Genomic DNA, 144,179 nt, shown 5'->3' on the forward strand with positions numbered 1-144,179 from the left:
CCCTTTATACTTAAAACTCTTGGAGTTCCCTGCAGTGCTTAGCAGAGTACTGGACATTAATAAATGCTTAACAACAATCTGTTTATTAACTGATAAGCCTGTTCCCAAAAGACTGAAATCCTGGCCCTGAGCCCACTTTCTGTAGCAAGCTGTTTTTTGTGATGAAAACATGTGGGACTGGGTCAGCCTAAGGCCGTGGTTGGCAAACTGAGGTTCTCGAGCCACATACGGCTCTTTGGCCCCTTGAGTGTGGCTCTTCCTAACCCTTAGGAGTACCCTAATTAAGTTAATAACAATGTACCTACCTATATAGTTTAAGTTTAAAAAATTTGGCTCTCAAAAGAAATTTCAATTGTTGTACTGTTGATATTTGGCTCTGTTGACTAATGAGTTTGCCGACCACTGGGCCCTGGGGAAACACCAGGCACAAACTGATCAGCATAAAAAGAAGAACCAAAAACCTTTTTAAATTGATTTTTAAGAGAGAGAGAGAGATGAGAGAGAGAGAGAGAGAGAGAGAGAGAGAGAGAGAGAGAGAGCCCTAAATCTGGGCATGTGCCCTGAACGGAAACTGAACTGGTAACCTTTTGATGCATGGGACAACACTCAACCAACTAAGCCACACTGGCCAGGGCCCAAAAACCCTTTCTTGAAAAAAATTTGAATTTGAAAAAAATTGAAGTAGACATCATAGGAAATAGAAATCATTTGCTGGATTCTCGGCAAGAGTTTTATCATTTGAAAGTTTTTACTTGTTAACATAATGGCCAGGGCTCTGTCACCTTTTCAAGGCCCCACCAGGCCTCTAACAACCTAATCCAGCTGGGAAATGAAAGGGAATGGGAAGACGCTCCATGATGATGTAATGATCTATTTGTGCCCCTTTTTTGGATAGTTTGGTGATGCTGAGCATTTGCAGGAACATTAGTTAGCCAAGGTGTTTTATCAGCGAAGCCGTAAGGGTGGGAGGTTAATGCCACATAATGGAAGAGCCAGACAGCCCTCCTTGCAGGTGAAGGTCATTGTGATAAAACAGGGGCTCTTCCGGTTTCAGTGCTGGCCTTTTGATTCCGTTTTGAGAATTGAACTTGGGAGATACATCTTTAAAATAGATCCTACAATGGGTGAAGCTTTATTGTTCAGTTATTATGGGTGGCATTACTAACACGGGGCTTAAAGGCTCACCTAGAAAAAATAAATCAGAAAAGTCCCCTCATTGGAGGAGGCTTTCACCCACAAGTCACAACGTGGCTCTGCCTGGGTCCCTCCGATCAATAGGAAACACAACTCACTCACACAGACTGTTAGCAACACGACGGTGCCCTGGTCCCAGCGTCCTGCGTTCTGTAGGGCCAGCCATCCTTGGACTCCCCGGAATGGCACCTCAGAGTAAAATTTCAGATGATAAACTATTTGGAAGTTTCTATTTCCCTTTAAAGATGATCTCACTCTCTCAGGTCCTTGCAGCTCTTAATTTTCTTTGCTACAACTGCACACGATGAGCAAAGTTTCATGTTTAAATTTAGAAATTGTCAAGAGAGAAATTTCATTTTTTCAAATTTTCTTTGAAACTTTTTACAAAAGAGGGGCAGGGAATTGGGGCCACCGTTTCAAAGCCAGGTGCCGTTCTGACTTTTTTTTTTTATTGTTTTGGAGAACAAAGGTTTGGCTTTTTGTTGGGAATGGCAGAGTTGATTTTGTGTTCAGATACACTGAAGAAATAACAACAGGTTTCTGCATAGAGCACCATTACTTCCAACACCAGCCTTTCTGTCTGATGTTTCATAGTTTTCAAAAGATGTTTCAGAGTTATTGAGAAACACGAAGGTTTGCAATTTAGGTGGATAGCTAAACGATGTGGCAGTAAGAGAGCCCTCAGGTTTTCAACTGAATACCATGAAAAGGCAACTGAGCCTACTCTTCCCTGGAGAGTTTGTCTCAACCAGGTTACTGAAGTCCTCGGTGGAGCAGCCGAGTCACGGATGGTATGTTTATCCTTTACCTTCGTTTAGCATCATAGAGAGGCACTGACGAAGTAATTTTACAGTAACTTGCTTGATCAATTCTTTTTCATTAAAGTCGATTCCCTTTTTAAAGGAAGTCCCACTTTACTAACTTCAGAGTTTCCTTCTCAAGAGAAGACAGCTGTGTGATTCTGTTTCCACATCTATGAAACCAGCCTGCATGTCTCCTCTCTTGCACAATGACCCGACTCGGGCCCGCTGGCCAGATTGTTGGACGTGGAAAAAGACTGGTGGGGCGCCAGGACACTTGAGGAATCTCGGCCGAGCTCGTGGACAAACTCTTGGCAGGAAACAGGGCTGAGCTCTCCAGGCCCCAGAGCTGGAGGCCAGCAGCCTGGTCTCTTTAAAGATGCCTGGCTCTGGCCAGCGAAGGTGGAGTCGCTGCCATGGCTGCAATTCCCGCCCCTCCCTGTTGTGCTGGCTAAGGGAGCTATATCCAGTGACTTCCTAGGTGGCTATCATTTTTAAGACATTCAGGTTGATCTGATCATTTAAAGTTTCTATTTGGAGGTGTTTTATTATGTACACTATAGGCCCGGTGCACAAATTCATGCATGGATGGGGTCCCTCGGAATGGCCTGCAGGGATCGAGCCCCAGCTCAGGCCCCCAGGATCACAGGCCCAGCTCCTGTCCCTAGACTTGCAGCCCTGCAACCCCGCCTGGCACCCCGCCATGGCCTGGTGCTGCCCCCTCACCTGCTCCACCATCCCGCCTGTGGGCCTATCGATTGGGGCACCCCCGCACCCCCAGCAGCCACTGTGGTGCGATCAGCTGGGAGATAGGCCCCTGCTCACACCTGCCTTTCCCTGGCACTGCCCGCTCATCTTCTCCACCATCCCACTCTTGTCAGGGCCCATCAGGGCCAGCAGCACCTCCACTGCTGCCCACTGCCGGCGCCTCGTCGCCAACACCCGCCATTTTCCTTGCCACCCCCTGGTGGTCAGCACACATCATAGCGAGCGGTTGAACTCCTGGTCTCTAGGTCGATCTCCCTGTTGAACGACTGCCTGAGGGGATAATTTGCATATTAGGCTTTTATTATATAGGATAGTCTATTAAATAATTGTTCATGTGTATAATTTATAAATGAGCCTACAGAGGGGAGTCATGCTTAAAGATATTCTCTATGGGCATTCACAACTAAAAGGTTTGGACACCACTGTTCTATGAGTAAAAGTTCTGGAAAGGGTCTCTATGACCTTTTCCCAAAGGCAGTTTCAGAGTTCATATCCAAGACTCAAGAACCAACTTGCAACAGCTCCAAAATGGCCAATGATGGGACAATTGGAGCATTAATACAAGCCATGGATCAAAACATGTGAAATAAATTAAAATGTCATGACTTCATAACAATCTTTTAAATATCAACTGATTGGCCATGGTTGGAGGATGTCAGCAAGCCAATTATTCTTAAATGAGTCATGCATTGGACTTGCCTTTTCAATGTGAGCTGTACCCTCACGCTTAAGGAATAATGGAATTTGAATATCACTATTTGGCAAATCTCAAGTGAAATAATATCTAGGCTGTGACCATCAATAACTAATATCAGAGGAAGAGAGAGAAATGAACATGGTAAGCCTCTTGGTGGAAAATCCAACACCATCTTTATATAAAATGACCCTGGCAAGCCCTGGCCAGCATGACTTCGTTGGAGCACGTTCCCATATACCAAAAGGTGGCCAGTTTGATTTCTGGTCAGGGCACATACCCAGGCTACCAGTGTGAGTGCATTAATGTTTTTCTCTCTCTCTTTCTAAAGTAAAAAAAAACTAAAAAACACAAAGCACAAAAATATATCATCATGTGAGGATTTAAAAAATACCTAAGGGGTCCTGCCAAAATATTAAACCTGAGTCAGATTGAGCAACTAAATCTAATATTTAGGAAATACGGAGGCACCAGGGGAATGCAATAAGCAAAACCAGACCGTGGGTTATGTGTTGGGAAAGATAACCTGTTTTCTTAAACAAATATATTTCAAGGAACAAGAAAGAGAAGGGTTATTGCTATAGCTTTATAGCAAGCATGTCAAACTCGCGGCCCATGGGCTGCATGCCTTGTTTATTTGGCCCGTGTTAGCTTTTGAGTTTGACATGCTTGCTTTACAGAAACTTGAGGCACATAAACCAAATGTAACTTGTGAATGTTTTTTGTATTCTTATTCAAGCAAATTTAAGAAAAACAAACTATGAGACAATCAGGAAAACTTGGACACTAACCAGACAATAGATGACATTTAGAATGGTCAATGTTTTCGGTGGTGTGGTCATAGTTTCATGGTAATTCTTCAAAAGCTCTTTTTATTTTAAAGGTACATACTGAAATATCTATGGATGAGATGGTCAAGCTGGCATTGGCTTTATATATTCCAGTGTGGGGAAGGAGACAAAGAAGGCAAAAATGAAACAAGAGTAGGCTTGAGTTTGTAATTATAATAGCTACATAATCAGTACATTCAGGTTCACTGTTCTAGTCTGTCTCCTTTAGCATATGTTTGAAATTATCTATAATAAAAAGGTTTGTGTGTTTTTTTTAAAAGGCTAATGTCCAACCACAATCCTCCTTTGTATTCCTAAAGCACACGTCAGAGAAAATGTTTCTCAAAAACAAGAATTTCAAATGCTCTAGTGGAATCCAACAAAATTAGGTTGAATGAACCGATGAATTTCTGTTCCAATCTCACCTCTAAGCAAATGCCCAAAAAAAGAGGCCATATAGGATTTCCACTCTAGAAAGAGAACTCTTGGAGGGGTGAGTGCTTTCGATTAAATTTTAGGAACCATAAAGTGTTGTTGAAACAAATGAAACCTTGTTTTATGCTCAGATGTGCTAAGTCCCCCTCTCCACCTGACCCTACTTCTGGAGGGCTGGTCTGACAGCAATGCTGGAGATGAGTTTCAGTGGATCTGTTCATTAAAATATTTTTAAAAGACGACTGTTTAATCCAACTTCACTTGTCATATGTTTTAAACCTTAAAGGTTGCTGGGCATAGAGTAGTTGCCTGTAAATGTTTGTTGAATGAATGTTTGTGCATATAGTGTTTTATAGGATTAACACTTGCACTTTAGAGGAAAGGGCATCCTTTCTAGCATTCACAGCACATGGCCTGGACAGAGAATACAATTTATGGGGCATAACCTCATGGTGATCATGGGAGCTATCATCCCTTCAATCCCGGATATTATCACTAAAATGTTCCAGTACCTGGTGCTCTGAGGGCTTTGCCATAACGAAGTATCACAAACCAAATGGCTTAAACAACAGAAATTCATCCACAGTTCCGGAGGCTGGCAGTGGAGATCAAGGTGTCAGCAGGGTTGGTTTCTTCTGAGGGCTGTAAGGAAGGGTCAGTTCCTTGGCTCTCTCCTAGCTTGTGGGTGTTTGCTGACAATCTGTACCATACTTTGGCTTATAGGAGCATCACTCTGATTTCCTCCTTTATGTACATACTAGAGGCCCAGTGCATGAATTCGTGCACCTTGAAAGGAACTGTGGGCCGCGAAGCTGTGGTGGGCACCGGGGCGGGTCTCGGCCCATCCTCCATGCCCCTACTTGGCCCCTCCTGCTGTGGCCCCTGGTCCCCTGTCTGCTGGCATTCCCGCTCCCCCCGCTGCCACTCCCACACACTGATGGCGCCAGCCCCGCTCGCACCTGCTGATGGTGCGAAGCAATTGGGGCTGGCACCAGCCGTTGGCACCCACTCACTGTGCCAAGTGATCAGGACTGGCGCTGGCAGTGGATGTGAGTGGGGCCGTTGCCAGCAGTGGGTGTGAGAGGCAGCTGCCAGCCCTGATTGCCCCTGAGGAGCAGGGGAGGTGGAGAAGCCCTGAGGGGCGATCAGGGCCAGCAGCTGCCACTTGCACTTGCTTAGTGCACTGAGCGATTGGGGCCGGGGCCAGGCACCAGCAGCGGTGTGAGCAGCAGCTCTGGTGCTGGCAGCAGGTGAGAGCGCCAGATGGGACCGTGGCGTGCAGGAGCAAAGAACTTTCATTAACCACCAGAGGATCTCCCCGATGACAGCGACCAGCACCCCGCCTTGGTCTGGCACCCCCGCTCACCTGCTCCACCATCCCGCTGCAGCCAATGCCCACCATGTTCTGCACACAACCCCTGGTGGTCAGCGCACGTCATAGCGACTGGTGGTTCTGTCGTTTGGTCTATTTGCATATTGGCCTTTTATTATATAGGAAGGTGTTCTCCCTGTATGCATATCTGTGTCAAAATTTCCTTTGTAGCCCAGCTGGTGTGGCTCAGTGGTTCAATTCCCGGTCAGGGCACATGGCCGGGTTGCAGGCTCAATCCCCAGTGTGGGGCATGTAGGAGGCAGCTGATCAATGATTCTTTCTCATCATTGATGTTTCTATCGCTCCCTTCTTCTCCCTTCCTCTCTGAAATCAATAAAAATATATTTTAAAAAGTTAAAAAAAATCCCTTTTTATAAGAATTTCTGTTCTTGGCTTACGGCCTACCCTAATTACCTCATTTTAACTTGATTATTTCCATAAAGGGCCTCTCTCCAAATAAGGTCACATTCTGAGCTACCAGGGTAGGACATCAGCGTATAAATTCTGAGGGAATGCAATCAAGCCATAACACCGTGTGGCCTTTGTTTCCCCAGACCTCCCTGTCCCTGGGGACAATTGTACTCCAGTGTGGGGAAGGAGTCTACAACTCAGCTTAGACCCTGAGTTTTCCAAGGAAGTCACTGGGCTAGGAGGCCCCAAGAAACTAGGCTCCCCCAGTTTCCTGTTGGCTTGGAGGCAGCCCTCCTGGTCTTGCTCTTGGAGCTTTTTCAACACAGCTGTGGTTCGTGTTGCCTGGTCTGTCTCTTAGAGCTAGAGAGATGGCAGCTATGGACTCAGGTTCTCTTAGCTAAAGGGCTCCAGACAGTGTTAGTGCAAAACTTTCAGACGCTTATGCTCACCTTGTGTTTTCTGAGAGCAGATGGTCATATCCCAGGTCACCAAATAATAGTAATAACTACACGCTTTGAGACCTCAACTGCAAGAAAAAGAGAGTCACCTGCGGAGACAGGACCAGGAGCAGGAGAACCAAGAAAAGGCCCAGAAATCCCAGTGGCACATCCCTGGGATGCAGTGTGGAAGGAAGGAAGTTTGGCTTCGGTTCACTCAACTCCAGCCTAAAGCAGTGTGTGAGGGGGCGAAGCTTATAAAGCCAGACAGGCTTGGGTTCAAATCCCACATGCCATCTCTTACTGGCAATGCAAGCCTGATGGTAGCTTTGCCTCAGCATCCTAGTCTGTAAAATGAAAGTAATCAGAATACCTGCCTGACAGGTCTGCTGTAATGAATGCACCAGAGGGTGTGTAAGAAGTGCCCTGCATAGGGCTTAGTACAGAGGATATGCTCAATAAACGTCAGCATTGTTGTTATATTAAGTCTGAGGTGCCCTCGTGTCCTGAGGCTCTGTTCTGGGGAAGAAACAAAGATAACTCCTTTGGCCGTGGATGCTGCGTTTATGGACAAAGAATTCCCTCTCTCTAAACTCAAATGAGCCCCTTCCAGTCAGTGTGAGCCTATGAAACACAAGCTGGCCCCTTTCTCCAAAGGCTGGGGCAGAGTTGCTGAATTCCTTTGGCATTTTGTAAGACGTAGGCTCATTTTCCAACATTACATTTCATCGTCACCCTCTCTTCACACCTCTTGCAAACTCAACAGAAGATGGCTCGCTCATCAGTCTCACCAAATAAAACAAACATCCACAAAAGTGGAATTGTGTCCTGGAAGGCACGGCTGGAAGGACCCGGGTCCCAGGCTTTCTCTGATTGCAGGTGCTGACAATGCAGCCTTTTCCTTGCAAGTCACAAGCCTGAAACTCTAGCTGCAGCCATCCAGGTCAAAAGGCCGTTGCCATGGTTTCTGAGGCAGGAGCAGAGGCAGAAATTCCATTTTTGCACTAATAGATGGAAAGGATAAGCGATCACCCTGTCTCTCTTTGTGTGTCTTTAGAAGGGCAACAGGTGAAGAGAAAAGAGGAAATACTAGGGAGAAGAAAAACGAATGCATTTACCCTAGGGACAAAAGAGAAAATTACTTGTTTTTCTCTTATACCTAAATAATTCATCATTCCTACCAGAAAATCACTTGACATGCTAGCAGTTGATTGTATTTGCATTTAACTTCTCTCCCTGGCTGACTGGTTTTGGCTCGCGCTGCAGGTCCCAGACTCCCTACATGGGTGCTCCCTACGTGGGTGAACTGGTGGGTGAACCGCACACCTTGGTTAATCAGCGCTGTGACCAGCCTCAGCCTGTTTCCCTCTGAAGGGTGTTTGCTCTTCCAGTCCAGGGAGCCCAGGTTTATGGCCCCAGGGTGTGGCACCAAGCATAAGTCTTTGATCAGGGTTTGTCCCTGTTACGTCAAGGGTGAATTAGTTAGGTTAGCTAATAGTGGGGATACTTAGTTATTAATCTTTTGTGAATCTCAGCTGCAGTTTTAAAAAGTATATATATATATATATATATATATATATATATATATATATATATATATATATAATTTTTATTGATTTCAGAGAGGAAGGGAGAGGAGAGAGAGGTAGAAACATCAACGATGAGAATCGTTGATCGGCTGCCTTCTGCACGCCCCCTACTGAGGATTGAGTCCACAACCCAGCCACGTGCCCTGACTGGGAATCGAACCAGGACCGCCTGCTTCATAGGCTGACACTCTACCACTGAGCCACGCCAGCTGGGCTCTGCTGCAGTTTTGAGCCAAGAGAATGACACTACACAGAAATGAAAACAAAATGTACCTGTGTAAAATGGTGACTGATGTGTGTCAGTGTTTGTGCATGTTGTTGCGGGGTGGAGAGTTGAGGGGACGGGGAGGAAAAGGTGGGGTGTGCTCGCTGGGTAATAATTACCAGGCTGTTTTTCTTTCAAAGTGTCCCAGATACATTTTCAAGCATTTTGCCTTTCCTCGTTTCCTAAAGCTTGACTCAAAGCAACAAGGTATTTAGAACCCATCTTTCGTTGATGAGTGTTAAAACCTCCGTTCTGCAGTAGGAGACATAACTTTGACATGAAGGGGAAGGACAGGAGACACTAAAATTTAGCTTAATTCCCCTGGGGTCTGAACTCCAGTTCTTAGGGCGGCGCCTACCACCAAAGACGTTCTTTCTGTTCCACATACCACCCTTATGAGTTGTGAGTGACACGGAAGGCAAGCGCTCCCTTTTTTTGCCCAATATCCTATTGCACTTTGCACTCTCCATTATTTTAGCATCCATGTCATCACGAGTTACTCAGAGGACCAGCGCCCCGAGATTCAAAAGATCACAGACCCTGTCCCGGGGCACGAATGCTTTCAAGGAGGGCAGGAGGGTGAGCAAAACCCCCACTGCAATGAAACAAGGTTGTAGGAGACATAGGAACCCTCATGATTTCAGGTTTCCTTGGTCCTGCAGAGCGATGGTCATTCTCATTAGACCCAAAGCCCCTTCTTACAACAAACATTTTGAAACACCCCCTTAATATCCTGAAGTGGAATTCATAGATAATGCAACCTGCCTACACACTTCCAACAAATCAATATCATGCCCTAACTGGAATATAAAGGAGAAAAGCAAGGAAAGTCATCTAATCGGTCATATGTATTTTAACATGTAAATACTCCAGCACAGCTACACTGACACATATGAAAAGTCAGCTGCTTGTACCCACTACATTGAAAATATCTTACCTAATTTTTATGTGTTTATGTTACTGTATTTAATATTTCATTTATTATGTATTGAAATATTTAAAGGGTGTTTAATATAATAATGTGTTGTTATTTATAGCCAATGGTCTATTTTTTATTTGACATTTTGAAATCAGGACTAAATTAGTATATCATAGATATTGTGAGGTTTTATATAGATAGAGAAATAAATACATGTAGATAATGACTAAGAATGCAGAAAAATACAATGTGTTGATTTGGTGACTCAAATACCATGAATGGCTTTGTCGTTTGTGATGTGATCGGTTTTGTTATGATGAATAAGCACTTAATAAAGCTGGAACACAAGGAAGATTCAACTTATATCATAGTTGAATACCTGGAAAATTCAGTGTATGTCAACAACCATGCAAGAGAACGTTTTGTAAGTTCAGTTTTAAACTCTACCCATTTGTCTTCATAAATTCCCAACTAAACACTTTAAAATTGTATGTGAGGCAATGCACTTCTTTGCTGAGCAGGCCTGCCCACACACGGCAGGATGTCCCCTGTTCCTGTAACCATGCAAAACCTCATCACCGCATCTAAACAGGCAAACAGCCCGACTGGCTGTGGTTGAGTGTCAACCAGGAGGTCACAGTACGATTCCTGGTCAGGGCACAGGCCTGGCTTGCAAGCTCAATTCCCAGTAGGGGGCATGCAAGAAGCAGCCGATCAGTGATTCTCTCTCATCATTCTATCGCTCTCCCCCTCTCCCCTCTCTGAAATCAATAAAAAATATATTAAAATAAATAGATAAATAAATAAATAATAAACAGGCAAACAACCAAAACCCTCCACACTGCAGTGGTTCTCAACCTCCTGGCCCTTTAAATACAGTTCCTCATGTTGTGACCCAACCATAAAATTATTTTCGTTGCTACTTCATAATGTTGCCACTGTTATGAATCGTAATGTAAATATCTGGTATGCAGGACGGTCTTAGGCGACCCCTGTGAAAGGGTCGTTCGACCGCCAAAGAGTTCGTGACCCACAGGATGAGAACCGCTGCTCCACAGGGTCCCAAAAAGTCCCCAAGGAGGCACCATTGTCCCCACCGAGAATCCCTGGCCGAGGAGCCCTGCTGGCCTCTGAAGTTTAGTGGTTCTGTTTATATACTTCATTCCCAAACTTAATATAATTAATTAAAATAGACCATTGGCTATAAATAACAACACATGTGTGCCTTGTCGTTGAGGCAGGCAAAGATAAACTTGTGTCTTATTGCTTTACAAAGACTTTCACAGATTTATCCCTAATGCCTAGCACAGCCCCTGAAACACACTAGGTGCTCAATAAATATGTTTGAATGCATGAATATGCATCGGGAGGATGCTCAAAAAGTATACTAGTAAATAAACATGAGTCTTTCCCTTGCATTCTAATTGGAGATGTCATACATTTCCAGCATCCTACTTGGGGAACTAAGAAAAAGGTGTGACAACAATGAAAGATCAGTACAATGTAATATTTCATGAAGGGGTGCATCTTATGGTAGAAGCTGTAAGCGTCATAAAGTGATAAGAAAAATTGCTGAAGTTTTATAATAAGAGAAGGTTTAGTAGTCAGTGGAACTGGAGCGGGGCCCTGAAGGAAGGGTTGAACTTGGGTGAGAAAGGGGGAAGGCTTCCCAGAGAAACAGAGACGAGGCTGGGCCCAGAGTCAAGAATGTGCAAGGTCTGAGTGAAGAGCAGGGCAGGGAGGCGCCTGGCTGGACTGGAAGTGCAACAAGGTTCACATTAATGAGGTGTGGAAACGCTGTGACTAGGTGTGCAGGGGCCAGATTTAGAAGGACTGTGAATACCAATTAGTTAAGACTTACTTGAAAGATTTAAAAGATTTTAAAATTGTACACTATTTTAGAAACCCAAGCCAAATGCTGACATTGTTGGGGAGTGGAAGGAATGTGGATGGCTGAGGGCAGAAGTGGTCTGAGAAGTGAGGTGCTCAGGCTGGTTCACAAGAGTGGATTATTACATTTTCAGGAATTTTGTTGGTTGGTTGGTAAACATAGCCATTATTAAAAATCAAGCTATGTAGGCAGAATTAAATAAATTCTATTAAAATGAAGGTAATACATCCTCAAAACTCATCACTTCCTAATTATTTTACCACATTTTACTATTTCTATGCTTTTGAGATTATTTACCAGTATGTACCAGAATGGTGGAAATGATGCAGAATGTTGTGCCGCTTGGAATCAGCCCAGGAGGGAGTATGAATACTACAGAAATCAGAAAATGCTACAAATCACAGCTTGGTCGATCATTTTGTTGACTGTTAAGAAGGTGACAGAGAAAATGTTAAGAAGCTAGATGAAAACTTTAAAACTGTGTCATGTCTCTAAGAACTGTTGCTTAGAGCATACCACAAAAAATTGAGGAAATCATTTTTCCAGTATTTAGAAATTTTTTAGCTTTATTTAGGTATAATTAACAACATTATAAGGTATTTAAAGTGTACAAGATGGTTATATGATATATATGATATGATTATATGATATAAATATATAGTGAAAGTATTCTCCCATCAACTTAACATATCCTTCATCTCGCATATTTGTCTTTGTTTTTGTTTTAATTTTTTATTAAATTGATTGGGGTGACATTGGTTAATACATATATAGCTTTTAGGTGCACAATTCTATAATACATCATTTATATATTGTATTGTGTGTTTACCTCCCAAAATCAAGTTTCCCTCCATCACCATTTATCCCCCTTTACTCTCCACTACCTCCCACACCTCCTTTCTCTCTTGTATTCACCAAACTGTTGTCTGTGTCTGTTGGGGAGCACACAGGACTTGGTTGGAAAGTTTGTAAGGAGGACATTCTGAGAAAAGGGAAGTGTGTGGAAGTCTGCCTGCCCTATTTATCAGAATTCTGACTTAGGGGAGACTTAGGGGAGTGCTGAAGGCAGTGCCCCTAATTATTCCTTGACCTTTCCAAACAAGTCTGTGCACATGCAGACCCCTGGGTGCTTACTGGAATCCTTATGCTTAATCTTTGGGTGTCCTTGCCTAGAGGACACTACAAACACATGTGTCCTCCAAGGTTACTTATGCTATTGATTGTATCTAAAAGATAAACTTTATCTCAAACTGCTGCTATAATAAAAACCTAACAAGGCAGGTAATCAAAGCTGTCTGGTTCCTTTAGCCAGGCAGTCCCTTAGCCCTCTCTTTCACAGCATTGTGTTGGAGTAATCCATTCAGCTGTCACTCTGGGTCTGCTGGCCAGCACCGGCATGTGTCTATGAGGGTTTTTGGGGGGTTTTTTTCTTCTTAATCCATTCACCTTTTCACCCAGTCCCCCAATCTCCCTTCCCTCTAACAGCTGCCAGTTTGTTTTCTGCAATGAGTCTGTTTCTATTTTGCTTCTTTATTTTGTTCATTAGATTCCACATATAAGTGAAATCATATGATATTTGTCTTTCTCTGACTGGCTTATTTCACTCAGCAAAATACTCTCTAGACCACCCATGCTGTTGCAATATTTGCCTTTCATTTGTTTGGTAAAAATATTTAAGTTCTACTCTCTTAGGAAATTTCAATATACAACAGAGCATAATCAACTATAGTCCCCATGCTTCACATTATCTCCTCAGACCTTATTCATCTCATAGATTAAGGTTTGTACCATTGTACCAACTTCTATTTTCCCTATTCCCAGCCCCTGGCAACCACTTTTCTACCTGTTTCTATGAGCTTGACTTCTTTAAGATTCTACATATAACTGATATCATTCTGTAGGGGGAAAAATACTTGTAAATTATATACCTGGTTAATATCCAGAATATATAAAGAACTACAACTTAACAACAACAACAAAAAAGCAATCTAATTAAAAAATGAGCAAAGGACTTGAATAGACATTTCTCCAAAAGAAATAAATGAAGAGTCAATAATCAGTCACATGAAAAGATGCTCCATTTCAGTAATCATTAGGAGGGAAATGCAAATCAAAACCACCTCATATCCAATAGGATCACCATTATCAAAAATAGCAACAAAAACAACAAACCCAGAAAATAACAAGTGTTGGCTAGGATGTGGAGAAATTGGAACCCTTGTGCACTGCTGATAGGAATCTAAAATGGTGCAACTGCTGTGGAAAACAGTATGGCAGCTCCTCAAAAAATTAAAAAGAGAATGACCAGCCCTGGCTGATATTCTCAGTGGTTAGAGCGTCAGCCTTGGACTGAAGGGTCTCAGGTTCAATTCTGGTCAATGGCACAATACCTGGGTTGCAGGCTCAATTCCTAGCTTAGTCAGGCCTCATGTGGGAGGCAACAAATCAATGTTGTCTATCTCACATCTCTCTCTCTCTCTCTCTCTCTCTCTCTCTCTCTCTCTCTCTCTCTCTCCCTACCTCCTTCCCACTTTCTTTAAAAATCAATGGGAAAAATATCTTTGAGTGAGGATTAACAACAACAACAATAACAACAAAATAGAATTACCGTATAATCTAGAAATTCCACTTCCAGGTGGAATTAAAAGCAGGGTCTTGAAGAGATATTTTCACAGCTACTTTTTCACAATAGTCAAGAGACAGAAGCCACTCAAATGTCTACTAATGAGTGAATGAATAAATAAAAGGTGCTGTATACATAAAATGGAATTTTATTCAGCCTTATAATGAAAGGAAATTTTGACGCATGCTACATGGATAAACCTTGAAGATATTATGTTAGGTGAAATAAGCCAGTCACAAAAGAATAAATACTCTGTGATTCCACTTACATGAGTTACCCAGAATAGTCAAAATCATGGAACCAGAAAGTAGAAAGTGGTTGCCAGGAGTTGGGGGTGCATGGAGAATGGAGAGTTATTTAATGGGTGTAGAGCTTTAGTTTTGCAAGATGAAAAAAGTTCTGGAGATTGGTTGCACAACAGTGTGAATGAACTTGCTATTGAACTGCACACTGAAAAATGGTTAAGATGGTAAATTTTATGTTATGTGTATTTTATTATAGTTAAAAAAAGGTATTTCATGCCATGTGGTACTCATAAAAGTGACTCATTATTTATGTATAAAATGTTGACATTTGAGATTGCTTTGAAACAGGATACTGCTCACACCAGGAATCAGAGCACTACACTGGGGGTGAGGAAACCCAAGCCCACTTCTTTCTGACTTCATCAATGATCCACAACATGTGAAATGCAGTTATTGAACCTTTTGAGGACTTGATCAAATGCCATTACTGCCTTCTAAAAAAAAGTAGATGTTTAGGTATGGGTGAGGTAATATTTGTAAAACTACAGAGGCTCTTTACTAAAAAGAAGACTTTAAGTAATGAAAAAAATATCATTAGCATGATTGTGCTACTTCTGTAAACATTATTACATTGTTCAAAGGAATTCTGTTCATTTTAACTGGTCAGGGCTAGATATCTATTAATGATAGACCCTTTGTCACAGCAAGTAATATTTAGTTTCCTGAAACCAATCTTTAAAAGTCTGCTTTGTACAACTGTTGAAATCTATCATTACAAGGACTTATTTTTGGCAGCAGGTCCTGGAGCTTTGGCTAATAGCAGTCAACTGAGGTAATTCCAGCTTACTTTTGCAAGTGTTCTAATGGCAGAAAAAATATGTTACCCATGAATCATCATGACACCCAGCAGAGCCATAAGAGCATGTTAACTGTAGTTCCCATTTTCCAAGATCCACCCTTTGTTGGGAATCTTTCTATTATTTGGAGATATACAAATAACTTTAAAAAGTCAAATTCCATTACAATTAATACCCACATAACAAAAACATGTTCAATTTTGGAAGTTTGTGTGGTTGGCCAAGTAATCTAGATTCAAGTCCCAGGAAGAGTTTTTATACTGTGATCTTTCTTCCACCACCACTCCCCACAAAAAAAACCCAAACCAAAAAACAACAACAAAAACTACTAATAAGCAGACAGAAACCAAGATGGCAGCATAGGTAAACACCTGAAATTGCTGCCTTGCACAACTACTTCAAAACTACAACTAAAGACAAAACAGACATCACCCAGACCACAGGAAGGCTGGCTGAGTGGAAATTCTACAACTAGAAGGAAAGAGAAAAGCACACTGAGACTCAGAGCAGGTGCGGAAGTAAAGTGCAGAGGTATGGAGGCCTGTGGAAAGGGCTGGCAATGGAGGATGCCGGTGTCTTTTTCAATCTGGAGGGAGTCTCAAGCTCCCGACAGCCCTGACTCCAGTTCCGGGTGAGTCTCTGGGGACCCAGGCTCATATGGGGAGAAACTGGACTGTCTGGCAGCAGGCGGAACTCGAGGGCAGCTTTCTCAGAGGTGCTTGCAGCAATTACCGTGGGATACTAAGACCTGGGAGCCTCTTAGGGCAGGACTGAGGACCAGCCATAGCTGTTTGCTCCGCCCTGTTGATTCCGAGACCCCGCCCCACCCAAGCTGTGAGCAGAGGCTTTTGCATATGAATGGGCTGGCCCTTTGAGATCTAAAATTACCTAACAAACTGCAGCTGGGTCAGAGAAAACCAGAACATCCAAAAGAAGGCTCAAGGCCCCACAGAAGCTTGCATTGCTTCACAGCTGGGCCTCATCTGAGCACCTCCAAACCCCAAACAAGGAAGAGGAATCTGCAGATCTCTCCGTAGCTCCTGCTGGGTAGCCTCAGGCAGAGGCTAAATTAGCAACTCCTTAGAGATCTAAGAGCCCGTATACCTAGTGGTCAGAGTGGGACCATCCAGATTACAACTCCTCAGATCCATAAGGGACACACTCAGGGGGCAGACTCAGTGAGCACCAAAGCCCCACTGAAGCAAGTCTTGCCCCAGAAGGGTGTCTTCAGCACAGAAGTTCTCCCACTGTAGACACAGCTGATTCTCACAGACAATTGGCCTGCAGGTCAGTTCCTCCCAGTGATACCAACAACAATCAAGGCTTAACTACAACAAGACTATGCACAAAGCCCACAAAGGGGTGCACCAAGAGTGTCTACCTCAGGTAATTGGTGAGGCTGAAACACTGGGCCCTATAGGACACCTAGCACACAAAGCCACTCTATCAACACAGGGAAGCAGTCAAAATGCGGAGACAAAGAAACAGATCACAAATGACAGAAATGAAGGAAAGCAAACGACTGGATATAGAGTTCAAAACCACGGTTATAAGGTTTTTCAAGAATTTTCTAGAAACTGCTGATAAATTCAGTGAGACCCTCGAGGATATGAAAAAGGACCAACTAGAAATTAAGCATACACTGACTAAAATAAAGAATAATATACAGAGATCCAACAGCAGACTAGAGGATCCCAAGAATCAAGTCAAAGATTTGAAATATGAAGAAGCAAAAATCACCCAACTGGAAAAACAAAAAGAAAAAAGAATCCAAAAATATCAAGATAGTGTAAGGAACCTCTGGGACAGCTTCAAGCACACCAACATCAGAATTATAGGGGTGCCAGAAGAAGAAAGAGAGCAAGATATTGAAAACCTATTTGAAGAAATAATGACAGAAAACTTCCCCTACCTCGTGAAAGAAATAGACTGGAAATTAATCATGTAAGCATAGAAATGGAGTGCAATGGGATTTATTCCAAGAACACTTTTTTTTTCATGTTCCGGAAGTGCAGAGAACCCCAAACAAAAGGAATCCAAAGAGGACCACACCAAGACACATCATAACTAAAATGCCAAGAGCAAAAGACAAAGAGAGAATCTTAAAAGCAGCAAGAGAAAAAAAGTCAGTTCGCTACAAGGGAGTACCCATACAACTGTCAGCTGATTTCTCAACAGAAACTATGCAGGCCAGAAGGGAGTGGCAAGAAAAATTCAAAGTGATGAATGCCAAGAACCTACAACCAAGATTACTTTATCCAGCAAAACTATCATTCAGAATTGAAGGTCAGATAAAGAGCTTCACTGATAAGAAAAAGCTAAAGGAGTTCATCACCACCAAACCAGTATTATATGAAATGCTGAAAGGTATTTTTAAGGAGAGGAAGAAGAAGAAAAAAGGTGAAGATAAAAATTATGAACAACAATTACATATCTATCAACAAGTGAATCTAAAAATGAAGTGAATAAAAAATCTGATGAACAGAGTAAACTGGTGATCATAATAGAATCAGGGGCATAGAAAGGGAGTGGACTGACAATTCTTGGGGGGGAAAGGGGTGTGGGGGGTGAGGGAAGAGACTGGACAAAAATTGTACACCTATGGATGAGGATAGTGGAGAGGGGGGTAAGGGCAGAAGGTGGGGTAGGAACTGGGTGGAGGGGAGTTATGGGGGGAAAAAAGAGGAACAACTGTAATAATCTGAACAATAAAGATTTTTTTAAATAAATAAATAAACAAACAAACAACCTACTAATAAGCAATTTACAAGTGCAATTGTTTAAATTGATTTTCCTGTTTGAAGAGAAAATGTCATTTCTTCATGTTGCCTAGCCATCTTTCTTTTCTATACCTTGTCAATTATTTTTCCTGCTTAGTATTTATGCTATATCAGTGGTGAAGAGAGAGGATCAGTGGAGTCATGTAGAAGAAACAAAAGTCATTTGCAAAACATTTTTTGATAAATTGTAAGCAAGAACCATGTCTTTGGCGTATAGTTCTCATGGTGCTCAGCATTTTATGGCCATTAAAATCAAATGATATTTTAAAAGCACTTTGCCATGCGGGATATCATTTTTTAGTATTACTTTTTTCAGGGTTCATGGCTTTCTAAATCTTAGTAAGATTTTAAGTGATAAAACAAGTTAATAAGTAATCTTATATTTTAATGGGGATATTAAGGAAAGTAAGACTTTTAAAATTAGGGAAATTAAGAAAAATAACTGTTAAAACTAGTATCTAAAGAAACAAAAACCTTTGTTGATTGTCTTTCTTATCTTACTATTTCCAAACTATTGTCCACTTGTGCAATATATACAGGGTAGGGCAAAAGTAGGTTTATAGTTGTTTGTATGGAAAGTAATACAACAAGAATAAACTGTGTTTCGTGTACTCACAGCTGTAAACCTACTTTTACCCCATCCTGCCTGAGCAAGAGATGAATCAAAGTTCCCTGGTTCAATGCCATTGCCTTCATAAAATACAGTAATATACTTCATATATGAATATATGCAAATTGATGTGATGTATGTTATAATACATATTTTCATTTGTACAAGGCTTGCTAATTGTTAGAAGCATTATAAAACAGGATCTAACAATTTCAGAAAAAATGTATTTAATGCTGCCACCATATTTTTAACAAATGAATCACAATATCATTAAGCTAGAGATCCCAATTTTTTAGTTTTCTTAAATCATGCTCACAGTTGTACATCAGGAAAGTCCCAGAAAGTCAGGGAGAAGGTGACCTACCCTTTGATTCCAGGGTCACCAGGGCATCTATATTTTGGGCAAAGAAAGGGAGAACAGATGAAGAAGGGGTATTTCCTATTCTTTCTTTTTGTTACATGAAAAAAAAAGTGTTCTTGGAATAAATCCCATTGCACTCCATTTCTATGCTTACATGATTAATTTCCAGAAATAGAGCTGTCAACACTACAGGAGAAAATCATTTCAAGGGCTTGGTGGATCAGAAATGTGTCAGCATCAAAACAAATGATGATTTAAAATAGTTCAGAAACAATTTTTATTTTTCAGTGTATCCTCACCACACCCAGAAGAGTCACTGATGTTAAGTCAGTAAGAAATTTAGCAAGAACAGAATTTGAAGCTAAATTAAATAGATGGAGATGATACAAAGATGTGAAGCTACAAAGGCAGAAGCCACTTCTTAAGATGGCTCAGAGGTGGGGCCATGAGGTTTATTGCCACCGGAAGGGAGGGGGTGAGAACTTTCATCAATGAAGAAGCTGGGGTAGGCTGGCTTTGAGTCCCACACTTTCTTTTTTCATTTACTTAGTTGAGACATTTTAACTTAAAACTAGGCTTTGTACAGAGAGAATGGATAACTTAATTCCAGATCATCCCCACTGGTTAGCATATCAAGGGCCGGGACTGGAGGACTGCTCACAGTTGTACATCAGGAAAGTCCCAGAAAGTCAGGAAGAAGGTGACCTACCCTTTGATTCCAGGGGCACCAGGCATTCTAGAGTCCAGGATAGCAGTGCTGTGTTAGGTGAGCACAGAGGACTTTCGCTACACGTCTCATGTGATTTCCTGGAGAAACACTTCTCTGCTAGTGCCCTGGAGCAATCCAGGATTGCCAAGAGGCCAGGCAGAGAGAGCCTGAATTAGCGTCTCTGAGTGACCCTGAGTGGCATGAATGGAAGGCCCTAGAAGTGTCTGCATCCCCTTGGGTGCTAAAAGAATAGTAGAGACGCGATCTGGGAAGCTTGCTAGAGTGGGTCTCCAATGCCATGCAAAAATAACTCTGGTCAAGGGCTACAGGAGACGAATGGCCAATCCACAGTGTCAGATGCTGAGGCAGCAGGCAGTGATGCATTTGCAGACAGGGCAGTGGTGCTGCACTGGGAAGCCAGCAGGGCCCTGAGCCTGAGGGAGCACCAGGAGAGCAGAAGGGAAGAATATAGTCCCTCAACTCTCTCTGAGATCCCCTCCCCCACTCCTTCACCACAAAGGCACTGCAAGCTGTCCACCCCTCAAACTAGGTGCCATCTCAAGGAAGAAAAGGAGATGGAGAAAAAAATCCAAGGGAGAGAATGTAATCTTGGAATTGACCATGTTACCTGAGAAACACTGATTCTTTATATTATTGGGTAGGTTTAATTTACCAGATTGCACTAAGCATAGTTTCTCACCTCTTATGCAGAGAGTAGGACCTTGGGAGGAGACTAGACCAGATGCAGGAAAATAGAGAGGCTTTTCTTTGACTGAGTGTAGGGTACAAATTTACAACAAATCACCCGCAAGGCCACTGCTAGCCTCTCATCCTCATCTGCTCCTCTCTCCCTGTGGAGCTTCTTCCAACCATTCTCAAACTAGCCAGGGCCTTCTGAGCCCGCCATTCCCCCTCCTCCGGCGTCACACTGTCAGAGAACCCAGTCTTCAGCACTGCTCTTTCGCTCTCATTCAGCAGCAGTCACCCCCAGGACAGACCAATCCGGCTGGACTGTAGTTGAGGTGCTAGAGCAGGAAGCTGCAGGCCCCTGCGGTGTTAGGAACTACCCTTCAGATGCAGTGCTGTGTGCGGGTGTCTCAGGGGAGAAGAGGAGCCACCGGCTCAGGAGAGCACTTGGGTGCTCAGTGACTACTTTCCAACCACTGTAGGAGAATTTCAATATTTTAACAATCAGCACAGCCAGACTGGTATGTATTAACTGGATACCAGAAGCTTCTGTCTTCTCTCCCTCTTCCAATCAGAGCCCAGACTCTCCAGAAGCCCACTATTTCTCTTACGCCCTCCATGTCCAGGCTCTTGACCAGGGGTCCTCAAACTACGGCCTGTGGGCCACATGCAAATACAAATATTGTATTTGTTCCCGTTTTGTTTTTTTACTTCAAAATAAGATATGTGCAGTGTGCATATGAATTTGTTCATGGTTTTTTTTAAACTATAGTCCGGCCCTCCAACGGTCTGAGGGACAGTGAACTGGCCCCCTGTTTAAAAAGTTTGAGGACCCCTGCTCTTGACCTTCCTCCCTCCCTTCCTTCCTTCCTTCCTTCCTTCCTTCCTTCCTTCCTTCCTTCCTCTAGTCTCAACCCCAACCTCATAGCAGGAGCTCGTGTAGGGGAGTAAGAGAAGTAACAACTGCAAGTGGGGGTCTGGAAACTCACCCAGTGTTGGGTCAGGAGAAATCCTGTCACTCATGAACCCACTGGCGCTCTGAGCACATTTCCAGAGCAGAATTATAAATGGTAGATTCACATTGAAATGAGGACTGCTGTTATACCACTAGATAGGGTCATATGAGCTGCCAGGAACTTAATTGAACTTTAGGATGTTGTTTGTATAAAAACAATGCATTTACAAGTTCCCATTGAGCAATGTATAAACAAGCCTCTCAGACACAAGCTCTTCTAATTTGGGTTTTATCAGAGTGATGAAATGTCTATGCATTTATTATTCACTAGAGGCCCGATGCACTAAATTCGTGCAAGAGTAGGCCTTCCTTCCCCCAGCTGCCAGCACTGGCTTCCCTCTGGCACCTGGGACCCGGGCTTCCCTCACAGAGGGAGGCCCCACCCAGGCCCACGGGTCGGTGGCCTGGGCCTCCCTCTGCGGGGCAATCGTGGGGCGATGGCTGGGCCCCCAAGCAATCGCATTGCCCCATGCCTTGGCTGGCCTGGCACCAGTGGATGTCATAGTGTGGTCATCTGGAAGGTGTTTCGGTCTAATTAGCATATCATGCTTTTATTATAGACTAGAGGCCCGATGCATGAAATTCATGCAAGGGGCTCGGCCCTCGCAGACCCGGCCTGGGCCCTCGCAGCCCTGGCTTCATCCGGAAGGTTGTCCAGACAACAGTTCTGCTGTTTGGTCTAATTAGCATATTAGCTCTTTATAATATAGGATTAGCAGAAACATAAAAATATACATATAATACAATGAGAAAGACAGTTCAGTAAAGAGATTAAGGCAAAGGGACACTAATGTTAGAAAAAACAAGTTGAAGCCATAGGTAGTTTCTGGTTTTAAAATGCATGCCTAAAGGCAAGTGGAGCTTACTGCTAGCCAACGGAAAGAAAAATTCACTGGTTACATAATTCCTGAGATTTTGTTTTGGCCTGATTTCTCTGGAAAATGCCCAATTATGCCTGGTACTGAAGGCTGAGAAAAATTTCTCCCATGGATCCTCAGTTGAGGACTCCATGTAATGTTGTTACCTAACATCATAGCTAACACTTAGTGGGGACTATACAACTACTTGTCAGCACTGTTCCCTTCACATTTCAAAAACACTCTCTGAGACTCTTCTGAGGTGAGGAAAAGGTGGCTCAGAGAAGTTCATCAACTTGGCCAGGCCATACAGCTCAGAAATGGTGGGCCTGGGACTTGACGGGGTCTGTTGGTCACTGAAGTCCCTGCTGTTGTGCGCTGTTTTATGAATGGTAACCCTAGAGTGACATCAGTCAGTACTTTCTGGTGTTTCTTACAATGGCCTCAATAGCCAATGACAATGTGTGTCAACAAAGGAGCAAATTATCTTCAAACAGGAAGCCTAAAGCATTACTTGTAACACTTTAATTTTTTTATATTAAATTTTGTACTTTCCACTTCTAGTGAATTAATAGGAATAAAAAAAAGAATGTTATTTTTCAAGGCTACAAATTCTCTATTTCTCTAGTAAATAAAACAAGTAGAATTTTCGCCCTAACTGGTTTGGCTCAGTGGATAGAGCGTTGGCCTGCGGACTGAAAGGTCCCAGGTTTGATTCCGGTCAAGGGCACGTACCTTGGTTGCGGGCACATCCCCCGTGGGAGGTGTGCAGGAGGCAGCTGATGGATGTTTCTCTCTCATTGATGTTTCTAACTCTATCCCTCTCCTTTCCTCTCTGTAAAAAATCAATAAAATATATATATTTTTAAAAAGTCGAATTTTCAAAGTTCCATGTTTTCTCTTTTGTGTAGGTGGTAGCTCTCCCAGAGACTCCGAAGGGTTTCTCACTGTCTGTGAGAAGTAAAGTACACTTGTCAATGCGAGAAGATTCTTTCTTAAATAGTCTGCCACCTTTTGTTTAATTTTGCAGCTCCGTGGAAAGCAGCTTTATTTTTTGTCCTACTTGCAAAAGGAGCTTTTCCACTAACACCTGTTGGGAATATGAAATAGGTTATATTTCCATCAAAGAAAAGCTTATTATTCATTTGCATAGTCTTTTCCCTGTGTTGAAGGACAGCAGTAAGTGACTGCCCACAAAGCACCTTAGAGGCTAAAGAAGGATTACACGGAAGGCTAAAGCCTGAGGCAGGTTTATGTTCCCTGCAGTGCACTTTCCTGGGGCTTAGCATCTTTTCTCCTGGCTGCTGAGGACACCGGAGGGCACCATATCTGCCGTGAAATAGGACTAATCACCTTAGCTGAGTTCGTATTTAAGGCCAGGGGAAGTAACAGAGACAGTGTCTGCTGCAGTGGTCAGATGTGCTTTTCAACCTGCAGGCAGAGAAGCGTCTGCAATTGAAAGGAAGAAAGTCTCCCGATGGATTTTCCATGAGCAGTGTCAACACCAAGACGTCTTCCCAGAGGATGTGAGTACACAAATCTACACACTGGTTAGTCCAGACCGAGGCTAGTCGCTTTTACCAAAAATGTTTGCATATGTAAAGTAAAAGGACAATTTGATCTTAAAAGGAATATAGCTCTATAGGAGGCTAATGAAAATAGGAGAAGTAAGAAAATAATCTTGTATAAGTATCATCAACAGCATTCCTCCCATAACCACTGGTAGGTACAAGAAATATATATATAAAATATATAAATATATATAAAATAAAACACAGTACACTTTGGAAACACAAATTTATATAAAGTTTTATCTATAAATGTTATTGGCTCTGATACTAGCAGTAATAAGTTCTTATTTGGCTGAAGCTACTAACAAGTAAAGGTAATATACTGCTTCTGTTAAGTAAAGAAATAAATACTACCTTGCCTTAATTTTTTTTAAGTTAAGGCAAAAGGAAGTTTTAAAAGATAAAGTCAGTTTAAAGTTATATATAAATTTAAGTGTTTTCTCATCTTCAAATATATCAAGTACCTGCCTCAGTGTGTTACTGATACATATTTACTGTACATAATTATTTTAATGGCTTCCCTCCCATTACTGCAGGTAACCATACTCCAAAAATTGTCATAATATATGGGCCATGAAGTGTCAAAGTAGATCATTTCAGGGAGGAAAAAACCATTGAGGAATAAGCAATTATAATTATGAAAATAATATCTTTTATGTTACTATTTCTTAATTCATTCTCTGCAACTATCTAAAATACCTGAAATTCAGTTCAACTATATGAGTACTACTAGAATTTCTTTAGTCTATGTACGAATTTATATATAATAGATTGTGGTTCACAATCTTTTGAAGGAAGGGAACATAATTTATACAAATTGTAATAGCACATAACGTCTGTTACATTCAAGTAGAAAAGGTATTACATAATTTCTACTTGCTTAATGATGTCAAAGGTTTATCCCTTGTGGCACAATATCTGCAAATGTGCCTAGAACTTTACATTTTAAGAAGGTGTGGATGGATCTAATGACAATGAGCTTCCGGAGTGAAAAGAAATAAGTGGTGAGGGAACCATGCACATACCATTTGCCTTCACCAGCACTTCCAGGGTATATTCACTGTGAGGAGCTATGTTTAGAAAGTGCTAAAGCACATGCCTCTAGTAAAAGTGAAATATATTTTACGGTCACTGCCAAATGCTTCTGTATTAAGTGTCTTTGCTGGCAGTATACTACAGTGATAACTCATTTTTGTGTATACTGTGCTAGAATAACAGAAAAGGTGCTTGTTGTCATTTAAAACCAAAATTAAGTCTAGCTGCGTTCTAAAATGGAATGTTAGTGGCTTAATTCAAACCAGTGGAAAAGAACTCTCTAAATTTCCTATCTTTGGTAAAGATGGGAAGGAAGGGAGTAAGTAGTGACCCAGAGTGGAGGGCCCATGAGTAGAGGCTCAGAGCAGAGTCTGGGAGAGGGTCTAGAGAGGCCTCTGCAAAACAAAACGGGGAGAATTGGTTTGGAGTTGTTGGGGTACCAGCTGAAAGAAGGTCAAGGAAACGAACAAGAAACCAGAGCCTGACTTGTCAAAATGACCCAGAGGAATGGAGAAGTCATGTTCAATTTTAAGTTGTTTTTGACGCACACCCCCACTCCAATTGGCCAAAACCTCAGTCAAGTCGGCTGCACACTGAGAGTGGTTTTATGTGGATATTGAGAGAAATGGACTGCATTCTGAGTCAGTGAGGCATAGGGGAGACTGGGAGCCCCACAAGAGCAAAAATGTTTGGACAGAGTGCCCACAGGGATGAAATCCCCGGGAATGGGCAGAAGCCTTGTGGAGGATGTGGGACGGGGGCTGAAGGTGATGTCAGTCACTCAAATTTTAAGCAGCAATGTCATTGGTCCTATTATAAATTACTGTGATGCACATTTGGGACGGAGATATTTTAAACGATTTCTTCCACTTGAAATGAGTGCTTGGATAATTTTAGAATTCCCTTGTAATCTTCTCAAGAAATATGTGATTCTAGAATTAGAACAATCAAATATTTTATGCCAATTTATCCATCTAGTCTTACCTTCAACTTTATTTCAATTGACAAATGTATTTTGAATATTGTTATAATAATTTGTATTTTATTGTATTTAACACAATATTTTATATAACTATTCTAAAACTTTTCTTGTATTGGATATAAAAATAGGTTTTTCACACTTCTAACTATAGCTATGAGAAAATAGCATGATGTCTTTTATCACAGCTAATTTTTCTGTTAGAAGTATCTATATATATAAAAGCCCAGCTACTGGAACAGCAGAAAGACCAGAATAACCCGTGGCTATGGCATGCACTGCAGCAGCCAACCAGCCTGATCTGGGCCCCAATCAGCACCCCCCCCCCCCAGCCTGGCCCCCAACTCCCCAATCAGGAGCGGGGCCAGCCAGCCAACCCTCCACCCCCTGCTGGCCTGGCCCAATGGGCCTCCATCGGGGCGGGCCGGCCAGTCCCCACCAATGCACAAATTTGGTTTGATAATGAAATGCTTTGGGGAAGCTCTTTTGGCCTTCCTAGTTTTAAAAATGATTTCCCATGCATTATTTTTAAAAACCAAAATATACTTAAAGAAGTGTGAAATATGCTTTAGCATTAACATGCTTTTCAGAACTCACATTAATATAGGACACTTAGGACTATGTGAGGATTGCTTTATACCTTAAACAAAAGACCTCTAAGGATATCTCCTTCTAATTTTAATTTAAGAATTTATTTTTTTTCAAGAATTGTAGAAACACTTGATCTTCCTAATCTTCCTTTTTAATGTAAAAAATTACCAAATACAGCAGTTATTTTAAAATGTACTGATTTAGAATGAATACATCCTAGACTTCAATCATACATGCAACAAATATTTTCTATATAATTGCTCAAAATCAGACTTGGCCAAACTCAAATTGCACTGGCTTTAATGAATAGTCATTTAATTCTATTTCAGTGAGAAAATGAAATAAAATCAGATTTGCAGCTGGCTACTGTGTGCCATGCAAGCTTTCAGTAAATATCTGCTGACTTGGCAAGGCCTTCAGTTCATGAAGTTCATGTCTTACTAGTACTGCCCTAATCAGTTGAGACAGAATTAGCACTAGCTAAGTCGCCTTTATGCTGCCTGAAGGAGTTTGTTGAGGGTAAGAGTCTGAAGACAGAGATTAAGGAGTCCTCATCCTCCTAAAGTGCTGGGCATCCCAGATTAGAGCTCTGGGTCAGAGAAATCCAGCCAAATGCAGACCTAAGCACAGGGCACTCCCGCATTGGGGATTACCAGACACGCTCCGCATTTAAAACGCATATCCCAGTCTGCATTTTGAATCAAGAGCATTTCATCTGCCATAGCAAAGTGACCTTGGTTCACAATTTGTCTACGTGTGTGTGTCTCTTTATAAAGAGGATACCCAGAAAATGTGAAAATTAGTATTTAAAGAATCATGACGCAGTATCTCCAAAATGGTGTATATGCAGAAACTTAGATTTGGAGCTTCACGTATCTACCTGGCTGATGAAAGGAAAGATCTGGCCAATTCCAGAATATTTCCTTGGAAGTGTCCTGATAGTATTTGCTTTAAAATATAATTTGGTTCAGGGGAGTGAAACTGTTCTGTATTTTGGTGAATACATGTCATCATACACTTGTCAAAACCTACAGAATGTACAACACTAAGCATGAATTCTAAGGTAAACTGTGGACTTTGGGTGGTAGTGATGTGTCGATGTAGATTCATCAATTGTAACAAATGTACCACTCAAGGGAAGGCTATAAATTGGTGGGGGAGAGGTATATGGTAAATTCTCTGTGCTCTCTACTCAATTTTGTTATGAACCTAAAAATATAAATATAAAGTTATTATTTATATATATACTAGTGCCCTGGTGCACAGATAAATGCACATTGAAAGGAAATTAATTAGAAGGTGGCCGGCGGGGTGGAAGTGGGCAAGATGGGCCTGCCCTGGAGCCAACCTCCCTCAGTCCCTCTCCAGCCAGCCACACCTGGGTTGGTGCCAGGAAGGGCTCTGTGGAGTGAGCTGGTTCCCTCCGGCAGGTGGGGTCCCTTGGCCTGGCCTCGGGGGATCGGGCCAAAACTGGCTCTCCAACATCCCCCAAGGGGTCCCGGATTGCAAGAGGGTGTTTCTCGGGTGATGCACCCCAAATCGGGCTCCCTTCTCTCTGGTTCTGGGGTGCATCACCCAAGAATCGCAGCTGCCAAGTCACCACAGCTCCTGCGTTGAGTGTCTGCCCCCTGGTGATCATTGCACTTCATAGCTACTGGTCGGATGGTCAGACGGTCACTTAGCCTTGATATATATAGATATATGTATAATTTTGGAAAACAGGCATAACCTGAAAAAAAAACAAGGCATCTTAGTCCATTCAGGCTGCTGTAACAGATGACTATAGTCTGGGTGGCTTATAAACACAGGAAGTCCCCGGAGGCAGGAAGTCCAAGATGAAGGTGCCAGCAGATTCAGTGTCTGGTGAGGACCTTCTTCCGGTTCAGAGACCGGCATCTTCCTGTTGTGTCCTCATGTGGCAGAGGGGTCAGGGAGATCTCTGCAATCTCATTTCTAAGGACACTAATCTCATTCATGAGGGCTCTACCTTCATGACCTCATCACTCCCAAAAGACTTCACCTCCAACACCATCACATTGGGAATTAGGTTACAATATAGGAATTTGGGGAGAGGAAGGGGGACATAAACATTCAGTCTATAATACCAGGCAATGCTGTTTGTTGTTGTTGTTTATTTAATATATTTTATTGATTTTTTACAGAGAGGAGGGGAGAGAGATAGAGAGTAAGAAACATCGATGAGAGAGAAACATCGATCAGCTGCCTCCTGCACATCTCCTACTGGGGATGTGCCCACAACCAAGGTACATGCCCTTGACTGGAATCGAACCTGGGACCTTTCAGTCCGCAGGCCAGGCCGATGCTCCACCCACTGAGCCAAACCGGTTTCGGCAATGCTGTTGGTTTTTAAAGAAAATTTGGGCAGCAATAGATATGATAGCGGTAAGTAAAGAGACACTCCCTCACCAAAGAAACTAGGAGCGCCAAGTGGAGCCCAGAATAATAATGTGGCAGGTGCCAGTGACTCATTGTCCTCTCCAGAGACCTCCATGATATGGGGATATTTCCCAATAAATTGGAAATAAATTACATTTTAAGTAAAAACTTGGTGGATTGGATTGATTAAAAAATAATAAACTATCATATCAAAAGTGTAGCAACGTTTTATAGGTTACATTCATTTCCCTTGGCATTGCATGAAGAGAAAAAGCCAGACCCAAGAACCATAGAACCCAGAACAGATATGGTATCAAGAAGGGCTTTAAATTATATTTAAATTAGGTGAGACTTGTCTCTGGTGCTTCGTTTCTTTATCTCTATTAGCCTGTGCTCTCCACTTACTTCACTGAACATGTGACTAACAGGGGGGAAAAATCCTGCTATGTTGTTGCAGACAATGGACCCTGCAGAGCCTCGTAGGAATATGCCTGTGCCCGGCGAACCCGGCAGTCCAGAAGAAAGGTATCTGTGCCGGTTATCTAGTGGAATGACACTAGAAGGTAACCACTTTGTCTCAACTGCACCAGACACTGATGCTGCCCTATCCTACATCCCCTTGGTTCTCTTCCGAGTTCACCTGCAACCATGGAGGTCATTTTCCATCTTGCGCACCTGCATTGCTCAGCTCTGCAGTCTGAAGGCTTTCTTCTGCACCATAGGACTTTGCTGGAGCCAGGTCAGGCATAACCAGATGTGAGGGAGAAGTGTGCTGACAGGAATTGCTGGGTAAATAGCCAACTCTTTGTCTTTCACTGGGACATTTCTGAGGCGTATACTACACGGATTCTTAGAAGGTCCCCGGCAGGATTGAGCACCAGTTGCCCACAGTAGTAACTCACACATAACTCACCCTTTATTGGCTTTTCCCTTCCTCATTTCACTTTCCCTCTCCCTTATGTGGGCTTCTTGGGATCACCTCTCAAATAACTACCTGCACTCAATCTCTTGTCTCCAAGCCTGCTTAAGGGGAATCCCGAATAAAACAGTCTCATCTACTTGTGGTGACTCATCTCCATGGCATTTTCCTAAGTTGGCATGTGTGAGGAAGAGGGGCGGTCAACCTCTAGGCAATCCTTGCTCCTGAGGAATTCTGCACTGCTCCCTGTCTCCCTTCCCCTTCCTCCTGATTTGTCTCAAGCATCCCATAAAATGCAAGATGAGCACTACATTTTATAATTTCAAAGATTCTCTCTCATTCATTGGTAAATTCAAACTTCTTCAAAAGACAACTTGTGACAGAAATAAAAGTTCATACTGTTTCTAAATGAACCACCAGGTTGTACCCCGCACCATTCTGTTGTGTGCCGGACTAAGGGGAAGATGGTGGCTGTGCACACAATTTCGTGTGGCGGGCCTGCGATTTCAAGCCACAGGCCAGCGTCCCTACCAGAGCTGCAAGCCGTGTCTGACATATGCCCAGCCCACATTCTCTGTTGGCATTCTCACCATGGCTGGCAGGCACCTAGTAGATATTTTTATTCGAATCCTGACAGAAATACAGTGAAAATAAATCGACACAAAACACATGAAAACATTTATAGATATATGGCGAAAGCAAACGTTAAGGGACTCATGGACTTGAGTTTACAATTTTGTCAGTAGGTCTGTCTGGTAAAGAAGCTGAAGAAGTTATTGCTTATTTAAATACTGCATATTTTTAGTTATTGAATCTTATGATTGTATTAACTATTTAAAATTTAAATCAAATGTACACAAGAAAGGAAGAAAGAATGGAAGATCACTACTTTGAAAAGCAGAATTTTTCTTCCTAATTTCCTTTTTTTTTTTTTTAAATATAGTTGTAGGTCTCTTGGTTGGTTGGTTTATTTGTTTACTAGAGGCCTAGCACAATTTAAGTTGTGTGAGTAGGCACCCCGCAGGCTGCCTTGGGGAGTCAGGCCGGATCCGCACTACAGGCGGCTGGGACCCACACCTGACTCCTGCCTCAGGCCCTCCCTGCCTGTGTCCGCTCTGGGGCTGCCCAAGCCGACGTGGCCTCTCGGCCAGCCCCAGGCCGCCCTGACCCTCTGCCTGTGTCTGCTCTGGGCTGCCAGAGCACTGCACCAGCTTAGGCAGGCCCCCCTGTGTCTGTCTCCATCTCTGCCCCGGGCCTCACCTGCGCGCAACCTCCTCCTATCAGGTCGTGACCCGTTATGGTGTCCTGGCCTAATTTGCATATTACCTCCTTTTATATATACAGTGGGGCCTTGACTTACGTGTTTAATTCATTCTGAGACTGAGCTCATTAAGAAGCTCATTAATTCAAATTACTCTATCAACTCAATGCAAAAAATTGGCTGAGAGACAGCTGGTATCTCAAAAAACTCGTTAGTCGGGACACTCGTAAGTCAAGGCCCCACTGTATACAGATTTTGAGTACAACTGAAGATGCAGGAGAAGCTAAAATAACCTGTTTGACCCATACTTGTTTAAAATTTAAAATTATCCAAAGGACATTAATAATTAACAAGAAAACGTAAGGCAAAATATTATCCCCTTAACAAGGGTCTCTTTTTCTGACCACTATGCTCTGAAGAGAAAGTTATGAATCCTTGTGCTTATATATGTTTGAATATAACTTGGTCACTTGTATTAATTAAATACAGTCTCATGCTTTCAGCCTTGTATCCTTTCTAATTAGACATATTGTTAGCCATTAAGGAGATTTCCCCCTTCTTTTTTGTTTTAATCTTATCAACTACTAGGAATATTTTTCCAAAGATTGAACATAAGAGAGAGTATCTGCATTTTTACCTCTGGAAACACACAAATCAAATTAAGCTGTAAGAGTGGAAGTTGGTATTTCTGGAATCTTGCAGGGCTGGTTTAATTTTGTTATTGCCTGTGATGTGCTTTGCTATTACCTGTGGGCGCTGCAACAAGTTTCAAGGGCACATGGATAAAACACTAAGCTCTACAGTTGTATCTGGGTGCTGACAATGGAAGGGTTTTTGTGTAACTGAAAGCTTGGTGCTTCTAGTTTTCCCAAGTGTTGGGAAAATACAAAAGGTGTTCATTGTGTTAAGAAGAATTCAAATAGTTCTCAAAAAGTAGAGTTATTTATTAACGTATCTATCTGGTTCTTTTTAGAATTCCATCAGTGGCGAGAGATATCGATGATAAATCCCACGATGGCCATGAACCCTTTATTGACAGCATCAGGGCAGCAAAGGATCCCACTGTTTCCCTCACCATTTGAACCTCTGCCTGTGGATAGGTATTTATTTCCAACATAATATTATGATGAAAGGAGAACATGGATAATCATTTACCACAACCTTTTGCAGCAAGGATTCAGGATCTAGGGAAGGGGCCGTGCACAAACGAACGCACTAGACAAGAAATATGAATTTAGACGGCATGGGGGTCCAGGCAGAAACCTTTCTCTAATGGAGAGGCTCCCTAACTTCTCTTCCCGTTTGCTTTTATTCACTTGAATACACGTTTGCCCTTTAGGAATGCATACAGGCATATCAAAGGTAAAGTTTGGCAAACAGTAAAAGGATTATCAGGTTAGGGGATTGCGTGAGCCATTTGGCCAACAACAGGGCAATATTATGCTGATTTTCAGCCCTGATGAATATCGCATTAATATGTTAACTACCGTTGGTCTTAGCCTCTGGCAATCATTAAGTTTTTGGATGATTTTAACCTGTGTTGTTTTATGGTCTAATGTTACGTCAGTGAACAGTGGTGCAATAATTCATGTCAAGATACTCTGCTGACTGTACCTTCAACACACTTCCCATCATTTGCCCTTTGAGGCCTGCTTGACATATTCAGCAAATAGCTAACAAGCACTTTTACCATGTGACAAGCATTGTGCAGGTACGAACATTGGTAGAGTCTCTGAGAGCTGCCATAACAAAATATCACAGACTAGGTGGTTTCAACAACAGAAATCTATTTCTCCCAGTTCTAGAAGCTGAACGCCCTAGATCAAGGTGGTGACAGGGTTGATTTGTGGTGAGACCTCTCTCCTTTGGCCTGCAGACAGCTGCCTTCTTGCTATGTCCTCACATGGCATTTTTCTCTGTACTTGTGGACTCCTGGTATCTCTTCCTCTTCTTATAAGGACAGCAGTCCTGTTAGATTAGGGCTCCACATTTTTGCCCTCATTTAAACTTTTAATTACCCCATTAAAAGCCTTATCTCTAAATACAGTCACATTGTGGAGTAGGACTTCAGCATATGGATTTAGGGGACACAATTTAGTTCATAATAATTGGATACCCTGGGTTTCCTGTGATAGAACAAATCTTCCTGTTCAATAAAAGTGACAGTATCAATATTTATGTAGCACTCTTTGGCAGTTTCTTATTTTACCTTCTTTAGAATATTTTGACATTCTGAGGAGAGAGTAAACATCTATTATTTATTCCTGTTCATGAAGCAGGAACAATACATTTGACTTCAAAGAGCACTGAAGTTTGGCAAAATAATTAAATTATTTACCCAGGAAATCAAACTTTGGTTCCAGATGTCAGAACCCAAGTCAAATATCTCCAGTAAATGAGATAAGAATGTTGTGGTCAGAACAGTATGTTAGGGGTGGCTCAAACCCAAGACATGGCCTCTCATCGTCCTCCCAGACAACATTAGCTCAGCACCCATTCAAGCTTCTCCACAAACTATTAGACCCTGGGCTCCATGCAGTCACCCAACCACCAGCCAGGCTGGCCAGCAGCATGGCCGGCATCTATGCAGGCCCTGGGCACTTGGGCTCCTGGATCTCTGTGTCCCTCTCCATGAGCATGCAGCATATCTGGGGGTCCAGGGTAGCTGGGGGTCAGGGACATGGGGGGCATAGGGGGGATCCAGAGCAAGAAGGAGACTATGCAATGCCTGAATGACCACTTGGCCTCCTACCTGGAAAGGATGAGGATCCCGGAAGTTGATAATTGGAGGCTAGAGAGCAAAATCCAGAAACATTTGGAGAAAAAGGGACCCTGGGTTAGAGACTATCAAGGATGTGAGGGCTCAGATCTTTGCAACTTCTGTGGACAGACAATGCCAGCCTTGCTGCTGATGACTTCAGAGTCAAGTATGAGACAGAGCTAGCCATGTGCCAGTCTGTGGAGAATGACATCAATGGGCTTTGAAAGGTCACTGATAATATCATTGTCACTTGGCTACAGCTGGAGACAAGACAGAGATCGATACTCTCAAGGAGTAGCTGCTCTTTATGAAGAAGGAACACTGGGAGGAAGCAAATGGTCTACGAAACCAGATTACCATCTCAGGACCTCAGCAAGATCATGGTGGACATCTGGACCCACTATGACCAGATGGCTCAGAAGAACTGAGAGATTGAGACAAGTACTGGTCCCAGCAGATTGAAGAGAGCACCACAGTGGTCACCTTGCAGACCACTGAGATAGGAGTTCCTGAGGTGACACTCATAGAGCTGAGACATACAACCCAGCCCTTGAACTCTATGAGAAATTCGAAGGCCACTGTGGAGAACAGCCTGAGGGAAGTAGAGACACGCTATGCCATGCAAATGGAAAAGCTCAATAGGGTTCTGCTGCAGCTGGAGTCAGAGCTGGCCCATACCTGGACAGAGGGACAGCCCAGCCCTAGGAGTATAAGACTGCTGAACATCAAGGTCAAGCTGGACGCTGAGATAGCCATCTACCACCCTCTTGCTGGAAGAAGGGAAAACTTTGATCCTGATAACACCCTGGACAACAGCAACTCCACACAATCCATCCAAAAGACCATCACCCACAGGCTTGTGGGTGGCAAAGTGGTGTCTAAGGTCAATGACACCAAAGTTTTGAGGTGTCAAGGCAGCAGAAGCAGGGAACTCCTTGGTGGTGGGGGGTGGGGGGGTGGGGAGAAGGCCAATAAAAAGTTCAGAGATTGTTAAACATTTTTTTTTAAAGGAATACTATGTTGGTCATGGAAAGTCAGATCTTTTCTTTCTGACATCCCTAAAACTTTTCTTTCCTATTTTTTCTGTTGTTGTCAGTTGGGTCAATTCTTCCTTAGTAGAGTCCTTCCTCCAATCTTCCTTACCCTATTTCTACTTAAACCAATAGAGAGTGCAGGACTTCTGTACTTCATTTTGGGAAGAGATGATAGAATCCAATATGGCAATAAAACAAAATCTCATTGCTTCTGCAATGGAAATTTTGTACAGTTACATCCTCATTTTTATCTATTTCATATTTTTCCCCCCTAGAGATGTATTGCCTTCCACTGTGGCTCCAACTGACCCAAGACAGTTTTGTGTTCCATACCAATTTGGATCCTCTGTTCAACAAAATACAAATATGCCGGACATGATGTCCAATCGCGTCTACTCAGGTATGAGCAATCGATGGCTCTCATCTATGGAGCCGCTGTAAACTGGAGGCTGCAGTGTGTAGCAGTTATACTTGTAGTTTCTGCAGTTACTACTTATATTTAAATTATGGTTCCACCACTGGATGACCAAATGGAAGTTGCTTCACTTCTCCAACTATCAATTTACTGATGAATAACATGAAAATCTGCAATATTACTATCTGTCTTACATATAAGAAACTGACGAGGTCATGAGGAGATGAGATCTGAGAATTAAAGGGGCTTAGGGAAGTTTATATGTGGCCTAATAGGCCATAGTGAGGACTTGCCTCTTATTCTGAGTAAGAGTGGGTAACTTTTGATGAGTTTGAACAAGGTTATTACATGGTCTGACTTACATTTTACCAGGATCACTCTGGCTGCTATTTGGGGTCAAATTTAACAGGACAAAATTTAACAGGGAATAAATTGATGGGAGTAAATGGGTTATGAGAATAGTTGAAAGATTATGCTGGATTGGCCTAGGTGGTGACAGTAGGAATAGGAATAGTGTTTGGATTCTGTAATTATTTTGAAGGTAAACAGCAGGATTTTGTCACAGTTTAGATATGAGAGGTGAGATGAGTGACATAAATAATTTTAGTCTGAGTAATTAGAAAGGTGATGTTGTTATATACTGATTTGAGGAATACTGTGAGAGGAAGAGTTCTTGAGGCAGAAGAGGTATCATAGGCTCAGTTTTGTTCATATTACAATTGAAATCCCTAATAGATAATCAATGAGAGGTCTCAGGAAGGCAGCTGAAATCCAGGGAGGACTTCTGGAGACACTGCAACATAACTTTGGAAGTTATCAGCATACATAAGTGTAGGTTAGATCATCATCCAAATGTGAATGTGGATAGACATTAAAAGAATGATCCCTGGGACATACCCAGAGGGTTGAGAAGCTGTGGAGGAACAAGCAAGAGAGAGATAGAAGGAGCAAGCAGTGAGTGGGAAGAAACCCAGGAGAGTATAGAAGCCTGGAAGACAAAGGAATAAATTTTTAAGGAGAAATTGAGCAACTGTGTCAAGTATGCCAGTCATAGATCAAGTAGAGGAAAACTTAAGACTATATGAATAGATTTGGCTATGTGGAGGTCATTGGTTGTCTTGATAAGAGCTATTTTAGTAGTGTGGTAGCAGTGAAAACATGACTGGTAGGGGCAAGAAAGACTAGGAGGTGAGAATTTCCTCATCATATTGAAGATCAAACTGATGCATATTATCTCCGCAAAACTATATTCGCGAGTTTCTGGTTGTCCCTGCTTCCCAACTCGAACAAGTCTTAATAGATACAATGGAGTGAAAAGCCCAACCCAGAAAAGAAATATGATTGCTATCAGGGCCAGTGAAACACTGGCCTGCCTGGATCTGAGCTACCACCATGGGTCCACTGCAGTGAGACTGGGTGTCTGAACAAGGACCAGATATGAAACTAGACACCCACACTGGAGTGGCCCAAGGACCAAATAAGACAGCTGATTCTGGATGCAAGTCCCATCTGGCAGCAAGAACCCAATAAATAGTAAAGCCATGGCTACAGGCAACAGATAAATAGATCACCGACTCAGAGTGTCCTTCTTAGAGATGAAGAATTCAGAAACTGCCAATATTTGGATACAAACAGGCAGGTTGATTACCTGTCCCAAGGCCATAGGTCAGGTCCCCACCTCAAGGCTGATGTTTGGGAAAATAAGCACAGGCAAGGTAGGCCCTCAGTCCTATAGAAACTGAACTTCTAAGTCAGTTAGCAAAATAGAAATTAAGACAGGGGTCTATTTCAAAAATAAGGATGTTAGATAGGGAGTGACTTATTGCAGCTAGACTAGCACTAAGTTTGAGGTCACTTATTTGGGAAGAAGAAATAAAGTTGGAATAGGTTTGATGAGTCCAGATTTCGAAAGGTCCTAAAATGTAGGTCATTAGAATGGTGCTCTCTACTCTGGACTCTCACAGACTTTCTCTGCATCCTTGGGCAGTACACCGTGAGCTGGGCACTCTCATGCATGTCAGCCAGCTAATGGAGAATATCTTGAAGCCACTGAACTATAAAAATACAGAGCTTTAGAGTGAGAGGGACTTTTAGAGATCACCTCATCTAATCTCTGGTTTTTAAAATGACAAGAACCTCAAAAAAGATATAGCGTGCTTTATCTCAAGATAGGTTGTTATTAATCTTTGAATGAGCTCTACCAGCTCAATACTGAGCAAGTATAAGGAGATACTTATCCTCCTTTTGGGGAGAACAGATTTACACAAGTAAAAATATAGCTGAACAAAGCTATGTATAATAAATGCAATTTGTGTATTTATTATTATTAGAATGTACTCTGTGGATCTGTGCTAGTTTGTGAAGTGTTGGTACAAATAAATGTATAAATGGAGAGTAAGGGCTTAGAAACTTTCATGGAGATTTGAAGGGTAATTTTATGTCTATTAATCTAATGATTTAAAAAATTTTTGCTGTATGTATTCTTATCTTTATTTCCATTTTCTAAAACATCATTTTATTGTATTTTTAAAAAGGATTGGTCCATGATGGATTGAAAATTTAAAAAGAAAAGAATGATCTCACCATAGATGGTTTGAGAAACACAAGTATAGATGCTAGGTGCATTAGGAGTGCAGATAAAGAAAAAAATAAATATAGTGTTATGTTACTAGTCAAGAATAGAACCTTGAATTCTGATTATGCTGTCATTATTTCAAGACATTTTAGTAGGTTGACACAAAGTATACAGTTGCTACCCCACTCCATTGAAATTGTTCAGGAAAAAAGTATTTTCCTCAGATGCACCAAAATGTCCAGATAGAGAACTATATATTTCATCCTCTTAACTCATGCATTTATTTTCAGGGATTTCAGTGCATCAAGAAGCACTTAGTTACATTTTTTTAAAGGTCAACTAATTCCTTTTGTACCTAAGGGGGAGCGGGGGGGAAAGCTATCAATTTTTACTTTGAAAGCAAGAGATCAAGAGATCCACAGCTTATTTTATATTTTTCCTTCTGAGGGCAGGAAATGTCCCCAATCATGGACCAACCTTAAAGAAAAAAAAGTATCTAGTGTTATCATGATGCCCGCACCAACATGATTCTAAGATGCTGACTAGCAATGTTACTATTTCCAACATTGTGCTCAACTAGTGGTTTTGCAAATACTATTTTAATCATTATACTTTATTTTATTATTTTCAAATGGATGTTATTAATTTGTTTGTGGAGTGGGATGTTGATTTCCTTTCTTAAGGTTGGGGCATTTTACCACCTGAATCCTTAAAAGCAATGGCCAGGAAGAATGAAATGATTCAAAGGCAGCATACTGCCAGGTAATGTAACAGTGTTGCTTTATTTATTTTCTATTCATTCACTTGTTTGTTTATTCATTTGTTTTAGATAGGTAAATAGATATAGTTAAATATACTTCTATATATACATTCATTCATTTATTATATTTGTATATTGTTGTATTTGTGTATGTTGTTATATGTGTATATATATTTATATACATTCTGAATGAATATATGTATATATCTATGTATACATCTCTCTATGTAGATATATATATACACACACACTCTGATAAATTATGATTACCTAGAAAAATATTTCAAGAATATTACAAAAAAGAAACATATATTTGTGTGTGTGTGTGTGTGTGTGTGTGTGTGTGTGTCTAGATAGATAGATAGATAGATAGATAGATAGATAGATAGATAGATAGATACACACACACTGGTTGGTTAAAGATAAAAGCAATATTAGAAATTACATAGTGAACCTAAGTTTACAGACCATAATAGTTTGTCAATGTCCACGATTAAAATGCCTGGCAGTGATTCCTCTGAAATTCTTACTGGCATTTTTTACTTAAATGACTTCAATTCTGCTTAAAGATAGAAGCCAAGTTTACCACTCCTATTTCAGACATCAGCAGAGCCCAGGCAGCCCCCCATGTCAGCCATGCAGTGCCCTTTCGTTGTAGCTACCAGGAGAAAGGAACTATAACAGTGATGACTAGGGTATGGCTGTGGGGAAAGGGTCAATTTTCTTACCACTGAACCTAACGGATCCAGGTGATGACCAATAAGCCAAGTAAAGTAAGCAAAACACCAAGTCCGCCCACCCTCCTCCACCCCAACCCCTGTTACTTGCAGTAACTTGTAACTGTTGAGACTTGCATTGACTTACTGTGGTTCTTGAGACCCACTAAAATTGTATGGCAGGGTTTAAAAACTTCTTCCAGAACTTTAGTTCCTTTGAGGATTAATCGCTGGCAAGAAACTGCCCTGTGCTGCATTATTAATTTATAGTAGAAATGCATATAGATGTAACAGGCCAACTTGTTAAATTTGTCAGATCTATTAGAGTAAGTCTCTACAGACTGGCCTTGGACTACCATTGTGAGAGTCAGCCATGCCCTTCACCCTCAGGTCTTACCCCAAACTCTCTTCTCAGTAGCTTTATGGGGGATTTGTGTTTCCATGCAACAAACTTCAGATAGTGTGAAGATTCACAAGAAAAACAGAGGTGCTAGGGAAGGCAGAGGGCCATTAAAATTATATTTCTTTAAAATTTTTTTGAATGTGTTGGGGTGACACTGGTTAATAAAATTATATAGGTTTCAAGTGTACAATTCTATATGATACATGATCTGTATATTGTATTGTATGTTCACCACCCAAAGTCAAGTCTCTTTCCATCACCATAAAATTCTATTTCTAATGGTTTTCTTGGGTTGTATAAAATACATTGTTTTGTTTTAGGATGGAAATGGAAATGCATGCCATTTACCAGCAAAGGAGAATAGACAAAATAAATCCCAAAGGATTTGCAGGCCTGAGGGTACCATTCCCCTATGGCTCCAGTATCCCCAGTGGCCCAGCCACCTGCCATGGCAGGAGCATGCTCCCTGCCGGTGACCTGCACTTGCACAGACGCTCCCTGAGAAGTCTTCATGGAAACCCCATGCTAGTGGCAGCTGGTCCACGCTATCTAGAGGGTTGGGGGCAGAAATGTCATCGTCTCAGGAGAGGTATGGGGAATCAGAAAGTTCTAGACAGTGATATTGAGAGTTCCAAAAGTCAAGCAGAAGAAAAATCCATAGGCCAGGTTCATGTGATTCCCTATGAAGAGGAGGAGTATGCAAAAGACCCAGAAACAGAAGCTCTCAACAACCAGAAGTCAAGCGAAGTCAACGAAAAGCCAACTGCAGTTCTTGCCAACACCTGTGGAGAGTTGGAGCCCACCCACAGAGAACCCTGGGGAGCTCATGACGCTCCCATGGAAGCAAAGGCCTGGGATGGCGGGAGAGAGGAGGTTTCAGAGCAGGTTTTTGCAGCCTGTGGTGAAAAGAATGGGGTTTTCCCTCCAGTTCCTCAACCATCTTTGCCAGGTGGGTATCCAGGGAGCAAGGTCAATGGCAGATTCCCATGAACCACAGATCCTCAAGTCCTTACGTAATTACATAGTGAATTAAAACCATCATGCTTCTTTTTATCCTTTATTTTCTTAATCCCATTTAGAATGACCTCTTTTTGAAGTCATTTTATTACTTTAGTTCCAAGAAGCCAGATCGGTGAAACTAATCTCTCTCTATATAGCTATGCAGAGAATTTACAGCAAAGGTTAGGTGGTCAAGTATGAGGAAGATGGGGCAACCTACTAGAATTTTTCATCAAAAATTTAATTTAATTTGCTGTTAATTTCTTCAGCAAATTGCTTAAAAGTATGAATTCTATCTGTATTGAAGTATAAAACAATAGACAAACAGAAGCATTAACTTTCAGTGCCCATTACTGTTAATGATACCTTCTGACCTAAAAATATAAATGCACTTCTCCCCTCCAAACACTAAAGTTCTAGTTTCCTAGAACTTCTTTAGATAAAAATATTTTAAAATACAGGGATTGGAGCGGGAGGGGGTCGTGATCTAGCCACCAGACCAACTGCTTCCTTACAAAGCGTGGCTTTGCCATTTTGACTAAATCCCCGCATTGCCTAGAGAGCACGACAAATCACCAAATGTCATAGGTCATGGTGGTGTTAGGCTCCAGAATGAAACCCACGGGGCATTTCTATTGGAATCTGAGGGAAGCTGCTCTGGAACTTCTTTGTTTACTTACGATAATGTTGTCATTAAAGAGCTTTTAGACTTGCAGGGGTGGGGAACCTTCTTTCTGCCAAGGTCATTTTGATACTTATAACATTATTTGAGGGCCACACAAAATTATCAACTTAAAAATTAGCCTGCTAGATTTGGTCAAACTTTTTTTTCTAATCTTTATTGTTGAAAGTATTACATATGTCCCCCGTTGTCCCCCATCGAACTCTTCTAGCCCGCCTAAGTCACTGCTAATGTCTTGGCAGGGCCAGACCAAATGATTTCGTGGGCCTTCTATGGCCCTCGGACTGGACGTTCCCCATCCCTGTTCAGAGGAAGAAAAGGAAAGAGTCAGCTAAGCTTTTGAGAAAACACCTCTCAGTAACTCTTAATATTCTTGAAGGAGTTTACATGTAGATCTCTATAAAAGGCTCACTTTGTGGTAATAAAATGTGAGGAAATTAATGTAACTGTACATAAAACAGTGCTCTTAGTGTCCTCCTTGCCCCTGGAAATTTTATACCACCCAATAATCGTCTTTCCATTGTAAAGGAACACGTGTACTGGTTACGAGAGGGGAGACTCTGTCTTTGGATGCGGATATTCAGAAGTGGACCGTGAGTGATGTGCACAGCTTCATCCGTGGCCTTCCGGGTTGCTCAGACTATGCTCAGGTGACCTAAATTTAAGTATTTTCCTAGAAGTAAGATACTTTGAAATATATTTCCTCTATAATGAGTTCAGTCAAACTTGCACTTCGCCCCCAGAGACGATTCCTAATAATCTCCCCCCTTTTTAGGCATTGGCTATCCTGGCGTGGGAGCCTCTGTTTGGTGAAGGGGTGGTCCCATGCCCACACCCAGCTGGCAAAGCCCATTTCTAGCTTTAGTTTCTGTTCCACCAAGACTCCTGAGAGGTGGGAATTCTCCCCAAATTAGGAGATTCAGAGACCAAAGATCGAAAAAGAATGAGAAATGTCTAGTACCTTCCCTACTCCTCCATAAACAAATATCTTAGGGACACATACTTCTGTACCAGAAGTTTTAGGCTATTCATAATAGGTAACGGAAATATATACTTCATTTTAAAAAGGACAAGACGGCAACAGATCTGAAAAGCTGGAGATTAACTGTTCTTAAATTCCATATTCATGCTAGGACAATATACAAAATTGCACAGATAAATACTACATTCTTAAAAATTCCATTAATGTCAGGCTAGTTGGAATGAAGAGTACTCTCATTCATATGGGAAAATTGGTGACAAAGATCATGGGTTGGCAAGTTTTTGAAGTTTATGTCAATGCTATATTTTCATGCATATGGTTTATTTTTCAAGTGGTTTAATAACACAATTTCAAGCAACAATGTGCCTATTAAATCATGTACCATTGTCTTAATATATATGTTTATGTATTAAAGGGGAAAAAAGCAAGAGAAGGACATTATGAGTTAGCAACATCATAATTAACTAATGTTAGTGATCATTGTTTTTCAGATCTTAGTGTGGGAATATTTTTCTTCATGTAATGCTGTTAAGTATTTTTCTTTTGTTTATGAGACTTCTGAAAAAGTTATATGGAATAGTAATTAAGAGTGTACTTATGAAACCAAAAAGTATAAGTTCGAATCCTGGCTTTTCCACTTTCTGGACATGTGATCTAGGATAATTTTCCTCTCTCTTCTCTGTGTCTCAGTTTTTTCATCTGTAAAATGGGGATAGTATAATATGAATGTTGTAAACAATATAATAGGAATGTTGTAAACAATAAAGAGTGCCTAGCACTTTGTCAATACTCAATAAGTGCTAATTTCATCATTATATCAGCCAGAAACAAACAACTTCCTATATAATGTACATGTGATTGCTGACTTTTTTTTTATGGTTGACTTCTGATGGATTGAATTTCTCATTATTATTAATCCATCAGTGATCCAATCATAAAAGTTTAGTTTATGTCCAGCTGGTGTGGCTCAGTGGTTGAGTGTCGACCAATGAACCAGGAAGTCACAGTTCAATTCCCTGTCAGGGCACATGCCAAGGTTAAGGGCTCGATCCCCATTGGGGGATGTGCAGGAGGCAGCTCATCAATGATTCTCTCCTATCATTGATGTTTCTATCTATCTCTCCCTTTCCCTTCTTCTCTGAAATCAATACCAAAAAAAAATATTTTTTTAAAGTGAAGTTTATAAAAACCACTCTTGTAAAAAATAATGTTACATTTCAAACTTTATCTTCCCCGTGTTCTCTTGTGGGCATATGGGAGTTACATAGACACAAATACCCAAGCTTTGCTGACTCATTATCTCTCACCAACAGGATGTGAGTTCTCCCTTCCCCACCCCAAGAAGCAGAAATGATTATTTCTAGGTGTTTCTCAAATGTGTTTAGGATCAAGTCCTGCTCTTGTTTCCTCATTAAAGTCCATTCCCTCCCAGGAACTACTGGCGAGATAAATTACAAGAGCACTGTCGCTCTCCTGGGTACGGCCCCAGCACAGTGAGTGACCGTGTTCTGTACAGAAATGGGAGAATTCCTCTGGATGCAACTGTGTGCCGTCTGGTTGCAACAAACACCTAAGCAGCACTGCCTGTGCACAACTTTCACAAGTGCCATTGTCTAAACGTGCCTTTGGCTTTTACTCACAGCCCAGAGACTCGTTGGGGTTACACCCTCTGTCCCCCACCCTCTTCTTCCTCACCTCTGCCTTAGGTGTCTGCTTAGCAACCTCCCTCCACCTGCCTTCTGCAGGTAGAAAAGGAAATTCAGAACAAAATAACCACAACTAAAATCCAAGCCCCAATGCAAATGAACCCCTTAATTTTTGTTTCTTTTCTCTTTCAAATGAACCCTTTTAAATAGGTGTAGAGAAAGGGTTGCTGGCTCAACTGTTTAGGGACATCTATTTTGTTTGTCTAAGTAAACGAACTCAACAGATACAATATTCTCTCCCTAAAAATAACTGAAATTACTAAGAATATATGCACATTTATATGGTGCTTTAGGCCTAAACTGCTCTCATGAGAATGGGACATCTTCTGAGAGACAGTGGCATGTTCTGTGCCTTTGCCTCAGGCCCAGGGTTCATCCGCCCTCACGCATCTCAAGCCCTGGCTGCCACACTGCCTCTGAAAATTTACCCCTGTGGTTTCTCTTCTTTTGGTGCTTTCTGATAGTCCCTTACCTGCTCACTGGAATTCCTACCAAGGAAAAAGAAATAAGCAAAATTTCCACCATCAATATACTTCACTATTTTCAACAGCACTCCTTTTTCTGAATGGCAGTAGGATTAAGCAGGGAAAATCCTGGCTCAGAATAATCTAAATTAATAATAGAGGAATATGCAAATTGTCCAGGACGCTGTCACAGTAACAGTAACGACCAAACAGCAGGCTGTGTGGGGCGACCAGGCCAGCAGGGTGGGTAGTGAAGGACGACCAAACAACTGAACAGCAGGCTGTGTGAGGTGACCAGGCTGGCAGGGTGGGCCAGTTGTGGGCAACCAGGCTGGTGGGAGGGCAGTTGGGAATGACCAGGCTAGTGGGGGGGGGGGCAGTTGGGGGCAACCAGGCCGGCAGGGGGGGGCAGTGAGGGGCAACCAGGCCAGCAGGGTGGCAGTTAGAGGTGACCAGGCCAGCAGGCAAGTAAGCAGTTAGGAGCCAGCGGTCCTAGATTGTGAGAGGGATGTCTGACTGCCGGTTTAGGCCCGATCCCAGGGACAGTCAGACATCCCCTGAGGGGTCCTGGATTGGAGAGGGTGAAGGCTGGGCTGAGGGGACCTCCCTCCCCCATGCATGAATTTCGTGCACCAGGCCTCTAGTAAACTATATGCTATTTTGTAAGTTCTCTAACTGGCAAGCTGTGCTTCTTAGGCAACTCACCTAACCTTCTCTACGTTGCTCTATCATTTATTAAAAAAATAGAATAATAGTGCCTATACTTTATTGAGTTGACTATATGCAAGGCACTATCCTAGGCACATCATTTATAGATTAGCTTTTAAATTTAGTCTATAGCATAATTTTGCAAAGAAGATATTAGCCCTATTTTTCAGCTAAATAAGATTGACATCAAGGTGGCTAAAAGAATAAGCACTTGAAAAATGTGTATGTGACTACAAATCTAGCTCCTTCCATTATAATTATTCTACATTGAGGATATTGAGCCAGATGGTTTCTAGTCAAGAGCCCCTAGGAGTTCTCAAAGGTGGTAAAAGAGATCTTCAAGCTATTCTTTATATTTCAAGAAATCTAAGGAAGAGCATCCATTTTCCCAAGAGAAGGCTATAAAACTAACCCAAACTGCCAATTTTCTTCCTTTGGCCCAAATTAAGTTAATTTATATTAGCCATTCTATGATTTGCTTAATTGAAATAGGAAAAGAAACAATTACTTAATAAACATATTTTGTAAGTAACTACAATATGTTAGCACACAAAGTTCCAGGCACAGAAGCTTGCCAAGCAGATTCCAGTTTTTAGCTGATCCTGTGGCATCCGGCCAAGGCCGGAAATCACAGCGGAAACAAGACAAACGTGGTTCCCCTCCCTGGGAGCTTGTATCCAGGAGAGGGACACCGGGAAGGGGTTCCACGTCAGGGTGAGACGTGCTGGGAGAGGGCAGGTACGTGCATGGTAGGCACACACAGAGGCACCTCATGGCTTCCTCCAGGAAGAGGCATCAAAATGGGGCCTGTCAGTGAGTTTACCAGCTGAGGAAGGAAGTGAGGCAGGAAAGAAGCAAAGGAGGAATTTCCAGGGAGGACCAGGAGCCAGAGAGAATGTAGAGTAGTAAGTTGTTGGGATTTTGAGAGCAGTTTCTAATGGCCCAAAGAGGGCCAGGGCCAAGGTGAGAGAGGAGAGAATGGCAAGACAGGAGGCTGGAGTGGGAAAGGGGGCCAGGTCACAAAGAGCCTTGAGGACCCAGCGAAGGACTTTATCCCAGAGACAGCTGAGGTTTTAAGAAGTGGCGTGATTGGCTTTATTTCAGAAGGGTCACTCAAGCTACTGTTATGAAAATAGGTTGAAGGTGGCCAGACTAGTGGGAAGGCCTCCTCAGATGAGCAACAGTGAAATTTGATTCAAGGTTGAAACAATGGGTTGGCCAATCAATACGCCATCTAAGAGGCAGAATTGCCACCATTGGCTTCTAAGTTAGATATTCATCAGAGAGCCTGCAGCATAGAGAGACACTCACAGAAGCCCAGAGAGGCTGAGATGAATCAGGAACAACGAAGAGGACCTGGGTCAGATGCCTCAGGGACTCTAACATACGAGGATGGACAAAGAAACAGTAGCCACAAAGGTGATGCAGAGGAGAGGGCAGAAGGTAGCCAGGAGGGAGAAGCCTCATGATGGCAAGGGAAGGACATTTTTCACGAAGGAATAGTCAACAATGTCAAATGCAGCCACCAGCATAAGAAAGGTGAGTACAGACAAATATCCATGTGTTTGAAACAACAGAATCACTAGGGACCCAGAGGAGAGCAGATTTGATGGACAGGTGAGGGCAGAAGTCAGACTCCTTGTGACTGAGAAATAACTGGGAAGTAAGAATATGGAAACAGAGAACATCACAACTCTTCGGAGAAATGGCTATAAAGGGAATGAGAGACATGGGGCAGTATCTAGAAGCAGAGTGAAGAAGCATTTGTGGCCCAGCCGGCGTGGCTCAGTGGTTGAGCATGGACCTATGAACCAGGAGGTCACAGTTCGATTCCAGGTCAGGGCACATGTCCAGGTTGTGAGCTTCATCCCCAGTAGGGGGCGTGCAGGAGACAGCTAATCAATGATTCTCATCATTGATGTTTCTATCTCTCTCTCCCTCTCCCTGCCTCTCTGAAATCAATAAAAAATAGTCTTTAAAAAGAATCATTTGTGTATTTTTATTATTATTATTGCCTGTTTTATGATGGTGGAGACTCGCTTAAATGCCAAAGGGAAAGAGAAGGCCAAAGAGGAGAGATTGAAGGCCAGGGAGGGATTATTTACTGAGTGAAACCCTGAGGTGGGAGGGGTGAGGACCCACATCATATGTGGAGACATTGGTTGTCTTTCCACAGAGAGGGACGCCTCTTCCACATATCAAGACAGAAGGAGAAAATAGGAGTTTGGGGGTTTATTGGGCAGAACTAGAGGAAGTTCTTATCTACTGGTTTCTTTTTTTTTTATTAGAAAGTTATATGATCTGTTGAAAATAAGGGAGGATTCTGTAACATCTAGAGTTTGAAGATTGTGAAGGAAGCTTGAAATAGAGAGAAGAGAACGTTCATCAGTAAATACAGGATTGCCAGACAGGTTGAAGTTGGGGATCATGAAATTCTGGTGCTACCAATCTGCTCCGCTTTTTTCTATCCACCTCTATTTGTCTGGAACCTTTGTCCAGCAGCAGCCTTCCTAGTTTCTGGAAGAAAGGAAGGCATGGTTACATCCATTGCACAGTCGGAACTATAGGCTCTGTTGGAAAAGTCAGCATGACAGCTCCCACCTGCAATTTCCCCTCTGCCCCCTACCATTCAGCTAAGGCAGTGGACAGGAAGCAGTGCACCTAAGTGTGAGAGATGCAATTGTCTGTGATGGTTTTTACCCACATCTCTTTATTCAGACTATTTGTTCATTCATTGATCTGTCTAGCAATGTTGATTTTACACCTTCTACTATGTTCCAGTCACTGCAGGACAGGTACATTGGTAAATAAGACACAGGCCTGCCCTCAACTATTAACTATTCCAGGCTGGAACTGAGTTCTATAAACAGAGAATTACAATGTACTCCAAGGGCTATTGAAGAGCTACTGGGGCACAGAAGAGAGAGCAACTGAAATGAGAAATTTTATAAAATTTTGTGTCATTCCCCGGCAGTCTTAATGTCTCCTCCAATACTAAAATATCTGCACATAAAACAAGAATTTTTTTTAAAAGACACTGAGACAGCCCTGACCAGTTTGGCTCAGTGGATAGAGGGTCGGCCTGCAGACTGAAGGGTCCCGGGTTCGATTCCTGTCCATGTACCTTGGTTGTAGGCACATCCCCAGTTGGGGGTGTGCAGGGGGCGGCTGACCGATGTTTCTCTCTCATCGATGTTTCTGACTCTCTGTCCCTCTCCCTTTCTCTCTGTGAAAAATCAATAAAATATTTTTTTTAAAAAGACACTGAGACAAAGTTAATACCTTTTGTGTTTTCTAAGGTATTTAAAGATCATGCAATTGACGGAGAAACTTTGCTATTACTCACAGAGGAGCATCTTCGAAGCACTATGGGACTAAAGCTAGGGCCGGCACTAAAGATCCAATTGCAGGTATGGTGATTTTCACAGCTAGATATCTATGAATGGTATGAAGCTTAAGAGAAATACGTTACTTTCATCCTGTTGTAATATTCACAATACCTATTTAACCTCTTTCCCCCTCTTTGGGTGGGAGCATAATAGGAGTGAGGGAACCTGAAAACACTGGAATGGGGTGGGAGCACACATTCCTAGGGAGAGTTGGGCAGGCGCAATGCAGCAGTGTGCTAGCAAATGCTTGACAACCAGCTCACTTTAAAAACAAAATGAACCCAGATTTGTAGCATCTGTCAATTTCTGTGGTGTAAATACTCACACCATGGCTGACAGACTCTTAATGTAAAGTCACTGGATACAGAATTGGGAAGAGATGCACAGCAGCATCCCATTTTAGAGTGCCACGTGAGGAGAAGAGACACAAGCAACCTCAGCAGCAGAGATAATCATGAATGATAAGAGAATTAGGTAAAGACAGTTAAGAAGTGATGAGTTTTAGGTATTTATTACTTTCGTTTCCAATATAATATTTTAAATTGTAAATTTATATAATTTAATTTTTTATTACAGTTTGCATGCAATATTATAACAGAATGTATTTACTTGTAAGTTTGTAAAGTTTAATTTTTAACAATAGCATATTTCACAACTGGCTTGCAAACTCCCTAAAAATGTAACAATTGACTCTCAGGACAAGCCAGCTCCAGCGCGCCACTTCTCGCCATCTCCACCGTTCATGCAGGTCTAAGGCACTGTCATCTTTCATTGGGTTCCTGCATTCGCCTTCTAACTGTTCTCCCTGCTCTGCCCTCGCCCCGCCAGAGCCTAGTCACAAAGCAGAAAAGGGTTATTCTTCTAGTACAGTCATGCACAGCTTAACAAGGGGGATCCTTCTGAGAAATGTGTCCTCAGGCAATTTCACTGTGTGAACACCATAGAGTGCAATTCACAAACTGAGACGGTATAGCCTACTACACACCTAGACTATATGGCATAGCCTCTTCCTCCCAGGCTACAAGCCTGTACAGCACGTCATTGCACAAAACATGGGATTAAATCAAGCACATGAGACAATGGTACAATCAGGAAACTTGGCAAACACGAGATGCATGAGGTTGCTGCCACCATAACAAGGGCATACAGTTTTACAGAAAACTTTTTTTCTATAAATAGAAACAATACACTTTAAAATAATGCTAATGTTGTGGGTTCAATCCCTGGTCAGGGCACATACAAGACTCAACCAATGAATGCATAAATAAGCAGAACAACAAATCAAAGACACTCTCTCTCTCTCTCTCTCTCTCTCTCTCTCTCTCCCCCCTTCCTCTCTCTCTAAAGTCAATCAATAAATAAGTAATTAAAAATAATGATAAAAATATAGTATAGTAAATACATAAACCAGTAACACAATCATGTATTACCATTATCAAGTATTATGTACTTTACGTAGCTGTATGTGCTATGATTTTATACAATTCGCAGTGCAGTAGGTTTACACCAGCATCACAAACGAATGAGTAATGCAACATGACAATGGCTATGACATCACTAGGCAAAAGGAATTTTTCAGCTCCATTATAATCTTATGGGACTACCATTGTATATGTGGTTTAATATTGACTGAAACCTTTCGTTATGCAGTACCTAAGACAGACCATGTTATTCTTCTGCTCAAAAGTTTGCAATAGCTCCCCCTCTCCTTCAGAGTACAAGCCAAAGTCCTACTTATTTGCACTCCTCCCCACCCGCCACCACCCTCACCTTCCTCATTCATCTACTTTTCTCCCCCACAGTTACTGCTTCTGCTCACACACCTCTGGATGCTACTTCAGCATCTAGGCAGGCTCCCCCGTAGGGCCATTCTCTCTACCTGGGATGCTCTTCCCTCTGGTAGACTCATGCTCTGCTCCCTCTACCTTCTCAGTGAGGCTTGCTCTGAACACCCTACTTAAAATTGCACACAGCCCAGCTCATGCATACTACTCTCCCTTTTATCTGATCTTTTCCCCCCCTCATACTAGTAGCCCTAACACCTTCAATCATACAATTGGTTATTTATTGGTTGTGTTAATGTTCATTGTTGATTTTCTTCTGCCCCCATAGAATTGTTAGAAGGCTAATGCAGGAATCCAGTGAGAGCCGAGATCTTTATTTGTTTTGTTGACTCATGTATCCTTAGAATATGCAAGCTCTGTAACAGGTAGAAAATTATTTGTTGAAAGAAAGAGTTTCCATGAAGTATCAATTAATTCTTCCCAGAATTTATACTGCATTATAGGGCATCTTTTTATACTGCATGTTTATGCCAGGAACTGAGATTTTAAAATGTTCTTCAAAAGCCATTTTTATCTGCCAAAAAATTTTAAGGTAAAGAAGTTCGTTATTTATAATGCAAATACTTTCATATTTTCACTGTTATCCTTTTTTAAATGTCTTTTTTGAAATAATTTTAGATACAGAAGAGATGCAAAGATAGTACAGAGTTCACTCAGCTTTTCCTAATGTTAACATCTTACATAACGTAGCACATTTGTCAAAATTAAGAAATTAACAGTGGTGCAATGTGGTATTGACTTTTAAGTGATTTCTTTTTCGGTGAGGATGCTACATCTCTTGGCATACTTAAATGACACTACACGGTTTTTACTTTGGCTTTGATTTATTCTTTTGGATTTTTTTTTTTACCTTACAATGTGGCCAACTCCAAATCACCCTAATCTCCTCACTTGCCGTTAGCATTGCCCCTATATCATTTTCAGGAGGCTGTGCTAGGATCTGATATGTATAAGTCTTCCATGAAGCCCAGCTGAGCTGTTAGAGCCATGCCCCATCTGCCAGCATAACAGGACAAGGCTTCCACAGAAGCTGGTAGGAGGGTCGGGGAGTGGAGGTGTCCGGCTGATCCCAGACATTCAACCCAACAGGATGGTTGTAGAGCCCTTGGGATTGGGAATGTCCAGGGGTCCAACTGAAGCAGCAGAATTGGAAGATTCTGAGTAACCTCTGGAAGACCTAGGAGGTGAGCAGGCAGGAGTTCCTCAGACAAGGTATCTTGGTGGATAAGATAAAGTCTCAATCTCCAAAATGGGAATCACAGGCAATACTCCATTATGGAGAGCCTGCTAAGAAGGAAACCCTTTCTCCAGAATAGAAGCTTAGAAGGTGCACCTGAACTGAGCATGAAAGGAGTAGGAGGAAAAAAGAATTACTGGTATTTGAGAATAAAATAGTATTAGCATGGAGGATGCTGGGTTTGAGCTGTGACATTGTGAACAATATCACAGAATCTCCTGGGTCCCATTCAGGATCAGGTTTGTGTAGGCTCCCAATGGTTAGTGTTGGGGCACTAACTCTCATAACAGCTCCATTTCTGTCTCAACACTAAGTCAACGGAAGGCCAGCTATGTGCTGAGGTTGTCCAAAGAATTCCAGCCTTTAGCCAAGAGAAGGACCAGCTGGGTGTTGGGGAAGGTGGAGGGGGGTGCCTGTGGGACCTCTTGTGAGACCATTGAAAAGGGAGAGGTGCAGTGAACTCAGAGTGAAATGATTATGTGTACAGATGAGCCACAGCAGAACTAGGAATGGGAATTGGAAAGTTGCTACCACCTTGATAGCCAGTTTTACAGCAGTGACCCCTGTATGAACCTGAGAGAAAGAAAAAGGCCACTGTGTCCTAGAATCGTTTCCCCCAAAACTATATAGATGCCCATGCCTGAAATTACCGCAGCCTCCCTGCCTCTGTGGCCAATCACAGTATGCTGGGCTATTGAAAGAATTCATAGGTTTAATTACTATAATTATTTTGTCTTCACAGGTATCTCAGCATATGGAAAGTATGTTCTACAAGAAAAGTTTTTCACTTCCTACCCACACGAAACAAGCATTTGACCAACCAGCAGACACGTCCCCTCTTCTGGATTTTAATTCCTGGGGTGACACATTGGACAGGACCTGTTCCCAGGATATAATAATTCCTAAAGGAATCGAGCGAGATAGCATGAAAAATTAAAACCCTCAAGAAGCAAGAACAGTCTTAGTTTTCCAAAGTCTAGGATATTCTGAAGGGTGTGTGAGGGCTTCCCGGGACCAGGTGGAGGCTGTGGGGGAGAGAAAGCCAGCCCTCCCCGAACTTGTCTTGGAGGAGGCCTTGCCCAAGAGGCTTCCGGACGTGACCTCAGCACAAAGTGACTGAAGGCCAGTCCCTGAGAGCCCAGGCTAAATGCAGGAGAGAATGTGCAAACACTAACAAAAGCTACAGGTGGATGTTTCCTTAAGGAAAACTCTGAAGAAGCCAAAACAGCTGATACTAGGGGTTGGGGCAGTGGAGTGGGGAGGCTCCTTAACCTCTCTTCACTCATTTCCCATCTCCCAGAAAGAGACAAACACAGAAGGAGGCAGAAGAGAAAGAGAAGTACAAAATAGAGAAACAGAGAAGCTGACCACAAGGCTTCCACCGTTTCCCATTGCAGCCTTCCAGGCTTAAAGCCTCTGCTTTAAGATAGGAAAGGGCAGACATTTCAACCTCAAAGTTCCGAGTCAGCTATTAGTCAGCATTTTCTTTCAGTCTGCCATAAAACTACGTTACGACTAAAGATAACGGGCAGGCTCCTCCTTATCTGAGAGGGCCATGAAAAGGCATAATGCCCACCGCAGATTTCAGCCAAGGGGTGGAGTGGCGTTATCCCTGCAAAGCAGGTTTGAACCGGCAGGATGGAGGGGAGAAGATTAAAGTGGCTTTCTGCGTGCACCCTGTGGAGTTCCACTCTTTCAACTTCACACCCAGCAGAGACCCTCTGAAAAGACACACAAGAAACTGACAAGGTTGCTCAAGGCAGGGGGTGGGGGACTCGGTGACTTTAGCCCTGAGGGAGATTTACTACTTACCCTCTTTTTCTTTTTCTTTTAATATATTTTATTGATTTTTACAGAGAGGAAGGGAGAAGGATAGAGAGTTAGAAACATCAATGAGAGAAAAACATCAATGAGCTGCCTCCTGCACACCCCGTCTGGGGATGTGCCCGCAACCAAGGTACATGCCCTTGACCAGAATCGAACCTGGGACCCTTCAGTCTGCAGGCCGACGCTCTATCCACTGAGCCAAACCGGGTAGGGCACTACTTACCCTCTTACACATTTTGAATTTCTAACTATGGCAATGTGTTTTCTATTTTTAAAATTTACATTTAAAATAAAGAATCTGTAGTAAGCAGCCTCTAAGATGGCCCCCAGTGATCTCTGCTTTCTGAGATTCATGTCCTTATGCAATCCCCTCCTCTTTTGAGTGGGCTGGACTTGACTCTTTTCTAATGAATGGAATATGAAAGGCATGATGGGATGTCACTCTGGGGGGCTCTGTCTGGGGTGCTCCCTCGCACTCTCTGGAACACTTTCTCAGGAAGTAGCCTCTAGGCAGCCCCATAGAGAGCCCCATGTGATTGAACTCCGGAATGGATCTTGGAGGGCTGCCAACAGCCACAGGAGGGAACTTGAAGGTGGCTCCTCCCAGAATCAAACTTTGGGATGACTATACAGCTCCTGCCCACAGCTTGAATGGCATCCCTGAGCCAGAGGCCCCCAGCTTAGCTGCTCCCGGATTCCTGACACATAGAAACTGTGAGATAATAAATCTGTGTTGTTTTCAACCACTAAGTTTTGCAGTAATTTGTTTCATAGCAATAGATAACTAAAACAAACAAATTGCACCGATAAACATATATAACATGCTATCCACATTGGAAGAAATCAGGCTTTCGCAGTGTGGGCTTTTTTCTCTGATTTGGAGAGTGGGTTCTTAAAGTCATTCTGCTACAAATCAATCTAATTTAGTTGAGCTTTCCTTTCCTTTATTTTTAATATAAAAAAGCAGGTTTTCCCCAGTGTAACATTATATTATACTATCAAATATGCATATGACTTGCTTGTTTACTCTCTCTGGAGACACATGCACACACGTGCAGACATGCGCGCGCGCAGACACACACACACACACACACAGAACCCCTCCAAATTTTGAAATTCTAAGAAGTTTTGTCACATGACCTTTCAACTGCTATAATTCCCAGCATACAGAAGTTTCACAAAAAACTGCTGTATACCAAATGTAAGTTAACAGATGCTATGGTGTGGATAAAAAGAGAAGCTAATTAGTATTTTTAGAGGCAAAGAAATCATGTGGTTCAGTCCATATGATGGCTTTTGAATTTCTTATTCCTGCTAAATGAGTCAATTGAGCTGGTAACTGATTCACTTGAACAGATGTGTCTCCTTGTTGCTCTAAGAAAATATTCTGATATGCCATCCTGGCATGTACCATCACCAAAAAAAGCACTGTGATTAATTTTAGGTCGTGCATAAAAAAGGACCAGGGACACATGCAAAGGAGGCTCTCCCCAGCTCTCAGCACTCTTCTTTGGAAGAAAGGGAGATTGTAATGGCTTGTCACACTAAGATTGCTTTCTTCCCATGTTAATGACTACAAGATATCTTTTGACAAAAGACCCACCTTAGTAACAGAAATGATTTTAGAGGGTGAAAATGTCACTCCTATGGAAGTGGTCATTAACTCTTCCACAAATGCTGTGCCCCTTTGAGAATTAAACAACAGCAATGCCAACAAAACAAAAATCTCTCTCATGTTTGAAAACCAAACACAATAAAACTGTGTTTGCTAAATAGGGTCTTCTGACTTATAAAATATTCTGTTTAGACAGATTAAATAAACGTGTGTGTGTGTGTGTGTGTGTGTGTGTGTGTGTGTGTGTGGACCATTATGCCTACTTCCTCTATGGAAGTATTAGAGCTATTAAAAAGGAGTAATAGAATTCAAATATCACCATTTTACACCTTTAAAAAATACAGGATCGACAATGATCATAAATGGTTGCTGACATCACAAAAAGAGAAACAACCAGACATCATATGCCTCCTGATGAAACAGTTATGAAATAGAAAAATCCAAACTCTGGGAAAATCAGGTAATAGCAGAAATTACCTGATTTTCTTTAACAAATAAATTGCAAGGAAAAACAAAGAGAGGGAAAAGGAAAACCAGTAGATTAAAAGATATACTAAAGATTCAAATCACCCAGAGGTAAAAGTTTTGGAAATAGGAGCGATAATGGTTGCACAACATTGCCAATGTAATTAATGCCACTGAATTATACACTTGATAATTGTTAAAATCACAAATACTACATAATAAAGAGTTAATATGCAAATGGTCATCACACCCTCATGCCATCACGCCCTCATGCCCTCATGCCATCATGCCATCATGCCGTAACTGTTCAGACACTCAACATTGGGGAGAGAGGAATGGGGACCAGCCAGGCAAAAATGAGCTCTCGAGAGAGAGGAATAGGGACCAGCCAGGCTGTGGCCCAGGAGAGGGACAAGCCACCTGCCCCGCAGTCTTGGGTGCCTGTGGCTGCGGCCCGGGTGAAGCATCCCGCCCATGGTCACCTGTGGCTGCAGCCAGCCCGGGCAAAGCCAGCCCAGGTCCTGGGTGCATGCGGCTGGCCAGAGGGAGGGAAGCCCAGGTCCCAGGTGCTTGTGACCAGCCAGAGGAGGGAATCCTGGGTCCCAGGTGTGGGGCAAGGCAGAGGCAGTTAGGGGCGATCAGGCAGGCAGAGGTGGTTAGGGGCAATCAGGCAGGCAAAAGTGATTAGGGGTGATCAGGCAGGCAGTCAGAGGGGTTAGGGGTGATCAGGCAGGCAGGCAGACGAGCAGTTAGGAGCCAGCAGTCCTGGATTGAGAGAGGCAGTCGGACATCCTCCGAGGGGTCCTGGATTGGAGAGGGTGCAGGCTGGGCTGAAGGACCCCCTCCCATGCATGAATTTCATGCACCAGGCCTCTAGTTTTATATATATATGCTAGGGGCCCGGTGCACAAAATTCGTGCACTGGGTGTGTGTGGGGGGGGGGGGGGGAGTGTCCCTCAGCCCAGCCTGCCCGCTCTCACATACTGGGAGCCCTCAGGCGTTGACCCCCATCACCCTCCAATCGCAGGATCGGCCCCCAGCCCAAGCCTGACGCCTCCGCCAGAGGTGTCAGGCTTGGACAGGGGACCCCCATCTCCCCCCGATCACTGGCTCTGGCCCCCGCCCAGGCCTGAGGCCTCTGGCCCAGGAATCATGCCTGGGCAGGGGACCCCCATCTCCGTCTGATCGCTTGCTCCACCCCCCGCCCAAGCCTGACGCCTCTGACCCAGGCTTCAGGCCTGGGCAAGGGGACCATCATTGCCGGGAGCCGGTCCATGCTTGCTGTTTCAAGGGACCTGGCATATATGGCATACGGTTCTTAATATGTTTGCTCACCTTCTTGGTGCTGTGTTTTAACCAAGGTCACCTCTCTGAGAAAGGTTGAATCCCCAGGTAGGGATTTTCCCCTGAAGTTAGGGAGGGAATAAAACCCCTCAACTAAGTGCCAGGCGGGTAATTAATCCCTTTAACTACGAACAATCATGCTTAAACTACATAATCTTTTCTCCCTGGAATGGAGATAAGAAACGCCCTAACCTTTGTAATAGAGATTGATAGGATTGAATCAACTGGTATAAATACAGTTGTAACAAGACAGAAACACACAGAACTCAGGAGACAGAATTCAGAAGACAGATCCTAGACAGAACTCAGAACAAGACAGCAAGAGACAGAACTCAGACAGGGCTTGGAAGACAGGACCAAGAGAGACAGAGCCTAGGCACAGAACCTACACAGAACGTTCTCTGGAGACAGAAGAACTTCGCTGGCGAGAGCATGCCGGAGGATCCTGGACAGGGACTGGCCTCGGAGCCTAGAGACAGAGCCTAGCGGGAGAACATGGCAAGGGATCCTGGACTGAACCTGACTGCGGAGATTGGCAGGAGAGCCTGACTGGAGCCTGGCTACTGAACCTGACTGGAGAACCTGGACAGAACCTGGCTGGAGATCCTAAGCAGAACCTCTCTGGAGATCCAGACCAGAACTTGGCTGGAGATCCTGGCTAGGCTGCTGATCAACTGAACGCTGTCTCCGTGCCCTTCCTTCTTCGCCGACTCCGTCCACACCTTTGGGGACCCCTGGACCTGCTGGGGTTGGACCCCGGCACATCATATCCCCCCAATCCCTGGCTCTGCCCCCCACCCAGGCTTGATGCCTCGGCCAGAGGAGTTGACCCTCATCACCCTCTGATCACCAATCACCGAATCGGCCCCTTGACCAGGCCTGAGGCCTCCAGCAGAGGTGTCAGGCCTGGGCAGGGGACCCCCAGCTCCCCGCGGTTGCAGGCTCTGCCCCTGCCCAGGCCTAACGCCTCTGGCTGAGGCGTCCGGCTCGGGCAGCGGGGACCCACAGCTGCAGCGGCCCCGCAATTGTGGGCTTTGCTTTAGGCCCAGGCAAGGGACCCCTAGCTCCCGGGACTGCCAGCTTCGACCGTGCCCAGCTCCCATCGCTGGCTCCACCCCTACTTCCTGCTATCACTGGCCAGGGCGGAAAAGGCACCTGATTCTCTGATCATGGCTGGGGGGCAGGGCAAAGGCGGCCCCAGGGCCGCCTTTGCCCTGCCCCCCAGCTCTTAGCTCCCCCCTGGGTTTCTGATCACTGTCAGTGGCAGGGGGCTTCTTCCTGCTTTCCCTTTCGCCTCCCTGCATTGTGCCTACATATGCAAATTAACCGCCATCTTGTTGGCAGTTAACTGCCAATCATAGTTGGCAGTTAATTTGCATATAGCCCTGATTAGCCAATGAAAAGGGTATCGTCGTACGCCAATTACCATTTTTCATTTTTATTAGTGTAGATATGTAGATATAGATATTTACTACAATAAAACATTTTAAAGATTCAAGTCACCCAATATAAATATTTGGATGCCTATTCAATATACTGTAAAAAATAAAACAATTGGAGAAATTTGAACACAATTAGAAATATTCAATTCTATTAAAGAATTATTGTATTTTTTAAAATGTGATATTAGATAGCCACTTGGCCTGGAGGTCAAACCCTCCCTGGAATTAGCTACAACAATCAAGATTTAACTATAAGACTGCGAACAAAGACCACTAGGGGGTGCACCAAGGAAGCATAACAAAATGCGGAGACAAAGAAACAGGACAAAATTGTCAATGGAAGATATAGAGTTCAGAACCACACTTTTAAGGTCTCTCAAGAACTGTTTAGAAGCCGCCGATAAACTTAATAAGATCTACAAGAAAACTAATGAGACCCTCGATCTTATATTGAGGAACCAACTAGAAATTAAGCATACACGGACTGAAATAACGAATATTATACAGACTCCCCACAGCAGACCAGAGGAGCGCAAGAATCACGTCAATGATTTGAAATGCGAGGAAGCAAAAAACATCCATCCGGAAAAGCAAAATGAAAAAAGAATCCAAAAATGCGAGGATAATGTAAGGAGCCTCTGGGACAGCTTCAAGCGTACCAACATCAGAATTATAGGGGTGCCAGAAGATGAGAGAGAGCAAGATATTGAAAACCTATTCGAAGAAATAATGACAGAAAACTTCCCCCACCTGGTGAAAGAAATGGACTTACAGGTCCAAGAAGCGCGGAGAACCCCAAACAAAAGGAATCCAAAGAGGACCACACCAAGACACATCATAATTAAAATGCCAAGAGCAAAAGATAAAGAGAGAATCTTAAAAACAGCAAGAGAAAGAAACTCAGTTACCTACAAGGGAATACCCATACGACTGTCAGCTGATTTCTCAACAGAAACTTTGCAGGCCAGAAGGGAGAGGCAAGAAATATTCAAAGTGATGAATACCAAGAACCTACAACCAAGATTACTTTATCCAGCAAAGCTATCATTCAGAATCGAAGGTCAGATAAAGAGCTTCACAGATAAGGAAAAGCTAAAGGAGTTCATCACCACCAAACCAGGATTATATGAAATGCTGAAAGGTATCCTTTAAGAAGAGGAAGAGGAAGAAAAAGGTAAAGATACAAATTATGAACAACAAATATGCATCTATCAACAAGTGAATCTAAGAATCAAGTGAATAAATAATCTGATGAACAGAATGAACTGGTGATTATAATAGAATCAGGGACATAGAAAGGGAATGGACTGACTATTCTTGGGGGGGAAAGGGGTGTGGGAGATGCGGGAAGAGACTGGACAAAAATCGTGCACCTATGGATGAGGACAGTGGGTGGGGAGTGAGGGTGGAGGGTGGGGCAGGAACTGGGAGGAGGTGAGTTATGGGCGGGGAAAAAGAGGAACAAATGTAATAATCTGAACAATAAAGATTTAATTAAAAAAAATAAAAATAAAAAAAAATAAAATGTGATATTAGTATTTTGAAGATTTTTTTTTCTTTTGGTAAGAACTTTAACATGAAATTTTTCCTCTTAACAATTTTAAGTGCACAATAAAATAGTGTTAACTGTAGGAACAATGTTGTACAGTAATTCTGCAGAACTTATTCATCTTACCTAAGTTTTTTTTAAAATATATATTTTATTGATTCTTTACAGAGAGGAAGGGAGGAGAATAGAGAGTTAGAAACATTGGTGAGAGAGAAACATTGATCAGCTGCCTCCTGCACACTCCCCACTGGGGATGTGCCCACAACCAAGGTACATGCCCTTGACCGGGATTGAACCTGGGACCCCTGAGTCTGCAGACCGATGCTCTATCCACTGAGCCAAACCGGTTAGGGCTTACCTAAGTTTTTTTAAAAGAGTTCTTATCTCTTAAAATGTATACTAAAATATGTACAGATAAAATAATATATGCTGTATCTGGGATTACCTTACCAACAACATAATAAATTTACCACTTATCATTTTTTGGAGATTGGTAGAATACTCAAGACTCTTCGGTCGGAGACAAAGGACTTTATTACACATGACACAATAAACATCATGAATGTCAGCATATTTCCTTTTGTCCTCAAGTGTCATGGGGGCAACACAGATGACACATGCAGTGGGTTGCCTGCCCATGCAGTGGATTGCTTCACAGCTGAGGAACACTGAGCTTGGGGAACCCACTAATTTTATAGCAAGCATTAAACAAGCATGCTCTCTGTCCAGGGGTGGAGATGGAGTGTGCAGGAGTGAGGAGATATTACCTCATTTCTTAAGGTTATCAGGTGCATAAGCAATAGAGCTAGGAATATTGTGACCCAATAGCTTCGGCACCTATTTTTTAAAGTTAATTTCCCAGCCACCAAAGGAAAAAACAACACTGACTCACCCCTCACTCATGTAGTCCATTCTTGACCAGACCCTCTACTTTGACTCATAGTAAAAGAGGAAAGCTTTTTATTATTATTACTAGAGGCCCGGTGCACTCGGCGGGGGTGGGGGGGGTGGGGGGGGGTACCTAAGCCCAGCCTGCACCCTCTCGCAGTCTGAGAGCCCTCAGATGATGTCCGAATGCCAGCTTAGACCCACTCCCCACCAGCAGTAGGACATCCCACCACCGCTGCTGCACTCACCAGCTGTGAGCCTGGCTTCTGGCTTAGTGGCACTCACCCCGTGAGAGTGCACTAACCACCAGGGGGCAGCTCCTGCATTGAGCATCTGCCCCCTGGTGATCAGTACACCTCATAGCGACCAGTCGTTCCACTGTTTGGTCAATTTGCATATTAGCCCTTTATTATATAGGACTAGAGTCCCAGTGCATGAAAATTCATGCACTGGAGGGGGTGGTCCCTCAGCCCAGCCTACCCCCTCTCATAGTCCAGGAGCCCTCAGGGGCAGGAGGCGACCGGGCAATCAGGGGAAGGCAACGCCTCATCACACCTCTGCTGCTGTCACTGCCGACAGCACAAGCCTCAACCGGCCTTGGTTACCTGAGCCTCGGGCAGCCCTGGGTGGCTGGGCAGCCGCCATCCAAGGCTTGCCTGTGCCTCGGGCCGGCCCTGGGCAGCTGGGGGGCTGAGGGGACTGGGGGACTCCAAAGGCAGGCATGGGGCAAGGGCGGGCCCAGCAGGGCTGAGGGAACTGGGTGCTGCCATCTTGTGGCTGTGGGCGCCACCATCTTTGAGGGAGGGGCAGTTAATTAGCATATTATCTCCTTATTGGCTGTGGGTGCCGCCATCTTTGAGGGTAGGGCAGTCAATTAGCATATTCCCTCCTTATTGGCTGTGGGCACCGCCATCTTTGCGATGGTGTGAGGGTCAATTAGCATATTCCCTCTTTATTAGATAGGATTATTATTATTATTATTATTATTATTATTATTGTTATTATTATTTTCCAGGTAGAGGAGAAGGTACACCACAAACTGTGCTTTGGATTCACTCCTTCTAGTCACACTGGCAGATGGTCATCCACCTTTTGTTCATGGCCCCTCCTCTTTCCCAACCATTTCCTCTTGTTGAAATCATCTCACAGGTCTCCTAAATTAGGGCTCTGAGTTCTCATTCTGCCTTTTCCATATAAGCAAACTCAGAGAGTTTTACCCACTGTGAGAATCTTTCATATCTCAGAAGTCTGACCCACCTCACTCTGTGGAGGGATGTTTCTCCCTGTTCTAGGGACCAGCTTGACAGTGGATATATCTATCTCCTTTGTTCTGACTCTTGACTCTGAATTCCTTCGGCCACCAACTTAGCCACTCTAAATTCATACTTCCTCACTTCCTAAGCACTTCCTGTAGTAGTAAGCCATCCATTCTTTCCTCTAAACTGTTTGATTCTTCTATAGTGGCTATCTCACCTAGTCTGCCATTCACTGCCCCAAGGTCCTGGGAAAATACACAAATGACTCCTGGGAAACCTGGTGATAGTCTCCCCTTTGCTCAAGGGCACATGCCTCTTCAGATACACATATACACTAGGATGCACAATTGATGAGCTGTATTTACATGTGAAATTGAAATAGCCTTTCTTCTGTGTCTGCAATCCATTCTGCTTCTTCTCTCTGACTCATCTGGGTCCATAAATTCTGTTTTAAGCATTTCTATATCTTTATTGATACAGTCATAGAGATATTTAATGAATTTAACAAGGCTCATTATGCAGTATCTATAAGGCAAAGTTAGGATGTATATGACATAATAGACTAAAAATGCTCTCTGACACTGCAAAGAATTCTGTGGAAACTAGAAATTTCCGCGCTTTCTATATGAGCTGGCAGATGATTTGCTAAACTGTCAACCTGTTGTTTTGCATTTGATTAACCAATCCAACCAGTTCTGTGAAGGCGGCACAATATTTACCAGAGTTATGTCTAACACAGCGCTGTGCTTTGCTTTGATAAGAGAACTCTACTGCAGTTTTCTTTTACTTAAAAGGCAGAAATTTCAAGTACAAAAAGCATTGGTACAATTTGATTAATAATAGTTGAAAGCTGTTCCCTTATATTTTCAAGACTTCATTACAGACCTTTACTATGACAACATTTTCTTTTCAGACACACATTTAGATCTCCAGACACTGAATAAATAGAAATAACTTCATTCAAAATAGCAGAAAGAAATTTTGTCTATGCTAGATTGTTATTTTTTGTTTTCTGGTGTGTGTGGTTTTTTTTAATGAAATAAGTGATAAACAGGTAGCTTATTGTTGTATAAGATTATTATTACAGTGGGTTTAGAATCCTTTAACACTTGGCTTCTCCTAAATTATTTTCTTGGCTCTATGTACTTTGTATTAACACCAATGGTTTGCCCCTAAAACCACTCATTTAACTGAGCAAACAAATAAGAAAAGATTCACAGCACAGGAATCAGAAAGAATCAGGTATCTGATTGCATAGGTTGTACATGAGAGGGATATCAGCAACTTCAAAGAGAAATCTATGAAAAGCAACATTTTTTATTCATGGTAGGATATGAAAAAAAAAGTCTATATTTCAGGCCTGGTGATTGTTCCCATACCAGAAGCATTAAAAAAATCATAATTCACTAGCCTTTGTCTACACTCACCAACCATTTAGGCAAATGACGTTCACAAAATAAATTCTAAGTACTGCTTCCCTTACAGAGATCGTTTTAAAATGAATGATCAGATTGGGTTACTTCCTATGATTACTATCACTGAATATTTGTTAATTCAAAAATCAGGGTTTTATTTTAAAATTTAAGATTAAAATATAGCCATTGCCTGAGCAGGTTTAGCCTACAGATGGAAGGGTCCCGGGTTTGATTCTGGTCAAGAGTACGTACCTCGGTTGCAGGATCCTCCCTGGCCCAAGCCCTGGACAAGGTGCATGCAGGAGGCAACCAATCAATGTGTTTCTCTCACATCAATATTTCTCTCTGTCTTTCCTTTCTCTAAAAAATAAATGGGGGGAAACCAAGATGGTGGCATAGGTTAACGCCGGAGTTTGCTGCCTCGAACAACCACTTCAAAAATACAACTAAAAGATGGAACAGACATCATCCAGAACCACAGGAAGGCTGGCTGAGTGGAAGTTCTACAACTAGGAGGAAAGAGAATAACATACCGAGACTCAGAGGAGGCACAGTGCTGAAGTCAAATACTAAGGTGTGGAGTGCATGCAGAGCGGGCTGGCGGCTGAGAGCGCCGTTGTCGTTTTCAATAGGGAGGGAGTCTCAAACTCTGAGCTCCAGATCCGGGCAAGTCTCTAGGGACCCAGACTCAAATGAGAGAAGCGGGACTGTCTGGCTTCGGTCGGAACTCGAGGGCAGCTTTCTCTCCAAGGTTTGCAGCAGTTGCTGGGACTCTGAGAGGCAGAGCTCCTGGGGACGGGACTGAGAGCAGCCATAACTGCTTGCTCCGGCCCGCCCTGTAGATCCCCTGGGACCCGCCCCACCCAAGCCCTGCACAGCGGCATTTGCCGGATAGCCTCAGGCAAAGGCTAGATTAGCACCTCCCTAGAGGACAGAAGTTCTCTCACTGCAGACACAGCTGATTCTCACAGCCACTTGGCCTGGAGGTCAAATCCCCCCTAGTATTAACTACAACAATCAAGGCTTAACTACAACAAGACTGCGCACAAAGACCACTAGGGGGTGCACCAAGAAAACATAAAAAAATGCGGAGACAAAGAAACAGGACAGAAATGACAGAAATGGAAGATATAGAGCTCAAAACCACACTTTTAAGGTCTTTCAATAATTTTCTAGAAACTTCCGATAACTGTAGTGAGATCCTCAGGAAATCTAATGAGACCCTTGATGTTGTGATAAAGAACCAACTAGAAATTAAGCATACACTGACTGAAATAAAGAATAGTATACAGACTCCCAACAGCAGACCAGAGGAGCGCAAGAATCAAGTCAAAGATTTGAAATGCGAAGAAGCAAAAAACACTCAACCAGAAAAGCAAAATGAAAAAAGAATTCAAAAATACGAAGATAGTGTAAGGAGCCTCTGGGACAGCTTCAAGCGTACCAACATCAGAATTATAGGGGTGCCAGAAGATGAGAGAGAGCAAGATATTGAAAACCTATTTGAAGAAATAATGACAGAAAACTTCCTCCACCTGGTGAAAGAAATAGACTTACAGGTCCAAGAAGCGCGGAGAACCCCAAACAAAAGGAATCCAAAGAGGACCACACCAAGACACATCATAATTAAAATGCCAAGAGCAAAAGATAAAGAGAGAATCTTAAAAGCAGCAAGAGAAAGAAACTCAGTTACCTACAAGGGAATACCCATACGACTGTCAGCTGATTTCTCAACAGAAACTTTGCAGGCCAGAAGGGAGTGGCAAGAAATATTCAAAGTGATGAATACCAAGAACCTACAACCAAGATTACTTTATCCAGCAAAGCTATCATTCAGAATCGAAGGTCAGATAAAGAGCTTCACAGATAAGGAAAAGCTAAAGGAGTTCATCACCACCAAACCAGTATTATATGAAATGCTGAAAGGTATCCTTTAAGAAGAGGAAGAAGAAGAGAAAGGTAAAGATACAAATTATGAACAACAAATATGCATCTATCAACAAGTGAATCTAAGAATCAAGTGAATAAATAATCTGATGAACAGAATGAACTGGTGATTATAATAGAATCAGGGACATAGAAAGGGAATGGACTGACTCTTCTTGAGGGGAAAAGGGATGTGGGAGAGGCGGGAAGAGACTGGACAAAAATCGTGCACCTATGGATGAGGACAGTGGGTGGGGAGTGAGGGTGGAGGGTGGGGCGGGAACTGGGAGGAGGGGAGTTATGGGGGGGAAAAAGAGGAACAAATGTAATAATCTGAACAATAAAGATTTAATTTAAAAATAATAATAAATAAATAAATAATGGGAAAATATCCTAGGGTGAGAATCTTTTTTTAAAAAAAGGATAATCCAAACATTTTTTGTGAACATTAAAATATTTTATTTAAAATAATACTTTGTTTTAATTACCTTGCTTTAATATGGTGTATCAATTAGGATGCTCTATGACAGGGGTCCTCAAACTACGGCCCACGGGCCACATGCAAATACAAATATTGTATTTGTTCCTGTTTTGTTTTTTTACTTCAAAATAAGATATGTGCAGTGTGCATAGGAATTTGTTCATAGTTTTTTTTTTAAAGTATAGTCCGGCCCTGCAACGGTTTGAGGGACATTGAACTGGACCCCTGTTTAAAAAGTTTGAGGACCCCTGCTCTATGATGTAAATTACAGGAATCCCAATTCAAACTGGCTTAAACTAGAAACGAAACTTTTTAAACCAAAAAGTCTAGCTGTCTGGCTTCAGGTAAGGCTTTTCTAGTGGTTCAAATGATGCTACCAAGGATCCAGTTTCTCCTTTATCTTTAGGTTCCATTAAAGTGGCTCTGAGCAGCTCAGGGCCTCCTCTCCTGCTAGTAAAAGGCCTGCAGCTGTCCAGACCCAACATTCTCCAATCCTGTGGTAGAAGGAAGAGTATATGTCTCTTCTAACAGACACAACGTCCTGGGAGTCACTCAGTCTCATGGTTTCTTTGGCTTCTGTGCTCAATCCCTGTGGCTAGGAGGGCTGGATTCACTGACCAGCTCATGCCTGAAGCCTGAATTTTTATGTCTGTATAGACCCTTCATTTTGTTCTTCATTTGTAATAACTCATCTCACCCTTTTGGTTATGAGCCCCTTGAGAGCAGCATCTATGACTTCTAAATTCCTGCATTATTTCAAAGCACCACCAACAACAAATGGTCAAGAAATGGGATTAAATTACCTGATGTGATTATCGTAATAGAATTTCTTTTGATTAACTGTTCTCTAGAATCCCAAAATACCTTGTAAAAAATACTAGAATCGTAAGATGATGACGGTTTCCCAGGGCTCTTCCAGATTCTCTGCCCATCCCTCTCCACCATGCTCAGTGCCCCAGCAGGTGGGGTTGATTAGCCTTCATCAGATGGCCTTCATTCACTCCGACTTCCACTTGGGTTTGGCCAATAGGCAATACCAATAGAAGAGAAAGAGGGAGTAGGAGAAAAGAGAGGTCAGAGGATTTATTTCTTAGGTCCCTTCCCTGCAAGGCTGCTTTCCTCACGAAGGCCATAACTCCTGACAGGCAGCCCTCTCCAGCAGCTACAGCTATGGCTCTTCCCAAACTCTGGATTCTGGGAAGCCAGCCTCTTCCCTTGTCATTTCAGGCCTAGCAATGGGAAGGTTCCCTGCTATTGCTAGTTTTTGTTGGCTTCCAATAACCCCACCCACACCTATATTAAATTCTCCTGAATTGCCTTAAGTGTGCTCATTCACACACACACACACACACACACACACACACACACACACACACACACACAGAAAACCCAACTCAAACTGGCTTAAGTCGTCAATGGAATTTATTGAATCATTTAACTAAAAAAATATATAGACATCTTGTTTCAAGCCAATGTAGTAGCTCAAATAATGACATCAAGGCTATGAGAACTGGGAGGGACTTCATTAATCAGATTCTTGCCTTAATTATAATAAATCTGTGTGCAGGAGAAGTGAGAAAAAGTTTTCTTGCTCCATTTTGCTGTTAAGAACACTAAAGGATGAGATGAGTTGTTTACTGGTTGTTTCTGAATTCGATCTTAGCACTCTAAATATTTGAAATAAATATATGAGAACTTTCAGAGGCCAAAAGCAAAAACTAACTCCACTGAAATACACAGAACCTAAAGGAGAAATAAATAATTGGTTCATCATTTACATCTTTGCACATTATTAACTGTTTTCACCTTTGATTCACAGTATCTAACATGGTCCCTACAGGATAGGTGTTCAGTAAATAGATGAGTAATGGAAAGTCCAAACTAAATATTTTCTTTCATGTGATGCTGGAGATGGTATACCTCTCTGTTCCCAAACATTTATTGGTTCCTCCTGCCGATTTCATATAATGGAGAGACTAAGGGAGGCCAGGGATGCTATCAGTAAATGATGTTTTTATTGTAGCCAAAGACGGCAAAATAGACACCAGTTTTGATTTTTTCAAATGAAAAGACTTTCACTGTGGGCACAATGTTTCTAATAACACTGCAACGTCGAAGTTAGAAAACAAGATAATGAGAAGGGTGCTTAAAAGCTTCTCATTGTTCCAAGTACTTTGTGTTTCCCTGTGAACAATGGACAATTGCTCCCATTAAACTTTTGAAATACTTGTATGAGATATAACACAGCTGACCTCTCAAAAAATTTTATCTTTTACACTAAGTTAGAAAAATGTTTTTAAAACGTTTTTTACTCTCATGAATCTCTCCTTTAGGTAAACAATGAGTGTGTCTCTGTTGTCCCATGTTATACCAATGACAGCAATATATTTCTTATTAAGCACAGACAGGTATAACAAGCAAGAGAGTAAAGTGGCCACAAGAAATAGTGCAAAGCACTTGTTGCCCAAGAGGTGGAAGAGGGGTAAGACAGGCCATGCAAATAGAGGAACAAGCCCATCCTTGCTCAGGCTCTCACTGAGCCTCAGCTCTGGGAGACACTAGCGACCACCCAGGGTGCCTTGGCCTCAGGCTTAAGAAAACCTAAGCACAGCCCCACTTGGCTCTCTGAAGAACTTAACCACCGAAGGAACAGAAATCCTAATATCAAAACAGGTTGAGACAGGAAAATGATTAGTAACTCAAGTGTCTGGGAGGAAAGGGATTGTCACCGCCCATCCATTCCTTCCCATGAAGCTCAGTGCCATTGCAAAACACCATACCAATTCCTTGAGAGCATTCAAGAAGTGAGATGCTTCCAGCATGATCTGGGTTATGCCGAGGTCTCCTTCCTGCACATGCTTCTTCACCCCACCTCAGCAGAGGGTAGGTTAAACATGGGAGAGGGAGCCACACTTGGAAAACCTTGCTCCCAGAAGTTTGCCTGCTCAGGTGCGCTATGACTTTGGAACTCACCACTTCCAGAGTGTCTGCTGTTTCCACATAATCAATCAGAACAGGCTTGTTCCTTCCCATGATGGGTGAAATGCACTCAATTTTTACTAATTTCCTCTAGGTCAGGACACATGGCCCCCATGCTTATAGCACCTGGTGCCGGGCCTGCCTGGAAGTGTTGTCATTGATTCCTGGGGACTAGGCCAGGCCTTGCTGTCCTAGCCACCACTGCGGTGGCCACATGGGATGTGTGCTTAACATCAGAGAGCCAACACCTGTTGGGGGCCAGATGTAAGCTGGCAAGGTCCTTGCACCTAAAGGGGCTAGCAAGGCTGGGACCCTTACCCACACAGTTTTCCTAGACTTGTTTGGATGGCGATTATCAGTAGAATGAGAACAGCCTTTCATGGCTTACCAAGAAGTCTGTAACTATTTACTGAGATATGCTATACTGAGAACTTGTCCTTCTGTTCTATCCCTCCCTTAGAGATTAAGAGGAACAAAGAATACATTCCTCTTGACAGACCTATTCAGTGTGTTGTGTATAAATAGGATTGTGTGGCTAATAAAGTTGCTTCAGTTCCTCGAGAGCTGTAGTCCTCCCGATCCCGCTTTCCTGTCTTTCTTTCTTTTCTCAATTCCCACCTCCCTGCCTCAGCCCGGCTCAACCTGTCAGGCTGGTCCTGACAAACACCCTGTTCCTGCAGTGGTGGGAGCCACTGCTGCTTACCTTGCTAATGGAGCAGTCCTCTGTCTTTAGCCACAGTCACGGCTGCTGCTCCTCCTACTTCTTTTGCTTTTTTAAATTTATGTTTTACAGTTTTAAAAAATGAGTGCCTATGGTCTCATGGCTCAAGAGGGTATGCAGTGGTAAACCTCCTGTCCTCCAGCCACTAATTGCCCTCCTGTAATAAGTAAAAATGAGCAACTATTCTTTTTACCCGTTTTTTTGCAAATGTTAACGTACTACATTTGGGAGGGGTGTGTGTGTGTGTGTGTGTGTGTGTGTGTGTGTGTGTGTGTGTGTGTGTTTCATGTAACAAAGAAATAACACTGTGGCCAGCAATGAGTGAGGGTCTCTCTGTTGGACCAGCTCCCACCAACACACACAGTTTTATCAAAACTTTTGATGTTTGTTCATCTGATAGGTGAAAAGTATCAGTAGTGTTGTAATTTGTAATACTTCACCATAAGAAGTAGCAAAAAAAATGCCTGCTGGCGTTACCTGTTCCTTCTCTACCTCTGGAAGAAGAGAGAACTGACCCCGAGTGTTTCCTTCATCAAGCCAGTCCCACCAGAGGCACCCAGCATGGCCTCAGTTTCTGGTCCTTCCCTCTGAGCAGGAGTCTTTGAGCCAATGGCATGCAGCTCCCCCGTCCTGGGATTTGGCTGGCAATCTCTATGAACTCTGAGTAACTACCTGTGACTGCACACCCTTGCCAGCTTCTGCTGATACTCTTCTTTCTAGAAAGCTCTTGGTCTGTGTCCCCTTCTCAGGCTCACAGCAGCTGGAGCCTAAGCCTGAAGGGCCAAGGGTAGGGAAAAGTTTCCAGAACCCCAGCTGAGAGATCTGAACTGTAAAGATCACCGGCAAGAACTGTGACCTCCAACCAAGGACACAGCCAGACCACTGCCTCCCAGCGGAGAGGTGAACCAGCAGATTGAACAACTTGACCTCTCCTTCCGCCTCCTTCTCCTGCCGATGCTCTCCATTGGCTGAACGTCACGAGAAGCCAGAGCGGGAGGGAGATCACTGATGTAGCCACTGAGTCACAAAGTAATGGAGAAGGGCAGGGAGGGGAGCTGGAAGAGCAAACGGGAGAAACCCACACACACATAAATGGCAAATCCTGAGTTCCTTTGGAACTTGTTCCCTCAGACTCACTTTGCCTCTTGCATTTTCCAAGCTCCTGGAAGTCAAAGGCCGATGGGTCTAAGGCTTGCAGTCATGACAGTCCATGCTTCCCTTCATGGAATATTTTTCTAGTAGATGGACACTCAGCAACACAGTAGCCATATTGCCTCTGGGTTCCTTGTAACGTTTTAAAAGCTGAGCATATGGATCTTGGATTAGTACAGAGTTATATGGAAGAAAAATATCTGAATAAGGCAGAGGCAATTGTTATAATTCACTTGCAACTAGCAGGTAATGTTTCATGAAGAACTTTTTGTTTTACAGGTTGAAGATAGCTAATGTGTGTGTTCTGGAAACCAAGTAGGCTAAAGCAAATTACGGTTTTAAATCTAGAATCCTAGTGTTTCACTATTTTAAGACAATGGGTACAAATGAATCCCCGTTGATATATATATCTAACTGTCAATAGTATCTCACTTCCACTTGCTAAACTGTATTAAGAAGTCTAATTTTTAATAGTGCCCATGTTTCTGGAAATTTGCTAGAATTATCAGGGATCTTATATGTGCCCATGAGTCAGTCATGGTCACCATTTTCTAATCTGGTAAGATGAACTAGGGTTCCACAGCCTCAGGGGCCGATGGTTCCTATCACACAGAACTGAAACCGCTCCTGTGCCCATGGCTGCCCAGGGCTAGTGGACAGGAACTCAACAATACCTACAGCTACATCTAGTGTCACTGAGCTAGAGCCAGGCAGCTAGCTGGTGTGGTGGAGTTGGACCTGTAATGATGCTCATGAAGTTGGAGGTCCAAATATTGACCTTACAATGTAAGAAGGAGAAGAAAGAGAACACTCCCCCTGGGCACACTCAGGTACAGCAGTACAGGGTTCCACAACAAGGTTGTATGGACCCGAAGTGTTAGAACATTTAGTCTCACAGTTATTTTAAATAACACACTATGCCACTTTTACCAAGGGTCGTACCTACTGGCCGAGGTCTCTGTGGCGGTAACTTCTACCGCAGTGATCTAAAGTCAACACCCCTCTGAAGCGCGTGCTCTGTTTCTGGGTCTGACCTGCTGGATCAGGCTCCTTCTTCTCTTACAAGGAGGTCCCACTGTTCTCGTGCCTCACATGGTTCTTTCAAAACTCTGGCCCTCGTGAGGCCAGTCCATCACACATGTTGTGCATGGCTTCACAGAGTCCAGAATCTTTTTCTGGGAAAGATATTGGGCCCTGTTATACATCAGTGGCTGCAAACAGATTCATAGTGAGAGATATTTCCTAGGTCCTTTTCAAAAAAAACCACATGAACTTTTTTCCAGACCACTCCCCCATTTCAAAAGATTTGGTTACACGGATACCACAAAAGGGAGCAGTTCTATTGGGGTGGTATGGAGAGTACAGTACCTGAAGGTTACCATGTTAAGTCTCATTCAAAAACCATTCCTAAGTGATGGCCTCTCGCAAGGCATGCCAATTTAATAAATAAACAAATAAGTGAATAAAAAACTCTTTCCTACAGTAGTATCCCAATTAATACATGTAGAAGGAATGATGAAAATAGAAAATCATCGTTTGGCAGACACAACAGTAATAATTATTTCAGGGAGAGGCAATTAATGTACGCTAACAGGAGTAGGCAAAAGCATGCTGAAAAGCAGAATATTTACATAATTTCAAACGATCCCCTGATTAGCTGCTTATTGATTTTAAAGAGAATAGTAACTTTACAGTGATTAAACCCGGCAGATGCCACATTAACTAAGGGATCAAAATAAGCACCACCGGTGATGGAAACAGTGACTACGTTCCTCCTGATAGGAAGCATTGAAATGTTCTTGCCAAAAATGTGTAACCTGAATGTCGTCATGAGGAAATGTCAGACAAATCCAAATTGAGCAACATTCTACCCAAAAAACAAAACACCCAACAACAACAACAAAAAACCTGGCCAGTACTCTTCAAAAAGTCAAAGAAAGACAAAGAAAAACTGAGGACTGGTCACAGATTAAAGACTAATGAACCAAAAAGGATCTCTTACCCTTTGAGACAGCATGGAGGGTCCTGGAGAGTATTATGCTAAGCAAAATAAGCCAGTCAGAGAAAGACAAGTATCACATGATCTCACTCATATGTGGAATCTTATGAACAAAATAAACTGATGAACAAAATGGATCCAGAAACATAGTAGCATGGAACGGACTGGTGAATCTCAGAGGGGCGGGGGTGGGGGTGGAGCTAGGGAAGAGATTAATCAAAAAACATTTGCATATAGGCATAACCCATGGACACTGACAATAGTGTGGTGAAGGTGGGGGGGGGGGCGGGGAACGGGGTGGAGGGGGTCAATGGGGGAAAGAAGGGAGCATCTGTAATATTTTCAACAATAAAGATAAATTTTAAAAAAAAATACTAATTAACCAGCCTTGGCCAGTGTGGCTCATTTGATTGGTTGGTTGGTTGGAGCATCATCCCTGTACATCAAAAGGTGTCAGGTTCGATTCCCAGTCAGGGTGTGTTTGGGAGGCAACCAATTAATATTTCTCTCTCACATATATGTTTCTCTCTCTCCCTCCCCCTCTCTTTATCTCTCTCTCACTCTAGCTCTCTTTCTCTCCTCTCCCTCCCTTCTTCTAAGGTAGATTGAAAAAAAATACTAATGAAAATTAGATACAATGCAAAATCTTGGACTGGATCCTGAGCAGAAAAAGTACATTAGTAAGACATGATAAAATTTGAATAAGGTCTGGAGATTACTTTGTCAAGTTAATTTCCTATTTTGAAAATGGTGCTATGGTAACAGAAGATAGCATTTGTAGAAACTGGGTGAAGAATACTACATAGGAACTCTTTATACTATGTTGTTGAAACTGTCTCATAACTGAAAGTATGTCAAAATTAATAGTTGAAGAAAATTAAAAATAAATTTTGCTATGGCTGAGCAAAATTTACTTATTACAATATTGGTTTGTGGGCAGAGTAAAAAATACATATTAATTAAAAGAAATACCTTTACTCTTGAAGTTAAGATTAGACTAGCAAACCTTGCCTTTGATTAGTCATGTGCCAGATCATTCAAGCATTTCTTAAAAGCACATTCTAAGCTCTCGGCATTTATTTTATTACCAAAAGTTGAAGGTCAGAATAGTAATTGTATGTGAAAATATTTAGGTGATCCTGGTCTGTCCTGTAACAAAATGAATAGACCTTTGCTGGAAGCTGTTTTATTATGACAAACACTAAATACAATGGCCTTTCAGACCAGCAATTCCTGGGTTGAAGGCAAGTGGAAGAGGAAAGTTTTCCATGTGACAGATTAAAAATCAAGACCCCCAAATCCCTTTCCTTAGGAAGTATAGGTTAGGGAAGGAATCTAGTACTTTTCCCTGTTTGGTCTGAAAATATATATCACTTCAAATGCAGTGAGTTAATTTCCAGCATCAAGGGAGAAACCCTGCATAACTCAGAAGCAACATGTTGGAAAATAATTGGGGCCACAGGAAGCAGAAGATTTTACATGTCACATAAGAATATATAATGGCCGAAACCGGTTTGGCTCAGTGGATAGAGCATTGGCCTGCGGACTGAAAGGTCCCAGGTTCGATTCCGGTCAAGGGCATGTACCTGGGTTGCGGGCACATCTCCAGTGGGAGATGTGCAGGAGGCAGCTGATTGCTGTTTCTCTCTCATCGATGTTTCTAACTCTCTATCTCTCTCCCATTCTCTCTGTAAAAAATCAATAAAATATATTTTTAAAAAAAGAATATAAAATGTCATACAGTATTTTAGTAATTTCTTCAAGAGATATACAAGAAAAAATAAGTGAATAACTAGTAGCTTCAATTTGGGGGTTAACCCATAATTACCACTGCCTCTACCAAATTATTTAATTACCTAAAAGTTAAAATATTCATTCCAAAAATCTACTGGCCTATTGCCTTTTTATTTCAGAGAAATCAGCATTATTGAGCTAGCACTTGAGAACAAGAGCTGTCTGAAATTCATTCGAGGCCAATATGAGAAGGAAAAATATTAGGATTTTTCTCCCATGTCCATATCCCAATTTAGAAGCCCTGGTTTTGCTTTGGAAAAAAAAAAGAGGGGCAATACTCCTCATTCAGGTAAGAAATAAAAGTCAGGTGACAGGAATGATATTCAAATTCAAAGGAAAATCAGAGCAAGAAGTGGCTAGGAGAAACTCTCCACCACCATCATCAAAGATATACTAGAGAATGGGGCTCTGTGAAGAGCGTGTGAATTATTTCTATATAAGTATTAAGTGGAAGGAGGATCCAGAAATTTGACACTTGGGTGAGAACATTAGAAATCCTTAATACTGCTGTACACAACTGGGGAGTAACGGTGGGTGGGGGCCGAGGTGAAACAAGGGAATGAAAGGTAATCTAAAGTGTAGAGAGCGTAGAGTTGGGAAGAATGATTACGAGGCGCTTGTAACAATGGTTCAGGTAGGTACTGATAAAGACCGGATCAAAGCAATGGCAGTAGGAGTGACGAGGGAGGTTAGAATGCCAAACATCTCAATTGTAAAATCAGTAGGACTGGTGACTCCTTGACAGAGAAGCATGGTTGAGATACCTCCAAGGTTTCTAATCCTGAGTAACTGAGTGAACAATGATGCAGTTATCAGTTTTAAAATAAAATAAAAGGGGAAGGTCTTGTGGGGAAAACGATGATCTCTAGTTGGACTTTAGGAGATATCCAGAACACAGCTGGAAATAAACATATATGCAGTATTTTGGAATTGAGCTGTAAGCATGAATGAGAATTCCCAGAATGCATAGAGAAAAGAGAAGGGAAGAAGCTGAGCAAGGAAGCATGGTGGCCAGGAACATGGAAGAGCTGGGTAGAGAGGAGCCCAAAAGAAACAAACAGGAAGGAAGAACTTGATACCATAAACGCCGAGGAAGAAGAATGAGAAGTGAATAGTCAATGTTGGCAAATGCTTGCTAAGATGCTAGCCAAAAAGAAGCTATTGGATTTGATGGGAATTATTAATGAACTAGAGGCCTGGTGCATGAAATTCATGCGGGGGGGGGGGGGGAGGGAGGAGGAGTCCCTCAGCCCATCCTGCGCCTTCTCACAATCCAGGACCCCTCGGGGATGTCTGACTGCTGGTTCAGGCCTGATTCCGACATTTCGGACATCCCTCTTGCAATCCGGGACCGCTGGCTCCTAAATGCTCTCCTGCCTGCTTCATCGCCTCTAACTGCTGGCCTACCTGCCTGCCTGATTGCCCCTAACTGCTGGCCTGCCTGCCTGATCGCCCCTAACCACTCGCCTGACGGCCTGATCACCCTAACTGCTCGCCTGCCTGCCTGATTGCCCCTAACCGCCTCTGCCCGGCCCCCACCATGGCAACTTTTTCAGGAAGGACATCCTGAATGACGTCCAGAAGGTCATTCGGCTGTCCGGTCTAATTAGCATATTATGCTTTTATTATTATAGATGGTGGAGGTAGAAACCAAATTGTTGTAGCCTAAGAAGTAAATGTCAATTAGAACATGAGGATAGTAAATTAAAGCTCTTTGGAAGAAAAAGGTGGTAGAGCAGTAGCTTGAGAGGCAGTAATTGTCTACAAAGGACTTTTGTTCCCCATCATAGTTCTAGGCCCTATCTCTTAAACACAACCTTTTCTCTTATAAATCAGCTCTCTGATGTACAAAACAGATCTATCATTTTCGATGGGAAGAGTGCCTGAAGGAAACAGACATTTCACAATCTACATTATGTTTTGGGTTAATTGTTAAGAATCAGCACGTTTTCTCCCCCTCCCTGGCCACACGTACCCCCTAACTGTAGATTACGGAGGGGAAAGGAACGAAATGGCTGGCTGGTCCTGCCCGAGTGCAGCATTGCATAGTCCAAAACAGAACTTAGCTACCTTACTTTATAAAAAGATGCCGCTATTTGCCGTAGTTACACAGGTAATTTTTATTAGGTTACATATTTAATGTGGAAAACTTGAAGGATTTTGTAATGACATAAGTGCTTGCAACAGAACATAAAGTGAAAAAAAATGGCTACCACATTACATATACAGGGGAAAGAGGAAAATGTATAAATATAAAAACAAATACACAAAGTAGGAACAAATACTGAAAGGAAACAAACTAAAATGATCATCTCTTTGAGCGGCAGAATTTGGGGTTTTTGTTTTCCTCGTCTAACTTTTCTGCATTTTCTCAATTTTCTATAATGAAAAATGCCTTAAAATCTCCACAAAGTCACGGGAATTTGTAAACACTAGCACTCTAAGCCCATTCTCCTTGGTGTGGGTGTCTAAAAACAACAACAACAACAACAACAACAACAAAAACTATTCACGACAGTAATTCACCAGAGGTGAAGAACCCCCGGTCTTCTTCCCTGGCCACTTCTTCTCCCATTCCTCTCACTGGCTGCTTGTCCGCTCCGGGTGCTCCCTGACTTGCATTCTACAGGTGGGTTTCCAGGAGCAGCGCGGGAAACGGAGTGGGGAATCCGAGGTTGGTTCCGGATGAGACCACGACCCCGTCTACCGTATAGAAAAGCACTGGCTTGGGTCTCCGTGGAGCATCAGAGAACTCCGCTCAGGTCGCCGGCCCTCGGCCTCGGTCTTCCCATCTGTAAAATGGGTTCAGGAGGATTTGCTGGCGGGGGTGGGGCGGGGGAGAATGCGTGGGGCAGGGCTGTCGGGGGGATAGTTAGGAGATAGTCCCCGTAACTCGCTCCGCGAAAGGCGCCGCCGCAAACGCCCTGACTCCCAGGGGGCGGGGCCCGGGAATCGGTATTTGAGCGGCTTCCCCGGCGGCGCAGACGCCCCCGGAGGTCTGACAGCCACCGGTTCTCGGCCCCCTTCTCCTCCTCCTCCTCCGGGTCCCAGCGCCTCCCGCTCCCGCCGCCACAGGAGCCGAGGGAGGCGGGGAGAGAGGGCGCCGCCAGCCCGCGGGGCGCTCGGTCCCGGCCCCTCGCCCGTCCGCCTCCCCCCCCCCCCCCCGGCGCGGCCCCCCGGCCCGCGGGTTACATAACGGGCCCCGCGGAGGGCTCTCGCGAGGTTTCCACCGCCCCCTCCTCGCTCCACGTCAGAGGGAACCGGGCGGAGCGGCCAACATGGCGGAGCGCAGGCGACACAAGAAGCGGATCCAGGTAGCCAAGCCGAGTCTCGGGGCCGGGGGCTTCCGGGCGCTCGGGAGTGGAAGGAGCGGGGGAAGCTCCCGGAAGGGCGAGCGGGGCGGACGGCGAGGCGGGCGGGTCCTGCTCCCGGCCTGGGCTGCGGGCTGCGGGCTGCGAGGGGCCTGGGGCCGGCGGGGTCGGCGACGGCGGAGAGCGAGGCTGCGGTGCTGGGCGGCGCGGAAGGCAGGAGGCGCCGCTCCGGAGTGCCGCCGCCTCCGGGCTCCCCTCCTCCCTTCTCCACCCGGCCCCCCGCCGGAGCCCCTGAGCCCCCGGAGATGAGGCCCCGGCGATGGGGCAGACGCCGAGGAGGCTGCCCCGAGCAGCCGGTTCTTTGTGCGCAGACAGGGCTGTGGGAGGGGAGTCGCCTGGGTCGGGCAGCTGCCCCGGGGCCGGGCGCCGATCTCTCCTACCCAGCTGTTCGGTGGCGTCTACCCCGCTGTTCTCCTCTGTGCTGTTCGTTTGGTGTCCATTGTAGCTGCCCGGCCTCCTTCCAGGCGGCGCGGGGTAAACAAACACAACCCCGTGGGCCCCGCAGCGAGCTGGTCGCGCCCTGAAACCTTGCGGTGTGTCATCCTGGGAACCTGCATAACATCCCTCCCTCCCTCGGTGCACACGGTGTCACCTGGGCATTTCATCCCTGCGCCCCCACCCCACCCCCCTTCCTGTTGTTCTTGCTCTTTGCCGAGAGGATTAGGTCAATGGCACCCCGGAGGCGCGGGATGTGCCTTGTCTCCCCAGCTCGATGCCTGCGAGCCTCGCTGTCACCATACGTGGATAGTGTGTTGCAAGTGGTGACTATCCCCATCACGGATTGTTACACCTGTGGTCGTTCTGGTCCTTGCTGTTGCATTGCTCAGGGTGACTTTTTCTGTCGAATCTTATTCCCCCGTTAAAAAAACAAAAACAAAAACAAAAACAAAAAAAAACATGAACGATCACTTCATCGGCCTACATCACAGGTGACCTGGGCCTTACGCAAGTTAAAATTCTCCTGAAAACTTTGGAATCTGGGAGTTGGGCAGGAATGCAGAAGGGGGTCAACCTAGTAAGCAGTTCTCCCGAGTGCAGGCAGGTCTTAACAACCAAGGCCTAAGGTTATTATGGGAGAAGTTTCTAATTATACTATTTGTAGTCTTTCAGAATTGAGTGGTATTCATCAGGTATAAATATATAGGGTTTTTATTAGCATTTGTCTCGAATTTGTGAAATTCGTGCATACTAGGCTCCTTGTATTTACACATATGCAGCATTTTATGCCTTTTCATAAACACTGTTTTTACTACGTCAGCTATTGTAAAAGTGATCTTAATTCACTTTTTGAATAGCTGCTCTATTTCAATTGTGATTTTTATATTAAACAGAAAGGTAGATTTAAGAAGCTGTGATGTAGTGGCTAGCTAGTGGCTAGGAACTAAAACTTGAGCCAGACTGCCTGTTTGTACCCGTTTCACAAACTGTTAACCGTGTAACTTTGGGCAAGTTACTTAACTTTTTACCTCAATTTCCAAATCTGTAAAAAGGAATATGTACCTTAAAAAAAAAAGGAACCTCATAGGGTGGTTGTGAAAAAATACATTAAAAGAGTGCTTGGCACAGAACTCCTTCCTTTCCCCTCTTCCCAAGTAGGAAGGATTTATGATGGCTTGTTTGGGTTTTTGTTAAGTAATCTGATATGCTGAAGAAAGATGAACTGCCAATTCATTAAGTAAACCATTAGGCTGTGAGTATGACGTATAGATTTTTACTTCCTATTGTGTATTTGAGGATCAGATAAGTATGTGAGGATCTGATGGTTAAAAATCAGCTTGGCATGCTGCTAAATCAAACATTTTTTTCATCATCGTTTTCTATATAGCTGTGCTAGAATGTCGTGAAGATCTTGGGAGTGCTACTTGGAAGACTATTGTACAGTCTTAACAAATTAGAATAGACAATATCGTCTACCATTTCTTATTTATCCCAGAGACCCAGAAACTATACTATTGGCATCACTTTAGACAAAAAGATCAAATGTAGTGACAAAGTTCAGAGTTTAAGTTACCGAAAAGATTCTATTGTAAGACTTTTGGGCAAAAAGGTCTGTAATATCCACTGAGTTTCCTGTTGTTTGTTACTTGATGTTTTTTTGTTTAGAAAAGATTTTTATGTTTAATAGATTTAGTGGTGAATTGTAATTTGTACATTGGGGGGAATAACTGATATAGATAAGTTCAGGGTTTTAAAAAATAGCTAATTCATTTGCTTTTTTCTAGTGTAGCATAATTTCAGATTCTGTATCCCATCAAAGTTGGAAGCAAGAGGACTATTTTGTCACATTTTCTTCTTGGACTCACTTTACAGGTCACTGAAAACCAGAAGTAAGCTACATATATTCATCGACATTATATTGGAAAATGTTTAATGATTGAGATGCTCAAATGAAAGTGATCTCAATCTGAATCGATGAAACATTTAAAAATAATTGTTACTTAATGCAATTATGTAAATTTTTAAGAACATGCAGTAAGTGCATACAGGTTAACAGAAAATGCCGCTTACTAGAAAGGTTGATTTAGAGTCCCAGTACTGTACCATGAAATTTTAGAGTTCAAAAGAATTTTCAAATAGTAGTGTTTGTTAGGAATCTTCTTGCACAAATGCAGCTCTTATATAAAAGCAGAGTGTTGGCCCCAAAGCCCTATCACCTAAGTACCTCACTACCGTCACCCCTACATCCCATTGTCCTTTAAGGATTCTAAATCAACCTTTCTAGTAAGCGGCATTTTCTGTTAACCTGTATGCACTTACTGCATGTTCTTAAAAATTTACATAATTGCATTAAGTAACAATTATTTTTAAATGTTTCATCAATTTAGATTGAGATCACTTTCATTTGAGAATCTCAATCATTAAACATTTTCCAATATAATGTCGATGAATATTTTTAGGACATCAATCAAAAAATATTACGAGGTATACAACTTACTGCTCTAAACTATTACACTCATTTTACAGATAAACAGGTTCAGTGAGGTTATGTGACTTGACCCAGGATCACCCATCAAGAGAGTAAAACCAGCCGAAACCGGTTTGGCTCAGTGGATAGAGCGTCGGCCTGCGGACTGAAAGGTCCCAGGTTCGATTCCGGTCAAGGGCATGTACCTTGGTTCGGGCACATCCCCAGTGGGAGATGTGCAGGAGGCAGCTGATCGATGTTTCTAACTCTCTCTCTCCCTTCCTCTCTGTAAAAAATCAATAAAATATATTTTTAAAAAAGAGAGAGAGAGAGTAAAACCAGATTTAGCCCAATTCTTTTAATTCTTAGTTGAATATTCTTTCCACCTCACCATTGATAAAATAAGAATAAATTGTTCTGAAATACTTTAATCCTGGAATCTTTATATTAAATTGTATAACCTACTTAACATGACTTGCCCGTGCTAGTGATAGAATTATCCCAATTAATATTCTGCTTATGAAAAATATCTAGTTGAGTTTTGGAAAATTAAATGGCTTACTAATTCTTCGAACTTTTATCACCTGCATCTCAGTTAATTTGGTTGCACCCAACTGTCCCCGGCAATAAAATTCTTCCTTATCTTGGGCCAATAGGCTTAATTTCAGAAAAGAGAAAGTTTAGGACTATACAATCTGACTCCCTGGGGCCTTCTGAAGAAAGAAGAAACCCATGAAGCGGGTCCTAAGTGAGAACTCTCCCCAGAAGTTTAATGGAGGGCTTACAATAGGAGTGAAGCAAAGAGCGTATTACAGAAGGGCACTGTAGAGTTAAGATACAGAGACTTGCCAGACTTTATTAGTAATGTGCAAATGATTTATCTAAGGTCCCCTCCAGCTTTCAGATTTTATTCTGTTAACCGTTTGCATTTTCACCAATATTTTCATAGTACTTGTATGAAGATACAAATTCAGTTTGTGAACTAACCTTTTTCTTTTCTTTTCTTTTTTTTTTTTTTTTTTTTGCTCAATTCAGTTGATTTCTATTGACTAGCAATTTTTTAAATTCTTCTAAATTAAAACTTCTACAAGATTGAATGAGGCCTGAGGCTTACTGACCTGATCTAATATTTTTTTCTCAAAAAGGTTGTCTTAAGTTCTTAAATACTGGCTATATGTATAGAAAAGGTAATTCCTGTCTAATTATAGTATTTGAGTGTTGATGTAGTACAAAGTAAAAATAGTATTTGTTAAATAACTTGAGAGTGTTCTAACCAAACTTTCAGTTTATATAATTTTGGATTGTGAGTTGCAACAGCTAGCATCTTGGTGTTTGAGTGCAAAGATGGTAGTCCAGCCTCAAAACATTGGTTCTTCGCTTCCTCATTCTAAGACATTTGAGCTCATTCATTGAGCTGTATAAAGTTCTTTTCATTTGAGGGTTGATGAGTTGGTTTCTCTTATTAGTGGGTCCTGGTACTCTCAAAAGGCCTTCACTTTTAGTTAGGTTTCTAGAAAAGTTAAGAAATTGTCTGAAGATTTGTTCAGATCAAAAGGGAATAAAAGGGGACATGCTGTAGTCTCTAGTACATAAACAGGAAGAGGGTAAGACTTTTATACTCTCAGACTGGAGTAGGGGAGCAGTGAGAGTGAAGACTCCATGGCAGGATCTTCTGTATTACCAGCTTCGCATGGTCATGTCCCCACAGTCATGTTCCCTTGGCACTCTTATACAGCATTCAGTCTTTCTGGCTTCAAAGCCTTAGCAGATGGCACAAATGCTATACTTTCATTAAAGACAGCCTACAATACGTATAACTTATATGTGGTATAATGAACATTTATTTCATAATTCACAAAGGAAAATAGAAACTTTTTTAGGATTTGAACTTCAAGGAGCAAGGAAGGTGTCAGTTCTGTTAAACCAGTGGTTCTCAACCTTCTGGCCCTTTAAATACAGTTCCTCATGTTGTGACCCCCAACCATAAAAATATTTTCGTTTCTACTTCATAAGTGTAATGTTGCTACTGTTATGAATCATACTATAAATATCTGATATGCAGGATAGTCTTAGGTGACCCCTGTGAAAGGGTCGTTCGACCCCCAAAGGGGTCGCAACCCACAGGTTGAGAACCGCTGTAACCAATATCTTGATAGAATTCACTAGTTACAGTTTCAAGGGAAGATACTGATACTTTAAGTATAAATGGATAAGTAACTGTGTCTAGTTGGGAGAGATTATCCAAACCCATGTTTTCATTGTTGCTTAGTAGTTGGTTGTTGCTTTATTAAGGAGGGGAAAGGAATGAAAATAGATTGCAGCTGACTCTTAAAAAACTTGGATTTTAATTGTGTGGGTCCACTTATACGCAAATCTTTTTCAATAAATATGTTTCCCTGGATTTCACATGTGTGGATTCAACCAGTGGATCCACAGTTTTGACTATATGCATTTATTGATCTGTGCCATTTAATATACAGAACTTGAGCATCCAGGGATTTTGGTATCCGTTGGGTTTTCTGGAACCAATCCCCCATAGATGCCATGGGACAACTGTAAAATTTTGGGGTAGTCAAAAATTATATACGGATTTTCAACTGCATGGGAGTTCTGCTACCCTAACCCTAGCATTGTTCAAGGGTCAACTGTACTTAAATCTGTTTTGCAGTGTGGAAATGATTTTGGTGAACTTTAAGTTAATTGTTAAAATGAGGTTTAAAAATATGAATTCATGTAGTATCAGATTCCCTACTGTATAAAACTAGAATGGACTTTTCAGTTTCTTGTGTATCTTAATACGAGATTTTGCATGTTGATGCCTCCATCAACAATCAGTAGATTAATGCATTTATGCCTGTGCTCAGTAAATGGTTTGAGTGTTAGTAGGAGTGTAGACTTGTCATGCCTAAAGTTGATATGATTGTTTTTCCCCCAGAATCACCTTCCTCCCAAATTTCTGTTACTGGAAAACTGTACTTTCGGTTGATCAAATTAGAGGTCTGACATCTTTGATTCGACCATTTCATCCATCCTTTATCATTGAGTCCTATCTCCTCTACATTTGAAATGTTTCAAATGTCCACATTTCTTCCCATTCCTAGTCCAGTATCACATCGTGTTTTCCTTGAATACTAGCTACTTGAAATTTCTCAAACTGTCAGGAAGAATCTTTAGCCCTGTTCTGCTTACTAACTTACTTACATACTTAGCCTCACAATGCTTCCTAACTTGTTTCTATTTGGAGCCAATTTTATGCTCATTCTTAGCCATAATGTTTATGCTGTCTGTTCAACTTACCCCAAACTTGTTATTTTTTCAAAATCAAGCTCCCTCTTCCAAGAGGTCTTTCATAGAAATTTTCATCCACTTTGATAATCCTACTCCTAGAATATTTTTTTCCTACCACTTATTTTGAAAAATAATAATTGTTGTCCTGGATAGTTGTAACAAAGTATAGGTATCATGCTTTACAGAATTTTGGCATTAAGTGTAGCACCCAAAGATAATATAGAGTAAACACTCAGTAAGTATGTTATTTGAATGATTTTTGTTTATTGAGACTTCTCACCCACAATAATTTTTAATTAAGCATATTCCTGTAACAACTTATTAGTTAATTAGATAAACCTTTATATTTACAACAGATATATCAAATTAGGGGGGAAATGGACATGATTATAAAATAGAATTTTTATAAGCCAATTATAGTATCATTATTTTCAGCTATTTATAATACTACTTTTTTGTATCACAAATATACAGGATATTAATTACTAATCGATGAGATTTCTGGAAGTCCAGTGTATTACACAGGCATAATTAAGTACTATCATTTAACATATGAAACTAATATATGTTAGTATATTTTAGTGTGATTTCAAAAATTGAAGTATAGAATTTCACCGTTTAGCAAGTCAGAAATGTATTTTGTGAGTAGGCTCCAAACCAAATCATTATGAACCTCATAGGTTAGTTAGTGAGCTTGGAGTGTTAGATTTTGAAATATTTTAAAGATTTTATTTTTCTGTGATACATATTTTTATATATAAAGCTAAAAGTTGTGTAGTTATATATGCTGAAACCGGTTTGGCTCAGTGGATAGAGTGTCGGCCTGTGGACTGAAAGTTCCCAGGTTCGATTCCGGTCGAGGGCATATACCTGGGTTGCGGGCACATCCCCAGTAGGAGATGTGCAGGAGGCAGCTGATCGATGTTTCTCTCTATCTCTCTCCCTTCCTCTCTGTAAAAAATCAATAAAATATATTTTTTTAAAAAAACAAAAAAGTTTTGTAGTTATATAAATATTTGGGTTTTAATATAGTCTTTATTTGTATTGAATGGTTTGGGCTTTTAATTTTTATTGACACAAATTATAATCCACAAATGGGGTAGTATCAGAGTGTAAGAATCATACACCGTCAATTGGGCTACTGGAAGTAGAGCTGGGAAATTCAAAGGAAGAAATATGAGTAGTAGCTGCCAGGTGACTCAACCAAAGCACAGGCTTTTACTTCATGTAGCAAATCACTCCTTTCCAGGATAAAATTAAAGCTGAAACCTTGGTTTGTTACTTGTTCCTTAGCATCATCAAACATAGCTGAATTCAGTCTTATCTGTAATATGTGGGAAAACTGACTCAAAAAACAGATGGTTTAGGTAGTTTATTTTTTTCTATTTCATGTTAGAATGTCTTGCCTGAAATGTAGGTATCTTTAGCATTAATTCTTCTCAGCATCCTAGATTCTTAGCAAATAATTCTTTATTATTATTTGGCTCTTTATTCATTTAGAAACAGACTTTCCTGAAATTAGTCACATTTAGATTATATATTGCTAGAAATATTGTTTGTGCGCTTTATGTATTATGCTTAAACTTATAATTAAAGGCAGTACTTTTGTTTCAATAGCTTACAGCAATAAGACAACTTCTAAAAGTTTATATTTATATATACACACACACACATACACACACATACACATACACATACACATACATACATGATACAAACGTAGACTGCCTACAGTTTCTTCAGTATATTGGTGGGGAGAATAAGTACACAGAAGGAATTATCAAAGAAGTCGTTTAGAATATAAGGAAATAAACGGAAGATGGGGAATGATGAACAATGAAGAAAGTAAGAGAAAATTTAGAGGAAGAAATGGAAGAAAGAAAAGAGGGAAGGATTAAAGCAGCCTTTCCAGAACTCTCCATGTATTTCCATGAACAGTTCTTCATATAAGAGTGTAATTTATCTATTGCATTTTTATTTTTGCTTTACCCCTAAAAGGGAAAAAAAGAAGTAAGACAAGGTGAGAAAGGAGTCCCAAACAGTATCTGGGATTTGGAATCACAAGAGGAAAGGGAAGAGAGTACAAATCTTCAGCATTTCAGACCTCAGATAATTCTTATGGCTACCACACTGGGGCAGCTATCTTTGGTTAATCTGAGAACTGCTCCTAAGGTCTTTTGTCCATTGTTCAGAGTACATGGCTTTGGTTGTTATTTAATATTTATTTATGGCACCTGTTTCTACTTATTTTGACATTTGGACACTCTCTGTTAGCAACCGCTTAACCTTTTGAATTATTGCTTTGTGGCTTATAAAAAGAGACCAGGCAAGAGTGAAGGTGAACTGGTACAATGTAGTTACCATACTGGAAATACAACTCAAAATAAATGCCTATAGCTGAGGCCAAGAGGCAGTCAGGTTTTGGCTCTATCAACTTATATTTGAAAGACATGTAATTTTAAAAATTCTCCATCCTGTCTTGTCTAGATTACCACATCTACTCCAGAGAAAGTTTGATAGAAAGTCCTATGTTCCACTTAAAAAGATTTGCAGAACATATTTGTAAATTATTCTTTAGTACGTGAATTTCTCAAGTTAATGATTGCATTAAATTAATATTCTTACTTTGCAGGAAGTTGGTGAGCCATCTAAAGAAGAGAAGGCTGTAGCCAAATATCTTCGATTCAACTGTCCAACAAAGTCTACCAATATGATGGGCCATCGGGTTGACTATTTTATTGGTAGGATTATATCAGTGTATATGTTAGTGTATATACCTTATGAAGATACCTACATTTGGGATATGTAGACGTTTTAAAAGTGTTTTCCAAGTGTGATGAGGGGAGCTGGGTGATGACAATTGATTGTCCTTTTCTTTCCTTTTATGATTGAAACTATAATAATAAGAAGATGAAAGGAAGTACTTTGTAATAACATTTCTTGGAAATTTTTTAAATAGAATTTGTTTTCAGTATTAATACTACCTTTTGTTCAGATAGTACATGTACTTAAAGATAATCCGTTTGTAAAACTCTGGAGTAGAATTCAGTGTGAAGCAAATCCTGTTGGCACCACCTTAGGAGCTTTGGATCTTCACATAATCCAACACCCTATTGTAAGCTAATGTTATCTGTAACATAGTCCCATAGCTTATAAACAGTATTGAGTTTGCCTCTGATCCATTAAGATTGAATTGCCATTATAGAAAAGAAATTTACTTGCCTTTCTTTAATATAATGATTAATTTTTATATTCATTAAGAGTTTAGAAAAATTGATGTGCTATTTGCTTCAGAACTAATATATTTAGCTGCTTCTAGAAGTAGCTTGTTCAGAACTTATTCCTCAGTGGGTTACAGTTAAAAGCATAATGACAGAATTTGTTACTGGAGGAGAGGAAGATTTTTGGTTTCTTTAGCCTTCATTTAATTGTAATTATTCGATGATTGATATTTATTTTGAATTCTTTGTTTAGAATATTTTCCCATTAATTTATCTTGCCTTAGTTAATGTTTTAAAATATAATTTATTTCCCAGCATTACTTTAAAAAGATGCTTACTGATATGCTTCACAAATTGAGGTTTTGAGGAACTATTTATCATGATCATGTCAGACTTAAATTTTCTATTGAATTTGGTTTTATTTTCTGATGCCATTATGTTGAAATTTGCCTTAGAAAATATTTAGGTAGACATAAATTTCTATGTATACTAAATGTAAAATAATAAATTTCTTCTTTAGCTTCAAAAGCAGTGGATTGCCTTTTGGATTCAAAGTGGGCAAAGGCCAAGAAAGGAGAGGAAGCTTTATTTACAACAAGGGAGTCTGTGGTTGACTACTGCAACAGGTAGTATTTATTTCTTAGTGAAGGATAACTAAATAGTAACTTAGTAATATTCTCCATAGTTCTGAAGCTTCTTACCCATTTTCATCATTAAACGTAATGATATTAAAACATAGCTCAAACATAGCTTTTACATGCAAACTGGATTTCTTCAGTACCTCTGGAAGTACATTTATTTAGTTATACTATCATATTTTTATGATTTTTATTTGTGTTCTATTAACATTTGTACATTTGCCAGGCTGACTAAACCAAAGAGGTCAGCAATAAAAATCATACAACAGTGCCTACAGTGAACAAAAAAGTCTTTCTTTTCTAGAGCAAATGGTTGGGGAGTCTTTTCTAAAGTTTTGGCAGGGATTCCTAATAGACCTGTTGTTCCTGGGGATTTTGTTTGCTTGTTTGTTCTTTTAGTGCCAACACACTGACCTATTAGCCAGTACCCTTCCATATTTTGTTTAGTGATTGCTGATTTACTCCTTATAAAATCAAGGCAGCTGTAACATCTATATTCTTGACTCCAAAATGAAGAATAGACAGTTCAGTAATCTACACTAATAAAAGAGAAAGATGCAAATTGACCATACCTTCGCAACATCCACCAGCCAATCAGGCGTGTGTATGCAAATTAACCCAACAAAGATGGCGGGTTAATTTGCATGCACAGGTGCTGAGCGGCTGGGGGCAGGGCAGGACAACAACGCAGGCGGTCCTTATTGCTCCAGCCATTCCAGGCCTCTGGGCAGCGTGGGAAGGCGGAAAGGCAGCTCTGGCCAGCCAGAGCGAAAGCGGTGCTGGCAGCCAGGGAAGTAAGGCCCATTCTTGCACAAATCTTTGTGCATCAGGCCTCTAGTGTATTCATGTTTTTCATAATAAGTACTCCTTTGGGAAAAACTTTTGATGGTGAGTGGTATATAAAAATCAGTTTCCTCTTGGAAATAAGTACGCTGTTTTTTTGTGTTTGTTTTTTTTTTTTTTTTCATTTTTTCCCTTTGGTTTAAATAGGTCAGCATATTTATTAAGATATTGATGAACCAAGTTTTTTTGTTTTTTATGACACTATAGTTTATAGTAGGTGGGAATTTGACATTTTAGATTATTTTATATGTATGGTAGGGAGGTACACATAGCAATTTACTAGTATATTGTCTAAAGACATTTAAAGTATCAGCCACATGAGGCTCCTCTGAAAAACCATTACTTCACAGCCTTGTTTCTAAAGCTGTAAAGTTAAGGAATTATTTAAAATTTCTAAAATTGCCCTATCCGGTTTGGCTCAGTGGATAGAGCATTGGACTGTGGACTGAAGGGTCCCAGGTTCCAATTCCAGTCAAGGACACATGCCTGGGTTGTGGGCTCGATCCCAGTAGGAGGTGTGAAGGAGGCAGCCAATCAGTGATTCTCTCTCATCATTGATGTTTCTATCTCTCCCTCTCTCTTCCTCTCTGAAATCAATAAAAACGTTTAAAAAAATTTTTTCTTAAAATTTGTAGTTGTTAAAAACTAGAGTCACTAATGGACCTTTCAGAAGCAATACAATTTTCATTGTTGGAGCAGGGATGAGCTAACAGTGATATAGTTGGTATTTTTCTTTACAGCCACTTGTATGTTTAGCACTCCAAAGTACAAATTTCCCCGCCTTGCCTCAAAATAGATTTTTTTATATGTGATATAAAAACTAAGCAATGTAATAAACACAAAAACAGAGAATGCTATGTAAATTATCCAAAGTCACTCAGCTAACTAAAGTATCAGCCAGAATTCTAAATGAAACAGTCTTACTCCATAGCCTGTGCTATATATATATTTCAGAGATGAAGAGAGAAGGAGAGAGATAGAAACATCAATGATGAGAGAGAATCATTGATCGGTTGCCCCCTCACGCCCCTGCCATTGAAGATTGAGCCTGCAATCCTGGCATGTGCCCTGACCTGGAATTGAACTGTGACCTCCTGGTTCATAGGTCAACGTTCAACCACTGAACCACACCGGTCTGGCCATAGTCCATGCTCTTAACCACTGCATGCTATACTGTCTTCTCCAACAAAATGATGATGCGTTTAATGAAGTAAAAATTAAGATGAAGGAATTCACCTGTCAATGCAGGTATCCTCTGCTTTTGAAAGTTCGCAAAAGACCTACATTATTTTTTAAATATATTTTTATTGATTTCGGAGAGGAAGGGAGAGGGAGAGAGAGATAGAAACATCCATGATGAGAGAGAATCGATTGGCTGCCTCCTTCACACCCCCTACTGGGGATTGAGCCCACAACCCGGGCATGTGCCCTGGACCGGAATTGAACCTGGGACCCTTCAGTCCAAAGGCCGATGCTCTATCCACTGAGCCAAACCGGCTAGGGCAAGACCTGCATTATTACAGTAACAGCTTTATTTGTAAAAGCAAAAATCCTCTTCAGATTTCTTTAGGTTAACAAAAATAGGTACTAAAGTCAAGCAACATAAAGCAAATTTTGAAAAGCAAGAGATACCCTTATTTTCCTCCCTTTCAGCTTACAAAAGGTTTCCTAGGAACTCTCTTTCAAATAGCAGTGAAAATAGAACTATTTGAATATTAAATCTATAAGCCCAAATTTCTGAGGAGAGCAGCCAGCATTAAGCGACATCTGTTAGCTTTTTAGGAGTGTTGATACCTTGTTATATGAAAAGCCCAAAAGACCTGAGTACAGAAAATGCCCTAGAGCTGTGGTCGGCAAACTGTGGCTCACGAGCCACATGCGGCTCTTTGGCCCCTTGACTGTGGCTCTTCCACAAAATACCACGTGCGGATGCACACGCACAGTGCAATTGAAACTTCTTGGCCCATGCGCAGACATCAGTATTTTGTAGAAGAGCCACAGTCAAGGGGCCAAAGAGCCGCATGTGGCTCACAAGCCACAGTTTGCCGACCATTGCCCTAGAGATACACTCATTTTTCATTGTGTATGTTATTCCCATTCATGTCAGGTTGTTTTTCCTTTCTGCACTAAAATGGGGACACATAACTACTTAAATTCTTCAAAGCCACTTCTAATACAACCATGGAGGCCTCCTGATGGCCAGCCCTCATGGATTCCTGCTTGGCTATAGACAAAAGTACAAAAGGACACTTTCCCACTCTTATTTTCTGAAGCTGCTAAGTGGGCTTAGGGGAGTCTGAAGACAAACAGAACAAGAAAGTGTAGGATAATACACAAAACAAACTTATCTAAGATGTCCTAGTGCAGTGGTTCTTTGTGTCCTGTTTCAAGCACGAACTCTTCAGCCTTTAATCTAGCACCATCCTAACTCTCCCAAATGACTGCATCACCAACGCTCAGTCCAATAATCTCCTTCCAACTCCTGTTCATATGCCACACTCATTCTCTCTTCTAGTCTTTACTTAATCATAACCTGCCACTTTTCCCAAATGGTTCTCCCTCTCTCCTGTCTGCTTTTCAATATAAATATCTCTCAAGTCCCATCTCCACCATGTGATATTCCTCAGGTCCTCCAACCCACATTAATCTTTGTATCTAAAGTTCGACAGTATTTATAAAGGTGCTATCATATAGTTTAGCCCTTAACTATTTTAGAATTGTTGCACGTGTCAGTTTTTTTTAACTTCTTGGCAGCTAAATCTGAAGGCAATTGTAGGACTGTTTTATACGTTATTGTTACTCGATAGCACAATGTGGGCATTAATGAAACCTCACCATTGTCACATAAGTGAAAGTCCTGAACACATACCTGGCATCTATAAATGTTTGTTAAACCTAAAAAAAAATTTAAAAAATTAAGAGGTGAGGAAAGCAATTTAATAACTTGCTGCCTTTCACCAATTTATTTATTCAACAAATATCTATTATATGCCAGGCCCCGGAAATACAAAGATGACCGTGACTTGGTTCCTGCCTCCAAAGCACCTAATCTAGTCTGTTAAAGAAGATTCATGACTACTACAGTGCAGTGTGTTCCGTAAGGAAGACAGAGATGGGGAAACTTCAAGAATGGCTTCACAGGAAAAATGTGCTTTTTCAAATTTTGAAACATAGATAGCTGATTACCCAGCAAACGATAGGAGAAAGGACATTTGATCCTGGCAAAGGGCACAGAACAGGGAAGTATGGGGAAGTAAGATAGGGAAATATGAATAGTTATGTGAAAGCGTCAGAGAGCTTTGTATAAGTGATTTGTACTATATGACGTACTTAAAGCTTAACTAATGGAGGCCCTGATATTATTACAATAGTAAATGTCATCTCACTTTTGAGGCATAAAGTGAGTTGAAGTAGAAGTTCTCTGGAAACCTATCAAAGAATAAGTCAATGAGTCTACTTATTACTAGTATTACTTATTACAGAATGGAATGATGTTAAAATTAGTGATTCATGAGACCAAATGTGTTTGTATATGTGTATTCCATAACTATTAAAGAAATTCAAGATTTTGTTATGGCAGTAATGGCTAACATATATGTTGGGCACCATGCTTCTCATTTAGTCCTAGAAACCCCTATGAAATAGCTACCACATTTTGAAAAAACATTTTTATGTGTTTTTTTTTATTGATTTTAGAGAGAGGAAAAGAGAGGGAGAAATAGAAACATCAGTGATGAGCGAGAATCGTTGATCGATCGGCTGCCTCCTGCATGCCCCTACTGGGAATTGAGTCTGCAACCCAGGCATGTGCCCTGACCAGGAATCACATGTGACCTCCTGGTTGATGGGTTGATGCTCAACCACTGAGCCACACCAGCAGGGCTGAATATGAACTTTTCAACAATTTGATTGGTTTACAGTCTATTTTCCTTCTATGGGGTGGGGCAACTGTGCAGGAATGGTGACAGAGCTGATTTTTCTACTGGCTCTGTGCACTTCTGTGTCTACTCACTAAGGGAAAGATTTTTTCCTCTTAAAATTCTGTTTGATTTTTTAAATTATTTATTACTTTATTAAGAACAAATTTTTCCACTTAAAATGATATAGAAGAAAATCCAAATTAGTTATATAAAACACATTACCATTTGAGAATGTGTACTTAAGTATCTGTGTGTATATATATGTACTCTTCATATATGGAAATCCATAATATGAACTGTAATATGAAATGCTGGTTTGTAACTAATATACAATGAATAGGATGTGTTTTTGTTTTCATGTTAAGTGGTAAATAATGTTCCTGATAGAAAATCTGGAAATCACATAAGTACAGAAGTAAATAAAATTAGAATATTTTCATTATAAATTTTTATAAGAAATTCTGAAGTAGAGTAAAATTTTGAAATCCCCCTTCATATTCAAATACCTGCCACTACTCTTAAATCTCACTTTCTACCCATAAGTAGTTAATTATTAAGGGACTCATTTCAATTTTTTTTTGGTTTACATACATATGCATATGGGTAGTAGATATTAATGGTGGAGTCTTTGGGGGTATTTCAGACAGTTGCACAATTACTTGCTATATAGATCTTTTGAACAAGTGGAAGGCCAGGTGAGGGTACCTAGAAGTTAGCTTTGTGGAGATGTCCATGGGGTGTACTAATGGGGCAGCAGAAAGAAGCCCAGCCAGGCAGGTAAAAACCGGTGCTTGGAGGGCAGAGCATAATACCAGAAATAAGTGATCATTTGGCAGGAGAGGGGCATCCAGTTAACAGGTGGTATGATGTGCTTGAGCAGGCCCCTGAAGGTGGGTAATGACCATTAACGGGCACAGGTGGTGGCAGTGAGTTGTGTTTTGGTGATTGTACTTGATCAGGCAGAAATGAAGACACAAATCAGAAACTCTGAAACTGGATTTGAAAAGATGGCTTTGAGGTGACAAATGTAAGGATTTTTCAGTGGGATTATAAGGTTAGAAATTTGAGACAACATTAAATAAAACAGAGTCATGGTTACTCTTAATGAATGTAGAAAAAATTTCATAAGGATAATTCCAAATCTATACAATCTCATATCTAAATTATGTAGTTTAAAAAATGAAAATTAGATTGATACCTTTTATATACCCAGATTGGCTATGTAGTGTTTTTTTGTTATTAGAGGTGGGATTGATTTTTATTTTCCATGGCTTACTAATTATAATTTCTCTGTGAGTTGCCAATGTATGTCTTCCCTTGCTCATTTTATTCAGGTCTTGATATTTTTGCTTTTCAGTCTGTATCTTATAATTGTCATACCTTTTTTTCTAAAGGCTTTTAAAGAAACAGTTTTTTCACCGAGCACTAAAAGTAATGAAAATGAAGTATGATAAAGACATTAAAAAGGAAAAAGAAAAAGGAAAAGCTGAAAGTGGAAAAGAAGAAGATAAAAAGAGCAAGAAAGAAAATCTAAAGGATGAAAAAACCAAAAAGGAAAAAGAGAAAAAAAAAGATGGTGAAAAGGAAGAATCCAAAAAGGTGATTTCAATTAAGATTAAGTAAAAATCAAAAGTCATTATGTGCACAGGATTACTGGCATATGAGCAATCGTGAAATGCTATGTAACAACCATCCTATTATAATAAAAGGGTAATATGCAAATTGACCCTAACAGCAGAACAACTGGGAATGACTGGTCACTATGACACACACTGACCACCAGGGGGCAGATGCTCAATGCAGGAGCTGCCCCCTGTGGTGGTCAGTGCGTTCCCACAGGGGGAGCTCTGCTCAGCCACAAGCCAGGCTGACGGCTGCCAGTACAGCGGTAGTGCTGGGATCCTCTCCCGCCTCAGCAGCACTAGGGATGTCTGACTGCAGCTTAGGCCTGCTCCCCGCTGGCAAGTGGACATCTCCCAAGGGCTCCTGGGCTGCCAGAGGGATGTCTGACTGCCAGCTTAGGCCCGATCCCCTGGGGAGCGGGCCTAAGCCAGCAGGTGGACATCCCCCGAGGGGTCCCAGACTACAAGAGGGCACAGGCCAGGCTGAGTGACACCACCCGCCCCCCCCCCCCCAGTGCACAAATTTTTGTGCACCGGGCCTCTAGTCCTATATAATAAAAGGCTAATATGCAAATCGACTGAATGGTGGAACCACTGGTTGCTATGACATGCACTAACCACTAGGGGGGCAGACTCTCAGTGCAGGAGCTGCCCCCTGGTGGTCAGTGCACTCCCATAGGGTTAGCACTGCTCAGCCAGAAGCCCTGAGCTGGGTTGATGGCTGGCAAGCACAGTGGCAGTGGCAGGAGCCTCTCCCACCTCCGCAGCAGCACTAAGGATGTCCGACTACTGGCTTAGGCCTGCTCCTGGGGAGTGGGTCTAAGCCAGGGGTGGGCAAACTTTTTGACTCGAGGGCCACAATGGGTTCTTAAACTGGACCGGAGGGCCAGAACAAAAGCATGGATGGAGTGTTTGTGTGAACTAATATAAATTCAAAGTAAACATCATTACATAAAAGGGTACGGTCTTTCTTTTTTTTAGTTTTATTCATTTCAAACGGGCCGGATCCGGCCCACAGGCCGTAGTTTGCCCACGGCTGGTCTAAACTGTCAGTCGGACATCTCCCGAGGGCTCCCAAACTGTGAGAGGGTGCAGGCCAGACTGAGGGACCTCCTCCCCTCCCCTAGTGCACGAATTTTGTGCACCGGGCCTCTAGTATATATATATATATATAAAAGCCTAAGCGACTGTTAGACCGAACAATTGGTCGACCAGTCACTATGATGCGCACTGACCACCAGGGGGCAGATATGTTCAATGCAGGAGCTGCCCCCTGGTAGTCAGTGCACTCCCATAGCCAACCTCCCACAGCCCCTTCCCCCAGTCAGCCTCCCTCCCCACCACGATGGCACTGATCAGAGGGCCAGCCAGCCAATGTCCCACGGTCCCTCCCCCCAGCCGGCCAGCCCCTCGACCAGCTGACCAACCTCCTGGGGTCCCTTCCCCTGGCTGGCCCCCCATAGGCCTTGATTGCTGGCCAGGCCAAGGGACCTCCACCTGTGCCCGAATTCGTGCACTGGGCATCTAGTTTAAGATAAGCATGTTCGGGTTTTTATAAATACCATGGTTGAGAATTTTTATCTCTATCTCAAAGATTAAAATTTTGTTACTATATGAATGTCATTGTGCTTTTTGCTTGTTTGTAAGTGCTTTTTCTTCTATTTAACTTTTGTTTTAATAGGAGGAAGCTCCAGGAACTCCCAAAAAGAAGGAAACTAAGAAAAAATTCAAGCTTGAGCCACATGATGATCAAGTTTTTCTGGATGGAAATGAGGTGAGAGTATCTAGCTGATAGGTAGAAATCCAGTTTTCCATAGGAATATTTAGAATTATCTTTAATGCTTTCGCTAAGAAAACAATTTAGATAAATCTAACGAGGTAGATATAAAATTTACTCTTTTTAAAAATAAATTATTTCTCTGGCCCTGGCCAGTGTGGCTCAGTGTGTTAGAGCATCATCCTGTATACTAAAGGCTGGCGGGTTTAATCACCAGTCAGGGCACGTACAGGACGCAACCTATGGATGTTTTTCTCTCTCTCCCTCTTTCTTTCCGTCCCCCGCTTCTCTAAAGTCAATAAAAAACATATTTTGAAAATCAATAATTTATCTGAATTAAGACATGAAATTTATGAAAAATCAGAATTAGGTTCAGCTGTGTATGAGTGATAGGAAACTTGAAATAACAGTTACTTAAAACAAAATAAATGCTTATTTCTCTGTCATCAAGGAAATCTGAAGGGTAAGCACTACAGGTAATGACAGCTCCATGGTAGGTCTGAACTCTCCCTTCTATGTGAAGAATAATTCCCTCATGGTCCCAGATGACTGCCAGCCTTGTATCTGCATCCAAAGGAGGGAAGGAGAAAGAGGGACCTGCCTCCCCTTTAAGGACACCTCCCAGAAAGCTGGCAGTTTCCTTTCTTGGATTCCATTATCCAAAACCTAGTCACATGGTCATGCCTACCTGCAGTAAAATCTTAGAAATATGCTTTTTGTACTGGGCAGTCGTTTGCCCAGCCAAAAATGCAGGATTTCCATTGCTATCAAAGGAAAAAGAGCAGAATGGTTAATTTAGTCATTAAACCATTACAGAAGTATTAGTTATATACTGGCCATTAAATTGTTGTGAATTTCAAGATCTATTCTTCCTATACCTAATACAAAAATAGTATATGTAAAGTAGAAGTAGTGATTTCTGGGAGCTATGAGTTTGAAATCCTAGGAAAGCTTTTCAGAAAATATGTGTCCTAGGCTCATTTTGGACACAGTTGCATGAGAATCTCATGTGTGTATGTGTGTGTGTCTTGTTCTGTAACGTGTCCCAGGGTGATTCTGATGTGAACCCATGCTTAAGAGCCACATAATTGAAGACCACACATCAAGCATTGGCCAAAATATTATGCCAAAACATTTTTATAGATGCTGGGAATAGCATGATACATATTCTCTTCTTAGATGCTCTTATTGTCTAGCAAACGTACAAACTTTTAAACATGGTACTGTGTTACAATGTGTTAAGTGTAATGATGTGAGAATACAGATTAGAGATGGTTAATTTAATCAAGAAGATAAGGAGTTCTGAAGATCCTACACACTTGAGCTGAGCCTTGAAGGATGATTGGCACATTACCAGGTGCACCGGGAAGGTGTTATAGACCTGTTAGGCAAATGAAGCGGTTTGAGCAAAACCATGGTGCTTGCATTCCTGAAAAGGCTAGATTTTATTCTGTAGAAAGATGTAGCAAAGAAGCAGGCTTTCAAATGTACAGAGGTGGGAAATGTCTTTAAAAATTTGTTTTTTTAGAATGCTAACTGGCAGAAGCGATGTCTGTGGATCTGATTTCCAGGGGAAATGTGCAGAGTTAAAGAAAAGAAGAATGGAACCTCCAGTGTTAAAAATAGAAACAAATCAAAAGACAACACCAAAGAGTTGTGGTCAAAATAGAACCAGGAAATGGGAGGAGTATTGTTATTTATAGAAATTAAGAGATAAATCTAGGAGTTTTGTGGATGATGATTATGCAGCATTTGATTGTTCTGAATGAAGTCAGTTTCTGTTCTATAAAATAAGTTAAGCATTAAAGCAGTGGTTTCCAGTGTATGGGCTACAGACCTTCCCTGGGGAAGTAGGCAGTGAAATTATTGCAGGGGGTCATAGCATCTTTATGTTCACTAAGCATGACCTTTTAATAATGGTTTTTCGTATCATCCATGGGAAAGAACAGGGTGGGGTTGAAGCTGCCGGATCTGTAATAGAGCCTGGCTGGAAACTGTGCTCTTAACCCAGACTGTTCTGCTCATGCCAGTGTACATAATTATATTAAAGACAAGAAGGTAAACTTTTGGTCTTCAGGTTGAATAAGTAATAGTTTACACACATGAACAAATTGTTAAAAGCATGTAAATAGGTAGAAATTTACTTAAGTGCATTACAGAATTTATAGTTTTTTAAACAGTTTTCTAACTGGAAACAAAATAAACCAAAATAATACTGAAGGAAAGGTATTTGAAATTTGTTTACCTTAAAAAGCAGTTCTCAAATGTCAAGAGGTTGGAAATTACTCTTGTAGAAGATCTAAAACAGAATTGAGCTTACCTTCTAATGTGACCTTAAAACTTACAGCACTGTGGTTTCTTGATTCCTCTAGGTATTTGTGTGGATCTATGACCCAGTTCACTTTAAAACCTTTGTCATGGGATTAATTCTCGGTAAGTACAATCTCTAAAATTTAGAAAGGAAAATAAAAATGCGGATGCCATAAAGAAAAATACTTAATATAAAATAGTTATGTTTTTAAAATATATGTTAAAGTCAGAAGATAAAAGATAAAATTAGGAGAGTATTTGCAACACATTAAAGCAAAGATATTTAAGAGATTAACAACCTGGTAGAAAAATGGTAAAGATAGCTCACAGATAAAGAAATACAGTGACCAATAATCATGAATGATACTTAATCACACTCATAATAAATACAAAGTAAAGCAACAGTGATTAAGAGAATTACAGAGTTTGATAATATCTATTCTTAATGAAGTTAGTCTAACACTTGGGAAACACCAACACTCTGCAACAGTTGATGGTATGTCCCTTGTTTATGTTTTTATGGCGGGCAGTTTGGCAATGCCTTTTGAGATTTTAAATGTGTATACACTGACCCAGCTATTCTACTTCTCAAAATTTATCCCATGGCTGTTCTTTTTTTTTTTTTTCTATCCTCATCCGAGGATGTATTTTTATTAATTTTTTTTTAGGGAGAGAGACAGAGAGCAAGAGAAACATTGATGTGAAAGAGAGAGACATCCATCAGTTATCTCCCATATGCATCCTGACAGGGATCAAACCCACAACCGTTTGGTGTATGGGACAATGCTCCAAGCAGCTAAGCCACTCAGCCAGGGGCCATGGTTGTTCTTCATACAGTTGCACAAAGAATTTATTCAGAAGTGTGCATTGACACTGTTATCTATTCTAATCCAAATCCCTCAGATTATATTTAGGAGGGTAATTAGCAACTGTGTTTCAAATTTTAAATATCTATACCTTTTGACCTAACAGTTACATCTCAACTAATTTATCTTGTGCTGTAATCAGTTGTACAAATGTACATGTAGTTTGGTATTTGTTGAACTGTTGTGTATAATAGGATAAAACTGTTAATAATTCTTATTCTTCAGTAGAAAATTACTCTGAAGGAAAATGGTGAAACTGCCCACTAGAATACAATACAGCTTTTAAAGAATTAGGTAGAATGTACTGATAGATATCTAGAACTGATTAAATGAAAAAGAAATTGCAAAAGAGTAAGACTAGTATAAGCTTATTTATGTAGAAAAAAATTCTATGTACCAAATTTAATTTTATATAGGCAGTCTCTACTAATTCACTTCAGGGGAATGAACCAAGAATTTGATGGAGACCTCCCTTTATACCTTTTGCTTTGTTTTTATTGGTGTGGATTTTTAACCATGGGTATGTGTTATTCATGGGTGGGCAGGGAGAGCATGATTTAACAAGTAAAAAAAAAAGAGCAGTTAAACAAGCTTGATCAACAAGGTATCATAGGACCCCATTCAAAAAGTTGAAACTCAGGTAATTCCAATACAAATATCTGATAGCTATTGATTACCGACTAAGTACTAGTAATGTTGCTAATTATTTTATATGCATTATTTCATTTCATCCTTACAGCAACCTTTAAAAAATAGGAACAGACACGTATTAAATATATATATAAAGTAATTTAGCCTCAACGGGGTTAAATAACTTGCCCAGGGTTACTTAGCTTATAAATGATATAGCTAGAATTTGAATTCTGAGCTCTTTTGCTCTAAAGACCTAATAACCAGACTTCTAATTTCTTACAGTTATTCAGTGTGGTCCCACTGTACTTAAAAAAACTAAAGTTACTTGTATACAGTTTCCCTACCTATCAAAAACCTCTGTATCACACCTGAATGCACCTAAATATAAATAGTGGTGATAGTTATGATTTGTATGTTATTTTTTATACTTCCCTGTAATTTTTACAATAAGCATATATGTTACCATGAAAAAAATCCAATAAATATTGTTTAAGATCTTAGTCTCTAAAGATTTTTTCACATAGGGGGGACAGGTCTAATACAATCTTTCACTTTGGGAAAGAAGTAGGAATTTTTCTTAGCTTACCACAAGGTGACCTTTTCAGTTTGTCTCTGTCAGAGTTCCACCCCAGAATCCGAATCTCTGGAGAGGATCTGTTGAATCTTCTTTGTTGTTGTTAGTTTTGTTGTTAGGTTGTTGTTTCTTTAAGCTCCCCTGTTCAGTAGACAGATATCTTATAGTCAAAAAATAAAGTAGACATTGCTGGAGAACAGTAGCAATTGATCATTTCACATTTTTTGACAGCACTTTTTTTCTAACTATATGTAATTTATACTAGAAAAATCTTAACCTAATTTAGGAACAGTAGTTAAATTGTTAAACAGAATTATGGGAAATGGTTGATAATTGACCATATTTTACCTACAAAAATGGCAATTTTTAATATATCATTAAAGGCTAATATGCAAATTGACCAAACGGCAGAACGACCAGATGCTATGGCGCGCACTGACCACCAGGGGGGCAGATGCTCAACGCAGGAGCTGCCCTCTGGTGGTTAGTGCACTCCCACAGGGGGAGCGCCGCTCAGCCAGAAGCTGGGCTCACAGCTGGTGAGCACAGCGCCAGTGGCGGGAGCCTCTCCCGCCTCTGCAGCAGTGTTAAGGGTGTCTAACTGTTGGTGGGGAGCAGGCCTAAGCCAGCAGTCAGACATCCCCTGATGGCTCCTGGACTGCGAGAGGGTGCCCTCCTGGCTTAGGGACACCCCCCCCCCCCCCCCCGCCGCCGCCAACTCAAGTGCATGAATTTCGTGCACAGGGCCTCTATTTTAATATATTTATGTTTCACTTTTCCCCCCTAGGAATATATTCACTGTTATATCATCCATGCCATTTAAAATTTTAATCTAAAAGTTATCTATGTAACTTTGTCATTTCTTATTCCAGTGATTGCAGTGATAGCAGCCACCCTCTTCCCTCTTTGGCCAGCAGAAATGAGAGTGGGTGTTTATTACCTCAGTGTGGGTGCAGGCTGTTTTGTAGCCAGCATTCTTCTCCTTGCTATTGGTAAGTATAACTGACTTCAATAAGGTAGATATTGAGTATTTAGAACTGTAGCCTGGAGCTTCAGTAATTAACATCACAATTAAAATTGGTAAATAAAAAAGTGTATGGACCTACTTTTTGGGTCATATCCCAAATCTGACTCAGACTTGAAGGAGTAGTATGTATGCTTGATTAGATTTGATCTATTCTGAAGAAAAAAGATTTAATATGGCTTAATGTGCACATTGATAGGGTTTAAAAATTAGCTACTGCAAGAATGTTAATATTTTTATCATGATTGTTCTTTGTTAGACATAATATTTTCAGTAAAACATTTTTATATTTGACTTAAGCAAATGAAACATAGTAAATATTTAAATTCCTTGTATATATTTAATAAATGATTCTAAACAATTGACTTACCATTAGGAAAAATCAATTTGTATCCATGTGCCAAAATAAATTCTAGATGCATTAAGGAGTTTTAAAATGTTTTTTAAAAGTCAAAAAGAACACATAAGTAAGTTTGTTTTACATTTCTGGATGTCTTTCATAGCTAAAAACAAAACGATATAAAAACCCAGTTTAAAAGAGGATATTAAAAATAAGTGATTAATAAATACATGAAAAATGCTCATCACTAGTAATCAAACAATGATAAAATAATGAAGTGGGTTTTGTCTATTTAATTAGGAAGATTTTTTTGAAATGGAAGCACTCAATGCCAAGAAGGGTTTGACTGGAAGGAAATGTACCTAAATATAAATAGTGGCGATAGTTATGAATGATTTTAATGGTATTTTTTTACACTTGTCTGTATTTTTTACAGTGAGCATGTTACTTACCATGAAAAAATTCAACAAATATTATTTTACTTAAAATCCTAGTCTTTGAAGATTTTCTGACATTGGGTGGGCACGTCTAATTTAATCTTTCGCTTTGGAAAAGGAATTTTTCTTAGCTTATCCAAAGTTGTCTACTGATTTTTTACTTAAATATAATTCCTTGAACCATCTAGAGCAGCGGTTCTCAACCTGTGGGTCATGACCCCTTTGGCAGTCGAACGACCCTTTCACAGGGGTCGCCTGAGACCATCCTGCATATCAGATATTTACATTACGATTCATAACAGTAGCAACATTACAGTTATGAAGTAGCAACGAAAATAATTTTATGGTTGGGTCACAACATGAGGAACTGTATTTAAAGGGCCAGAAGGTTGAGAACCACTGATCTAGAGCAAGCATGTCAAACTCAAAGGCTAACACGGGCCAAATAAACAGAGTTTGACATGCTTGAGTTTATGTTAGCATGTGGTACTGATTTCTGATTATTTTTTCCAACTGATAAATCAGCTTTCCACCAAGACGTATAGGAGTACTTCTGTATAAAAATTAAAAACAACACCCACATTATTAACCTAGTACCTATTGTTAGAGGACATAATTTGACCAAGAATATCTGAAGTAAGTGCAAGTTATTCTGAGGTTCTACGATAATAATAGACTCCTACGTTTATAAAGCATTACTCCTACAGCCCTACGCAATTTCCTTCTGTATATGCCTTCATCCTAGACATCAAGGTATGTTCTGAGTTGGTGCCTCCACCCGTGGGCCCAGGAGCTCATCTAGAGTTTTCACTCAAGTGGGTTTACAGGCCTCTTTTTTCTATCAGATCTCTGACTGTGTGAAGCCTTTCCACCTGCCTTTCATTTTTCCCTTCCTGTCGCTTAGTCACCTTGAGAAAACCCCTGATGCTTTGCATGTAACAGCACATTTGTGGGCCAAGTCATACTGTGAAGCGGGTAAATAGTGGTAGTGTATCCAGAATGAGAAGCCGTAACTTTAATCTGACATTATATATAATCAGATGGTGTCTTCCGGCACCATTCTCAAATGCTTGAAAATTGAGAAGCCCTTTGAAAATTTTCAGCAAAGGTTTAACTCCACTGAACAGAATTAACCCACTTGCTTATCATTTTATTTTTTTAATCCTCACAGGAGGATATGGTTTTTTGTTTGTTTGTTTTAGAGAGAGAGACCAAGGGAGTGAGGTGGAGGCGGGCGGAGAGAAAGAAAAATACCAATGTGAGAGAGAAACATTGATTGGTTGCCTCCCGTATGAGCCCCCAAAACTGCAACCTGGGTACATGCCCTGACTGGGAATTGAACCGGGTGCATGAGATGATGCTCCAACCAATTGAGCCACACTGGCCAGAGCCACTTGCTTATCTTTTACTTAAACCACTATTCACAATAATTTATGGTTATTATATTGTTTTGCATTTTAAAATACTGTTTCTTGCCTGGCTGGTATGGCTCAATGGTTGAGTGTTTACCTATGAACCAAGAGGTCACAGTTCAATTCCCAGTCAGGGCACATGCCTTGGTTGCGGGCTCGATTCCTAGTAGGGGACGTGCAGGAGGCAGCTGATCAATGATTCTCATCATTGATGCTTCTGTCTCTCTCTGTGTCTCCCATACTCTCTCTGAAATCAGTAAAAACATTTTTTAAAAAAAGATTATAAAATAATGTTTCGCCCTAACCGGTTTGGCTCAGTGGATAGAGCATCAGCCTGCGGACGCAAGGGTCCCATGTTCAATTCCGCTCAAGGGCATGTACCTTGGTTGCGAGCACATCCCCGGTGGGGAGTGTGCAGGAGGCAGCTGATCGATGTTTCTCTCTCATCGATGTTTCTAACTCTCTATCCCTCTCCCTTCCTCTCTGTAAAAATCAATAAAATATATTTTAAAAAACAAAAATTAAAAATAATAATAATAATAATGTTTCTTTGGTGTATTTTCTATAATTTTTTATTTCAAATATACTATGGATTTAAATAGCATTGTGCATTAAATAATCTTGTGAAATTAAACCAGAAAATAAACCCAACATTTTGTTGTTTTAGAAAATCCAATTCCAAACCTACTTGCAAATAATTTTGATCTGTAGCCCACTTATAAACTGGATATTTCATTTATATTATTCTATGAACTATTACATATTGGTCAAAATTATATTTGGTGCTACTTTGAATATGTATTGTTAATATTGCCGTTTAAAATAAAGCCTTCTGCAATTTTCTAAATGTGTCACTCTTAGTGTTAGAAATAGTATGGCAATATACACTGAGTGGCCAGGTTATTATGACCAGCCATATTATTATGACCACCCCATCAGTACAATGAAGTGAATTAGTTATGCAAATAATAATAAAACCTTGAAAGTATTTGCTTAGGAAGTTTTCAATATTCAGTATTTTTGGAAGTGTCAATGAAGTACTGATGGAGTGGTCATAATAATCTGGCCACTCAGTGTATGTCACAGTGATTTTTCCATTAGTCTTCCCCTTTGACCCTGGTAATTTAATGTCACATAGAGAAAAACCATAAAACGTGTTAGAATTCTGCTATGTCAGGTATAGATGTGGTGAGAACTTAGATTTTATTTGTGCCATTTCTATGTTGCTTTTTCTTGGACTTGAGGGAAGATTTCATCCTGTGAACCATCTGTCTTACAACCCTATAAAGCCTATCATAGCATCATAATTATATTTGGAGAAAAAATTGTGCAGCCTTCTTAAAAGATGTTCATTATTTTTTATTAGTGGAATTTATTCTTAAATCATAATTTCCAACATATTTGCCTTTTCTGTTTGTAGCACAGTCTTTTAGAATATGTATATTCTTTTATGAAAATAGAAATTACTGCCTAGCTGATTTGGCTCTGTAGATAGAGCATTGGCCTGTGGACTGAAGGTCCCAGGTCGATTCCAGTCAAGGGCACATGCTTGGGTTGCAGGCTCGATCCCCAGTAGGGGGTGTGCAGGAGGCAGCCGAACAATGGTTCCCTCATCATTGATGTTTCTCTCTCTCTCTCCCTCTCTCCTTTCTATCTGAAATCAATAAAAATATATTAAAAAAGAGAAGAAATTACCGCTGCATAAAAGTCAAGGCAGCTAAAATCATTTCCTTTTATTTATCCAAAGCAAAATAATGGAAGAAGCATACATGAGCTTCTTTTAGGCCGTATATGAAAACAGTGATATAATTGTCTGTAAAGAAAACAAAAAACCTAACATACTTGACTAGTCTATAACATTCATGTAATCATTATGACTTTTTTAAAAAATAGGAAAATCACTCAGCTCTATGTAATTGGTAAATTAAGAGGAAACTAAATGTGTTTGTGATAACTCATTATGATCAACTTTAAAATTCTCTAATTCTTCTATTAACTAACGAGTTTTGTCAAATACTGCTCTGGAGGTAACCACAAACCCTATTTGTTTTAGTGATCTGGTTTTTATTAGCATTGTATTATTTCCTAATATTGGGAGAGGGTTTTGGTCCTTTAAAAAAGCAGAATTATTTAATTTTTAAAAAGTATAACTTCTAGGAAAATGTTCTCTTATTGTTCAAAAGTTTTCACTTAGAAGACTTACCTGTAGACAGAGTAGGCATGTGGCCTTGGACCCAAAGTTTTCATTTTCATTTTTTTAAAAATCAGAAGTAATATATGTATACATGTATATGGTAATGATTCTATGCAGGATTATATTTGTATTTATGCCAATATGGTCATAAAAGTATAATTTTTAATTTTTTTATGGAGAATTGCTAAAGTACTTAGGGTCTAGGAAAGTCATCATGCAGCCCTGCGTTTTCCTTTTTTAGAGACTTTTTAAGATACCTTCATTCCTCACTTGCATTTATTTTCTTTTCTTATACGATGGTCTTGTCCATACTTAATGTGCAACTGATGGCTGTGCTTCTTGAACTATAACATAGCAAATTGCATAAATCATAAGCATCTATCAATGAAAAGCAGCCAGCTGAAAAAAACATAGAAGTAACTTTTTGAATGGCATTGTAGCATTATGCCCTCAAGTTCAGAACAGAATGCTCTGTGCCTAGAATACTGTGATAGCTGCTAAACTAATCAGGATTTAATTGTTTAATTTAGGGTGCATGTAATGTGCAAATAATAACGCTCTGAATGTCTTCTCATTTTTTCTTAATAACTCTTCCCTGCTGTCAGAGTCAATGCTTGAATTATTTAATTAGAGAAATTTTTCTCCCACAGCTCGTTGCATTCTGTTTCTCATCATTTGGCTCATAACTGGAGGAAGGCACCACTTTTGGTTCTTGCCAAATCTGACTGCTGATGTGGGCTTCATTGACTCCTTCAGGCCTCTGTACACACATGAATATAAAGGACCAAAAGCAGACTTAAAGAAAGATGAAAAGTCTGAAACCAAAAAGCAGCAGAAGTCTGACAGTGAGGAAAAGTCAGACAGTGAGAAAAAGGAAGATGAGGAGGGAAAAGTAGGACCAGGAAATCATGGAACAGAAGGCTCAGGTGGAGAACGGCATTCTGACACAGACAGTGACAGGAGGGAAGATGACCGATCCCAACACAGTAGTGGAAATGGGAATGATTTTGAAATGATCACAAAAGAGGAATTGGAACAACAAACAGATGGTGATTGTGAAGAGGAGGAAGAAGATGACAATGATGGAGAAACAACTAAATCTTTACATGAAAAATCATAATCTGCCTAATTTGGGGACTAAAAAAGTGCAAGAGGTTGGATTTCTATGTTGGCTGATCATCATAATGCATACCTGACATTTGTAGCATTCTTTAAGTCCACTTACTGAAATGTATTTGACATCCAGGGACTATTCAGTCCTTCATTTCATAGAATACTATTATTGGTACAGTCAGAAGCCATTTATAAGTTTTATCTATTTGATAATTTTACAGTACATAGGTCTCATTAATTTTGATAGTTGTCAAAGGTGCACTTTCCACAATGACATTGAGATTAATGGCATTTTTGATAGTTGTATGGCTTTTTACTGTTAGACTAATCAAAATAATTAAATGGGTAAAAAGAAACAACAAAATTTCAGATTATGTGCAGTTATGTAGCCATTTCACAGTTTCTTTGAGATGAAATGCTTAAACTCACTGTTTTTGACAGTTAACTTTTGTTGATTATAAAATTATATCAGGAAATTTCTAAGATTCTAAGTTAACAGGGTTCAAAAGCATTCTGTGGAAACAAGCCAACTAGTATACTGAAACAGCACTTATAGTTTAGCTACAAATTCTCCTTTTCCAGCTTAAGAAATCCAAACTGGTTTGTACATCGGATTCAGAGAGGGGTGGTCATCTCCAACAGAGAAAGCAAGCGCGTTGAGTGGGAGGGGATGACTCTTCTTCCCATTTCCTTGTCGTAAAGTAAATGTATTCTGTATATAATTTACAAATAAACATTTTATTTTAATTGTTACTTATTATTTAGACATTTTCCTAACACTTAAATTTGTAAAATTAAGACCATTTAAGGGTATGTTTTTAGAGAAATGGAAGTTCCAATAACCCACAGAACATCTGTGATCTTTCTACAGCAGCTTCAAGTTTTGTGCCAACATTCCATGTATTTGAATGAGTTAAAACGATCCTTATTAAATAAGAACAGACTTAAATTAGCTGTTTGTACGCCTTAATGTTCAGTTTGATTTATCTTAAATCTCTACATTCTGAAGTAGGTACTGTATTATCAGACCTGGAGGCACTGCTATGAAAGATAATTCACTGTTCTAAAATATCAATTTAAAATAAAGAGCATACAAGAAAACATGAGAAAACCATTGGACTCTAATTGCTTTGAACTAGGTTTGCAGTTTGATTTTATATCTTGCATATTTTAGTTAAAAATCTTTGGAAAAATCTTGAGTTTATTTACAAGCATAATCATTCCTTGGAGTTATACCCATAAACTGATAATGAATATTAAATTATTTTCCTTCAGTCACAGTGAGAGCATTTTGCTTTGTAGTTGAAATAGGTGGAGTGTGTAGGTCTTCATTTTTCTTTAGGCTGTTTCCCATCTAAGTGTTTAACTAGAGATATTAAATTTTTCTATTGTGAAAAATATACTTTCTGTGAACTGACACATTTTATTACACACTAGAGGCCCGGTGCATGGATTTGTGCACCAGTGGGGGTCCCTTGACCTGGCTTGCGGGGATCAGGCTGAAACTGACTCTCTGACATCCCCTGAAGAGTCCCGGATTGCGAGAAGGTGCAGGCCTCGCCGAGGGACCCCACACGTGCACAATCAGGGCAGAGAAGGACCGCGGGAGGGCTACAGGGTGTGTCCGGCCTGTCTTGCCCAGTCCCAATTGACTGGACCCCAGCAGCAAGCTAACCTGGTCAGAGCGTCTGCCCCCTGGTGGTCAGTGCACGTCATAGTGACTGGCCGAACAGTCGAATGGTCAGACACTTAGCATATTAGGTTTTTATTATATAGGATAGCTTTATTGCTTTTTTTTTTTTTTTTTTTTTTTAGCTTTATTGCTTCTTAATAGTACTACTTGTAAGTGGGCAGAAGTGTGGCTGTTTGGTATTAATGCAACTCTACCAAGGCTGCAGTCATTTTAAAAGTTTTCTCCTAGTAAATATTTATTGATTTAAGTGTGAGGTGTTTTCTCCTCACATTTTCAGAGCTCTCCTGCATAATTTCCACAGTTAAAGAGATGCATAATTATAGCTCCTGAGCTTCTTAACCACCAGTAGCATTAATACCTATTTTGGGGTATGGTAATGGTATCAAAAGTGTTTCTCAGAAATAAAAATAACCAACTGCTATGACAATACTCAACATTTATCTTACAGCTCTCTATAATAATATATATATATGTATTATATCTCCTCTTAAAAACCTTTGTTGCATGGCAGGAAAATCAGCTTCTTATTGATGTTTATGTGTTCTTACAAAATGTTAGTACAATTTTTATAAATACCTGCTGGTCTCTGGGGGAAATATCATTCTTGGTTAGAAAGCAAGTTAGAAATTTCACCTCAGTGTCTTACTATGTAAGGTTGTGTACTTTAAACAAACACAAAAATCAAAAGGCTGCCACTATTATATCCCTCAGTTTAGGTGGCTGTCTTTGTTGGCTAATATTAAATATTCTTATGCCAGAGCCTGGAGAACTGTTTATATTAGCCAATGAAATGGTGATTTTAAAAAAAGAACTTCGGGTTTGCCATACTACTGAAAAGTCTGCTCATGAAGCTTTGGGATCCTGTAGGATTGGTTGATTGTGGAGTGAGTATAAATAGGCTAACTAAGCAGGATTGACTTCACCAACTGAGTCTACATAAGAATAGTGCTTTTGTGACTGTTGTTAATGTATTAAATAGATTGTTTTTCTTTTTATCTCTATTGATTTCTTTAGTTTGCAGTGGTGATGGTTTTTAATGTTTCCGCCCTTTCTGGTTTTACATAGTAAGTACCAATTAACTGCCAACTATAGAAAAATCATCTTCTATCTTTTGTAAATTGAATTTTAGTCTTTATTAGGAACTGGAAAATAACAAGTACAGTTGATGGTCATTATTATTGGTAGTTTAGTTCTGTAAAGTCACCGCCAAAATGCAATTAACAAATACTTCCCCAGGCTATTGTTCTTTGAGCATCTGGTCACATTTTCATTAGCCAATAATACATAAACGTGTTTGAGGTGTCTTTCTGTTCTATTGATTTACTAATGTTGAGCTCATGGTCAATAGCACTATAACTTCATGCCTGAACAAAGATTATATAATTCATGTATTTTCTGCATAAGGCATATCACGGCCTTCATTCACTTAGAAATACTAGACAGCACTTCAGCACTACATTGAAGGGCCATTTTAAACAGCAAGATCATCAAAAATGTAAAAAAAAAAAAAAAAACACCACCACAAACACCCGCACTAAATAGAGCTAAGGACATTGTTAAAATTATGAGAGCTGGAACAAGAAAAGGGTATGTCACTTTACCAACCTCAACTTGGGAACATAAGCATTGGACAAGTCATATTTTTCACCACTACACATGACCATGAAAGCACACAAAACATTTTAAAGAGTGGGCAAACTTGCAAATCTGAATCCACGAGTAATGAGAATCGACTGTACTTTATTATAAAGTTGTGACATATCTACAGAATAGAATTTATTGCTCAGTCATGCTCCAGTATTTCTGGAACATTGTAAATATTTGCTCTGAAAGTAAATACTTAGTTCCTAATTGTGTGTGGCAGATAGTTTGCTTTTACTTTTTGTTTCAACAGTATTTCAGTTCTTTGTTCATCCATTCAATAATACTGAGCACTTACCATGTGCCAGAATTTTACTAGGCATGGCCATGAATAAATAATACGGTTCTGCCCTTTTAGACCATCAAAGAGTGTAGTAAGTGCTATGGTGGGGATTTGCCAAATGTGCTGGGTATCTCTAAATCTCCAGCTCCTCTCTGTGCCCTGTCCCATGAGGCTGATGAATGAACCACAGCTCCTTTGCCTTCTGACCTCTGGGTGGGTTTGGCCAAGGGATGACCAGAGGTCTGAGGACAGTCAGGATATTTATTCTTTAGCCTCTCACCCAGTGGGGCTGCGTCAGCAGTCAGAGGTCACTACTTCCAAACTTCCCTTCACCACTTCCTGTTCTCTTCCCTTCTGGCCTGGGGATGATTCCAGCTCTACTGCTACTAGCATGGAGTTGCTGAAGCTCCTATGGCTCCCCTACCCCACATCTTTGTTTGTGTCTCCTCAAAGTATCTTAATATAAGAACCATCTGTTTCCTGTTAGAACCAAGGCCAATAAACCGAAGAACAGGAATTCCAATGAGTTGTTTATCTCTTTGACGGGTCATATCACCAAAATCACCACCTTCGTTATAGAGCATGTCCTAAGAGTTTTGATAGCCAAAATCCCGCTCTAGTGCATATCTATGTAGATAACTACACAAAAATTAATTTGTCTTCTTTGATAAGCCCTTAAGCCAATGTCTGTGGCATTTAGTTGGGAGTTTCTGAGTTGGTCTGCTCTTATAACATAGCCCAGAGACCCTTTGAACTTAAATCCAAGGGCTTTCCCATCCAGATAAAATTTTCAGTGAGCTTTCTGTCATTTGGAACTGAAATATGACTGATTTATACAAGAAAATAAGTATAAACAGTGACACTGACGTACCTTTAGAGGTAATTGACTCAAAGCAGGGAAGCACCATAATCAAATTTGCATCTTTGACTATGCTAACCACATTAAAATGAGGAGCAAGTGTAGAGGGAAGAAGAATGATGAGGCTATTGAAGTGGCCATCAAATTCTCTGACTATTTCTGATTGTTCTTAGATTTACATATTCTAACCACAGCTCCCCTCTTAATGTTTTCAAATAATTTTAATTTTTTTTCTTATTACAACTCAAAATACTTAAAAGCAAAAATAAGGAAACAGAAAACCCCCAAACCTACCCTTCAGGAACAATCTCTGTCAAAACTCATATCTACACTAATAAAAGACAAATATGCTAATTGACTACCTTCACTATGCCCATTAGCCAATCAGAGCGGCTATATGCAAATTAACCCAACCAGGTGGCGGTTAATTTGCATATGCCGGCTGGGAGCGAAGACTGAAAACAATGTGGAAGCGAAGCACTGCAGGAGGGAGCTAAGTAGAGGTGGCAGAGACAGGAACGGAGCCAAGGCTGCGGAGGCGGGAGGCGGAAACCCGGGCGGCAGGGCGGGAGCGAAGCCCATGGGTTTTGCTCCCTTCTCTGCTTAGCTTCAGCTGCAGGAAGCCCTATTCTTGCAGGAATCTTCCTGCAACGGGCCTCTGTGTGTGTGTGTGTGTGGCCTCCTAAACCCTTACATGTGTGACTGTGCACTCAATGAGGTGGGAAAAGGTATTAGATAAATGGGATTATACCATATGTACCTTGCACTTGGAATATGAAAGAATTGATGATCTGGAAAAAGAACATGCTCTGTGAAACCATAGTATAAGCATTTTGCAGAACAAATCATTGACCGGCTTATTATATTAAACTGGAGGCCTGGTGCACAGATTCACACACTGGTGGGGGGGTCCCTCAGCCTGGCCTGCGCCCTCTCGCAATCCAGGACCCCTCGGGGGACGTTGGAGAGCCAGTTTTGGCCCGATCCCTGCAGGCCCGATCCAGACAGGAGGGAGCCTGATCCTGTGCATTGAGCGTCTGCCCCCTGGTGGTCAGTGCACATCATAGTGATTGGTCAAACAGTCACTTTGGCTTTTATATACATAGACTAGAGGCCTGGTGGAAGAAATGTGTGCACTCGGCGGGGGGGTGGGGGGGGCGGGGTCCCTTAACTCTGCCTACACCCACTCACAGTCCAGGAGCCCTTGGAAGATGTCCGACTAACGGCTTAGGCCCACTTCCCACGGGGCGTGGGCCTAAGCCGTCAGTCGGACATCCTTAGCACTGCCGTGGAGGCAGGAGAGGCTTCCGCCACTGCCGTGCGCTTGCCAGCCGTGAGCCCAGCTTCTGGCTGAGTGGCGCTCCCCCTGTGGGAGCTCACTGACCACCAGGGGGCAGCTCCTGCATTGAACAACTGCCCTCTGGTGGTCAGTGCACATTATAGCGACCAGTCATTCTGCGGTTTGGTCGATTTGCATATTAGCCTTTTATTATATAGGATAGAGGCCTGGTGCATGGGTGGGGGCTGGCCAGCCTGCTCTGATGGGGGCCCCCGTTTGGGGTGGGGCTGGCCAGGGCGAGGGGCCACGGGCAGTTTGTCAGCCAGCCCCACCCCTGATCAGGGTTGGGGTCCCTCTGGGGGGCAGGGCCAGCAGGAGCGAGGGGCTGCAGTTGTTCTGGTTATACTGGTCATTCTGGTCATTCTGCCATTTCGGTTGCTGGGCTTTTATTATATAGGATTGTATTTCTGCTCATCAACTTAAAGCTTCGAAATGTAAATTGATGTTAGCCCTAGGCTAAGAATATGCCAAATGCATATTACAGAGATTTCACATTACAGTGTGTTTGATAATCAACAGAAGAGGGGTTAGAAAAGGAATATATTATTAATATCCCCATATCTTCAAATATACATCTTCAACCTCTTACAATAGTGGCACTTCCCACTGCAAAGGAAAAATAAAGATCACTGACAAGCAAATTAGTCTGTAGCTGAGGAAAAGAGCAATGAGTGTGTAGAAACTGGACTGCATTCATACAGAGTCTCTATAATACCTGTCACACTTCATGGCTGTAAAGAGCTGTTGGGATGCTGCACAAAGTAACACATCACCTCTCCATCCCTATTCTCTAGCTGCATGTACTCTGCAAGATTTACAAGATTGATCTTTAATAAAAGAAGCCTCCGAGTTCTCCACTTCTCAAATCCCTATACACTTTCTTCTACCTCCCCTTCCATCTTGCCTACCCCCAATTTAGTCTCTTTCCAAAGGGTGGATTGCAAATTTGATTTCCTAAAAGAGCATGCTGCAAGGACTCTGAGGATGTCTAGTGCTTCCCTCTGTCTCTAACCAAAGTGACTTATTAATTAACAGCACTGGAGGGGAGCATGGAATGTTGTTTTAAAGTTTCCGTCAATGCGGAGCCACAATTACAAACACATAATTTCCCTAACGGGAACCAAGTCCTGCGAAATAAGCTGAAGTTTACAGCCCATTGCTACTTCACATTCTTCACCCCCCCCCCCCCATACATATTGAGAGGAGTGTGGTGATCAGTAAGGATGAAAGGAATGACATTTACATTCACAATATAGACCACAGGTTGATTTTTCAAAAGGCAATTTCAGTTTTCCGCAGCACTCAGGAGGCAGCTCATCTGAAGAATCTTGAAACTGGGAGATTTGACCCACCATCCCTTCTTTTCTTCATTCAGCCCACACTACCTGAGTCCCTACTGTGCACCAAACAATGACATACAAACATGAGCAATCAGTCCTCACAGTGCCGGGTAGGAGCAAGCGGCCAGCTCTTCCCACACAAGAAAAAACATGATGCAGAAGGAGATCCATCTACCCCAAGAGCTGCAGACTCTGCCACCTGCAGGCTGCCAGCCTGGCGGGAATACAGCAACTGCAAAGCAGAGCCCTGTGTGCCATGGAGACCAAACTGGTGCTGTGGGGCTTTGAGAGGGATCCTGAGGGAGAGACTGGGGAGGCAAGAAGACAGAGCACTCACCAACAAGCAAGGATTTTACCACTGCCATCACTCCTCCCTGTTTCCTTTTTATCATCAACAAATAAATTCCAAAATTGGGAATATTGGCCTCCAGGAGTTTACAAAGCCAACTGTTTGGAGTAGAAAGGAAGGGAACAAAAGAGCACATCTTGCTCCTCTTTGGGACAGAGGCTTCCAGCACAGAGCCTCCACATCTGCGACAATATCTCGTAAGAATCTTGTGTTTATCCTAGTTCACGTTAAACCTGCTTAAAATAAGATCCATCAAGATGCTCATTGCTGTTTACTCCAACCCCACCTGCCACATTACAAAGAGGAAGCAGCCCAAGACATTGTTCTGTGCAGCTGAGAACAATTCCATTTCCTTTCTGGTTTTTTCTTGATACAAATAATTATAGAAACAGATTTGTGCTATAAAATTCCATCCCTCCTGAAGCAACATAAGATCCCCCCCCCACCCACCCACACACACACACACACACACACACACACACACACACACACACACACACATCACGGTGGTCAAGAACTGTGCATTTAGAGATGGTGGCTTGCTTGCTTTGATGTCGTGTGTGGTCAACTTGCTGCTGTCTTCTGTCCTGTTACTAGAACAGCTTAATTGGATAATTAACTTGCACACATGCACAACAAACATTTTAAAATAAAATGTAACATGCCTAAAGAAAAGTGCGCATCATAAGTGCATGGCTCTGTGGATTACCACTCAGTGAACACATTCATGCAACATCAGTCAGACCGAGAAGCAGAACACCAGCACCTAGAGGCCCGTGCTCCTCCCAGCCACCTGGCTCCGCCCCTCTTCACCAGAGTCACTTTTGATGCCATGGATTAGTTTTGCCTGTTTAACTTCCTGCCAATGGAATCATCCTATGTGCGCTTTTGCGTTGGACTTTTCAACATTGTGGGATCCATATGGTCTGCAGCAGCATTTCCTTCATTTTCCTTGCAAGATGATTAATAACAGCCGGATGGGAGAGAGAACTAACACAGATGAGTGAGGTTTCCCTTAAACTGGGACTCTAAGTGCAATTAGCTCCATGTCCTTATCTCCCCAGCCTAACACTGAACGAACAGAACTGCCGATCTCCACTGAGAATGGATTCATGGTTAGAAGAGTCTTTCCGGAGAACTCTCTGACCACTGTCATTGTGACTTCAACTAGTGTTTGCTGAGCACTTCCTATGTGTAAATCCTTGTGCTGGGTGAGCGCTACAGAGATAACAACCCCAGCCAGGAAGCTTGCACTAAAAAGAAGGAGCAATGAGACTAGTATCCAGACAACTCTCATTCAAAGGCACATTCTGACTAGAGATGGTAGGGGAGACACAAGGTGCTTCTGGGAATTTAAAGTCAGGAAATCTCTCATTTGTGGGATCAGAAGGCGGCTTTGAGATGGTGTTTGAGCCGTGGAGGGTCAGTAGGATGTGGAATCAATAGGATGATTTGGGCTGGAAGGAAGGGGGTGGGGGAATGGGAGATACCTGTAAATACTATCAACAATAAAAAAAATATTTTTAAAAATAGGGGCCCAGGCCAAAGGGGTAGCAGCCAGGTAGGGATGACTTCTCATGGTGATGGCAAAAGCACAAGCGAGTAAGCCAGGCATTCAAGTGCAGGTCAGGCCACATCCACTGAAACCCATTGGCCAAAGCGAAGGGGTGGGAAGTATTCACTATCTCTAGTGGAGGGAGTCCAGAGACCAGTGTCACATGACAAAGGGCATAGATATAAGGAGGCATGAAGAATTAGAACCAATAATTCCAATTCTAACCCGCAGAGACATTCTCTTTTTAGGTATCCCCTCTGTTAAGTGGTCAATAAACACATTATTCTTCTGTCTTTACCCTTGATAAATATACACCACCATATTCTTTCTCAGGTTTCACAGATGTCAGTAATATCTCAATTAAAAAAGAACACACGCCGAAACCGGTTTGGCTCAGTGGATAGAGCGTCAGCCTGCAGACTGAAGGGTCCCGGGTTCAATTCCGGTCAAGGGCATGTACCTAGGTTGCGGGCACTTCCCCAGTGGGGGATGTGCAGGAGGCGGCTGATCGATGTTTCTCTCTCATCGATGTTTCTAACTCTCTATCTCTCTCCCTTCCTCTCTGTAAAAAATCAATAAAATATATTAAAAAAAAAAACAAAACACAATACAAGTGAAAAGACAGTGGAGCCACACTCTAAAATACTGAAATAAAACACTTGTCAACCTAGAATTCTACTATACCAATGAAAATATATTTCAAAAATAAAGGCTTTTCAACCATACAAAAGCTGAAATAATTTATTGCCGATAGACCCACATTGCAAAAAAATGTAATAGGAAATTATCCACACAGGAGGAGAACGATGCCAAATGGAAGTATGGATCTACACAAAGGAATGAATTGCACCAAAAATGGCAGCAGTGCTCAACACATGGTCTGGGAACTCCGCCGGCCCCTTCCAGGAGCTCTGCAAGGGAAAATTACTTTCCTAATAATGCTGAGATGGCATTGCCTTACCATGCTCATTCTCTCGCACCTGCAGTGGAGTTTTCCAGTGTGACATGGCAGCGGGATCGGTGCAGCGGGAAGATCTGAGGATCTAGCTTTCTTCTCTTAAGCCAGACATTCAAGAGATTGGTTAAAAATCTAAAACAACCCAGCAAGTATGGCTCAGTGGTTGAGCATCAACCCATGAACCAGGAGGTCACAGTTCAATTCCTGGTCAGGGCACATGCCCAGGTTGCAGGCTCAACCCCAGTGTGGGGCGTGCAGGAGGCAGCCGATCAAAGATTCTCTCTCATCATCGACGTTCCTCTCTCCCTCTCCCTTGCTCTCTCTGAAATCAATTCTTTTTTAAGTAAAACAGTGCTACTCTTCTGATAATTTTTTTGTTTTGAAAATGTATTTTTCATAAAATCATGTTATTTATGGTAATTGTTAAAATAACAGTGAAAGAAATTACTTGCTACCATAAATATTTAAACTTTTTCTGCTTTAAAATGTCTAATACAGTAAATACTGATAGCAGTAATCCACAGAAACAGAAGCTTTTCAGCATCCTCCATAATTTATAAGACTGCAGTGGCTTGCAACCTTCTGGCCCTTTAAATACAGTTCCTCATGTTGTGACCCAACCATAAAATTATTTTCGTTGCTCCTTCATAACTGTAATGTTGCTACTGTTACGAATCATAATGTAAATATCTGATATGCAGGATGGTCTTAGGCGACCCCTGTGAAAGGGTCGTTCGACCGCCAAAGGGGTCGCGACCCACAGGTTGAGAACTGCTGCTTTAAGGAGTCCTGAGACCAGAAAGTGCGACAGCTGCCGTTCGGAGCAGCTCAGCATTTAAAGGCCTTGGACATGGATGACTGGAATAAGGACGGTTTTGTGATCCAGAGCCATGTGGTTAAAATTTTTAAAAGATGAAGGCAGGGCTTTAGAAATGGAAGCAGACAGAATAGGACCAGAGTTTCTTAATCTGGAGGCTTATACAAAATGGAGGAGGGGCAAAAGCTTTGAGGAGATTGACTCAGGGGTGTAAATCATTTACCTGCTCACTGCGGACCAGTTGTGCCTGGCAAGTGTAATTGCCCGGCAACCTCAGCGATTGTTTGAGACACAGATACGGTTGCAGAGTATGGCTGCATTTGAGAATAACACCACAGAAACTGCATCGGGCACATAGAGACACAGTCCAAGTTCCTGGTGGCATTGTCATTCGTGGTTACCTTTCTGCCACCATGTGGCCATGTTACTTAGAAGGAAATTGCAAACTTGCAGAAGAAAGGGCGTGGACTTTGGATTCAGGTAGCCCTGGACTCAGAATCCTGCCTAACCCTGCCTCCGTCTAGAAATTGCTGTGTGGAAGCTCACCCACTGCAAGCGTGCACTCTGCAGGTGCTCGTTTTGGATGTGAAAGTGCTGTTACTCTGGCTTTGACTGACAGTGTGGCTTCTCCTGCACCAGCCCAGGGTTGGGGCCCAAGTCTCCAGCTTCTCCAATAAGCCTCAGAGCCACTCAGACGTTAACTAAATACCTTCGCTTCTTTATCTATATATTAAAAGCCTAAGCAACTGAATGATTGAATGACCAGTCAACCGGTTCCTATGACACGCACTGACCACCAGGGGGCAGATGCTCAATGCAGGAGCTGCCCCCTGGTGGTCAGTGCGCTCCCACAGCAGGAGCGCTGCTCAGCTGACCAACCCCTCCCAGCAGCCCACCAGCCAGTCGGCAGCCACTCAACTCCCGCTATAGTCCTGCAGATCCAATCTCCAGAGAACGGGCCAGGCACTGACGGGTCTGCACCGCTGTCTCCTGGAAGTCAGCCTCGAGCACTGCAGCCACTTCCCCTCCCTAGACGCTCCGCAAGGAAGGAATGATATAAAAGCGGCCGCCAGGTGGCTCCCGACAACCGGCGTGAACGTCAGTGAGACGGATCTGGATCCCAGGCTGGCAAGGGTATCCCACCACCGACTGGGAGGGCCAATCGCATCCTGCCCCCCCACACATCCCCTTCGGGACGGGCGCCAGTCGCAGGGCTCATAGCTGGCAAGCGCCGCTGTGGTGGCATGAGACTCTTCCAATTGCAACTGACTGAGCGCAAGCCCAGGGCAGGCGCAGCAGGGACAAGATGAGCAGGAGCCGCAGGCAGGAGCCGCAGGCGGTGTTGGACTGGAGGTTTCCGCCCGTGCACGAATTCATGCACCAGACCTCTAGTATAGCAATAAACGAGGATTCCAATTCACCACATCCTCTCTAACATTTGTTATTGTGCATCTTTTTAATTATGAGCCGTTCTAGAGAGTGTGAAGTGGTATCTTATTATGGTTTTGATTTGCATTTCCCTAATGACTGATGATGTTGCTACAACTGACTGTGCGCTCCCAGATTCCTAAGTTGAAGCCTGAATATTATGGTATTTGCAGGTGAGGTTTTGGGTGTTAACTAGGTCATGAGGGTGAAGCCCATGGTGGGGTTAATGTCCTGTTTAGAAGAGGGAGTGACCCTCCCTCTCTCTCCTCCAATGAGAAGACAGCCATCGCCAAACCAAGAAGAGGACCTTCCCCAGGAACCGGACCATGCTGGCACCTGCTTCTGGACTTCCTGCCTCTAGAAAAACAACGGTTTGTTGTTTACGCCACCCAGTCTACGGTATTCTGTTATAGCGGCTCAAACAGGTTAAGACAGATGTTAAACATCTTTTCTTGTACTTACTGACCATTTGCATATATTCTTTGGAGAAATATCTATCCTCATCCATTTTTTAAATTTGGTCTTTTTACTGCTGAGTTGTAAATGGCAGGATAATTTTGAGGTACATGTTCTACACCAAGCATGTCAAACTTGCGGCCCGTGGGCCACATGTGGCTCACAGCGAATATTTTTGCGGCCCAGCCAATATAACAGTATGTAAGAAACGTTTTAATAAAAATTTTCTAACTTAATTTTTCCAGTATCCTATTATACATAATTATTAATAATGAACTACAACGTTCGCTAATGACTGATTACTATAATCGTGTTGCATTCATTTCCCTTACGTTCCTTACGTGCAGGTGCACCATTTCTTTCCACTAATACTAGCAACGAATATTTTAGCAGCCAATTGCCATGTCATTAATCTTGTACTGACTTGTTTGGTGTGCGCAACAGGAAATGTTTCGCTTTCGGAGAACAAGAAAAATAGGTTTATTTGCTTATTAATTTGTGCAGTTATTCAGTGTCTGATAAGTTGATGTTCAAGAAAAAACATTAATTTTTATTAAAATGTTCTATTATTTTATGTTAACGATTAGTCATTTATTTCAGCCCTTTGTATTCAGCATGTCTCTATCGAAATAAACATACATTTCTATGAAAATTGAAGCTTTTGTGGGGTCTTTTTTTGTGGCCCACGTAGACTTACACCTTGTTTATTTGGCCCTGTTAGCCTTTGAGTTACACATGCTTGTTCTACACTGTCTACAGAATGCTCCTCAGGGGATAAAGGTCCTTTTGGTCACATTGGCAACGTGCTTGATGGTATGTGCTTCGGTGGCACCTTCTTCTGTATTAGTTTGCTAGGACTGCCGTCACGAAGTCCCACAGACTGGGTGGCTTAAATGACAGAGATTCATTGTCTCCTAACTCTGGAGGCTAAACGTCCAGGATGAAGGTGTCAGCAATGTTGGTTCCTTCAGAAGGCTGTGAGAAAAAATACCTCTTTCATTCCTCTCACCTCGCTTCTGGTGCCTTATTTGAAATCTTTGGTAGAAGCACCCACTCAGGTCTCTGCCTTCATGTTCACATGGTGTTCAAGTCTGTGTCCAAATTTCCCCTTTTGGACAGACATCAGTGGTATTGCTTAGGGCCCACCCTTCTCTATGTGACCTCATTCTCACTTAACCAATAGCATGTGCAATATCCTCTCCCCAAATAAGGACCCATGTTGAGGTACTGAGGGCTAGGAATTCAACATATGAATTTGGTGGTGGGCAGGGGACACAGTTCAACCCATAACATCTTCCTTGTTTCACTTTCCTGTTCCCCGATTAATGTTTCCTGAGAGCGCTGCCCAGTACACAGTGTGTACCAAATCCTTATCTCAGGGCCTGCTTCCGGGACCGTCAGAGCCAGGAGAGGCAAACAAGCAGGGCCTGGCTAGGTTAAAAGGCACACATCACCCAGGACCTCCAACCACCCACTTCCCACAGGGTGGAAACTTCCAGTGACATTCACCCTCGCTGAGAGGACCAAGGGCTTGGACTGGACCTATTAAGTCCTTGGCTACTTTTCCTAAGAACTTAATATAACTTGGTAACTCTGGGGGTGGGAGACTCTGTTAATCAAGCTTTTGCAGTATATTTGGTGATATTTTCAACTCATATCAAATGAGGTAGGTAGAGTAGAAGGAAAGGTTTTTGTCAAAATCATGGAGATTGGCCCAGCTCGCAGGGTTCAGTGGTTGAGCATGGACCTATGGACCCGGAGGTACGGTTTGATTCCCAGTCAGGGCACATGCCCAGGTTTGGGCTCGATCCCCAGTGTGGGGCGTGCAGGAGGCAGCCAACCAAAGATTCTTTCTCATCATTGATGTTCCTCTCTCGCTTGCTCTTCATTCATCTCTGGAATCAATAAAAATATTTTTTAAGAAACCATGGAGATTGGGTATGGATGCTGTTATTTTAAGTGATTCCCAACTTAACCTAATCGGAGTAAATCCCAAGGCCTGTGTGGCAGCCATCAGTCCTGACAGGGCTGGAGGCCTGGAGCTCCTGGCAGCTGTCTTGCCACCAGATGGAGCCGGAGATGAAGTTAACATGGAGATGAGCACCGAAGAGATGGAGAGAAGCCCAGTATTGGGGACATCATTGAATTCCTGGATCAAACTGTGCCACACCCTGCCAACCCCTTGCCATCTCAGTGTCCTGTGCCAACGTATTTCGCTTTTTTATTTAACTCCATTTCAATTGGCTATTGCTTTTTGGAAATGAATCCAGAGATCTAAGACTGGATCGTCCATGAGACGCAACTCCCAAGGCATGGGCAGGGCAGCCCTCCTCCTCCCCACAGCAGGGGGCCTAGAATGACACCAAACCTGACCTCCTATGTCAGGTCTTTTCTGGGTAGAGCACTTGGTTAATTAGCCTCATCATTCCAAGTTCCTTTCCTATTATAACCTCAAGCCTAGATTTCCTAATGTTTTAACCAAGGAACGTGGGGAATCTAACATCGTTACAGTGTCTTGCGCTTACAGTGGATGTTCAGTTTAAAAAATCTCTAGGTATGATTTTTTACTTCTTAGAATTTTAGAACTTGAGGGGATGTTAAACCTTCAGAGTCTGCCCCTCTCGTGTTACAGATGAAGAAACATTTGCAAAGACAGGTCCAAGGCCATTGCAAAGGTCCTGCTGCCACTTATGGTGGAGCCAGAGGGATAAAACCCAGGTCTCCCAACTCCCATCCAGTGCTTTTTCTACCCCCAAGCATCCAGGACACTGCTCAGCACATGGGAAGTGCCCAATAATGAAGAAATGATTGACCCCCACAGGGCCTGCCGCTCAACTCAGGTCTGAGAGCACAGCTGTGAGGCTTCTCTGCAAGGAAAGAGAAGTGTTTGAGGCGCCTCTTGGATACAGGACTCAAGCTTAGTAGGTCTGCATCAGCAGCCCCCTTCATGCCTTCACAGCTCAGATCTCAAGGAAACTGGTTTCTTGCAAGTCAGAGGCGATTCCTCCAGAGTTGCTGCCAGCAAGAACAAGCATCCTACATGTGACTTGGATGAACTGCTGTTGCCCTACGCCACCGTATTTTATTGAATTTCTGCAGAGCTAGGAGATTTAAAGGGCTGGGTTTCTTGCTCTGAAATAGTAACTTTCCTGTCTTTTGGGGGGTGAAAATCACATAATCACCTTTAAGAGTTTGGGTGTTCATTTGGAAAACAGCTATGACATGTGCCGTGTTGATGGGTTTGTTGTTTTTAAGTCACCATCTCTCTCCTCTGAGCCACAGGAGGTCACAGAGCTCCTGTTGTAAAGGCCTGACTCAGAACCACAGCATCCACCTCGGAAACCGGGCGCTCAGAACCAGACAGCATTCTGTCATGACGCTCAGCCCCACTACCAAAGGCTTCCTACTGGGCTTTGGACCCCTCTTCTACTCCATTCTTCCTTCCAGGGCTGAAATACAAAAACAGTGTCGATAGGGAGGGACACGGCGGTCTATACAGACTCAATCCCCAAAATAACCTGGACGCCAACCCCCAAATCCCTCCGTCTTATTCAGGAAGTCCCAGTGGTAGCTGAAGTGCTCTCCAGCAGCCACAATGGTCCTTCTGTGACGCCAGCCTGCTCCCGGCCCCTCGCCCTGCTCAAGAAGCCCCGCTCTCTAGACCACCCTTCCCTGCTCTGCTGCGGTCTCCCTTCCCGCCATAGCTGCTGTCCCTGTCATTGCCCACTCGATGTCCTGTTGTCTGGTCCTAGCTGCCCTCTGCCTGGCTCCAGTGGTCACTGCTTTGCCCCCCGGAGCCGCCTGCTCTCTGGGTCCATCCGTTGTCACTGACGGACTCTGCCTCATGAAGCATCTCCCTCTCTTCCAGGAATGTGAGGCCAGGCACCTGGTGGGTTGGGCGGGAAGGTGAGGTGAGCAGCACCGCCAGGGATGCACACAGCACTCTCCCAGCACACGGGTGCCCACCAGGTATTGTGTGGGTGATCTGCTCCATCATCAGGGACCCCCAGGAGGCTAAGGGGTGGTAGCAATGACCCAGTTGTGGCCCAGCTTCAGCACTGCTAGCCAGGCATCCACCCATCCACCCATCCACCCATCCACCCATCCATTCACTGCTCAGTAAATACAAATCGCTGATCCATGTAAATGAGGCAGGCAGTTCTGAGAACTGAGGATTCAGCTGGTACACGCCTGTTTTCCAACGAGGTGAGACAGACAATAAACAAGATGATTTCAGAGAGTGATGTGTTCCTGAATACATTCCAGTGGCCCAGAGAGCAAGGGGAGGGTGAGGCCAGTACCGCGGACCAGGCCTCGGGGAGGCCTCTGAGAGGAGGTGACATTTAAACAGATGGCAACGGAGAAGAAGGTTCCCGTCACACAAAGATCCCAGGAAATGGGAGAGCCAAGGCCCTCAGGCAGGGCCTGTGAGTGAGGGGGCCACAGGGGCAGAGCACCAGGGCGGAGGGGAGGCTTGGAGTGGAGGAGTCCGGTGCTCCGTGGAAAGAGTGGCTCAAGTCAGGAGGCGCTGGCAGGAGAGAGGAGCGCGTGCATCAGAGGACAGCGTGGAGACAGGGAGGAGGCAGGCCAGGATGGGCGTTTAATGCAGGGACCACAGGCCTGCCAGCCTTAGGAGCACGGAACACCTTCCCTAGAGTCAGTCTTCTGTGCCTTCAGTTGCAATGGCTTCATCTCTTACCTTGCAAAGGAACTGAGGCCCAGAGTTTCCAAATGTACTAGTAGTCTCCTCAGGCTGCTGTGACGAATCACCTCCAATTTAGTTACAGAGGATGTATCTCCTCTTACAGCTCTGGAGGTGAAGTTTGAAGTGAAGGGGGCGGGGGCAGGGGCGGGGGGGAGTAAGGGGGAGCTGACGTCAGGTGTCAGCCGGCTTGGTTTCTGGAGGCTCTTGCTTTTCCGCCTCAGAGGCTGCCTATATTGCTGCATCTTCAAAGCCACCACTGGCATCACTCCTGCTTCTGTTTCTGTCCTTACCGTCTCCTTCCTGGGTCGCCCGCCTCCCTCTTTCGTTTACACAGACCCTGGTGACTACACTGGGCCATTCGGATAATCCCAGGTAACCTCCCCACCTCCAGATCCTTCACTTTTAAAAAATATATAGATTTTATTGATTTCAGAGAGGAAGGGAGAGGGAGTGAGAAAGAAAGAAGCATCAATGATGAGAGAGAATCTCTGATCCGCTGCCTCCTGCACACCCCACACTGGGGATGGAGCCTGCAACCAGGCATGTGCCTGATCAAGAATTGAACTGTGACTTCCTGGTTCATGGGTCGATGCTCAACCACTGAGCCAGGCCTGCTGGGCCAGATTCTTAACTTTTTCACACTGCACCGCCCCTTTTGCTGCTTAAAGCAACATAGTCACAGGTTGTGGGGATCCCCGCCCCCGCCCTTTGAGGGGGCCATTATTCTGCCCACCACACTCTCCATAGATTTTTATGTCCTTCTTACTTTCCTTACTGTCACATGTAATCATTTCTAAAGCTCTAGCATTTTTTTCCACTTGTTGATCATTCCTTCCTTCTTCCCTTCCTTTATTCATCAACCATTTTCTACGCAAAGACTGTGCCACATGCTCAGCACTCTGCCAGGCACGATGGGGAGACAGATATGTTTCCAGACTCTACCTTCAGGGTGGCCTGTCCCCTTTCCTGGGGAGCCTTGTCACTGGTTCAACTACAGGGAGCGGCTGCTGTCCAAGGACCCTGCAAAGGAGGCAGCTGCTCCAAAAGGCAGCCCTTCCTGATGGCAGTCACCACATTGCCACCCCGGCCGACTCTACCGCTGGGGTCGGCAAAACACCCTCAAAGCCTCAACAGATGCTCCAGAAAAAGGAGAGAGCTAACGGCGCAGAGCAGGGGCCAAGGTCTGAAGGCGTGGGTTACACCAAGGGTGGGACTGACTGTGCCTGAGCGGGCGCCGGTGCTGCCGTGGCCCCTCACACACTCACCGCGCCCAGCCATCATCTCTGACCTCTCTCCCTGCCTCTCCGGGGCAGCTTTCTGGAAGACACCTGAGCCTTTCCTTGGCAAATGTTCCCACAAACCAGTCTCAGGCAATGCTTGGCAGAGCACTCGGCCCCCAGCGTCCTGATCTCTTAGAGATACACACTGAAATATGCACGGATGAAATGATGCGGAGTCTGGAATTTACTTCTGAACAAAACCTGTGGGAGGAAGTGGGTGGGTACAGGTGAAAGAAGCCTGGCCATGCGTTAATAATTGTAAAAGCGGGGCGATGGGAACATGGGGGCTTGTTATATACTCTTCTATTTATGTCTATTTGTTTTTGCAGATTTAAAATAAAAACAAAAGGTTTGGGGAAAGAAAGTTCCCATATTTCACCTTATGTCACTGAAGCAAACTTAACATTCAGTATATTTTGCTGTTTAATAACTGCCTAGATTTTAAACGGAAATAAATGCAGGCATGCAGATATGTGACAAAGCAGTCATTTTCTACAGTCACTGGAGTCACAGCAGGGAAGAGACAGTGCTAGATGGCTTGCCTGCTGCTCACCTCGAAACACCAATGGTACAGTCCTCCAGGGAGGAAACACAGAAACACTGGCACGCTATTCCAGTAATTGGATTCAGAGGGCTAAATATATCATCTGGAAAAAGATAGTTTAACTTGGTTAAGAGATAATTGTGGTTCTGTATGATGGACATGATGAACTGGCTTGACCTATATCAGAATTTTCATACACTAATTTCCAGGCAGCCTATTAGCATTCAAATCCCTTTGGATCATAAAATTGTGGTTTTTCATCTCGGCACAAATCTGAGAACAACAACTGTGAAATGGAGAGAATTTTCTTTGGATCAATTTCACCTGCTCTTTCTGCACTCCTGTGAGGCAGTATTATGTACCAGAAAGACCACAGCCTTTGGTGCCAAAAAACTTGACTTCTCTCTTAGCTGCTGTGTGACTTTGGGCAAGACACATTATCTCAGTTTCTTCATCTATAAAATGGGCCTATAAATATCTACTTTGCAGGGGTGTGATGAGGATTATGGATAATATAGGCAAAATGCCTCTTACATCACAGACAGTTAATGGTAGCTTATTGTGAATGATCCCACGTCCTGAGTGGTTCAGGGTTCGGGCTCTGGAAGAGGGGCCGCACACAAATGAAAGAGATGGGACAAGAAATAATTTGGAAATTGGGAGGCCAGGCGGGAGCCCATCCCAAGAGGGAGGACTCCACTTGTGCTCAGGCCTTGCCATCCTTTTATTCGGTTTGGGATACACCTATAGCCCTCAGGCAGACAAGTTCCAGTAACAAACTATCTTATCAGTAAGGATTTACATGACTATCTGGTGGGGAAGTTGCTTCAGCTACCATTGTCTCTGACCTTTGCCAGGGCTCAAGGGTCACGGGCCCTGTCCACACCTCTCTGCTAGAGAAGACAATAGGCAGTTTCTCACTGCTTATTGTATTCATAATTGCATATGCCTCCTTACCCCACTCCGTATCTCCCAGTACAGTGCCTACACATATAGAAAGAATGCAACAATTGTTTGTTGACTTACATTCAACCTTGAGGTGATAGATGGAGTTAGTGGGAGGGAGAATTAAGATTATACCACAATCCTCCCCTTTGCAGTTTACTCTTCCTCAGGAGAGCTTCTCTAGCTAACTGCTCAAGCCAGGAAACAAATCCCATTTGAGACATCACCTCTTCCTCCTCCTCACATCTAATCAATCACCAAAGTCTGTCTATTCAGTTTCCTCAAATCCTACTGCTACCCTCTTAGTTCAAAACGACCTTCTCTTCCATTTGGTCTGTAGCAAAGTTAAGTCTCCTCACGTGTGTTCTTACTCCTCTGTAATCCTTCCTCTACATTGTAGCCAGAATGATTTTTTCTTTTTCTCTTTTTTTAATTATGAAAAAATTTAAATAGTCACAAAAAGAAAGAGTATAATCAACTTCCATGTACCCATTACACGGCTTCAACAATGATCAGTGATTGGCCAATTTGGTTTCATGTGTACCCCACCCACTTTCTCCTATGTTCTCAGATTATTTGAAGCAAATTCCAGAAGTCATAGCTTTCCAGGGGATCTTTTCATGCATTCGGAGTAAAATTCTAAATGCTTCCCATGGCTTGCCATGATCTAATCCCTGTTGACTTCTCCAACTACAGATCAAAGTTGGCTTTCCCCAACGCTCCCCCACCCCCGTGCAGACCCAGTCAAAGCAGCCATCTCTCCATTCCTCCATCATCTTATGTTGTCTCCTTATAGTCCGGAGGCCTTCAGGCTGGATTATGTCTAGTTCCAGAAAGCCTGACCTTTAACCTCTTTCACCCTCTTTGCTCAGCTTCAGCTACTCCTGCTTCTGCTGTCACCCTGCACACCACTGCTCCAGAGGCCCCTAACACGGGTCTCTCTGTACCCTGCCCTTCTCCTCCAATTGCACACACATGATTTTGTAAGTAGTCATGCAAGTAGTCTCCCCTGTTAAAATTAAACTCTGTGGGCATAAGAACTGTGTTTGTCTTATTCCCCGATGAGGCATCCAGCACACAGTTCAATACCTTCCTTACAGGAGGCACTTAATAAATATTTGTTGCCCTAGCTGGTTTGGCTCAGTGGATAGAGCACCGGCCTGCGGACTGATGGGTCCCAGGTTCGATTCCAGTCAAGGGCACATACCCGGATTTCTGCCTTGATCCCTTGTGGGGGGCAAGCAGGAGGCAGCTGGTCAATGATTCTCATCATTGATGTTTCTATCTCTCTCTCCCTCTGCCTTCCTCTCTGAAATCTATAAAATATAAATAAATAATAAATATCTGTTGAATGAGGTCCCCAAGAAAAGTAAACCCAAAAGCTACATCCATTTCATGTTGTAAACAGTGTCCTCAGGCTTTTATAACCACCAGAACAATGTTCAGACCTTTAAATTAAGAGTATTTTGTTTCATTCAATTTGACTTTTAAAAAAGGGTATGAGCTGCATTATGCTAGATACTGACATAATACACAGATCCTTCCTCACAGAGCTGAGTCTAGTGGAAAGGCCAGGCATCTAATTATTTGAAAATTGGTAATTTTTCACATATTATATAGAGAGGTTAGAATATTTAATTAGCCAGAGAATAAACAGGAGTTTGCTGTAAAAACAACAGCTAAGCCCTAGCTGGTTTGGCTCAGTGGATAAAGTGTAGTCCTGAAGACGAAGCGTCCCAGGTTCGATTCCAGTCAAGGGCACACACCTCAGTTGCAGGCTTGATCCCTGGTCCAACTACAGGGAGCGGCTGCTGTGCAAGGACCCTGCAAGGGCGGAGCAGAGGAGTTGGGGCTCATGTGGGAGGCAACCAATTTCAATGTGTCTCTCTCACATCAATGTTTCTCTCTGTGTCTCTCCCCCTCCTTCCACTCTCTCTAAAAATCAGTGGAAAAATATCCTTGGGAGAGGATTAACCAAAAAACAACAATAAAAACAAAACAACATCTAACATTAACTGGGTCCTCCCTTTGGGCCAGGTATAGTACTAAGCATATGTCACACATGGTTTCAATTAATCCTCATACTACCCTTTCAGATATGCCTTATTATTGCCATTGTTCAGATTTAATAAAAGGCATTACAAACGTAGATAACTCCATGTCATCTGGGACTTGAGAGCGCCCCTAATCTTTATGCTGGAGCTGACAGATAATCTATGAGGATTGCTGCAAGACAAAAGAGAACCAAGAGCCCTTTCCAATTCATCAGTGCTTTCCGCTTGGTGTCCTGGTTTCAGAGCTATGCGTACACGCTTTCGTAGGAAAACAGCAGCTGTGGCAAACCTCTTACTGATAAGGCCAGGCTCCCGTGGGCCCAAGGCACTAACCATTGAATTTGTACCAAATGTTTCCTATAAGAGAAACTTGCCAGAAACTCTCAAGTTGTGAAGCAGTTCTCTGCCGTGGACTCGGCCTCTCTCCTCTACCAAACGGAAAGCCTGTGTTGTTATATCATCACACAGAGTATCTTGCCTGCTTACCTTCTACAGAGAGGCACTGACCAAGAGGAAATTTATTCTGTTTTAAAAGGGAGAAGTTGTTAAGCTCAGTTATATGAGTGGGCCTTGAAAACAGATTTTGTATTCATTATATATACCTGGGAATCTGTTTTTAAATTCTTATGAAGAATTTCAATTATATACAAAAGTAGGCAGAATAGTATAATAACTCCCCAAATACCCATCACCCTGCTTCAGCAATGATCCACTCATAGCCAATCTGTTTCTTAGATATTGCCTTCGATTCTCCCCCTCCTGCTTTATTCTGAAGCATATATAGTTGGGAATATTTTGAGTGCTATGTTCTGTTGGTGAAATGTAGAATGTATCGAATCGATAGACTAGATAAACATGACTTGGTCAGCAAGATATTTGGCAAAACAGGAACAAGACAGGGGAATAAATAGGCTGTGTGGTTTTGACCACAGAAAAGGCGGAAGACTGGGATGGATTATTGGCAGCCTCTGCACAGGCAGATATAACACACTGAGAGTGGAAGGTTTTGATTGCAGACAAGGGAATGTGGTGGGTCTACCTGTCAAGTGTCTTGAGCATACCATCCCTGCCTTTTGCTTTCCAATCCCCTCCCTTTGTCTCCCCCCCACTGCATGTTACCACCATGTATCTCAATCACTTGTATGAGGATCCATATTGTCCCCCACAATGACATCCCCCTCCACATCCCCCTTCCTGTCTTGCCTAAACCATTCTGCACCTACAAAAATCCCTAGGCTCTAGGAACTTTGGCTCAGAGGATAGAACATTAGCCTGCAGACTGAAGGGGCCTGGGTTCGATTCCAGTCAAGGGCATGTTTCTCAGTGGCAGGCTCCATCCCCAGCTCTGGTTGGGGCTCGTGTGGGAGGCAACCAATCGATGTGTCTCTCTCACATGCATGTTTCTCTCTCTCTGTCTCTCCCCCTGCCTTCAACTCTCTCTAAAAATCAGTGGAAAAATATCCCGGCTGAGGATTAACAAAACAAACAAACATACAAACAAACAAAAAACTCTAGAGGAGCTCTGTGCAATCCAAATATAATGTGAGCCACATGGGTAATTTTACTTTTTTTTTTTAGAGAGAGAAAATCTTTTATTTATTTATTAAAATAATTCTTTATTGTTGAAAGTATTACCTATGTCACCTTTTCTCCCCATTGACCCCCTCCAAACCCCCATGCCCCCCGCCCCAGGCCTTCAGCACCCTGTTGTTTGTGTCCATGGGTTAGGCATACCTGCATATAAGGTCTTTCGTTGATTACCTCCCACCCACACACCCTTTCCCGCCTTCCCTCTGAGATTCCACACTCTGTTCCATGCTTCCATGTCTCTGGACCCACTACATTCATCAGTTCATTTTGTTAATTAGATTCCACATATGAATGCAATCTGGTGATCCTTGTCTTTCTCTGACTGACTTATTTCACTTTACATGATACTCTCCAGGTCCTTCCATGCTGTCTCAAAGGGTAAGAGATTCTTCTTTTTTATTGCTGCATAGTATTCCTGGAATAAATGTACCACAGCTTTTTTTATCCACTCATCTACTGATGGGCATTTGAGTTGTTTCCAGATCTTAGCTATTGCAAATTGTGCTGCTATGAACATAGGAGTGCATATATTCTTTCTGATTAGTGCTTCAGGTTTCTTGGGATATATTCCTATAAGTGGGATCACAGGGTCAAATGGGGGTTTCATATTTAATTTTTTTGAGGAAACTCCATACTGTTCTCCAAAGTGGCTACACCAGTCTGCATTCCCACCAGCAGTGCAGGAGGGTTCCTTTTACTCTGCATCCTCGCCAGCACCTGTCATTTGATGATTTGTTGATGATAGCCATTCTGACAGGTGTGAGATGGTACTGCATTGTTGTTTTGATTTGCATCTCTGAGATGATTAGTGACTTTGAACATTTTTCATATGTCTCTTGACCTTCTGTATATCCTCTTTGGAAAAATGTCTATTTAGGTCCTTTACCTCTATTTTTTAATTGGATTGATTTTCTTCCTTTTGTTAAGTTGTATGAATTCCTTATATATTTTGGATATTAACTCTTTATCAGATGTATCATTGCCAAATATGTTCTCCCATACAGTGGGCTCTCTTTTTGTGCAGTGGGCCTCTAGTTCCAATATAAAATTGTTATTGAGATATTTTACATTTTTTCTTTTGTATTAAGTAAGTCTTTGAAATGCAGTGTGTATTTTACAGCATATCTCAATTTGGACTAGCAAATATTTTAAGGGCTTAATGTGACTAGTGGCTACTGTATTGGACGAAACAACCCTACAGACCCCAGGGTAGGGAAGTGAACAGCTACATTGCCATTTACTTGAAAATAATGGTACTGAAGATTTTTTTTAAAAGTTGAAGTACAGCCCTAACCAGTTTGGCTCAGTAGATGGAGCGTCAGCCTGCGAACTGAAAGGTCCCAGGTTCGATTCCGGTCAAGGGCATGTACCTTGATTGCAGGCACATCCCCAGTAGGAGGTGTGCAGGAGGCAGCTGATCGATGTTTCTCTCTCATCGATGTTTCCAACTCTCTATCCCTCTCCCTTCTTCTCTGTGAAAATTCAATAAGCTATATTAAACAAAACAAAAAAGTTGAAGTACAATGTGTGTATTCTGGTATTCTCCAGGAAATATAAGTACTGAAATGAACAAGAGAAACAACAACAATAAAAAGATTAGACAAGTTCATCTACAAACAAGGAAATAACTACAAACTCCAAAACCCGGGCAATAAAGAAATGTGGCTCTTCAGATCTTGAGCAAGGTTATAGTGAGTAGAAAGTGTTTTAGCTGTTTCTGCAAGGTTCCTGACTTACAACAGCTTGGTGGCTCTGGGGCCTCAACTTCCGCTTCTGTTCTTCACAAACTGTGTAGCCAGTTATCCCATCTCTCTTTGCCTCTGGTTCCTCATATTTAAAATGAGGGTCTGGTTGTAAGGATTAAGTGAAGTAAAACATCAAACACTTAGAACTCATGTTAACACGGCCCATACTAACCTCTCCATAAATGTTAACTATTAAAGACAAGCCCAACCACAACGGAACTGTGGGCAGACAGAGGGGAATGTGGGAACTGAGAAGAGTGGGACTGATGATGAAACTGAATTCATAGGCTATTTTTGTTCCTCTGGCTTCTATCTCAATGAAGGTGCTTGGAGGTGGGAGGGAGAAGAGAGGAAACCAAAACTGGCTTTGCCGGTGCTCACCAGAGACCATTAAGTACAGTTAAACACAAAACCGGAGACAAAACACCTGTTTGTGACTCATTGCCGTTGCCCACAACAACCTCCTACTTGGGCAAGCTGCTCACCTGGAGAGAAATTACCCCACTGTGAAAAAGAACAACATCGATAATTGGAAAGAGCATGCTGAGGCAGCATTTTCATTTTGAATTTGTAAACTATGCCAGCTCACTCCGCTGACCCTCTCCCAATTGACTTTGAACTAAAGGCAGACCCTGAAACACAAAACTGTTTACATATAGAGATCAAATACAAAAACAATGTAACTTAAATCATATGTATAGCACAATTTAAAAAAAAGAGAGACAAATATAGAAGAACTAGTGGCCCAGTGCACAAATTCGTGCACCTTGAAAGGAACTGTGGGCCACAGGGCCGCGGTGGGCACAGGGGTGGGTCTCAGCCCATTCTCAGCGCCCCTGCCTGGCCCCTCCCGTCATGGCCCCCGCCCCGTCTGTTGGCAGCCCCGTTCCCGCTGCTGCTGCTCCCAGGTGCTGATGACACCAGCCCCACTCACACCGCTGACAGTGTGGAGAGATTGGGTCCAGTGCCAGCAGCGGGTGTGAGTGGCAGCTGCTGCTCCTATCACCCCTCAGGAGCAGGGGGAGGTGGAGAAGCCCTCAGGGGCGATTGGGGCCAGCAACTGCTGCTTGTACCTGCTGATGGCACCAAGCAATCTGGGCCAGTGCCAGGCTCCGGCAGCAGGTGCGAGTGGGGGCTCTGGTGCTGGCAGCGGGTGCAAGCACCCGGTGGGACCACAGCACGTGGGAGCAAAGAATTTTCAGTTACCACCAGAGGCTCACCCCGATGACAATGACTGGGGCCCCGCCTTGGTCTGGGGCCCCCGCTCACCTGCTCCACCATCCTGCCGACATCCACCACGTTCCGCGTGTGGCTCCTGGTACTCAGCACACGTCATAGCGACCGTTTGTTCGGTTGTTCCACCATTTGGCCTATTTGCATATTAGGGTTTTATAGAGAGAGATATTTAAGAAAAGTACTTCATTCTCAAAGAATTTAACAAGAACCTGTGATTCATTGCTAATAAGCTTCAGCAGGAGATATGAGAAATCAGAGAGGAAGATAAAGTAAAATGGCATCAACCAGGAAGAAGTATAAATATGTCTGCAAAAAGAATCAATGACTTGGAAGAGGGGCTTGAGAAAAAGCAGAAGGCAGAGGTAAGGAAAAGACAAGTCAATGATCACAGATGATAGCTATGAGGAGAGATGACTCAGAAAATAGGCTACCCATCAACCCTTGGAAAAGTTGCTTGCAAAATCTAGAGCAGTGATGGCGAACCTATGACACGTGTGTCAGAGGTGACACGCGAGCTCATTTTTTTTGTTGATTTTTCTTTATTAAATGGCATTTAAATATACAAAATAAATATCAAAAATATAAGTCTTTGTTTTACTATGGTTGCAAATATCAAACAATTTCTATGTGTGACACAGCACCAGAGTTAAGTTAGGGTTTTTCAAAATGCTGACACACCGAGCTCAAAAGGTTCGCCATCACTGGTCTAGACAATCAAAAGACAGTTCAGGATAAAGATGTCAAGAATGGGAAAGACATTGCCTACATTGATTGTGGGTGAGCAATGTCCATTTAAATATCACACTAAGGCAAACAATGGCAAGAATGATCATTACAGAGCAGAATTAGTTGCAGGGTTGGCACTGCCAATGTAAACAGCCAATCAGGTGGTTTAGGAGGGCAAGCGGGGCATCTGGGCCCAGAGGCACCAGCAGTGGGCGTTCCTTGCAGCAGCCACCATGCTGTGGGTGGGCACTGTTCCTGTCTGCAGAAGTGCACCTGGCTCTCTGGTCTGCCTGAGAGTCTGTGATCATCCCTTTAAATTTTTTTTTTTTTTTTTTTTTGCTTAAATTAGCCACAGTGAATTCTGTCGTTTGTCATTGACACTCTGACTAATAAACCATTCAAATAAAATTTAAGAAAGACCATGTATGTGAGTGTGAGCGGAAACTGATGCTCATACGCAGATGGTAGGAATGTTTCAACTTTTTAAAAGGGCAATTTGGCAGTTAGTTAAAATTTTGAACATAAATCCCTGTGACCCAGAAATTGTACTTATAGGAATGTATCTTACATATTTAAACACACTTTCTTTCACTCACCAAGTGTTTACTGCACATTGTGTTTGGTGCTGGAACTACTGCATTAAACAAAACAAGCAAAAATCCCTACTCTAAAAAAATAAATATTTACTCTCTTGGAGTTCACATTGTGGGGTGGTAGGATAGGTGGAAAACAGACGATAACAAAGGTAAACACTTAAAGGATACGGTTTGTTGGAAGATGAAAAGTGCTAAGGGAAAAGAGAAAGCAGGGAAAGGGACCAGGATGTATTAGGCACTTTGTAATTTGGTATCAGTGGCCAGGAAGACTTTTATGTGAGTAAAGACCTGAAGGAAGTGAAGAACTAAGTCATGTGGTATTTGGAATAAGAGAGTTCCAAGAAGAGGAGACAGCAAGTGGGGAGCAGGGGAGTCGGGAGAAGTGGTCAGCTTACACGAATGGACCAGACTATGGAGACAAAGATGTTCAAAGCATATGATTTATAATTGAGAGAAATTAGAAATAACCTAAATGTCCATCAATAGAAGGCATGTTAAATAAATCACAGCACTTTTTTTAACTTAAAAATGTCTGTAATGACTGAAAGCATGTATCATTTTTTAAATTAGAAATCTAGCAATAGCCCGTTTGGCTCAGTGGATAGAGTGTTTGCTTTCAGACTGAAAGATCCTGGGTTTGATTCCTGGGTTGCAGGCTCAAGCCCCAGTAGGGGGCATGCAGGAGGCAGCTGATCAATTATTCTCTCTCATCACTGATGTTTCTACCTCTCTCTCCCTCTCCTTCCTCTCTGAAATTAATAAAAATACATTTTAAAAAATCTAAGCAAATAACATTAATTTTTAATGCTATTCAATTTCAGCATAGAGGGATATGTTGTAGTTTCAAAAAAAGCATGTTTTTAGATCATCTTATTTGATTAAAAATACAAACCTAACAGCATTGAAATTAGATTTTCTTATTTAAAAAACTAGAGTCAAAAAGAAATATGCCCCTGCCCCTGTTAAACTAGTGTGTCATTAATTGGTGATTGGTAGAGCACTTTTGGTAGAGCGGATATAATCTCACCCTAGGTGAGTGGTGATTTTTAGTGAAATTTTAAAATTGACTTTGCTGTTACAAAGCATCTAAGATCTGAATAGGCAGAAAGGTTTGTCTAAGGCAGTGTTTCTCAACCTTCCTAATGCTGCGACCCTTTAATACAGTTCCTCATGTTGTGGTGACCCCCAACCGTAAAATTATTTTCGTTGCTACTTCATAACTGTAATTTTTCTACTGTTATGAATCGTAATGTAAATATCTGATATGCAGGATGTATTTAGGCAACCCCTGTGAAAGGGTCATTTGACCCCCAAAGGGGTCGCGACCCACAGGTTGAGAACCGCTGGTCTAAGGGGTGAAACTGGGAAGTGATATGTGATTCTGAATCTACAAATTGGCCAGGTATCCTTTTGGCAGAGGCCAAACTGTTAGATGAGAATTATCTCAATGATCATTTCTTAATTACTCAGCACATACCAGGCACTGTGCCCGGTGTTTTTATGACAACTTTTTAATTTTACAATACATAATCTAATTTCGCAAATTTTGCCCAAGGTCATTAGTTAAAAAAAAAAAAAAAATGGAAGAGCTGAAACTCTTCCTTGGATTGTCTCTCGCCCAAACCCACCCTCTTTCTGCTATAACACTCTTTATTAGGTAAGGTTGGCTAGATTGATTTTTGAGGCCTTTCTTTGGAAAGAATAGTATATCCTTTACGATTGCATTCAATTGCTTATAATACACCCTAACCAAGTGGGCTTTAAACAAGTAAGGAGGTTGTTTTTCTCAGGTAGTAAGAAGTCTAAAGCTAGGAAGTTTGCAGTAGGCGTTGTGCCTCCTTATCTCTTTAGGGTCGTACTGTGGTCACAAAACGGCCGCTCCCCCTACAACCTCACAGCAACCGCACTGCCAGAAGGCATCAAAAAAAGAAAGAAAAGAGAAAAAAGAGTGGTGGCTTCTGCGAAAACCTTCTCAGGACCCTCTCTAGCCACTTCCCGCTAAATCTCATTGGCCAGAATTGAGTCATGTGACTCCCCCACAAGGACCTTTGAGACGGTGAGCGTTTTACTGCTGCACATTGCCTTCCTGAACAAAGTCTCTAAGGAAAGAAGGGGGAATGGCTACTGAGGTGGTGATAAGCGATGTCTGAGAACCATCTGACAGATGGAGGATGTGGGTGGGGAAGGAGCAGCTGCCTCAAACGTGCTTCTGAAGTAAGTGGTGTCGAGGGACTGCGGGCACCACTGTTGATGAATTTTGCTGCAGGACAGTCAGGGAAATGTAGCCTTTGTTCTAAGCAGCCCTGGGCTCAGCTTCAATTCTATTATTATGGAAGGAGAGAATGGATACTGAGGAACCACCAGGGGTTCGGCCACAGTTCCTCCACCAGCCCCTGAGACAGGGTTCCCCTTGGGAAGGAGTGTGGTGTGCACAGCCGTACACTTCTCTAGATAGGAGGGGGGTGAGGACAGTTGGTGACACGGGCTTCGGGAATGGGGGAGGGAGGGGTAGGCATTTGGAGATACTTGGGGATGCTGGGAACATCTGAAGACCAATTCAGCCTCCTGGATTGGCCTGGAAAGAGGCCTTAAGAGTGCAGGCTGGCTCTTCAGAGACACCTCCTCCCGGGGCTGTCACTAGCAAGGCACCCCGCTTCCTAGTCCTTGTTTTCCTTCTCTGTACGGGGAGTAATAACCCTACCTTGTCGGGTTGGTATGAGCCTAGGCTGGAGTGAGGCATGTCCAGCCCCTGCCTTACACTAGACATTCCATAGATGGCAGCTGTTATCTTTGACAGGAGCGAGATCTGGCCCCCATGGCCCCTGCTCTAACCCAGCTCACATCCTCTCTTCAGCTAGACTCACTGACGGGCCCTTCTGCGGTCAGAACGTGCATTCTCTGCCCAGCTTTCTGCTTCCGCTTTGCCCACGGTGGCCTCTTGGCGGAAACACCTCACATCCTGGTGAATCCTGCAAGTCCTCCCCCTCTCACCGCTCCCCTTCTCCTAGAATTCCTCTCTGACCTCTCCAGGTCGGGTCAAGCCCTATCTCAGTTCCCGGGCCTAGCAGCCCACACTTCTGTCTCAGCTCTCACTCCTCCGTAAGCCTTCGACAAGTTCCTTGCAAGCCAGCCAGTCCTGGCTCCCTGGGTGGTTAAGAAAGGCCCAGGCCACGCTCCTTGTTCAAAGCTCTGTAGATAAAAGAGGAGGAGGAAATTGCCCTGTTTTAAATGTTTACTACTTTTGTTTGTTAATCCTCACCTGAGGATTTTTCCCCATTGATTTTTATTATTTTAAAAAAATACATATTTTTATTGATTTTAGGGAGGGAGGGAGAGGGAGATAGAAACATCAATGATGAGAGAGCATCATTGATCGGCTGCCTCCTGCACACCCCACATTGGGGATCGAACCCACAACCTGGGCATGTGTCCTTGACCGGAATCGAACCATGGTCTCCTGGATCATAGGTCGATGCTCAACCATGGAGCCACACCAGCCGGGCCCCATTGATTTTTAGAGAGAGTGGCAGGGAGTGGGGGAGGTACATCCATGTGAGAGACATATCAATTGGTTGCCTGCCACACGTGCCCAGACAGGGAAGGGGGTGGGATAGACCCAGCCCTTGACCAGAATGGAACCACAGACCCTTCGGTCAGAGGGCCGACGCTTTAACCACTGAGCCAAACAGGCTAGGGCTATTTTAAACGTTTACATGGCAAGTCCTAGGTGCTCAACAAACCAATTGATATGTCTCTCACATGGATGTACCTCCCCCCCTCCCTGCCACTCTCTCTAAAAATCAATGGGGCCCGGCTGGTGTGGCTCCATGGTTGAGCATCGACCTATGATCCAGGAGACCATGGTTCGATTCCGGTCAAGGACACATGCCCAGGTTGTGGGCTCCATCCCCAGTGTGGGGTGTGCAATGATGCTCTCTCATCATTGATGTTTCTATCTCTCTCTCCCTTCCTCTCAAACAAATATCCAATTAGCACTGTGGGCGCCAAAAGACAATGCAGTGTAAGTGTGCTATTTGTAAAAGTACTATTTGCAGATTTTTATTTAAAAATCGGAATTCATAGAGCACTACAGGCGGTTGCTTAGTGGCATGCGTGTGTCAAGTCCTGTTGCCCTTTTTAGACCTCCCTCCCCCTGGAGACAACTGCCGTGACAGCCCTGCCCACCAGCTGGGAGACGGGGCTCCTGGGGCTGGGGCTGGGGCTGGGGCTGGGGCTGGGGCTGGGGCCTCAAGGCCGCTCCAGGACGGGTCTCACTGAGCGCCCGGGCATCCCGCGGGGCGTTCCTTCTGCAGCCCCCACCCCAGCTCCTCTCCCGCGGGTCGCCCCGGCTGCTCTCGTGGGTTCTCGCCGCCCCGCCGGCAGGGGGCGCCCTCCGGCCGATCTCCCGCCCTCCCGCCGGGGTCGCGACGGGGCGTGCGCGCCCGCAGGTTCCCGGCGCCGGCGCCCAGCCCGACTTCCTGGTCGGAGCGGCCGCGCGGCGGCAGGGGTCGCGGCGGGGTCCGGGCGCCGGGCTCGCCACGGTCCCCCCTCCGGTCGGGAGCGCGCGGGAGGGGCCCGCCGGCTGCAGCCTCCCCGGCGGGGCCCCAGGGGCGGAGCGCGGCAGGTGCCCGGCGCCGGGACGCGGAGCGGGAGCCTCGGTGAGTGCGGGGCCGGCGCCCTCGGCTTCCCCGCCGGGTCCGGGGGGGTCTGCGGCCGCCGCGCCGCTCGCGGCTTCCCGGACGGGCAGGGTCTTCTCCGGGGCCCAGAGCTGGGGTTCGCTCGCACTTAGGGTCCCCCCTGGGCTGAGAGGCACGGGCCGGGCCGCCTCGCCTCGGCGGGGGTTCGCGGAGCCCCGGCGCCGGGCGCTGTCGGGGGCGGGGGGCCCGGGCGGCCGCGGCGGAGCCTGGTCGCACCCCGTTTCCGAAGGAGCCGGTGCGTAAACCGTGCGCCCGCGGGCGAGGCTGGAGGAACGGGTGAGGGTCGCCGTCCTCCGTCCCGGCAGCGGAGGGGTCGGGACCGTTACGTGCACCCCCGCACGTGGATGCGCTGGGGCGGCCGTGGCGCCTCCTCCCGGCCTTGGGGAGAGGGGACCGCGGGCCGGGTTGCAGGGCTGCCCGTGTTCGGAGCGAGGGGCGCCCCGGTGGCCTCCTCCGTGACCGGCCGGGGCGGGTCGGGAACCTGGGACCTCCCTCCGGAAGTCGTTGGCCGAGGCTCCCTGGCTCACCTGGGCCGGCGGCGTCGGGAGGGGGCACCCGGCCTGCGGAGGGGGGTGCGGTCGGGAGGAACCGGGGGACCCGCCTGTGCGGTGACCCGGCAGCCGCGGGGCTGTGGCCGACGCCCCCGAGGTAAAGCCGCCCAGACCCCGATCGCCAGCGACGGGTGAGTGGGGTCTGGCCCCCAGAACTGCGAGGTGCTTCAGGTCAAACTGCTCCGGTTGTGGTTTTCAGTTGGTTTTCTTTGGAAACTTCTCTGATTAGGAAAACAGCCAATATACTGCCCGCGGGGATCAGCCTGGCTGCCCCGGAAATCACAGGGGTGGGGGCCTGGTGGTAAAAACTCGGGGACGCGGCACGGCAGTGCCAGGTGGGAGACTTGGGTCCTGGTGTGATTTTTCTTTTCTTTTTTTTTTTTTTTTTTTAAATACATTTTATTGATTTTTTACAGAGAGGAAGAGAGAGAGATAGAGAGTTAGAAACATCGATGAGAGAGAAACATCGATCAGCTGCCTCCTGCACATCTACTGGGGATGTGCCCGCAACCCAGGTACATGCCCTTGACCGGAATCGAACCTGGGACCTTTCAGTCTGCAGGCCGACGCTCTATCCACTGAGCCAAACCGGTTTCGGCTCTTTTCTTTTTTTTTAAAGGACGTTTTTAAGCATTGAGCCAACAGAGGACGTTTGTACTGGTTACTTTAGTACCAATGATTTTACTTTTGTTTAGTTACTTTAGGTAATGGTGTCATAATTATGTTTTTTAAAAATATCCTTGTTTTTTAGAAATAAATATTGACATTGAAATGCTTATTTGCTTCACAATAACCCAGTTCTGAGGAGCACTGCTGGTGGAGAAGGGAGGGGGAAGGCGACGAAAGGCTGGGTGAGGGGTACGGGGCATGGGGTTCTTTACGTTGGTGTCTACTTTCGCATGTTTGGCATTTTCCTTTACAAGTAAGTATGGCCACCAACCACCACCACCACCACCACCACCGGTGAAGCTTCTTGTGCAGAAAGTAGGTTTGGAAGGTACCCGCTAGTGATGCCAGATGCCAGGCCTTCCACAGACCCTCACTTTTTGTAAACTGGGTGTAGAGGCTGCCTCTCTAGACGCATAGAAAGTCTTCCTTTTCTCTCTCCTGGGTGGTGCTCTATCTTGGTCAGAAGGCATAGGGTGTTTGCTGCGTGTGAGGGAGCTGAGCGGATCAAGTTGATGCAGGTGGATGCTGGGTCAGCATTTTTTATACAAAGGGTATTAGCAAGCCTGGGGCTTGAGTTGTCTGCAAAGGGACAGGTTGTATGAAATGTGTGAGCAATTTTTCCGAACTGCCCAAGTCCTTCCAAAACAGCTCAGAGTAGTCAACACACCCAGATACACTGGGAATCCGTGCACGCTCCTGGAAGCATGGTATGCCTCAGTTAGAAGTGTGCCTTATAAAACAAATGACAAGGTAAGTGGATCTTATGACCTGAAAGAGATCTTATCTGTGTATGTTGTCTTTTTGAATGCCCTGATCTTGTTTGCTTCTGGCATTGTGATGTGTAACTATTAGGAAAGAACTGACTCCTAAAATACCCTGTGAGATTTCTCTTCCTTTCCAGGAACCCTGCTTTGAAGAAGAGGGATGTGGGGAGTATTGTCTGTACTATATCCATCCAACTTGCTTGTTTTTCCATCCAACTTGCTTGTTTCCCCCTCCCTCTGGATTTATCATGTCATTTCTTCTCATTCTGTCATGCTTCATTAGTAATTTGGCAAAGTGGTGATTGTTCGAGGGAGATATTCAAGTTCAGTGGAGGGAGGGGTGACTTACTCCTCAAAGATAATCCCACATTTCTTAGCAGTTTCAGTGGAACTGATTTTAATGCCTCTGTTTTTAAGAGGAAACAAGCCAAGTAAATGTCGTCTGTGATAGTTGAAGGTTGAAATTAGATGAATCCCCTCAGCCTACACCTTGCCTAGTGCACATTCGCTCGTGTAAAAGAAGTGGTCAAGATGCTTTACGAATTCAGTAGAGGAAATGCCAAAGTGCGTCCCAGCTTCCTTGCAATGTATGGGGAAACGAGAGAGGCAACAATAGCCCCCTTACGGTTGGAAAATGTTATAGTGAATTCTGTAGTACATAAGTGAAATTGGCTTGTGGTTTAGTTTTCTTTGTGTGACTAAAAAGGAAGATGAAGCTGTGAGGGACTTTATTTTCTGCATCGGTTCTCCAAAACAAGAGCATGGAGAGAGAAGAAACTGTCGTGGCCCTTAAGGGACCAGGTGGGGTCCTAACAAGGTTTACCATCCTCTTTGGGAGGTGGTGGAACTGGGCACCGGAGAGTGGATTGCTTTTAAGGAATTACCACACATGTGACACCATCTTCTCCATTGAGTTAAGGGTATACTATAAACATTCAAAGAGCAGATTGCTGCTTTGTTGGGTTAGAAATGAGAGGAAGGGGTGTTAGCAGTCAAGTCAACACCTCTTCTAATAGATAAACACTCTGCTGTCATCTACATCATTTCATCCCATCCCGGGAGGATTATTTTAGTTTTTAACAGATGAGAACATTGAAATCTACAGACACTAAGACTTGCCAAGTCGCTTCTTTAGAGATATGGGGGAAGGAAACTTATCATAGTCGTCTTCACACACACGTTTTTAATTCTCACAAATATCTCAAAGTTGGGTATTATCAGCTCATTTTGCAGATGGAATTGTAGCTAAGAGAGGCTAATAATTCACTTGAAGTCTTGCAGCTAGTGAAAGTAGAGCCAGGGTTTAAATTCAAACCTGTGGGACCTTAGAATTTGTAGCCACACTACCTTCAACAGACAGGGAAGCTACACAACCAAGAGCTGGTTAGTCGAGGCAGGCTGTCTTTGTACCACATTCGCCTGCCCTGGTTACAGAGTGGAGACATGGGCCACATCCATCCACAGAGATGTCTTATCCGGCCAGCACAGAGTTAAAACGGACACTGAACCAACATTGAAAACTGGGAAGTTTCAGACTATCTGCCCTCAAGAACTCCTGAAGGCAGTACTGAGCAGCCTTCTCTAGAGAAGGGCATTGCACAGGTCCCCTGGTCTCCACCACTCCCTAAAGTGTCCCCCATCCTCCAGGCTGAGGACAATGGCCCGGAAACTTGTTTCTCTTACAGTAAGAGAGCTTTCTACATGTGTGTCTATCCAAAATGGAATTACAAAAGAGAATGAGAGGCTCTTGTCCCAAGAAACATGGGAAAGACCATATTCCTTTGAGGGAATGAGGAGTCCTGTGTTTACTCTGCATAGCTTCCATGTCAGAAAAATACAAGGTATGTCATCATTTTCCTCACACCCCATTAGCTTTACTCATGACTTCATTTACTCTAGACTTTAGAGTTACTAACCCTGCAACACAACCAACATGGAGGGCATGTGTGGGCCAGCTGCAGTAGAGGAAAGGAATGCCTCCAAAATCCCAGACTGACTTTGTGAGTGGGAAGAGGGCCTTGTGCACATACGGGCTTCCTCAGGGTGTCTTGAGGTGTGGGGGGAAGGGGTGGCAAGAAGCCCTCTTTCTTTAAGCAGCCTGATACTGGATCCAAATGGATCCTGCGCTTGTACTGTGGCTCTTCGTAACTGCTTTGAGGGTTCCCAGGACTTGGGAAGGTCCTCCTCTCTCTCCCTTCTCTGCCCACCCCTCTCCAGCTAATGAACGCTCTTCAGGGATGA

General features: G+C 42.6%; 2 protein-coding genes and 1 long non-coding RNA gene across 6 annotated transcripts; 2 read left to right on the plus strand and 1 right to left on the minus strand.

Annotated features, from left to right (window-relative positions):
• Positions 1–23,642: 23,642 nt before the first annotated feature.
• SAMD7 (sterile alpha motif domain containing 7) lies at positions 23,643–53,095 on the plus strand. Of its 4 annotated transcripts, none has more exons than XM_059686997.1 (9): positions 23,643–23,875; positions 29,380–29,485; positions 32,076–32,202; positions 35,173–35,297; positions 38,571–38,649; positions 40,087–40,715; positions 41,976–42,097; positions 48,607–48,717; positions 52,520–53,095. In XM_059686997.1, exons 2-9 carry the CDS (start codon positions 29,383–29,385, stop codon positions 52,712–52,714), a joined length of 1,491 nt encoding a protein of 496 aa, XP_059542980.1. In that variant the 5' UTR covers positions 23,643–23,875; positions 29,380–29,382; the 3' UTR covers positions 52,715–53,095. The 4 variants fall into 4 exon arrangements, with proteins under 4 accessions (XP_059542980.1, XP_059542979.1, XP_059542981.1 ...); XM_059686996.1 differs by having other exon boundaries at positions 29,380–29,447; XM_059686998.1 differs by lacking the exon at positions 29,380–29,485.
• On the minus strand, positions 46,899–52,534 carry LOC132230092 (uncharacterized). Its single transcript, XR_009451810.1, has 2 exons — positions 48,573–52,534; positions 46,899–48,344 (listed from the first exon to the last, which is right to left on the minus strand). It is a non-coding gene; the product is annotated as an uncharacterized LOC132230092 (long non-coding RNA).
• Positions 53,096–77,767: 24,672 nt separating the features above from the next.
• SEC62 (SEC62 homolog, preprotein translocation factor) lies at positions 77,768–108,229 on the plus strand. The gene is made up of 8 exons (XM_059687000.1): positions 77,768–77,944; positions 86,827–86,935; positions 87,936–88,041; positions 94,211–94,415; positions 96,120–96,212; positions 98,588–98,648; positions 101,471–101,590; positions 106,656–108,229. The coding sequence occupies exons 1-8, from the start codon at positions 77,909–77,911 to the stop codon at positions 107,123–107,125; spliced, it is 1,200 nt and encodes a 399-aa protein (XP_059542983.1). The 5' UTR covers positions 77,768–77,908; the 3' UTR covers positions 107,126–108,229.
• The last annotated feature ends 35,950 nt before the right edge of the window (positions 108,230–144,179 follow it).

The sequence above is a fragment of the Myotis daubentonii genome, chromosome 3 (genome assembly GCF_963259705.1).
Source record: "Myotis daubentonii chromosome 3, mMyoDau2.1, whole genome shotgun sequence".
In the NCBI taxonomy this organism is placed as follows: Eukaryota; Metazoa; Chordata; class Mammalia; order Chiroptera; family Vespertilionidae; genus Myotis; species Myotis daubentonii.

What these genes read in the sequence shown, in the direction of transcription:
- SEC62 (XM_059687000.1), top strand. Translation starts at nt 77,909, where the DNA reads ATGGCGGAGCGCAGGCGACACAAGAAGCGGATCCAG. An exon ending in TCGGGTTGACTATTTTATTG is followed by an intron (nt 86,936 to 87,935) that starts GTAGGATTATAT and finishes TTTCTTCTTTAG; the next exon opens with CTTCAAAAGCAGTGGATTGC. An exon ending in TGTCATGGGATTAATTCTCG is followed by an intron (nt 98,649 to 101,470) that starts GTAAGTACAATC and finishes TTCTTATTCCAG; the next exon opens with TGATTGCAGTGATAGCAGCC.
- SAMD7 (XM_059686996.1), top strand. Translation starts at nt 23,838, where the DNA reads ATGAGCAGTGTCAACACCAAGACGTCTTCCCAGAGGAT. An exon ending in AAGACGTCTTCCCAGAGGAT is followed by an intron (nt 23,876 to 29,379) that starts GTGAGTACACAA and finishes ATGTTGTTGCAG; the next exon opens with ACAATGGACCCTGCAGAGCC. An exon ending in CACTAAAGATCCAATTGCAG is followed by an intron (nt 48,718 to 52,519) that starts GTATGGTGATTT and finishes TTGTCTTCACAG; the next exon opens with GTATCTCAGCATATGGAAAG.